Source organism: Vicia villosa, linkage group LG6 (assembly GCF_029867415.1).
Source record: "Vicia villosa cultivar HV-30 ecotype Madison, WI linkage group LG6, Vvil1.0, whole genome shotgun sequence".
Taxonomy (NCBI): domain Eukaryota; kingdom Viridiplantae; phylum Streptophyta; class Magnoliopsida; order Fabales; family Fabaceae; genus Vicia; species Vicia villosa.
The window spans coordinates 157280721-157423318 of NC_081185.1; the positions used below are offsets into that span (position 1 = coordinate 157280721).

The window sequence follows — 142598 nt, forward strand, 5'->3', positions numbered from 1 at the left end:
GTTCTCCTATTATTAATTTTTTTGGGTTTTGGTCCCCTTATTTTAAAATCTGGAATTTTAGTCCCTTTGTTTTCGTTTTTTGAGGATTTTGGTCCCCCTATAAATTCGAAGACAATTTTTAATGAAATGGAACTCAGATTAATCACATGTTTAACATAAATCTTAAATAAAAATTGCTTTTTTGAACAAATTATTGCTGAACTAACACTGACACATCATCAATAAGAGCGTCATTTCATTTAAAATTGCCTTCAAATTTATAGGGGGACCAAAATCCTCAAAAAACTAAAATATAGGGACTAAAATTCCGGATTTTAAAATAGAGGGATCAAAATCCAAAAAAATGAATAATAGAGGGACCAAAATTGCAATTAAGCCAAATAAATATTATATCTTTTTGAAGGAAAAGCATATAAAAAAAACATCACATATTAATAAATTTATTACTTTTTCATATTAGGCATCACAACATAATCTACATCGGCCTAAATTTGCCTCGACAGACTAGAAATCCCCTTTTTAAAACAAAAGTAGTAGGTATTATTTCCAATATTCAAATTTTAGGTCGAGGATGGGTGGTGATGTGGAGACACAAATTCCAATTTTAATAGGAAACATATGCAAGTTTTTGGAAAATGAGGGGAAGGAGTGAGGAGATAAAATATGCCAAAGTCTTGTTTCCAACCCTAGTCCTAGTAGCCATTGGAACATGAGCATTCAAATTAAAATGTTGCTTTGATTAAGCCCGTGCAAGTTAACTTGGTGATGAAAACATGGAATCTAAAAGTGCACTTTTAATCCCTCTTGCTAATGAACAGTGAGATTAGTCCCTAAGATAAGTCATTCCTTAGATCAAATACCAAGTTTTCATAAGAAAAAATTGGTTTGATTGAGTTGTTACGACTGATGTTGAACTCGATATACCATATTTAATCATGGAGTGATCTTATTCTATGACCCTATTTTTTTCTTCCTTATTTTGTTATGTAATAAATTCCCTATTATGCATTCGTTGTTGCTCAAAAATGTGTGACCCCCATGACGAAGACTTCAATTATAACTGGAGCCATCATGCCACCTATTGAAAGTTTCTAATTGTTTACAACAACCAATTGGTGGTCATTATTTCCTATTATGCTATTTCCATTTAAGTTTATCGTAAGTGTTAACTTAATTTTAATATTTTCCACATTGTCCTTGCAATGAATAACAGAATATGCATTAATGATTTACAACTTCTCACTCCATCGTGGATATGCATTAATGTTTTACAACTTCTCACTCCATCGTGGACTAGGTCGTTATAATTGTCACTTACATCCTGTGTAGGTCCCACCTTTGTTTGAGTTGGTTTTCCTGCCACTTGTTTCCCGCGCTTATTACTTGCACCTCTCGCAGACCTTCACTTGAAGATTGGAGTTCTAAAGCCTCACACATCATTGTTATCAGTTTCAAACAACGCATGGTAAAGCTTTCTTGAGTGCCTAAGTCTGCCCCGTTTAAAGCATAAAGTCTTAACTCTTTCATACTTAATCTTACAAAATGTAAATCACCACCTTACTGATAAACCTTATGTCAGGTCTTCAATGGCTCCTTAATTTCTACGCAGACTTTGATGCCCAAGCTCTTCATTTATTAATACTGTTGTTAGAATCATATTTTAAAAACTAACAAGGCAAAAATTCTCCAAGAGTTATCCAACAACATTTATCATAAATCCAATTGATAAATCATGTATTTAAATTTAAAAGGATACGATTCCGAATAACGTCTTGATGAAATACACACAGAACACCATTATCAAAATATCAAAAATCATTATTCTTTCGAGTTCGAGCGAAATAAAAATAACACAACTCAAATTCAAAGTTATTCATTTGATCATTAAAAAAACACCGAGAACAATAACCAAAATTCACACAAAACTCAAAATCAACATTAGAGAAAATAAAAATAACTTGTAATCTTGATGAGAAAAATAAATTAGGACCAAATTAAAATTAGTGCATTTTGCGGAACCGTGAGAGTATATAAACTGTTACAAGTCATTTGCCGTGGTCCTCTCCTTTTCACATAACCACAATTCCGATCCGATACAATGACGGAGACGAAGCCTCTTTCCCTCACTTCTCTCTGCATCGGTAATCTCAACCGAAAACTTGTTCCTGTTACAATCCTATATATTTCCGTTTTCTCTCAAATTTTTGTGTAGTTTATGAGATTTTAACCTAAATTTTGAAACTGTTTCAGGTGATGATGATGGTGCTGTTGTTACAGTTTTGATCTTCACATGTAAGATCATTTCTCGTTCTCTCCTTGATTGTAATTAACTCAATTTTGGTTAATTATTGTATATCTTAATCTTGATTCTGAACTATTATGAGAAAGTTAGTACTAATAATGAATCATTAATAATTTTGTAATGAAATTGAATTCTAGGGATCTTAATCCTATAATATTGGTTCTTCTTTGATCTACCAGGACTAATGTGATATGATATTTTCAATTTTACGGATCTTACTGAAATTTTGTTAGTTTCATAGATGCGCCAAATTGTCTGACCTTTAAAATAATCACTGTATCATCTTTTATCCTTACAGACTGTGATGTAACAAGTTAGTTGGTTATGTGGTCTCTCCAAGTTGATGCCACATCTAGGTTACCATATTAGATTCTAATTTGTCTATGAAATTTAGGCCTTGTACGTTTGGATTAGTGGTATGTGATGGAATGAAATAGAGTGGAATAGAGTGGTATTTGATGGAATGAAATGGAATGGAGTGGTAAATAATGGGATTCAATTTTTTGGATTTGCAAACAATAGATGGAATGAAGTGGAATATGATGGAATTCATTTCATCCCATTCCATCCAATCCTCCATTTTTTTTATTCCATTTAATTTGGGGTGTATGCAATGGAATGAAACATTATTAATAAAATAACAAAACGATAGAGTGATATCTATATTCCATTTCGCTCCGTTTTATTCTGTTTTGTTCCATTCCGCTCCTTTCTATTCATCCAATCCAATCATAGCCTTAAAGACTTACTTGCCAGTAATTAGCCCTTACACGATTGGAGTTACTAATAAATTTGTCGCCGAGTTGATGTTAATAAATAAAACTCATAGACAATAGACAAACTAATCCCTAGTGAAGTGACATTTATTTGTGATCAATTAATGTGACATGTCTGCTTAACATGCCAATTCATAGCCTCAAAAGGAAAAAGTTAACGTAGAGACTATTTTGAATGATATCTTACGATTTCAAGGATGTATTTGGTGATTAAAAAATAAAAAGAAACTAATTTGATCGATGCTTTCAATTTTGAGGACTAATTAGCCTGTTTAAGTCACTATTGAGTGTTGCGTGGATTGCAGGAGAGTTTCTTAGTAGTAATCAGTTCTTTGTTAGCTGCTAATGTTATTTATGCTCTTTGTATGGATAGCAACATCTCAATACTTATTATTGGAACAGGCCATTCCCGGATCTGAAGATTTTGCGACTCAACGAACAACTAGAGAGCGTTCAAGGTGAGAATTTCATACTTGTCTGGCTTGTGCAAATACATTTAATGTTGTTCTTGTTGGTTATAAATTTGTGAATGGAATCTTGTTATTCTAGGAATTGGAATCTAAGATAGAGCATAGCAGAAGTTGTTTGAGTTGTGATGGCCTAATCTCACTTATCAGATCCAACCAACTGGCTGTCAAAAAGTATACCGGGAGACTCATGTGTAAAATTATTTACACTACAATGCATTATAATTATACACTATTATGTCTATCACTTGATACTGGTTTCACTCAATTTATATTTTTCTATTATCTACTTGAAATAACAGTTGTCGATGAAGCAGCAGAGATAACACTAATCTCCGATTTTAAAGAATGTATTGGTGACATAAAGGTTTCAGGTACTATGCTAAGTTGCTTTCTCCGTTACGAAAATTTCCAACGCGAAGTGCTGTTCAGGAAATTTGACTCGGCTAGGATTTGTTAGAGATGTAGCTCATGAATAGGGTTGAAAGGATCTTGCCATTTAAGCAGTGTTATCAAATGGCGGCGCCATGGCCACTATTGCGGATATACATGGTGGTTTTTAAACTCGCCGCAATGGTAAATATCAGCTGATATTGCGGGTTTTCCCGCCATAATCTGCTATAACAGTGCAGCAAAGCGGTCGTGATGGCGGGATTTTGGCTCTCCGCTCTGGACCGCCATCCGTCATTGACAACACTGCATTTAAGAAGAATGCAGACCCTCGAAGTTATGCAGTCAAGGGAATTTTTCCTATTTTCTTCTATTAAATCCTAAATTTATCTTAATTCAATTTTCAAATAACTTTTCTTTAACTTTTATAAATTATGTTATCATTAATATATATTTAAAATAACTTTTCATTAGTTTTATAATTTTCATTATCTTTAGGTTCTATATGTTTCGCTCATCAGAGTTGCATCTTTTGAAATAGTTTGAGCCGTAGATACCAATGTGTAAATTATTGCATTACTAATCAAAAGCAATGTATATGTTCTTCAATGAGATGTGTATTTTTTTTCCATCAATCTCTTTTTTATACTCATTCCTTTCTCACTAATTTTTCTAAGTATATTTTTGGTAAATTGTATTTCATTAGATCTATCCAATATATGTGTTGTTGTCCTTAATATTTTTATGGTGTCGATATAATTGTAATTTATTTGAAAAGATTTTTTTGAACGGCTATTTGAAAAGATGTTTGAAAGTAAAGACTGTTTGTCATCTTCCAAGGATTGCTTTGGAATTCTACCATAAGGTAATATCTAAATGTCTTTTTTCCACTTTTGTGTTAGTTGATCTATGCAATTTTTATGTTATCGTCTTAAATATTTCCATCATGTCAATACTAATTTTTTGGACACATTTTTCTCAACTTAATAGTTTGAAAAATTATGGATTACATCTGAAATATGCCGAGTTGAAGAAACTAATGTGTAGATATCAAAACAAATGTGATGGTTTTTCAATGAGGTATGTATTTCTTTCACTAATCTTATTTTCTACACCGTAGTTAATACATCTTGACTAACAATCACAGTATTAACTATTAGAAATTATAGAAACTTTTTAGAGTAGAAATTAATTTTAAATAGTCATATTTAGGGCTGTCTAAATTCTGTTTAGAACCAAACTGAACCATGAACTGAACCAAACCACTTTTAAAATAACTGTACTAGTTGTATTATTTGTGAACCAAACTGTGTTTTAACATTGCATCTCACTAACCAAACTGTCAATGTCTCCGGTTCGGTAAACTATTACTAACAGTGAATCTATCCATCTTCTGCAACTCACAACAGAAATAAAATATAGTGCACCAAATCACTGAATCAGTTTGGTTTGGTTAAGGTGAAATGGTTGCAGTTTGGTTTGATTCAACTTTCTCAAACTGAATTTGTGGTTCAGTTTGGTTCGGTTCAACTTCTAGTCATATTACTGCAATTTAAAACATTTCTATCGCAAAATTGAAATATTTTTTCTGCATAAACATTTTAAATAAATATTTTACTCAAACCCAGCACGGGTTAAACATCCAGTAATAAATAGTGATATACAAATTAAAAAAACTACAATCTCAATGGACATATTACTCCACTGGCAGAAACTATGTGAAACCAGGAACCAACCTAGTTTATAAATTTTCTACATTTGGGGGTTCTGCAGCGACAGGGAACCTTGTGTTCTTCCGGCTCATCTTTATTGAACAAGTAGTCATATCTGTGGCAACATTGAAATGGAAAAGAAGTCAGAAAAAAACTTAATACCTGTACCAGAAAAAATGCCTGCAGTATTATGTTGCATGACAGAGCCAGATATGCAAGATTGTTTGCATGCATAACACATATATAAAAAATATACACATCAAACCGTACGTTAGTTCTTCACCAGCAGAAACATTGGTTTTGGCAATAAGAACAATCACGCTCTCCTCATCACTCAAATTCACAATCCTTGCAAAGCAGTTTGGCATGCACTGCAGCAATCACATTTATTCATTATTTTTATCAGAAACATAAAACATTTGTAATGTAAAACTAACATTTGTGCCATTCTTTTTTCTGTCGTTTATCAGCATTGTAGAGGAAATGAAGTACTAAAAAACCAAAAGATAGGATTAAGTGGAAACAACTTACAGAATGGTTTATAATACGTGAGATGTTTCCCTTATTTGTTGCATCTATTACCACTTTGTCACTTATTGTGAACAGCTGCATAATGTATTTCATGTGGTATTAAGATCAAAAGTATAATGAAACCAAATGAAACATGATTGAGTTTTGTATGACCCTATGAAATATATACTACCTGTGATTTATTTTGCTTTGGAAAACAAACATCAGTTTTAAAACTTAGGATTTGGATTGATTTGAAATCATTCTTTTTTAAAAGCAAACAGATTTCAATTAAAACAGAAAACATGGAATCCATACAAACAGTTTGATAAACATGTTAAGGGATACTTCCCACCCATGTTCTGACCCCAGATCTCTATAGCTAGACCAACAAGCTTATGAGCAGCAGCATTCTTGCACCTTCTAACACTAAGCACAGATGCACTTTCCTACTGAGACAAGAGCTCCTCACAGACAAGGACAATCAGATCAATATAGCTGTAAGTTTTAAGGATCTATATATGCAATTAACAACCCCTTCAGCATCAAATTCAGTAATTACTCTGTTGAGGTTGCGGGGCACCACCTTGTGCCCAACGCTTCAACTAGAACAGGGGACAGCTTTGCTCTTTCAAACTTTGTGGAAACAAAGTTGTGTTGACCTTCAAAATTACAATCTAGAACTAACCAACTTGAATAAGTGTTTTCAAAACAGCCTACATCTACATTTATCTTTGTTGATCCATGGCCTTTGCTGATCCATGGCTTGGAGGGACTTAATTACGTTGAGATTGGGTGAGGGAGGATTGGGCACAGGAGCTCTGCTCTAGGGTGCATTCTGCAGCCAAGAAAGCAACCTCTATGGGGTTAAAAATGGACCTGTTAAAATCAGTATGATTCCTGATTTTCCATATCTTCCAAAGGCATAAGCTGAACATTGGATTTGCTAACTGATATTACTGAAGCAGCCAAGGTTGAGGTTCATATGATGAAGAACATGGATACCCAATTATAACCTAGGTTGCAGTTTGTTGGAAGGCCATTGCTACCCTCACTTGAAGGCTATTCGAGGACTTCGTAGAGATTTGGCCAAGATATCAACTAGGTTGTCAATAGCATACAATAACAGTGTAGCGTAATCAACTTTACATTCATGCATTTTGGTGAGGTTGGCCAGATAGAATTTTTACTATTTATGTATGCTGTTGGAATTTATATTTACTATGTACATTGTTTTATTTAGTCTTCACAATAGCAATCATCCCGCTTTTTCGATATGCCCTTAAAGCATTGTGGGGGTCCAATGCATTTCTGAGATTAACAACCTAAGAAATCAACAAGTTGGTCTTCAGAATTGATAAAGGAAGTTTTGATGATTCTAGAGGGAATCTTTTCTCTAAGGAATCGCCGATCGACTTCTATATGTTTTATTCTCATAAAAAACTAAATTACAAGAGGGACGTAAAGTTCATTGGTTATTATCACATATAATTTCTATTTGGCCAACCTCACCAACATGCTCTTGTAGTAAATGTTTCAACTATACAAGATCACACGTAGCACGAGCCTTAACTCAATACTCAAATTTTGTACTCGATCATGCAACAGCAGTTTGTTTTTTTACTCTTTTGAGAAATTGAATTTCCCTCACAAATAAAATAACTAGAAGTAAGGCGCCTATCTATTAGTTATCTCTATTAGTGATTAAAGTCTTTTGATGTATTTAAGAATTCAAACAACTGCATTCCAATGATTGTCACATGGAAGCTTAAGGAATTGACTTACAACACTAAATGATTGTCACAAGGAATTGACTTACAACACTAACTGGAAAGATATGTTTGGTCTTGTTACAGTGAGCAAGAAGTTCTGAAAGAATGTCTAACTGTGATTGAGTAACCTTAATCCCAAGAAAGTAACACAAAAGACCCATGTACTTTGTGTAAAAGTTTTGAAAGAATTGTTATTTCAATGCCTTGATACCTTCATGATATAATCACATTGTCATCAATATAAACTATAAGAAAGAGCGAGTGATCTGATTCACAATTGATTATCCCAAACTGTAGAACTTTGCATAATTGACCAACCAATGCACAGGTGATTCTTTTATATCATCTTAGGACTTTTGTAATATGCATACCGACATATGCTCCGTGAGCAACAAATCCAAGAGGTTGCTTCATATAAATCTCATTTTCTTAATCATCGTGCAAGAAAGCATTCGTGATATCCAATTGAAATAAGGATCAATATTTCATGGTAGCCATAAACATAAAGAGACGAACAAATGTCATTATTGCAACGGGTGAAAGGGTATCATTAATCTTGATCCTAGACATAAGTATAACCTTTTGCAACTAATCAAGCCTTTAATCAATCAACATGTCCATTAGAGATCGTTAGATTTTAAAGTCATCGTCTCATCGATTGCGGCTTATTCCCATTCTTAATGAGATAATGCTTCATGAGTTGTCTTAGGAACTAAGGCAAATGAAAAAGTAGAAACGACAACCAAGTTTGAAAAAGACAATCGATGGTAACTCATAGCTGCAAACATGATAGAGATTAGAAGTAATTTTTTTACCTTTATATCAACAAAAGACTGGGGTGGGATCGCATCGGGAAAAGAGATTAGGACAATAACTTCATCACTAGAATAAGTAGTAGTCGTCTTTGAAGTAGAATCACTAGAATCAAAAGTAACCGTTTTTGGAGTTGAATTACTAGAATCAGAAGCATCAATCTATGAAGCTGAATCACTAGATTCAACATACGTTGTTTTTAGAGCTTCAACGTGGCGACACTTGTAACGCCTTAGACAAATTTCATTCTCACCACATTAGCACAACCATATCTACATATGCTTTGCCTTCACTCACACGTTTTCTCCCAGAAGGTCACTCATCTGAATACTACTCCAAGTCAAACGCTTAATTGTGGAGTTCTTATTATGCTACAGAAAAGAAACGAATCTTGTTGGTATAGGTACTGCTAATCAATCTTTATAAGTCTTCCTTCATCCAAGCAGTCACATACCTGTATAGCCTAAAGATCTCTCTCATTCTGATGTGAATTTATTTTTTTGCCTAGAAGCTCCAATGAGCCGCTCATTGTCATGCCTTGTGCACTGGTGAACACTCCCCGCCCTCATCGGCCTCGGTTGTTACATATTCACCAGCTTCCACTTGGTTCGTCGCCCAACCACATCGTACTAAGAGATGACTGCGCTGATACCATTTTGTAACGCCTCAAACTGCTTTCACTCACACGTTTTCTGAGAAACTTTCAAAAAGGTCACTCATCCAAATACTACTCCAAGTTAAGCGTTAAGCACGCTTAATTATGAAGTTCTTATTTGTTAGACTGCCGAAAAGAAGATGTATCTTGTTGGTATAAGTAGTACTGATCAACCCTGATAAATTTTCTTTCATCTATGCAGTGTCATACCTGCACAACCTCATGATCTCTCTCATTCCGATGTAAATTCAGCTTTTTCCTAGAAGCTTTCAAGAGTCACTCATTGTCATGCCTTGTGCACCAGCGACCATTCTCCTTCCTCGTCAGCCACGAGTGTTACAAAATGACAATTAGTTACGAATCACTCATAGTTCTAACAGAAAGACAATAGAGGTGAGGCTTGGCTAATACATGTGACTTGTGCCTTACAACCATTAGCAAATGTAATGTAAGGTGCTTTAGATAGTGACAAGTTAGAAATAAAAGATGGATTACCAACGACACGATTTGAAGCACCAAAATTTAAAATCAGTGATATCAACATAATGAGATAGGAAACTAGTATCATAACTAGAATGACACAAGGTGAGCGGAGATGAAACTTGTAAAACAACCATCAAATAATGAAGTCTACAAAAAAGTATTTACTTTTGAAAATAAAGCTGACGACAACAAACTTGTAAGTTGAGGATTGCTCCGACTTATTAGATCTCACTCAACATTTCAAAACATATATTCATTTTTGTATTATTTAATGTGAGACTCTTAACGCATCCTCTCACACTTATGACTAAACTTCTAAAGAGTGGATAGAAATGTTGGATGGTCCAATAATGGAAACATAATAGCATATGACACAGTAGAACTTGAATTAGATTATGATACCAACTTGAATTTGAATACTTTTTTATTAATAGAAAATGTTTCAACACCTGTTTATATACACGAGATATATATAAACTGAATAGAAATGTAATTATATCATAATCTCAAAGAATACTTTGAACACAGATAGAAACTTGAACACAGATAGAAACTTGAACTCTCCCAAATATCCTTCATTAGCCCGTGACTTGTTGTAGAGGAAGCTTGAGGAAGATTCTTATTCTTTTCCTCACAGATCAAACAGTATGCAGATCAAACAGATTATTCCTTAACCTTTTCTCAATGTCCAATGATTTAATCTTCAGGAAGCCTCAATTCTCCGCACAATGCAATTGGTCCAATCCCAATTCCAAATTTCCCAAGTTAAGAAATCTAGTTTTCACCATCTTAAGTGGAGAAAATAATTTAAGAAACCAATTCTTATATTTCGAACACATTAAAATGCAATCAAATTGATTACATTTCTGCCCTTATAAAAGTGAAAACCCGTTTGGAATTGAAACAAAAAATGATCTATCTACAATGCTATGAAGACTCGTAATATTTTTCAAATCCTTAAATTTTACAAATCATTTGAATTATTATTATCTTTTTCAACATTATGCACACATGGTTTGATTTAACGTATAGTGAAGTTCCATTTTCTACTATCCAAACCAAATATGAAGTATCACACAGTAAGTGGCAAATACAGACTGATATCTCAAACAATTTTAACGAGACTCACATAACAATCTTTGCCTTCTAACCGGTGTCTTGCTTCCCTCGAATCCTCAAGACTACCCCTTATTTGCTCACCACGATACTCAACAACCTGCAGAGAGGCACATGAAGAAGGAACATATAGTTCATCAGAGAAAAAACCATAGCGATATTTATTTTACACTTCAGTGACCATCTTAAGTTAATATGAAATGTGTTACCATCTCCCCTTCTTGCAAATCTCTACGAGCAAAGAGGCCCCACCCTTGGATAGCTGATTTTCCAAGGCAAACTTTATAATTTTCCATTTTCTAAAACCCAAAAGCCTCAAATGTTAAATAAAAAATATAGACATTATTTTATTTTAAAATAAAAAATGGAAATGAAATTTAACTTTGGAAAATTGAGATATTAACTGACCTGTAAGTGGTGAAGGCGTTCCTTAAATGAAGAAAATGTTTCAGCAGCATCCTATCACAGAACAAGATTAGAACGAAGAGTTTTTGATCAAAAAACAAAAAAGTTGAAGTGGCTCATTCATTGAGTAGAGCACCAAAACAAGAAGATTACCGTGCTGCTGTTTAACTGAGTTATTGCACTTAAAGAATGAATGTTTGGCCCCCCAAGCAAGTGAATTATTGGTGCACAGTCCTTCTGGCATATAGGAGAAATTGTAATTAAACATGACCAAATTTAAGAGATTAGAAAATAATCTGTTACATAGTTTTTGATGCAGCAAAAAACTTCAAGTGCCTATGCATGATTTCAAAGCAGAAGCCTAGAGAAGTTGATAACTTAATATAAAATTATGGTCACAATAGTATGTATTAAATAAGTACCTTATTAGGAAACTTTCTGTAAACACGACACCTGGCAGCAGATAGTAACTCAACCTCATTACTTTCAGAAGATGGAGGTTCAAGGAGTTCTATACTATTTGATGAAATAAGCTTTGATTCTCTATTGCATTTTTGAAACGAAGTTCTTGGAGAGATTGTCCTTAGGGGTGGATACACAAACACTCCTGAATCTGGATTTGGGACCCTAAAATGAAATTAAAATATGTAAACCGTTTTAAAAAAAAAAAACATGGAAAATAAGATTAGCATAATTTGAAGACCAGGTCTCAAACCTGTGAACTGCACAATATATTAAGTTCTTTGTTACTTGAGTTCCCTTCTTCACTGTAGTACGCACCTGTACATTTAAACATTATCAACATATTTTCCCAGCAGTGGTTGTAATCGCTATCTATATGTTTACTAATTTATGGACATAAAATGACTGCTTCCCTCAAAAGAAAAGAGCAAATTAAGAAAAATTAGCAGCTTCAGATCAAGAACCAGCTTAATTTAGGTAAAAGGATTGTCATACTTACTGTCATGCTATATCCCATTCTTAATGCACACATCGCATGAAAATATGTCTCACACTTGCAACAACGTGTACAGGAACCATGGCTTTGTTTACAAATCACGCAAGTCTGGCACCAATGTAGACAAGAAACAGAGAAATAGTGAATGTGAGAGTAAAAGTGTAATACATCTAGAAAAAGACTCTAATTATTTGAGTGGAAAGCCTTTTTTATCTAAGTAATTTTGGGTGATAAAATAACTACAGAGAATGGAATTACAAAAAATTGCCATGTCTTATCCCCCAAGAGAATTCATCTTGGGTGGTCATCAAAACAAGCATGCAAATCAGTTCATAGCTGCTGCTAGAAAGAATATTGCAGGCTAAATCACCTGACAACAACTTTAAAAGATAACTTTAGCCCCTATGATTTACCTTCAAAAAGGAATTAGGAGGAATTTTAAGGATTCCAGAAGCAGGTTCCATTGCTTTTTCGTCTTCGAAAGAAACTTCAGGCCGAAACCAAGCGCATGTTACATGAACCCACAGCAACTCAACATCAGTTGGCTTTAGTGCACCACCTGCAAAGAGTTTCCCCCATATTATAGAAGAAAATTAACAATGGGTGACAAATATAACCGCTACAGAAAAATTATAAGGGGGAAAATGCCATTTAAATGTTAAGTGAACAATGCTAGGACTTCAGCATAAGCCAAACACAACTTAAGAGCACACGGTAAATTATATATAAGCTCATCAAAGCACTACCATAAGTTCTTATATCATAAAATAAGAACAACTAAGTTCTTCAAGATACCCCAAAAACATATTTGCATGAGGTATATAAGTCAATTCTCCATAACTGCCTAAAAATGGGCTAAATGGGTTGCATGCATACATTGGTTAGTCCATGATAAAGTCAATGCAATCAGTATATGAATGAAAAATTGTCCATTTCTCACTGAAGAATTATTGGGCTGGGTCCAGAGGCTACTACCTTCCTGAAGAATCTGGTATAATGTAATAATATTGCAAGAAAATATTAAATGTAGATGACATGCCTTTAACTGGACAGAGACAACACTCTCTTTCTACATCAGGAGTTTCACACACTCTGCAAACCCATGAGTTAAAATCTTGGACCTGCCTTGCCCCATAGCACTCTTGGTGGACTGCAATTTGGCACCTGCACAATGAACAAGTGCACATGGAGTAAATGACTTTTGATTCTTTAAAGTTTTGTAAATCAGAAACAGAGTTTTAACATCTATAATAAGTCTACAACTAGCGGTGAAAATCATGAATGATTATTAAAGCACCTGTTACAGATGATAATATTGTTAACGTCTTCATCTTCAAACCATTTGCATACCGCACATCTCTCTGTTGTCCATTTTGCACAAACTGGCTCATACTTCTCTGAGACAATAAAGTAAAGTAAATGAAGTTTCTCCGTTTCAAAAAATGTATTTAAGAGAAAACATGAGACTGCAATGTACCATAAGACCTGATCACATTAAAGAAAAGAAAGCTTTGTCATGTAAAAGTCCATATGAAACACATGCTTACCTTGCAAAAAGGAAAGCACCTGTTTCTGATCTAACTGCGAGGGAATTCCAGCTTGGGAATTGAATTCCGTGATCTGAATAAATTTGTGTAGTTATTTAAAGAAAGAGAAAGAAAAACAAAAGTAATATGGAAATACGAAGACATGATCCACACACATTTGACATTGCAGGACTATATCTTTATACTTCAAATTTTGAGAAGTATAGGGGGGAAAAGTGATGCGAACGGCATAAAAGTAATATAACCATTCTACCTGACGGTTAATACAAAACTGGCAGAAACGCATTCTTCCAGAAAGATTTGTCACACATCTAATCTAGCAAGATATGACACATACCCATTTTATTAGCGGTTGCATTGTGCCTTCTACTTTCACACTAAGTCTCCATTTTTTGGCTCTGCAACCCACATGTCGTTCCCATTCAGGCAATGCATGCTTCTTTGACCCACACGAGCCACACTCGCACATAACTCTGTAGTAAAAATTAATAAAGAAGGTACATGAATTTCTTTTGATTGACTTAATAGTTTATCAGCTAATATCTTTTATTGGTTTGGAAAAAGATTTAGTCAATGGGGTGTGATAAATGTAACAAAGAGAGATAAAAAGGAAGGGTAAAAAAGGGGGGTGGGGTAAGAAAGAGTCAAAGATACGGAGGGGAAGTCAAAATATTGTAATTCGGCTGTTAAACCCTATAATGTAAAAAATTGTTGAAGGCTTACTGATGAAGCCTTGGAAAGTAAATTCCTTTCATGTGATTGCACACCACTGCTAGCGTTTCAGGTAGCACAGGTTTTTGGTTTTTCTCTACTGATCTGTCCCTAAAGAAAGAACATCAGATTCAAAGAATTAAGTCAGACGCTGAATGCCTCTACAACTACAAGTATGTGAAAAGGAAGTAATAGATAACTACTATGTACTTTATTTTTGATTCATTTGTTTGTGCTTCTGATAAATTACGTTTCATCTTTCCCTTGCAGTCTGGGCAATGGTATTCTATATTTTCCAGATCCTGCATCAAGTAGCCTGTCAATAATATTTTGGACCAGGGGCATCAAATAAGCACAAAAATAGTGAAAAGAGAGATGTAGGACCATGTTAACATGATAACCTTGAAAAGTTTGCTGGAAATTTTGTCACACTCAGCATGCACCCAAACATTACATCCGTCGCAGCGTACCTAATTCAAAATTGCTCAGGCACATAAGATCTCAAAATTTTGATAATATGTGAAACAAACTTAAGTTAAATCAAGTAGAGAAGTAGAATCTCACCCAATCACCAGCGTCTAAATGGTGCCAAACCTTTTTGCAAATGCCACAGTATTGTTTCGATTTAAGTAACTGAGAGAACAGAATTTTAGGTGTTCAGAATTAAATGTCAACAATAAATATATTTCGCTAAGAAAGTAAGACATCTTAAATGAGTCATTCACCGAACCTTTGCACAAGGTTTACAATAATGCTGAGGAGCACAGCTTGAATCCTTAATCTCCTTCATGGTTTTGCAAGGCAACGTCAAACCACAGCCATAACAAAATATTGTATCCTGCATAATTTATTCATTGGACAAAATTATGGAACTATCTAGAATCTATAAGATTTAAAAAAGAATTTCATTAGAAATTAGTGTCAACTCTCATACAATATTGAAAAAGATGAAAGACATTAAAAACACTTGCACTAAACAAGGATCACAAGCGGGCCAGAAATACACACAAACTATACAATTTAATTTTACATTGAGACAAAAAAATCACGATATGGCATGCATCATTTAAACTTTTGATGTTTCATTCAATGGTCATAGGCAATTAATTTTTGTTAAACATTTCAATCCATGAGTTGTGTTCAAACATGATTTATATGCATAAAGACCAAGAAGTATGCAGTAACCAAATAAGATGCTTGAGCTTATATAGCCCTTACTCCTTTCTACTAAGATAAATGTTTGAATAGTGCTTGTAGCCTCTGTCATCTACATCACTCTATATTCTGATAAACCAAACTTATAAATTCTCAGCATCTTTCTCAAGATAATGAGTAATACACAGTGGGAAAAAATTAAAATCACCTGGTCTTGGTAGTGGTATTCCTGACCAGCACAGGAACCCTCGCCCTCCACATTTTGCTGAGCTCGGAAATGTGGGTCGAGAATGTCATTGTTTGCCAAAATCGCTTCCTCCACTGCCTTGTGAAAGTCGCTGCGTTGGCTCTTATATATTCGGGTCTGCCCCTGAAATCTAAACAAGGTAACTTTTAATACAAGCAAGTACAAGCCACAAGCCAAAATATTCTAGCACGGAGAACAACAACCAAAAATCATTCACACATGCATGCACACCTATCCATGAATTCCAAGAAGGGAAATACCATCCCCTGCTTCACCCACGCATAGTCCTGCCAAGTTCCCATCACCAATTCATTAGATTTCAAACATAAAACCACAATCAAAATAACTCAGCCTTTATATTAAGTAGCTTGAAGAAAGAAAAGAAAAAAAAAAAGAAAAAACTCACCCTTAGCTTTGCGTTCGAATAACCAAAAAACATAACACAAATTGCACCAGGAACACATCGTCTGAGAACAGACTCAGGAGCTTGTGAGATGGGATCAATCACCACAGCAGGCCACGCAATATTACTCTTACCACATTTTGCCCAAACCACATCACCCAAACCAAATTCCTCCAGCTCGAAAACCTCTTCCTCCTTTTTCCCCTTTTCATCAAAACCATTTTCACTCTCTGTTTTAACCAACATCAATTCACTCCCACTAACCGTCGTTTTAATGCTCTTAAACGACTCAGCATTCTTGTCACAGCCAAATTCATCAAATCCATTATCACTCTCTGTTTTCAAATCACATTTGATTTCCTTCCCTTTTTTTCCAATCTCTCCCGAACTGTTGCCAACTTCAATACCTGATCCAGATTTTCTGATTCCTCCATTATTATTCTTCTTCCGTGAATCGAACAGTACGGAATCATTGAACTTCGATGGAGGCTTCTGAACGCGACCTCTTGATGATCGCGGAAACAGAGGAGCTTCTCCAGTCGAAGCTGAATTCGAATTCGCATTGGCATTGAAATTGAGATCGGAACTAGAATGAACCTCGCCAGCAGCAGCAGCAGCAGCAGCAGTGGATCCACAGACAGAAGCGCAATTGTTGGCTTTGGGCTTCTTCTGAATGGATGGAGATGCAGAGTGTTGAGCTTCAGATTTCAAATCACGCTTGATGGTCATCTTGTGATTGTGAGGAAAACGAAACCCTAGCAGAGTGATGATATGATAAAATCCCCAAATCGAACGATTTGTTGAAATGAGAGAGAGTGAGAAGAGTGTGAAGGAAAAAAGTGTAAGACGCTGAAATTTGTAAAATTGAGTAAATTAGCGGGTGGTTTTTTTGGCGGAAAAGGGAATTGGTATTAATTTCTAGATAATTATTTTTATAATAAAACTTCTAGATTAATTATTATGTTTTCTCTTCTTAAAAATATTTACACAGTCAATTAAATAATTTAATTAAAATATATTTATAATTATAAATAATTTTAGGAAAATGCTAACGTCTTAGTGGCACTTGTTAAGAGTTTAAAAAGATAATTAATATTTGTATTTAACATTTTAGAAATAAAAATAAATTAATTTTTTTAAAGAAAAATAAAGTTTATTTTATTAAAATTGTTTGTATTCAATGTATTAGAAATTAAAATAAATAATTTATTTAAAAAATAATTTTTTTATATACTGAACACTCGTTTGTGTGACCCATATTTTTATATCGTCAATAAATCAATAACGTGTATTCTGTTTAATTATATTTATTTTTTAAAATTATAAATAGATTAATAATTTTTTATTGAACAACAAATTAAAATTATTTTACACTTGTACTATTTTTAATCTCTATTTATATTAATCTTTTAAAAAATAATAATTTATAATATTAACAATATATTTACATTGATTTACACTCATTTATATTTATATATTCTAAATTAATAATAAATAAATATAAAAAAAATAAAACAAAGTCAAATTTATAACTCTAACTTACCATTTAAAAAAAAGGTAAATTTATTAAATTATTTTAATCCAAACTTTTAAAAATTTCTACTTTCCCTAGTCAAATAAAAATATATATTTTACTTTCTTATTTATTGTGTATTTTGCCTCAAATGTAAACTATATACATCATCAATAATTTAATTGATTAAAAATTAAAATATTTGTTTATAATAGTGATTAAAAAATTATCTTTTTAAAAAAAAAATATTAATTTATAAATAATAATAATTTGTTTACGTTAATACATGAATATAAATAAATGTTGACGCTATAAATTGAATTTTAGATCAAGAGTTTACACTTATATATAACTCAGCTAACATTTTATAATAAAAAGTTAATATTTTAAAAAATATATTTATAAAAGTCATTTTTTTAAATTATATATTTTTTAAAGTTAAAACAAATGGATACTATTTTTTTTTTCATTTAATTTTTAATCTAAATTTATAATAATTAAAAAGAATATAAATTTATATATAATTATAAAATAAATAATATAAAATTTTAGTTCATAATACACGAAAATGTAATCATCGATAAAATATTTTAAAAGATTGTGGAAGTTGTGGTGGAATGAAGCTTCGTAAGCGATTAAAGGATGTGACTTCTTTGTCTGAAGGTTACGATTGTGTTGTGTCTTGAATTAGAGACGTCGATCTTGAATTAACCTGGTGTTACTAATCTGTCGTTTGGTGGATCAAAAAGGGTGGTGCCTGCATGGTTAGCACTCAAACACTCAAGTTAAATTAGGTTCAAGAAAATCATAATGTGAGTGGACATTAGAGATTGTGTACTTGAAAATCTCTTGTAATTGTATTTATACATTGGGCTTAATGTAGTAGATGAGATGAGTGGGTCTTATCTTATTGAACCTTAAGTCAACCCAAAACAGTTGTCCCAAAGACTCGTCAGACACTCTAGATATCGAGTGAGTCATAGTCGTCCTCAGGAATAGTTGTCCATGCGCTGTCAGACATGCATTGCTTTGGTTTTTTCAAAGAGTGTTTGGGAACACAAGCATTAAATGAAGTCCCATAATTGAAACGTTCCATCGTTTTTCTCTTGACGTGTGACTTAAAGAGGTAGTGAGTGGCATGACATTACATGGTGTGTACATGAGTGAACTTGAGTTCGATTGTGTTTCCAAGGTGAAATCTGACGATTGATCCGCACTTGCTTCTTGTTTTCAATCTGATTCGTCCGATTGTTTTTATTTATATAAGGGTTAAGGAAATTTAGGGGAACTTTTACAACCTATTAGATTGAATTTTTCTTATTTCCTTTGAGTTTTTCACTCATCTCTGAGGGCATTTTTTCTATAGTACCTGCCATCACGCATTCAAAGCTTCAAAGTTTCAATCTTCAGTTTCTTCCTTTGTTTCACTTCCCTTCGACCTCACGCTTTAAGAAGCCTTCTCCCTACTCAATTTTTTCTTCAAGCATTTATTGTCTCTTTGCTAATATGAGCGATAACCTTATTAACATGGAGAATGATTTGGAAGATAACATTTCTTCTTCTTTGAAAAGGGAAATGGAATCTAATTTGTATTCCATGTCTTCAGCAAGTGGATATTTTAAATCGAAGATTAATGACTCTGAAACGGAAGAAGTGTCTGAGAACTCCTCTTTCGAAAGAGCTTCTTCTATTTTGAACTCAGTTATGGCTATAACTATTGTTGATATTATGGTCGGGACCCCGTCGGATTTGTCGTTTTTTCTAGTAGATCCAACAGAGAGGATATGCATCTCTTTTGAGGGATGCTCGATTCCTCTGTATGAGTTCCTATTTACCAGACTAGGGTACATTTTCCCTTTTCTGATTTCGAGGTGGCTCTGATAAATTTTATGAGAGTTTCCCCGTCGAAACTTCTTCTCGGAGCTTGGGCTTACATGAAGGCGTTCTAACTTTGTGCTTGCATAAGTATTACTATTTCAAGTCCCTCTGTTCAAAATAGAATTAAAGGTACAACATGAAAAAGATAAACAATTGCCTCAAAGTTTGGAGGGTCAATGGTTAGAGAACTCTTGAACATCACAACTTCAAGCAAATGACGTTAAACAAACATTTGATGATACACAATCCATACAGAGGGGATTGCTCTCCCTTTTCTATTGCATTTCATCAAATATTTTCATTTAAATATTGTGATTGTTAAACTAAGTTAGGAGTTTGTTAGTTGTTATTTACATTCCATTTTCTCTAAATAATTATGAATAATGTCTTTTGATCAAAACATGATCATTCCAATAACATTCTTAAATTTCAAAAACATGTCTATTGTACAGAACAAAACAAACTAGAGATGTAAAAAACACACATTACACTCGATCAAGCAGCAACAGAAACTCAAATGAAGAAAACAAAAAAAAACTTCAATCTCAAGTTCATGTAAGGAAGCCAAAGTTAGGATTGTCCTTCTTGGCAAACTTCTATGTAGCTATATATCTACATCATTCCATAAGGATGATTTTATACAAGTGCAAAACTAGGAGCCAACACATTCATCATTCACCCTGATTCATCAAAATTGGTATAACATTAGATACAATGATACTAACATGAAACAACTTATGCAAATGAAAGAATGTACCTTTTGGTAGATTATTACTTGGAAAGGTTTCTTCAAGAGGGTCCATTTGGAAATTCGGAGGAAGAGAACGTTTCTCTGATCTTTTCAAATAGGCCAATACTTCTAGAACGATAACTGCGACAAGTATGATTCCAACAAGGAATCCATAGCTTGTTTTCCAATTATTCCCTGCTCCTGCAGCTTGCATTCCCAAAACTATGTTCAAGGCTGCAAAGAATAATGCCATTCTTCCAAACCAACCATGGTACAAATTCCAAATTTTGCGAAACTTGGAATCCCTATTTGGTCTCAAGAAAAATGCTAATACCTGAATTCACATTGTTTTGAAATCAGTTCAAGTTTTACTCGAGGGAAATGGTTTATGAATAACTTTTGTGAAAGCTTTTAAATAGTTAACGCAGTTCAGTTGATAGCTAATTGATATATCAGATGTCCAAACTCAATAATCACCAACATAGTAACCACGAATTTGGAAGTGGCTAACTATAATTTTTAAGTGTCAATAGCAACCAACATAACGTAGTAACCATGAATTTGTTATTATAGTATGAATTAGTAGCATACCTGAAGAATGCTAAGCACAAGGACAAAAATGCCAATTCCTTTGTGAGCCGGTATATGAACATGCATTTTGGAATGTAGTTGTAATCCAAGAAGGACAGTGACAAGACCAAATACAAATCCAACAAATTGAAAAATTGAATGTAGATAGAACCAAATTGGTTCCTTGTGTTTGAAGTATCTAGCAACAATAGCCCCTACAGGAAGGATCAAACCCCACCCTATTACACCAACTATTCCATGGTTCTTTCTCATCTGAACCAAATCATTGGATGAAGAATCCTTAGAATCTGAAAAAACGATAATCGTCAAGTTTGCGCTAAACCATATGATAAATGAAAAAAAGGCACAGACATATCTGAATTTGCACCTGAAGAAGATGAAGTAAAATCGAATATGATCGATGTTTCGTCATCGTGTTTTGACAGATGGTGTTCGTGTGGATGCTTAGTACTAAAAGCCAATAGAATCGGTTGCTTCCCGAATGGAACTGTTGTTTGAAGCTGAAATGCCAAATAGATTTCTGCTCCATTTGTTGCCACAGCAGCAGGCACAGTATTTAGAGGCAGTTCACCTTTGTTTACAATGACTTCTGATGATTTGTTACCTCTTAGATAATACTGCTTGATTTTCGCATGGCCCTTTTTATTAATCCATCCCACCATTGCACTTGAACCTACCATTTTACCATCTCTTGAAAATCCAATCCCTACCCACCCAACCGTGTAGGGTGCTGATAATATGATTGTTGTAGTATCATCATTTTTTGTGTACTGCAACAAAATCTCATTATAAATTACTGATCTTTAGTATTTTATAAAGATAGACGCTTTAAGTCAGAGACTAAAAACATCCGTCTGACACTTCTGAATAAAGGTGTGTTTGGTGTCTGACATATCTCTGATAACAATATAACACTGAAACTTGTGATTATGTTTACTTTACTCAATTTTCAAATTATTATCTTTATCGACATGTTAATGTCGGTGCCTTGTTCGTGAATATGTCAATGCTTCGTTATAATTGAGTAGAACAAACAAAACATTCAGATAATAGCAAAAGGGTTAGATATATTTTTAATTCATATAAATTACATATATTTAGTACTTCATAAAAACAAATGCTTTTAGGGAGAGACTAAAAACGTTCGTCTCTGAAATACCAACACCTCTGAACATGTGACATATAGCACCGACACTTCTGAACAAAATCATGTTCGGTATCCGACACGTGTTTGATACCGACATAATATTGAGTTACATTCAATTTATTCACTTTTTTCACATTATTATCATTGTCAGTGACGACATCGTGTCTGGTACCCGTGTTTGTGTATTATAATTGAATAGAATCAACAGTCAAGAATAAGAATTGAACTTACCCTCAATTCATATGTATGCCAAACAGGTTTGCATATTGTAGATGAAATATTCTGATAAGGTGGAGGGAGGAAAATTTGAAAATTTGTATTCTTGCATCTAGTTTCTGATGATGATGTAAAATCACCACTACTTCCATCATTATCATCTCCTAATGCAATGATCTTGAAGTTGAAGACAAGACTTAGAATACATATTCTGACAAAAAAAGGCCATAGCTGAGCTAAAGAACTTAGGTTTGCCATTCATAGACTAGATCCAATGTGATCCAAGAATAGGAACAACAGTGGTTACTAAACAAAGAATAAGATAGGAAATGTGAATGTGAAAGGCTAACAAGAAGAAGATAGTTGAGAAGTATTAGTCTCTTGCATTTGAAGTTTGAAATTTGGTGGGGTAGGTATAATGGTTGGTACTCAGAGGTAATCATCATCATCATTTTTCTATTTTCTATTGTTGAGAACTCTAAATCAATCTGCATTTTTATGAGAAGTATTGATTCATACTCCAATCAAAATTATTCAAAGTTAAAAAGATTTCAAATTTCAATCACAAGATATGTTTAAATTTTACTTGGTTTTTGAGTACTAAGTTGTTGATAGGTTCTTTGGATTCATCAAGTATTGGCTCAAGAAGATGAAAAAGAGTTAATGAAGAAGATTATGATAGCTGATAAGAGATGTTAATAACTTTGTCGGTGGAAGATGATAAGAGATGTTAATAAAAAGAAGTTAAAGATAAATTTTTTAATAGGTTATTTTTCTATGTTGAAGATGATACATATTGACAGCAACATAACTTTTTTTTTTAGAGGAAAAAACACGCACACAACTAACAAACAAACAATATTAATTAACTTTTTATTTTATTAGTTACAATAAAATATAATAATTTAAATTTTAAATTTTTATTATCCTATTAAGACAACTCATTTGACAACTATGTAGAAACACCAAATACAGAAATTAGATTTAATGAAAACTCTGATTCATTATGGATTTCATCTGAATTGATTGATAACAAATAGATAATATGCTAACTAATTGGTCTATGTTACTAATCACACTTATACAACCATTTTTTAATCAGAAGAACATTCATAACTTTGATACATTAATACAACTATATATGAGCTATACACTTGATTTAACTCTAATACTTTAATATTTTCCACAAGTTCAAGGGGGGTTTTATAAGTCATGACTTTGGGTTTTATAATATGCAAGACTTGATTAAGTGAAAAAATTGCCTCTTTTTCAACAACTCTTTTTCCACAAAACCATGGTTAAATGACTTAATAATATTCTTACACTTTCATTAGTCTTAACTAGACTTGAAATGTCATATAATCCTTTAAAAATTGACCAAATTACCCATGTTCATTTTACCTTTAACCTTTATTCTTTAAAATGTATCATTCATTGTTCTCTTAATTCTCACACAAAGGTTCAAAATTATATATTTTAACATTTTTTTAATAAAATAAAACTCAAATTTTAAAGAGAAAATGGGTGATGCACTGACAGTGTAAAAAAGTTTTACACTGTCAACCAATCACGGCCATGAATCAGGACAAGTCAGACTGTAATTTTAAAAAAACTTATATGACATGGCAAAACGATTTGTTTCTATTGGATGACAATGTAAAACTTTTTTACACTGTCAGTGCACTACCTTTAACCTCAATTTTAAATCTGATATATAACTTTTAGAAACTCAAATAATTAAAAGTGAATAGAAAATAAAAATAAACTTTAATTGTTTGATATGATTGAAAATGAAAACAAAATGAGAAAAAAGAAAAACCTATATTTAATCAAATGATTTAAAATAGTATAATTGAGTGGTTGTAATACCTTCATGGTGTAGAAAAATTTACACAGACAGTGATAGCAATTATTAAACCCTATTAAAAAATAAATATATAAAATATTTATATTTATGAATACATGTAAATATGACTAATATATAGAATCCCTTTGTTGTAGTTAGTTTTGTCTAAGTTTAATCTCAACCAAACAAGATTAAAAATTATGGATGGTTGTGGAAGGTCCTCACATAACAGAAATACAAACAAGTTTCCAATTCCACCCTTAATAATCTCATCATGACCTCATCAATTGGCCTTTCACTCATCCAATTTAGGCTAACTATCATGGATTCCACTTCTTCTTCTTCTCTCAATGAGTTCTGTTACTTGCAAAACGGAGGAGGCTTAGAAGTTGCTTTAATGGAGAATGCTGCTTCTTTTCTAGCTCCACTGGCTTCCAACAAAACCTTTGTTTCTGCTATCTTTGCCTTGTTTGTCACGCAATCCACCAAAGTTTTCTTTCATTACTTTGAGGAGAGGCGTTGGAATTTCAGACTCATGTTTTCTCCTCAAGGAATTCCTTCTAGTCGCTCCGCAATGTGTTCTGCACTCACCACTTCCGTTGCTCTCTCTCATGGCGTTGCCTATCCACTCTTTCCCATTTCTTTGGGATTCAGTCTCATTGTCATGTCTGATTCTGTTTCTGTTACAAGACAGGTTGGCTACCAAGCTTTGGTATGTATAATGTATCCTATTCTTCAACTCATCAATCTTTGTTACTTTGTAATTAATCAACAAAATATCTTTTGACATCGAAATTGTGTGTGGACACAGGTGCTTAATAAGCTTCTTCTTGAAGTGTCTGGAGGGGTTCCAATTCTTGATGAGGACCTTGAAGAAGATGTTGGTCACACCGTACCTCAAGTCTTAACTAGTGCACTGCTTGGTTCTACAGTTGCCATTTTATGCTCTTTAACTTTCGTGTTTCTGAGGCGTTAGTTAGGTGCAAACTCTATTATTCATGCTCCATTTTATGCTCTCTAGTGTCTTAAATTGAAAAACATATATTTTGCTCTTCATTCTGTTTTGTTACACTTTTCTTGATCAAACTGTATTCTCTTATAATGTGATTGCTCTATCTACTTGGTTGTTTAATAGCATGTTTATGCTGTCAAGGATAATATAAAGGGAAATGATGCAGTCGAATGGTGCATATACTCAATGTATTGGAAGCATTTTGCATTGAAATCGAATGGTGCACATTTAAAATTAGATGGCTGAAATGATCTATTTTACTGTAACACATTCTATTTGATCTAAACATAAGACAATTTGTCAAGCAAGTTGAAAGCAATCAAAATCAAAACATGTTACAAGTTTTGTTTTTTCTCTTTACATATGCTACTTTTTCCTCTTCTCTTTTTGTACTAGTCAAATTTTCAACAAAACGACAACTTTTACTCTTGAGCACTCTAGACTTATACAATATTCATAAAAATTATTCCAAAACATAGCTCTTTCATTCTCTAAAATTATTTGCAAGATTAACGGCTGATTTATTGTCGATATGCAGCATTAGAGGTTTCTTCACTTCGACCTCCATCTCTTCCAGCACATATCTGATCCAAATTGTTTGACACACAAAAAAATTTCATAGTTTATTGATCTTTTTAAGTATCTCCGAATTTTTCTTGCAAGTTTCATGTGTGACACCCTTGGTTCACTCATGTATCTGCTCACCAATCCAACTGAAAAACCTATATCAGATCGATTGTTGCACACATATTTTAGAGATCCGAAAATTTGTTTAAACAAAGTTACACCAACTTTGTCCTCCTCTCCATGCTTCTCCAATTTCAAATTTGGTTCGACAGGCGAAGATGCAGGATTTAAATTATCCATCCTGAATATCTTGAGTATCTCTTTGACATACTTACTTTGATGTAGCATCATACCTTGCTTGGTAATTTGAAATTCAATGCCTAGGAAATACGAGAAGTTTTCCAGATCCGACATTTCAAATTTTCTCATCATCAGCTCTTTGAACTTTGACAAGTTCTCCCTATTATTTTCAATTACCAGTAAGTCATCGACATATAAGCAAATGATTGTTGTATCTTGTGTCACAACCTCAACATAGACACCATACTGAAACTTGAATTTGACGAATTCCAACTCGACTAAGTATAAGTCAATTTTCTTGTTCCATGCCCTAGATGCCTGTTTGAGACCATAGAACGCTTTGTGCAACTTGTATACTTTCCTTGCTTCCTCTTGTATCACAAATCCATAAGGTTGTGTGACATATACTTCTTATACTAAAGGACCGTTAAAAAATGATGACTTCACATCTAAGTGAAATTTTAACCAACCTTGCTTGCAAGCCAAGGCTACCACCAGTCTAACAGTCTCCAATATTGCGACTGGTGCATATATACTTCAGAGTAGTTGAGTCCTGATCTCTGAAGAAATTCTCAAACTACTAATCTTGCTAGGGGTGGAAATAGGCTGGGTCGAGTTAGACTTTGTCAAGCCTAAGTTTGGCCTGTCAAAAAAACTGAAGCCTAAGTCTGACCTATAGTCTGTCGTAGGCTTATTTTTTAGGCCTGAGTCTGGCTTTTTCGAAGGCCTGATTAGTCTACATAAAAGCCTATTTGTTTTAGACATAGGTAAATAAGTAATTAAAATACTGTTTAAATTGACTAACTAACTAAAAGACCAAGAGACTAAAAATTTGTTTGCATTGACTTATTTTAACTTACGTATTATCATAAGTTCTTAGAGACTATTTGTTTAAGAGAACTTATGAAAACAATGTTCATCATGTGTTTTCATCTTATTTTCACAACTTCTTCAAGACAACCAAGTTTTATTTATGTATTTTAATTCAAAGTACAAAATATAACATAATGATAATAAAAAAAGTATTCATATTTATTTAAATGGGCCGGCCTGATAGGCTTATAAGGCTCTTTTTAGGGTCTGAGGTCTAGTCTTTTTAACTAAATAGGCTTATAAAAAAGCCTAGGCATTTTCTATTTAAAAATAATGTGTGACCTGGCCTGAGCCTATATAGGCTAGCCGGTAGGCTCCTGTTATCGATCTGGCCTATTTCCACCCCTAATCTTACCTTATGTTTTGCTATTGATCTATCAACATTGTGTTTCAACTTGAACACCCACTTCACTTCAATAGCTTTTGCGTGTGCTGAAAATTCAACTAACTCCCATGTGTTGTTTCTTTTGATTGCTTATAACTCTTAGACCATAGCTGACTTCCATTGTTTATTCTTTAAAATCTCACTATAGTTGATTGGTTCAACACCTGCAAGTACATCGATATGAACTAATTCTCCACCTGGTGTAATTTCATCATCACCAATCACTTAATAGTCTTGAAGTCTTGCAGGAATAACTCTAGTTCTTTGAGGTCTTTGACTTGTTCTAGACACTCCCTCTTTGAATTCGACTGTGTCGGAAATGTCAGCAACTACTACGACTTCGACTTCATCATTTTCTACGTCGATGCCATAACTCATCAAAAGCTTGTTAACTGCATCCACTATTTTTTGTCGGCCCATAAAATTGATCTTCCTCTTAACCAAAACATCCACTATTTCTATAAAAATTTTAATAAGTGTTCTTATATTCCAAGATAAGCGAATCCTCCTCTATGAACCAAGTTATTTGCCCGTGTTTCACTACATCCGGATGACGATGTAGTGACCCTTATTTTTTTGACATTGTACTCGAGTCCTACAATACATTGCTTACGGGTAACGGTCTAACATTCACATTATTTTCCCGACAAAAAGACGAATATAAACTCAAAAGGAAAAGGTAATAATTGATTAGTTTAAGATAAATGAACATTTATTGTATATAATTAGAAACAGTTGATATAAACTAACCTATAATATTTATAATATTTAATATAACTAAGTTAAAAATAGAATTAACTTAAAAATATTAAATAATTTAAACTATAAACTATTTAAATTAAATATTCTAAAATAAAATATAGTAGTAGATTAACTAAAAAATATGCTATTAGTATTTTGGTTACTTAAAAGTTCGGAAGGTTCTGGATGGTTCTGGAAGGTTCCTTATCATTCTATATATTCAGACAGAGAGATCTTCGTGACTTCTCAAACACTCTTCACTTTTCTTCCATAAACAAAACTTTTCCTTCCAATTCTCTCATGGATTCCTCATCCTCTTCTTCATCTTCTCTGATGGTTTCTTTCCCTTTCGCACTAACCATCAAAAACCTGCTACCTTCCAATGAAAACAGTCAAGAATTCTGTTACTTGCAAAACGGTGGAGGCTTAGGAGTGGCGGCTTTAATGGAGAATGCTGATTCTTTTCTTGATACATTGCCTTCTGACCCCACCTTTCTTTCTGCTATCTTTGCCTTGTTTGTCACGCAATCAACCAAAGTTTTCTTGAATTTCTTTGAGAAGGGGCAATGGAATTTCAGACTCATGTTTGCTTCTCAAGGAATACCTTCTACTCGCTCCACCCTATGCTCTGCTATCACCACTTCTCTTGCTCTCTCGCACGGTGTTGCTGATTCATTCTTTCCTGTTTCTTTGGGATTCACTCTCATTGTCATGTGTGATTCTGTTTTTGCTAAGAGACATGTTGACCACCAAGCTAGGGTATGTATGATATTCTTCAACTCAATCTTTTTTGGTTTGTAATCAACAACATATCTTTTGAGCTGAAAATTGTATATGGACACAGGTGATTAATACGGTTCTTGATCATGTTTCTGGTGGAGGGACTCCAGTTCCTGAAGAGAGGCTAACAGAAAATGCTGGTAACACCCTTCCTCAAGTCTTGACTGGTGCACTGCTTGGTTCTACAGTTGCCGTTTTATGCTTCATGTTTCTGCGCCGTTAGGTGCAAACTCTATTCAATACTCATTTGCTCTTATAATGTCTTACACTGAAATAGATAGGTTTTGTTTCACTTTTCTTGATCAAACTGTATTCAATATTGATTGATATAGCATACTATTTGCTCTTATAATGTGATGCAGCTTTGTCTTACATGATTGCGTTTGGATAACATGTATCCTTGGGGCTTTTTTTCTTATGTGACTACTCTGCCACACTCAACCGATTTTCCAATCTTCCATAACTTTTATTAGTTTGATGCATGTTATTTTTATAAATATGGTTTGCAAATACTTGGTTTTCTGCTCTGTCTTGCATAGACTGCAAGAAACTATCTTTATGCCGGAGTACCAAAAAAAGTTAGCTATGTCTCGTAAATGACTTATTATGGCTTTTGAACAGTAAAGTATGGAACAGGAAGAGTAAAGTATAAAAATAAGGGTATTTGGATCATGTAGTTTAGAGGAAAGAACCAGAAATTATATGAAGCATATGTATATGCTTATTGGAATGTTTAGAGTTGGTGCATGATAGTTACCTTCTTGAGAGTTCAAATTACTTGAACAAGAGAATGCTGGTTTATAGAGATGGTTTTGGTTTTTTGCTGTCTTAGTGGCTGTGAATTTATTACTTTAGAGGATGATATAAGCCAAAAACTTGACTGCTAGACACTATAACCCTTGAACTATCTTTGTGCCAGAGTAGCAAAAGTAGCTATCTTTCTTTACTGATAGCTTTTTCTTGTAAATGAATTTATTCTGACCAGAAAATTGTGTGTGGATGCCCTTGAACACAGGTGCTTACTATGATTGTGGCTGACATGTTTCAAGGCCATCCAATTGGTGAAACAAAGCTATAGGAACATCTTGCTCACATTTGTTGGTGCTCCGCTTGGTTGTATACTAGCCATTTTATTCTGTTTAGGTTTCATGCTTCTGCATTAGGTGATTCTGTTTTGATCAAACTGTATATTGATTGATAGCAACTCAATAAGTGCTCTATTTTCTAGACCAAATTCTTCCCTGCATGAGAATAATGTAATTGAAGATTTTTTTTCTACTAAAATGAAATAGATTCTTGTTTGTCTATTATACTGTCTTATTGATTAATGCTTTCTGTTGGAAAACGGCAGTCACACAAATCGGACGATGCACATTTAACACAAAAATTTACTGATCAAAATCATATGGCTAAAACTCATTTGCATTCACTATTTGACTACAAAATTTCATTTTCCAACATAATGCACTTTTTATTTTATCTAGATATACGGAGTTTTTATTTGATCTATCACAGTTTTCATAATTCTAATTTTGTTTGATCATCAAATTAGCTAAGTAAGGTGAGAGATGTAAAAAACACCATAATAATATAATGCGTCTCAAGACTCTATCGGAGAATTGGGGTCCTATGGAGCGTGCCTCATAAAAATCAATGCATTCATCATATTCCTTCTATCTCACACGCAGGGCACCCATTTGGGATTGCGAGGTGAGTGGGCAATCCTATTGGAGGTGTTTTGTGTCTGCCTCAAACACAAGTCGTTTGAGAGGAATACAAAGCGTTTGGAGGAGAGGTGTAAGACTATGGTAGAAATGTGAGATATTTCGTCTAGAAAAATATGTAATAAAGTTTCGAAATAACATTTTCAGCCTTTAGTAATCTCGGAGTTAACTAAGATGAAAGAGTTAAAGGTTGACGATAGTAAAAAAATCTTTGAATTTTTCAAAATGATTGAATGTAGAAGAAATTAAAAGGAAACTAATCTAGGTCTAAGTCCAAGGGGTTCGATAAGTCAAAGTACAAATTCTCTATTGCACATAAACCGGTAACTTCAAAAAGGATGGTTCTAAAAGAGGGAGCAAGGTTGGTTATGTTCAGAGTGCAGTTGTGTCTTATGAGGATGGTTTTGAGAGTTCCAATGCCCTATCGGTAATGAGTTTGGAGACGGAGAACTGTTGGATCATGTACTTAGGATGTTCTTATTCCATGTGTTTAAGTAAGGAATAATTTAAGATTTCGGATAATCTTTAGGTGCTAAAAGATTTTCACCTCTTCGTCTATAAAAAGTCTCTAAAGCATCTATGCATCAATCAATGCCTTGCGAACCAAGTTTTTTACAAACTGATTTTCACTTTTCACATCGGTTACTCTAATGCAGTAACCAAACTCTCTGCCTGAATTTTTTTTTTGAAAAATAAGAGGTGGTAATCAGTTACATAAATCCTGTAACTGATTACATGGTCTGAAACTTTGAAAACTTTGAACATTCAGAATTGCAGAATGCATTTTTCACCAACCATTGACATTCTAAACCAATGCAAATCCTCATGAAACATCTACCAACATGTACATTGATCCAACAGGTTCCCCAGGCTGTATATAAGGCATTGCAATTTCAAAATTCAGATGACCTCTTTTACACAAATTTTCAATCAATTCAAATTCATTTCAAGTGTTCATTCTCAAAACTCTTTAAAACTTTTTCTGCATAACGCATTCCTACTTTGCCGGAGAGTGACAAAGTCAATACTCCTTAAGCCTAACTATGATTGATTTTTCAATAGGTCAAACCTCAATTAGAGAAATCGTCAAAACTTGGAACAAAAATTATATTGCAGTTGTAGCCATGATACTTGTCGTCATCTCGATCGTCCATAATAATCTATAATATGTTGCATATTTGGAGGAACCGATCAACAAAAGGTTCAAGAGATTTTTTTGAAAGAGACTGAATTTTGATTTAGGTGAATTATCGTGATGTTTGTGATACTTGTCATGAGATGAGATTAATGCAATCATTTTAGGTGAAGACATTTTGATGTCACTAACTGCTTGTGTCGAAATTCAGTAGTTATCGAATTTGAAGTTGAAAAGGTGGATTTCATACAACAAGACATTATAATAAAAGATAATGAAAATCTATCTTTTCAATGTAAAGACACTAGAAGGAAAAAAAACTTCATTTACACTATATTCATGCTGTGAAGTACTATTTGTAGTAGAACATAGATCACTTATTAAGTTGCTATCAATCACATTATCATAGAAAAAAAAGTATGGTATCAATCATTGCTGAATACAGTTTGATCAAAAAGAGAAACATAACAGAATCGCCTAACTAAGCCACAATAAGGTACAGTGTGATCAAGTTGTTCCTTTAGCTTCCTTTCACCAATTGGATGGCCTTCAAGCATGTCACCCACAATCATATTATGCTCCTGTGTTCAGCCATTAACACACAATTCTGGTCAAAAAGATTTCTTCATAAACAAAAGGTAAACATAGTTAAAAACAGTTTTTTTTTCTATCTTTTGAGTTAGATATCCAAGCAATAAAAAACATTGGAATAAGCTGGCCCAAGGGAAGAGATGCTTACAATTTTCACACTTAACTGATACTTTAGGATCACTAGTGGACATTTGGACACAAATACCAACATGGCCCTATAATTGTTTAATTAATTTGAACTTTGAAGAAGGTAATTAATATGCACCAACTCTAAAGATTCCACTAATCATATTAAGGAGTACCAATGAAAAACCATATTAAGTCATTTACAAGAAAAACCTACCAATGAAAAAACATAGCTATTTTTGGTACTCTAGCACAAAAATTGTGTACCAATTCTAAAGATTTCACTAAACATATACATGCTTGATATAATTTCTGGTTCTTTCCAATTCAAGCAAAATTTATACTTTGCTCTTCCTCTACCATTTTATACTTTCAAAACTACAGTAGCAGCATGCTTCAAAAAGCCATATTAAGTCATTTACAACAAAAACCTATCAGTGAAGAAACATAGCCATGTACAATAAAGATCTAAGTTTCTGGCTTAGATCATCTTCTAAAGTAATAAATTCACAGCCACCACCAAGACATTGCAGAAAACCATCTCTATAAAACAACATGCAGCAAACTAATAAAGTTATGGAGACGGAGAACTGTTGGATCATGTACTTAGGATGTTCTTATTCCATGTGTTTAACACGGTCATCTATGAGAAAGCTGCATCACATTACTCAATATTCAATACAGTTTGATCAAGAAAAGTGCAACAAAACCTATCTATTTCAGTGTAAGACATTATAAGAGCAAATGAGTATTGAATACCTAACGGCGCAGAAGCATGAAACCTAGAGAGCATAAAACGGCAACTGTAGAACCAAGCAGTGCACCAGTCAAGACTTGAGGAAGGGTGTGACCTTGATCTTCTTTTAGCCTCTCACCAAAAACTGGAAACCCTCCAGACAATTCATGAAGAAGCGTACTAAGCACCTGTCCACACACACACAATTATCAGCTCAAAAGATATGTTGTTGATTACAAACTAACAAAGATTGAAGCATTCATACCTGAGCTTGGTAGCCAATCTGTCTTGTAACAGAAACAGCATCAGACATGACAATGAGAGTGAATCCCAAAGAAACGGGAAAGAGTGGATAGGCAACGCCATGAGAGAGAGCAACAGAGGTGGTGAGAGCCGAACATAGTGCGGAGCGAGTAGAAAGCATTCCTTGAGAAGCAAACATGAGTTTGAAATTCCATTTCCCCTCCTTAAAGAAATTAAAGAAAACTTTGGTTGATTGTGAGAGAAACAAGGCAAAGATAGCAGAAAGAAAGGTGGGGCTGGAAGGCAATGTATCAAGAAAAGAATCAGCATTCTCCATCAAAGCCGCCATTCCTAAGCCTCCACCGTTTTGCAAGTAACAGAATTCTTGACTGTTTTCATTGGAAGGTAGCAGGTTTTTGATGGTTAGTGCTAAAGGGGAAGAAACCATCAGAGAAGAAGAAGAAGAAGTGGAGTTGGAGGAGGATGAGGATGAAGATCGAAGAGAAGAATCCATTTGAAAGAGTTTGTTAATGGAAGGAAAGTGAAGAGTGTTTGTGAAGTGAAGAAGATCTCTCTGTCTGAATATATAGAATGAAACGAAATGTAATGGAACCTTCTAGAACCTTCCAGAACTATCGAGAATCTTCCACAACTAATACTCTTGTTGTTAATTTTTTTTCTTCATAATCATGATAAATTAACTTTTAATCATATATATAATTAATCTTGTTTAGTAACTGTTTTCTTCATTAGTGTATTCTCTTCCCTGCATGTCGCAGACCATCAAAAACCTGCCACCTTTCGTAATTTATATAGTTTAATTATACTATTAAATTATTTTAGAATATTCAATATAAATAGTTTATAGTTTGAGTACTAAATTTTAAATATTTGATATTTATTTATTTATTTCAATGTTTAACTTAATTATATTAAATATTATAAATTTAATAGATTTGGTTTATTCAATATCAACTATTTGTTTCTGATATCAACTATTAATTTATTTAATAACTTATCTCAATTAATTAATATTATTAAATAAACCAATAGTTGATATGAGAGTCATTTTATCTGACATACTTTTAGACAATAAATTAAAGGTATGTCAGAGTCATTTTAATTGACTTCTAAAAAAGTAAGTACATATTTTAAAATTAGATTATGTGTAAGTGGCATTTTAATATACCACGAAATAATAGACTTAGACTTACGAGCAATGTAATTTTCCATTAAAATTATTAAATAAGAAAAAGAAAGAAAAATAACTTGCTAGAGTTTATAGGGATATCATCTAAACAGCATAAATCACCATATGATACTATTCAACATTGTAAGAATTAGATGTTACAAAAATTAATTTCAATCGAATGGAATCGAGGCTAGAATCGTGAACGAAATCACTTTCCTTATAAGTATTTCAAGCACACTCTCGATTGTCTTAGAGTTGGAATGACCTGAATACCCAGGATAATTCAGCCTTACTCGAGTCTGCACAAGACCGGTGAAGAAACTCGAATGCAAGGAAGCTGTCTGGAATAATATATTAGAGAATGATTATTTTATGTATATATTTTGGATTCATAAATGTGTATTTATAGGCCATGCATGTGTTGTTTCATAAGTTTGCAACTCTTGATGAAACAACACCTTTTCACCATATATTGCAATGGTTCATCTATAATGACACAAGGCACCCGTTCATGAAATGTTGTAAATTTGAATTCAAAAAACAAATTTATGCAACAACCAAAAATCTATTCCCATTTTTTGTCACATTAGAACACACTAAGGAAATTATTATTTTATAATTTCCAACAATCCCCCACTTGTTCTAATAATGACAAAATTAATAATTCCAGAAATGAGATATAAAGAGTGTTAATACAGTTAGGTATCTTTCGATATAAAACTTAACCTTAGTGAGGACAACACAAAGTTTAATCGGAATATTAGGTAGCAAAGCTTTTAAACCATGAATCCATATGATTAGACCGGTGTTGCCTTACACACACTCTTTAAAGGTTCTTCCTCTGCATAACTCGCTTAGCACTTATTTATGGCCATGTGCTATCCTGTTTCATGAATTTTTCATGAGAGAAACTCCAACTCTCACTTTGAGACGGCACCATCTCGAAATTCACATAGGTGAAGTTCATATTGTGTCCTTTTCCACGAGACACGTACCCTTGGTATTGAACTTCATTAAGAGTTTTAAAATAAAACTCAACCCTCGTTTTAAGGTCAACATTTATCACGAAATGTTCGACAATTATCCAAATCAGCGACTTGTTGTTACCCATTGAAAATCTTGAGGTTAATGTTCTGTTAACGTAAGATTGGGTTGCCGCCACTGTCGGAACTCTTACTCAAGGAGTTTCAACCTCATACCTCTTGAGGTTGTTTTTACTAAGTCTCTGGCCAGTGGCTTAGTAAATGAATTTCCCAAATTACAGATCGATCGTATATATGTGAGTAAATGATTACATCTTTAATCACTTTTCTCACGAATGTCTAAGGCCTCAGTGCCCAGACTTCCATTTTACACTTATCTGAATTCTTTTGCTAAATTGGCTTGACTAACACATTGTGTTAACATCTTTGAAACACTGTGTTTAGCCAATGGAACTTCCAACAGAAAGTCCTTCAATCATTCAACTTCTTTGACCAGTGGAAGCGAGATCCACATACTATGGATCCATGGTCAAAAGAGTGTTGCATCTTTGTTTCTTGATCTTCCAAGAAATCTCACCACCAACTAGTGTAAATATATGATCCCCAACACTCGATATCCAACTCATATTGGTATATCCTTCTTATATGGCAGGAAACCTACCATAACGGAGGTCAAGATTTTGATTTTTTAAAAGATAATTAAAATCCTTGTGATGGCCTTCCAATGCTCACCCATTTGTATTTCTAGTAAATCTACTCATTTACTAAGTGCAAATTCTATGTCAGGTCTAGTACATTACATTAGAAAACCAATTTCACTTGCGTATTCTAATATAGCCACATTTCTTCCATCATCATTTTGACACTAAGATCAAATTGAATATTCACTTTCTTGAAACGTGATAGTTTGAACTTATCAAGAACTTTCTCAAAGTGTCTTTGACTAAGTTTATAACCCCCACTATTTTTGCATTACTTTGATCTCCAAAAGAGTGTCAATTAGTCCAAGATCTTTCATCTTGAATGTGGTTTTCTCAACCCCCACTCTTTCGTTTTACTTTGATCGCAAAGAGTGCCCACTATTTCAAGATTTTTCATCTTGAATGTGGAAGTTAGAAACTTCTTTGTTTCTAAGATTTCATTCGTCTCTTTGATAATGATCAACATGGAGACAAAGGAATGTCACAAAATTCTTACACAACTTTGTGTACAAACACTTATCACAAGAATTAGATGAAAAAGGTTTTTAGATAATCATGCATGATGATGCAAGAAGGTTTTTAGATGAAGTGAGAGATTAAATTATGAGCAATTTAAAATAAATAGTATGAATTGCAATGAGTACCTTAGTTATGTTCACTTCTCTCAAATCTTCTCTTGAATTTCTATGTTCAACCTTCTTGATCAACCACATCATTGATGTACATGACACTTTAGATCCTTTTCTTATTTGATAACCTTTGTCTTCATCAAAACTAAATATAAGATGTATTCTTCACAATCTCCCCCTTTTTGATGATGACAAACTCTTTGAATTCTTGTTTTGATAATATTGAAAATTCTCCCCCTAACTTGTGTGTGATAACACGATTTTATATCGTATATTTAGCCTAAAATCCATAGATATTTATAGCATTTTCCGTTTATTATGTTAATTTATTATGATATTACGCGTGTATTTGCTTTATTTCAGGTTTTACACTTCAATTACGACTATTTGCGAAAAGGAAAGAAAATTGAGCTTAAATGACCAATATTTATGCCTAAAAGATGAAAAGGGAGTGCTGAAGTGAAAGAAGGGTGCAATCAGGACCCAGAAGGCCCAAAAGAGATATTCAGCCCACCATGAATCAAAAGGCGCGTGGCCCAGACCTGCAAGCAAGTGGAGACGCACGTCTCCACGTTCTCTTCAGCCACGTCACCAAGAAGAGACGCCCGTCTCCAACTGCCCTAGATTTTCTCCACTTGAGACGCACGTCTCAAGTCTTCCTGAAGAAACGGAGACCCACGTCTCCAAGTCCCGGTCTGCAAAAAGTTCCGTTTTTCACGCAAAGCAACTGAAAAGCCTCACCTATAAATAGAGGCAGTCACTTCAGTCCAAACGGTCCGATTTCCTGCCAACGAAGTGCTGCCGAAATTGTACCGCGAACTGTTTTTCCTTATTCTGTTTTCATTTAACCGTCTATTTTCTCACAACGATTTCTACACTGGAAATTGTTGTGAACTTTTCATAGATCTAGCCTTACGTTAGATTTATCGCTTTATTTCCTTGTTTTTATTTTCTGCCATTTAAATTCCGAAGAACGATCCAGCCAACCTGTGGTGGAAGTTCGAGTACTTCAAGATTCAATTCAATTCAGATTTATTTTAATTCAGGTTTTTATTTACCGCCTTATTTATATTATTTATTTGCATGATATATTATATGCCATTTAATATGCTTATTATTATGAACCGAACCGATTTATGTATGTTTAATCGTATTAATATGTCTGGCTAAAATACTAAAGGTGTCGGTATGTAAAGTATGTTAACCGTAGGGATCCGAAATAAATTGGCTTAAATTATGTTTTATTAATTATCACTTATTTTTGGTTTATATGTCTAGTTTAATTAGTAAGTCTTAAAACCAATAGAGCGAAAGTTTGAGGGATTAGGACGGTCAAAGGTTAAAATCAATAGAGCGAAAGTTTGAGATCTTTAACTGGATAGTAGACATAGGACATTAGTTTTAAGGATGGCGAAAGCGTATTAAAACTAATTGGAACTTATTTATTTTCAAAAATTGTTTTTACACTCGAGCGGGATGGCGAAAGCGTACGTTAGGGGTATTAGCTTGCTCCGAGTCAACAGAGCGAAAGTTTGAGATTAGGAGATTTAAATAGATAACGACCTCATAAAATAGGCATTTTATTAATTACATTGTTTCCAAAAAGCTCTTCTAAAATCTAATGGGATGGCGAAAGCGTACATTAGGATTAGGATAGTAGTCTGACTCAACAGAGCGAAAGTTTGAGACGAGGATTTTTAATCAATTGAATTAGTAAAGATTTTTAATTTGATTATGCAAAAGCCAATGGACCTTCGGATTTCCTGTAGTTAAACGAAATACATACTGATACCTGTCTTTTATTATTTCTTTATTTTCTCACAATCACTTTCCCTTAGGAACAATCGAAATTTTAGTACTCCTAGCTTTACATAGTAACCTTAGATAACGGTAGATCGATTCATAGTCCCTGTGGATTCGATATCTTTTAAAACTACACGACACGACTGTGCACTTGCAGTTATCAGATTTATAGACACGTAAAGTCGCGATCAAGTTTTTGGCGCCGTTGCCGGGGACTATTTAAGTCGATATCGTAACTCACTGTTACACCGTAGAGACTAGGATAATTCTTCCCTTTCTTTTTTGAACGATTGTATGCCAAATACTCGTTCACAAGGAGGAGACTTAATACAACGAATTAACGAGATCGAACGTTTCATTAACATTAAACGTCGAGCTCGCAACCTTCCCGAAGTAGCAGAAATTCCGATAAATCAGGAATTGATTTTTACTGATCAAATCAATCAAATCACCCCGAAGTTAGAGATGGCTGCTATTCGTCCTCTTAGAGACTATGCCGCTCCTTCACGCGCTGAACCGCATTCAAGTATCGCACCACCTGCGATTGAAGCGAACAATTTCGAACTGAAACCTTCACTGGTCCAAGCTGTTCAACAGAATCAATTCTCTGGAAGCCCTGTAGACGACCCCAATCTCCATTTATCTGTGTTCGTGCAATACGCCGACACTATCAAAGCCAACAACGTTAGTTCCGAAGCTATTCGATTACGCCTTTTCCCTTTCTCCTTGAGAGATAGAGCGAGAGCGTGGCTTCAATCCCTGCCTTCCAATTCCATAACTACGTGGGACGAATTGAAGAGAGTATTCTTAGCAAGATACTTTCCGCCTAGCAAAACTGCTATGCTTAGAGGTCAAATCAACAGATTTACCCAGAAAGATAACGAATCGCTTTTCGAAGCTTGGGAACGTTACAAGGACATGCTTAGAATATGCCCTCATCATGGACTCGAACCATGGCTGATCATCCATACCTTTTATGGTGGTCTCTTATATAACACTAAAATGACTATAGATGCCGCTGCTGGCGGAGCATTAATGGACAAACCCCATGATGAAGCATACAAACTCATAGAGAACATGGCACAAAACCATTACCAATGGGGAGGAGAACGCGCCGCTCTAGAGAAAGCCCAAACCAAAGGAGGAATGTACGAAATTAGTGGTATAGACCGCGTTAACGCTAAAGTAGACGCTTTAACTCAAAAGATCGAGAATTTGACCATCACTCCTTCAGCCACCGCTGCCGCTGTAGCACCTAACTGCGAGATTTGTGGATTGACTGGGCATGTAGTTGCTGAATGCCAACTCTTGACTGGAGTCCCATCTGATCAAGTAAATTACGCTCAAGGAAACCCTTATTCTAACACGTACAACCCTGGATGGAAAAACCACCCGAACTTTTCTTATAAGAACAACAATGCGTTGTACGCGCCTGGACAAGCACCTGCTGTACCACCTGGCTACCAAAAAGCGCCTGTAGCTGCTCAAAACACCCCTAGGAAGTCAAACCTAGAAATCATGATGGAGAACTTCATAGCTTCCCAACAACAAACCAATAAAGACTTCCTGAATCAAAACATCCACAATAGCGAGCAACTAAAACAACTATCGAACAAAGTAGATGCTTTAGCTACGCATAACAAAATGTTAGAAACTCAAATCTCACAAGTAGCTCAACAACAAGCACCTACTGCTGCCCCTGCTGGCACGTTTCCTGCTCAACCACAACCTAATCCTAAAGGACATGCGAACGCGATAACACTACGAAGTGGAACTAATTACGATGGACCCATAGATCCTAGAACCCAAAACGTACCCATGTCACAACAAGAGCCAAAGGAAACCCAAAAGAAAACAACCGACGAACAAACTGCTAAGACTGATGAGAACAATAACGAAGTGGAACCCGAAAAGGAGAAACCTTATGTTCCACCACCACCTTACAAGCCACCAATTCCTTACCCTCAGAGATTAGCTAAATCAAAAACCGAAGCGCAATTTAAAAGATTTGTAGAACTTCTGAAGCAATTAAACATAACCATACCATTCACAGAAGCCATAACTGAGATGCCTTCGTACGCTAAGTTCTTAAAAGAAATCTTATCAAACAAAAAGAAACTCGAGGATAACGAAACTATAACGCTTACCGCTGAATGTAGCGCTATCATCCAAAACAACATGCCTCCAAAACTGAAAGACCCTGGTAGTTTCTCTATACCCTGCGTAATAGGTAAAACCATCATAGAGAAAGCCTTGTGCGATTTAGGAGCTAGTGTTAGTTTGATGCCTCTTTCAACCTGTAAGAAACTAAATCTAGGCGAGCTTAAAGCAACGAGAATGTCTCTTCAACTAGCAGACCGTTCAGTTAAATATCCTGTAGGAATGTTAGAGAATATCCCTGTTCGTGTAGGTCAATTCTACATCCCAACTGACTTCATCATTATGGATATCCAAGAAGATTCTAACATCCCGATCATTTTAGGAAGACCATTTTTAGCGACCGCTGGTGCAATTATAGATGTAAAGCGAGGAAAGCTTACTTTCGAAGTAGGAGAAGAGAAAATAGAATTTATCCTTTCCCAATTCCTAAAAGCACCTTCTATAATTGACACATGCTGTTCTGCTGACATAATCGACGAGTGTGTCAAGGAAATAAAATCCGAACCAAATAAGGAAACCGAAATCCTAAGAATTCCTATGCCGCCAATTTTTGAAGATGACAACTGGCGTGAGGAATATCAAGATAACCACCTGAGTGAATGCTTAGCTTTAACCCCTGATCCTATACCTGGACCTAATAAACCTGCTATAGAGCTGAAGACACTTCCTACCGATCTTAGATACGAATTTCTAGACGAAGAACTAAACCGACCAGTTATAGTGAACGCCGACTTGGGACGAACCGAGACTGAAAAATTACTTAATGTCCTAAGAAAATACCCTACCGCTTTAGGATACAACATATCAGATCTGAAAGGTATAAGCCCTTCTCTGTGTATGCACCGCATTATGCTCGAAGACGATAGTAAAACCTCTAGGGAACATCAAAGGCGAATAAATCCTATTATGAGCGATGTGGTTAAAAAGGAAATCCAAAAACTGCTAGAAGCCGGAATAATATATCCTATATCCGATAGTAAATGGGTTAGCCCTGTTCACGTCGTACCAAAGAAAGGAGGAGTCACTGTAATCACTAACGCAAAAGGAGAATCTGTAGCACAACGTACCCAAACTGGATGGAGGATGTGCATTGACTATAGGAAGCTAAATAAAGCTACCCGAAAAGACCATTTCCCTTTACCTTTCATAGATCAAATGCTCGAACGCCTAGCTAAACACTCACATTTTTGTTATCTGGATGGATACTCCGGATTTTTCCAAATTCCTATCCACCCTGACGACCAAGAGAAGACCACATTCACCTGTCCTTATGGTACATTCGCTTATAGACGAATGCCTTTTGGACTCTGCAATGCACCCGCGACCTTCCAAAGATGCATGATGGCAATATTTGCCGACTTCCTAGATGGAATAATGGAGGTCTTTATGGACGACTTCTCTGTCTGCGGAGGAAGTTTTGAAACATGTTTAGAAAACCTTGAAATGGTGCTTAGACGATGCGTAAGCGTAAACCTAGTCCTTAATTGGGAAAAATGCCATTTCATGGTTCGACAAGGAATTGTACTTGGACACATCGTATCCGATAGAGGAATCGAAGTTGATAAAGCAAAAATCGAAATTATCGAAAACCTTCAACCTCCCAAAACCGTTAGAGAAATAAGAAGTTTTCTGGGACATGCTGGTTTTTACCGACGCTTCATTAAGGATTTCTCTAAAATAACCAAACCCTTAACTGAACTACTCATGAAAGACGCCGAATTTATTTTCACCGATAAATGCACTGAAGCATTTCAAACGCTTAAACAAGCATTGATCTCTGCGCCAATTATGCAACCTCCCGACTGGAATGAGCCTTTCGAAATAATGTGTGACGCAAGTGATTATGCTGTAGGAGCCGTTCTAGGACAAAGAAGGGATAAGAAACTACATGTCATATACTATGCGAGTAGAACCCTAGACGAAGCTCAAATGAATTATGCCACGACAGAAAAAGAATTATTAGCTGTCGTATTCGCATTAGACAAGTTCCGTTCTTACCTGGTAGGAGCCAAAATAATCATATACACTGACCACGCCGCCATTAGGTACCTCCTAACCAAAAAGGACGCTAAACCAAGACTTTTGAGATGGATCTTGTTACTACAAGAATTCGACCTGGAAATTAAAGATAAAAAGGGCACTGAAAACGTCGTAGCAGATCACCTCTCTCGATTGGAAAATCTAAAACCCGAAGAAGTACCAATTGACGATGATTTCCCTTATGAAAGACTCATCGCCCAATTAGAAGCAAATGAATTCGAACCATACCGTCCAAACTCTGAAACCGAGAAATTAGCTGAAATAGCTTTAGCCCGATCTAACACACCTTGGTATGCAGATTTCGTAAATTACCTAGCTGCTGGTGTGCTTCCTCCTGATCTAAGCTACCAACAGAAGAAGAAATTCTTCCATGACCTAAAACATTACTATTGGGACGACCCACTCCTTTTCAAAAGAGGCCCCGATGGAATCTTTAGACGTTGTGTACCAGAGGAAGAGATAAGAAGCATAATAACACATTGTCATTCCGCACCGTGTGGAGGACACCATAGCACATCTAGAACCTGCGCCAAAATCCTTCAATCTGGACTTTTCTGGCCCAACCTGTGGAAAGACGTCCATTTTGCTGTACTAAGCTGTGATAGATGCCAACGAACTGGAAACATTTCAAGACGCGATGAAATGCCTCAAAAAGGCATTCTTGAAGTAGAAATATTTGACGTCTGGGGAATAGACTTCATGGGACCGTTTCCGTCATCGTTTGGAAATCAATATATACTCGTAGCCGTCGATTACGTTTCAAAATGGATAGAAGCTATTGCTTCTCCTACAAACGATACACGAGTAGTTATTAAACTTTTCAAAAACGTCATCTTTCCTAGGTTCGGTGTGCCAAGATTGGTAATTAGCGACGGTGGTTCCCATTTCATTTCAAGAATACTTGAGAAACTCCTTCGAAAATATGGAGTAAATCATCGAATAGCCACACCATACCATCCACAAACAAGCGGTCAAGTAGAAGTATCTAACCGCGAAATAAAACAAATATTGGAGAAAACTGTTGCTATATCTAGGAAAGATTGGTCAACCAAGCTAAATGAAGCTTTATGGGCTTATAGAACAGCTTTCAAAACTCCAATAGGAACTACCCCATTCAAACTCGTTTATGGAAAATCATGCCACCTACCAGTAGAGTTAGAACATAAAGCCTATTGGGCCATTAAGAACTTAAACCTAAACTACACTGCCGCTGGTGAGAAACGACTTCTAGACATAAACGAATTAGAAGAACTTAGACAAGACGCTTACGAAAACGCCAAAATCTATAAAGAGCGAACGAAAAAATGGCACGACAAGCGTATATCTAGGAAAAATTTTAGCATAGGCGATAAAGTGCTCTTATTTAATTCTAGACTAAAATTATTTCCTGGTAAGTTACGATCTAGATGGTCTGGCCCTTTCGAAATAACTAACATATTTCCGAGTGGAGCGATAGAAATCAAAGGAGAAACCGTCAAACCTTTTGTCGTAAATGGGCAACGTCTTAAGTATTACCATCATCTCGAATACGATGAAAACATCGAGGTTTTTAAACTTGACGAACTGCCCGCTCTTTCGAAAAAATAGTTTTCTATTTTTAAAATCGTCGAGCTTACGACATTAAACAAAGCGCTTGGTGGGAGACAACCCACATTTATTTATTCTTTTTATTATTTTTTATTTTAATTTTTTATTTTACTCTATTTTATTTTTAAAATTTTTAATTTTTAATTTCCATTTAACTATTCTATTTTTAATTATTCTAGATTTTAATTTTCTTACTATTTTTCATACATCTTATAATAACTATTATAATTATAGCCGCTTTCTTCATTCGAGAAAATACTTCCTTTTTATAATTATAATTATTATTATAACTTGTTATATTTAATTTTTATTTTTTTTAAAAATTAACACTAGCCTAGTTCTAACTTAATCTCAATATTTTCAACTTCTAGGTTTTTCATTTAATTACTAACTACGATGCAAGAAGTTGACAATATGGAAGTTGTGTTTCGTGGTAGAGGACAAGAAGCAAGATTTAACAAGCTGGCTGAAAGACACATGGAATTGACTTGCTATCCTCACCAACCAACTATGGTGAAGCTTGGTATCGAAGAAAGCATCCTACACCTGCTTAACCAAATCGGTTGGACTGGTTCTCACTTGTTCCGCAAGTTTAGCACTTATCGGAAGCTCACTCTGGAATTCTTGAGCTCCCTGACCTATCTTCCAAACTGTGGACAAGGACTAAAAAAAGGAGTTATTCTCTTTAGACTCTTTGGTATGGAGTTTAATTTCTGCATCCGAGATTTTGCTGAAATGTTAGAACTACCTCATGGACCTGATGCATACGCCCAAGTAGCTGAAGAAAATCTTCCATACTGGGAGTTGGAAAAATACTGGGGCAAGATCACTGGAAACGACAACCCTGAAGAGAATGAATTTCAATCTGAGAACATCCACAATCCTGCTTTCCGCTACTTTCACAAGATCCTTGCTCACTATATTTTTGGCAAACCAGATAATGTCACTGAAGTTACTAGAGAAGAGTTGTTCATCATGTTTTGTACATCTCAGAATCGCCCGGTCAATGCCATCGCATTCATGCTAACAAACTTCGAGCGCATCACGCAAGACGAAGTTTCACCCATTAGGATTGGCGGATTTGTCACTATGATCGCTAATGCCATAGGAATGAGAGTGCCTTTGCTTAGATTGACACCTTTTGGTACCCATACCTCTATGGACATCAATTTCTGCTTTAATCGAGGTATCATCGGTAATCTTGGACCTGATCGTTTTGAATTGCTCATTGATAACAAAGTTTGGTATCAGTTCACCTTACCGAATCCTAGGACAAGTGTGCACAACCCTACCAACTGGCTTTACTATGGTCAGATTCCTGAGAGAGAGCCATCACCTGAAACCCCTCAAGCCTATGAACATTTTGATGAGGAAATGCCTGCATCTGAATCTGAACCTGAAACACCTCCTGGTTATTATGAACCTCTTCCTGTTGATGAACCCATTCCTGATTATGAACCTCTTCCTATTGATGAACCTGTATCTGAGTATGAACCTGAAACTCGTTCTGAAGATTCCGTTGAAGATCACACTGTTGATATGACTGATGTCGAGGTCGAGCAACAACAACCCGCTACATCTACCGCATCGGTGAATCAAAGAATGCTCAATCTGAACACGCACGAACAAGCAATCAATGCACTACAACAAGATGTACAACATGTGCGCAACGAGCTTCACACTTTGCAATTGCGTTTCTTCGATTTTATCGACACCGTAAATGCTCAGTTCGACGAAGTTTTCAAACACATTCAGTCTAATCAGAACAACAATAGACGTGGCTAGATGTTACCGTATTAGATTATCAGATTTTTATTTCTAGTTTTAGTAATTTCTATTCCTAGTTTAGATTTACATTTTTCTGCACTTTTGCTTTCTGCTTCTGTTAACACTCAGTACTGGTTTAATTTTAAATGCAATATTCTATTTATTACTGCTACTGTGTTTTACTACATCACTATTAAACTGCTATGCATTCCTGTATACCATATTTTTGCCGTTTATAGTATGATACAATGACACTGTACTGAGCTGGTATTCTGTATTATTGCTACTGTCAGAATTGGTCCACACCTGCACGTGTGGAAACCACTTACCTGAGCTAGGAGACGCACGTCTCCATTCATGTGGGACCAGCAGTCTGCATGCATAGGACAGGAGACGCCCGTCTCCATGCCTGTCCCCCAGCAGACTGGCTGCCTGAGACGCGCGCCCTCCCAAGGCCAGCAGTCTGTGCTGCCTTTTTGACCACGCAGAAGACCACATTTATCCCATTTTTGAATTTTGAATTTGAATTTCAAAATTCATTCTCCTCATTCTTCCCCTATTTATTCCATTTAAACTCCATTAACCTCATTCATCCTCCATCATTCACCTCTTAAACTCCATTCATTTCCCATTTTTCTATTCTATTCAAACTTCAAACACCACCATTAATCCATTTTAATTCTCCATTAACCACCCCATTTTCAAACCTCACTATAAAACCACACCACCACCACTCTTCTTCCTCACAACTATCATACCATTCTCTACTCTTCTACACTACATTTTTATTTTTCATTTCCATACTCACCATGCCTCCACGTTCATTAATCCGTAGTGAGCGTCCCGAGCGACCACCTCCCGACCTTTCAAACATTATCTTCCGAGATGATGCTCAACGAACAAAATATGTTGCTTTCTACGAACGTTCGGTTGTTCCCACAAAATTTGTGAACACCGAGTGTCTAGAAACTTTGGGTCTCATTGATGGTGTCACCCGTTTGCTCACTAAATCTAGCCTCCACCATCTTTGTACCGAACCCGTACCTACTTATGAGCCGCTCGTCTTAGAATTTTTGAGTTCCTTCAACTACGACACTCCCTCTAATCAACCATTCTCAACCGGTAGCATCCAATTCCGGATGTTCAACCGTGAATATGCTCTAGATCAAGATGTCGTAGCTTCATATTTGCATTTTAATCATGCTCCAATTGCTCACCGCTCAATCTTTCAAGAACTCAATGGTCGATCCTGGGAGGATCTCGCTTTTGAATTTTGGTTCCATCTCACTGGAGAAAATCCTACCGGTTGGAGAGCTCTTCATGCTTCTCACATTCAAAACCCCGCTATACGTTATTTTCAACGTGTCTTGGGGCATATTATTTTTGCGAGATCTAACAACCACAAGGTAAACCAAAATGAATTATTTTTCCTTTACTGTGCGCTTAACAATATCCGTTTCAATGCCGCACCGTTTATGTTCCAACACATCCAAGGTTTAGTTAACGCCCCCGCTACAAATCCATTCTTGCTTGGAGGCATTATTACTACCTTGGCCTGTGCTTTAGGTCTTGGTGACGAGCTCCTATCACTCTCTCATCTCATGAAGCCTGCTCAGTCACTCGATCTCACTTACTGCCGCGATTCCCACTTGGTTTCACCCCGCCATGATGGCCGATACACTTTGGTCGTCAACAAAGTTCCTGTTCCTTATGTCATCCTTCCTTGTCCTGAAAGAATTAACATCCGTTATGTTCAACGTTGGAGGCTTATTGAAGACAACCCTCAAGATGACCAACAAGAACATCCTAATGAACCTATGGATGCAAGTGAAGAAGAACTCAACCAAGGGCAAGCTGATGTCAACCAACCTCCTCCAAACAACCCTCCGCCTATCACTCTTGAAGCCATGTATGCTGCTATTCAACGCCAAGATCAACTCGTTCAAGCTATGCAGACAAACCAAACTGAAACAATTAGGCTCATCCGAGAGATGCAACAGGAGCACCGTGACTTTGCTATTAGGAACGAAGGTCAATACGCTGAAATTGCCACATATTTGCATGATCTTGACATTCGTGTTAATGACTCTCCTGATAGACGTCGCCGTGTTCGTACAAGAGGCGCGAGCAGTTCTCGAAACCGCAACAATGAGGAGTAGTTCTTATGCACTGAGGACATTGCATCATCTAAGTCTGGGGGAGTCGTATTATTTATATTTCCTTTAGTTTTATTTTTCCCTTCAGTTATTTCCCTTCCTTGTAATGTTTTTCTAATTCAATAAAAGAATATTTATGGAATTTAAGTCTTATATGTATAATTCCGTAGTTATTTCAATTTCTTCCACTTTCTTGAGCCATAACAAAAATTTTGCTCCTAAACGATAAACGCAAACCCCGCACGTTCGAGAAATACAAAGCTACTCAATCACTCAACGCACCGAAACTGAATTAGTCAATATCCTTATTGTCGCAACACTCTAAAACCCCCGAGTATGCGTAACCGATTTGAATACCCGCTATACCAAAACCATCGACTTTAAGTTTTGAAATAACCCTTAGTAGTTTATTCTAGCAGTCGGCACCGTCTTAGATACAAACTACGCAGAGAGTCGATGAATATAAGTGTATGATCCTCATAATAATTATGTGTTCAGCCATAAGAAGAAATGTGCCTACTAAGTAAGGTGATCCTCACAAGATCATTTAACCTAACGGTCGCAAATCTCATATACAAAGAATTTAAAAACTCACTGTCGATTGGTTCAGAAGTCATCTGGTAATGAACTTGGTAGGAAGGACTATTGTCCGATTCCCCACAATCTACAAGTGAATGCTAAAGAGTATACCACATATGGTGCCAGAACTCCATGAGAAGGATCATAGTCACTAATCGACTACTCTGCTATGTGCGTGTCAAGATAATGGGCTTAATGTGATTGCGCGCGAATGAAAAGGGTGAAACATGATGACAAGTCAAATAGGTCGAGCTATAATGGCATGATTCGGATTGGTATGCATACTGGGAGTTGTTTAGTGTTGTTACTATAGGTTTATTGCTAAGATTCGTTATTTCTGAATAAGAACACTATGTAGCTAAGTATGACTGAGCGACGTGGTGGAAGTGTGTTTCATTTATCTTTATCTTCTTATTTTGCTTGAGGACAAGCAAAGGTTCAAGTCTGGGGGAATTTGATAACACGATTTTATATCGTATATTTAGCCTAAAATCCATAGATATTTATAGCATTTTCCGTTTATTATGTTAATTTATTATGATATTACGCGTGTATTTGCTTTATTTCAGGTTTTACACTTCAATTACGACTATTTGCGAAAAGGAAAGAAAATTGAGCTTAAATGACCAATATTTATGCCTAAAAGATGAAAAGGGAGTGCTGAAGTGAAAGAAGGGTGCAATCAGGACCCAGAAGGCCCAAAAGAGATATTCAGCCCACCATGAATCAAAAGGCGCGTGGCCCAGACCTGCAAGCAAGTGGAGACGCACGTCTCCACGTTCTCTTCAGCCATGTCACCAAGAAGAGACGCCCGTCTCCAACTGCCCTAGATTTTCTCCACTTGAGACGCACGTCTCAAGTCTTCCTGAAGAAACGGAGACCCACGTCTCCAAGTCCCGGTCTGCAAAAAGTTCCGTTTTTCACGCAAAGCAACTGAAAAGCCTCACCTATAAATAGAGGCAGTCACTTCAGTCCAAACGGTCCGATTTCCTGCCAACGAAGTGCTGCCGAAATTGTACCGCGAACTGTTTTTCCTTATTCTGTTTTCATTTAACCGTCTATTTTCTCACAACGATTTCTACACTGGAAATTGTTGTGAACTTTTCATAGATCTAGCCTTACGTTAGATTTATCGCTTTATTTCCTTGTTTTTATTTTCTGCCATTTAAATTCCGAAGAACGATCCAGCCAACCTGTGGTGGAAGTTCGAGTACTTCAAGATTCAATTCAATTCAGATTTATTTTAATTCAGGTTTTTATTTACCGCCTTATTTATATTATTTATTTGCATGATATATTATATGCCATTTAATATGCTTATTATTATGAACCGAACCGATTTATGTATGTTTAATCGTATTAATATGTCTGGCTAAAATACTAAAGGTGTCGGTATGTAAAGTAAGTTAACCGTAGGGATCCGAAATAAATTGGCTTAAATTATGTTTTATTAATTATCACTTATTTTTGGTTTATATGTCTAGTTTAATTAGTAAGTCTTAAAACCAATAGAGCGAAAGTTTGAGGGATTAGTACGGTCAAAGGTTAAAATCAATAGAGCGAAAGTTTGAGATCTTTAACTGGATAGTAGACATAGGACATTAGTTTTAAGGATGGCGAAAGCGTATTAAAACTAATTGGAACTTATTTATTTTCAAAAATTGTTTTTACACTCGAGCGGGATGGCGAAAGCGTACGTTAGGGGTATTAGCTTGCTCCGAGTCAATAGAGCGAAAGTTTGAGATTAGGAGATTTAAATAGATAACGACCTCATAAAATAGGCATTTTATTAATTACATTGTTTCCAAAAAGCTCTTCTAAAATCTAATGGGATGGCGAAAGCGTACATTAGGATTAGGATAGTAGTCTGACTCAACAGAGCGAAAGTTTGAGACGAGGATTTTTAATCAATTGAATTAGTAAAGATTTTTAATTTGATTATGCAAAAGCCAATGGACCTTTGGATTTCCTGTAGTTAAACGAAATACATACTGATACCTGTCTTTTATTATTTCTTTATTTTCTCACAATCACTTTCCCTTAGGAACAATCGAAATTTTAGTACTCCTAGCTTTACATAGTAACCTTAGATAACGGTAGATCGATTCATAGTCCCTGTGGATTCGATATCTTTTAAAACTACACGACACGACTGTGCACTTGCAGTTATCAGATTTATAGACACGTAAAGTCGCGATCAGTGTGGTTCCTCCTTAATCGGAGAATCTTATAATGACAAAGTCAAACTTTTAATGTCATTGTTTCGGTGCTTGTTTTAATCCATACAAGGATTTAACAAGCTTATACACCTTTTTGTTCATCAGTAAGAACAATATAACATTCTGATTGCTCCATATAAATCTCCTCATTGAGATTTCTATTTAGGAATGTCCTTTGACATTTATTTGATGAAGCTAATGCAAACAAAACTATAATTTTCATTATGCTTGCTTCTAGTGCATATGTGTCAAAATAAGCAACATCTTTATTTTGTCTAAAACCCTTGGTTACTAATCAATCCTTGTAGATGTTTAATGTACCATCATTATGATACTTTCTTCTAAGCATCCATTTGCATCCAATGGATCTTGATCTTGTAAGTAGATTGACAAGTTTCAAGTATGGTTTGGCATTATTGAATCTATTTCATCTTAGATAAGAACATCATTCCAAGAGAAGTCTCTTGAAGTTACTTCTTCATTGTAAGTCTAAGGATCATCTTCCACTTGAAGAATAATCAGAATCTTACGAACAAAATTCTCACTATTTCATTCTTTTAGAAAAGAAAAATAAGTCGAGAATCTATTTTGTTATGTCCTAGATCCTTAGTCTTTCAGACTTCCTGCTTATTATGAGTTCGAGTTGTTTTCAACAATCAGTGACAAACCTTTGGTTTGTGTTTCAACAATTTGTGGAGAACTTTCCTCACGAAGTTTTTCATTAGTGAGAATCTCGAATTCCATATCCTCCGTGATAGGTTCTCAAAATTCCACATCTCGGGATTCAATTACATTAGAATCCAAATTCAAAGGTCTATATAAGTCATGATCCATTCTTGGATCATCTTTATGTCTCGTAGAAACCAAATCAAAACTCAATAACAGAAATCGTGATCCTTAATAAATTTGACTACATCGGTAATCAATCAATCCATATTCATAAAATTTTAAATTTTTGATTTCAATCTATCTTTCCAATAATTTACTTAACACCACATAATTTTCCCTTTTTTTTCTTTTTCAAAATATCATACAGTACCAGTTTATATTAGCAATGCTTATTGTTCAAATCAAAACAATTTGATTCCAAATTTTCAAAAGCCATTTCCGAAAAACTATTATTCTAAAACAAGATTTACTTTCAATTATATACTTTAATGATTAATTATCAAACAAAAGACATATTTTTTTTTTCACTTATTCATTATCTTTAAATAATCTCTCTCTCTATATATTTTCTGTGCAAGAAGCATTGCATTGCCGACTATAAGCCAAATGTTGCTTTTATATACTCTATATAACATATATATGATTCACGACATGCTTATTTTCGTGCAACATTGGCAGACAATAAATAAAAACGAAGTTTCAATACAAGTAACATTGTTTGAAAAAGGATGGCACCGTTATACTGGTTGGAAAATGATGGTACTCTTAACAATGCACCTCTATGGTTAATAATATATTAGCAACAAAATTTATACATGACAATGTCTGATAGAACTAATGTTAGGAACCCTAGATCTAGAAATGCATAAAAAGATAATAAGATAAAACAACTTTTCTTCTTACTTCCAAAGATAAAACATACAAGATATATAGTAGGGTTTTCTAACCTACTTGGGCCATGGGCCAGCAACAACTAAAATAACAAGCCATACTAAATAATTAAAACAGTAAAGACTACTAAAAACACCTCCTAATACTCAATATAGTCTTTTAACATACTTGACCTTCTTTTAATCCTATTGGGCCTTACATTCTGCATAACATTACTCCTTGGCCCAAAAGAAACCTTGTCCTCAAGGTTTAAAGGTGAAATGGTGGATTTGGGCCTATAGTTATGGTGGCCCATGGGTGTACCGAACTGCTGCTGTGGTCTAGCTGGCTTCACGTCGCCTCTATTGTTGGGAACAGAAGAAATCTGAGGTAGATAAGATGAAATCTTGGAGGACGCATCTGATTGGCTGTTGGGCGGTGGGATTATCTCTTGATCCATGTGAAAGCGCGTGGGTACAGTAACTCCAGCTGTACTTGGGAAACCGTGTACCTCGTTTCTGTCCATATGACCGTTTGGAGCACTAAACTTATTACTCTTAAAACACTTGCCCACAGAAAAACCTTCTGTCCTCTCTCCAAAACCAAAATCTTCTCTGTACTTCACATCTAACATCTTCTTCTCTCCACCGAATTTTTTCATAGATTTCCCAGCTTCCTTTTCTGTATCCTTCACAACTCGTTCTTCGCCGCCTTCTGTTCCTCGCGACTTCGCACCATGCTTCGCCGGTTTTACTTCTCCACCAGGTTCGTTCGTTTCTGTTTCTGTTTCTTTTGAATCTGAATCCTTGAAAGTTGATTGTTGATTCAGTTTCGGTTGTGCCTCAGGTGTGGTGGAGTCTTGGTTGTCAAAGACGACTAGATCCGGCAAGGGAAGAGGTTGATGGTCCTTTGAAGGGTTATCTCCATGGTACGGCTTCAGCAAGGAGACATGCACGATTGGGTGGATTCGTGAAGATGAGGGAAGGTCCAGGAGATAGGTAACGGTGCCGGCGCGTTTGATGATGCGATACAGACCAAAGTAACGTTCTGCTAACTTTGGACAAGGGCGCCGCTTGACCGTAGACTGGCGGTATGGCTGCAAACGTAACAGAACCCAATCACCCTCCTTAAAGGTAAACGTTCTCCTGCTCAAATTTGCTTGCTTTTCCATCACTATTCTGCTCTTTTTAAGGTGGGCCTTTAACTTAGTGAGAATCTGTTGCTGTTGTTGTAGAGTCGTGTCTAACGATCCCTCCGACACCGAGTTTGACACATAGTTCATCAGCTGAGGCGGATCTCTACCGTACAATGCCTTGAACGGCGTCATTTGAATCGCTGAATGGAATGTGGTGTTGTACCAGTATTCGGCCAGATGCAGGAATTTATGCCATGAGCGAGGATGATCTCCGACAAAACAACGTAAGTATGTCTCTATTGAACGATTTACTACCTCTGTTTGTCCGTCGGTTTGTGGATGATAGGATGTACTGTATTTCAGGGTGGTACCATGTGACTTGAAGAACTCCTTCCAGAATCTACTGAGGAAAAGTGGGTCGCGGTCTGAGACTATTGATTTTGGGCAGCCATGTAAACGGAAAATCTCCACCGTATAACGTTGAGCCAGATCCCTAGCAGTGAAGTGTTGAGGCAAAGGAAGGAAATGGACAAACTTTGTTAACCTATCACAAAGGACCCAGATGACCGTGTGACCATAAGAATTTGGTAAGTGAGTTATAAAGTCCATCGTAATTTCATCCCATACTTTGCTAGGTATTGGTAATGGTTGTAATAATCCTTTCTTTTTCTGTGTGTCGTACTTGTTATGCTGACATGGTGAGCACCGCTGCACGAATTCCTTCACCTCAAGATAGACTCCCGGCCAACAGAAAACAGCCCTAAGCCTCGCCAGTGTTGCCTTGACTCCTGAATGCCCTGCTGTTGGAGTGTTGTGGTATTCCTGCAGAATATGGAATCGAAGCTTGGGTATATCTGGTACGAAAATCCTATCCTTATAGTATAACAAGCCATTAACTTCTCTGTACTCTTTGTTGCCTTTGTTCTCTGATGCTAACTGTAACAGTTGTCTGCCGGCAGGGTCGAATTTGTAGAATTGCTTCAAGGTATGAAACAAATCCGGAAAGGGGGAGGAGAGGACCAAGAGTGTAGCGCCGTCTGGTTCGTATTTTCGACTGAGTGCATCTGCAACAAGATTGGACTTTCCAGGTTTGTAAAATATTTCGAAATCAAATCCTTGTAATTTTGCCGTCCACTTTTGTTGCTCCGGGGTTTGAATCCTTTGCAACATTAAGTCTCTTAAGCTCTTCTGATCAGTGTATATGTAAAATTTCTGGCCAATTAAGTACTGACGCCATTTCTTGACAGATTCCGTAATTGCGAACATCTCGCGGACATAGACGGAGGCAGCTTGCATTCTAGGGCACATCTTTTTGCTGAAGAACGCGATAGGGTGACCTTCTTGCGACAACACGGCACCAATAGCGACACCCGAAGCATCAGTATCAATTGTAAAATGTTTTGTAAAGTTAGGTAGAGCTAAGACCGGCATGTCGGTCATCTTCTTCTTTAACTCTGTAAAGGCAGAAGCTGCCTCTGTACTCCATATCAATTTAGTGGAACGCAAAAGATCGGTGAGAGGAGCGGCGAGTGTGGCGTAGTTTTTCACAAATCGGCGATAGAAACCGGTGAGGCCTATAAATCCACGGAGTGTCGAGAGAGAACGTGGTGGTGGCCAGTCCAAAATGGCCTTCACTTTATCTGAATCTGGTGCCACACCCTTTTCAGAAATCACATGACCAAGGTAATCAATTTTACTTGCTGCAAACACACACTTTGATAGTTTGACAAAAAATGACTGAGCTTGCAATAATTCAAACACCACCTGCAAATGAAATAGATGATCCTGAAAATTTGAACTGTAAATTAAAATATCATCAAAGAAAACAAGTACAAAACGCCGTAAGTAGGGTCGTAACAAATCATTCATTGCCGATTGAAATGTAGAGGGCCCATTAGTGAGGCCGAAGGGCATTACGAGGAACTCGTAATGTCCGTCAAACGTTCGAAAAGCTGTTTTATACGTATCCTTAGATGTGATAAGTGCCAAAATGTACTTATTTTGTGTATGTAAATAGTGGCACTTATCGATACTTTTGTTAATACCGTTTGAATAATTCCTCGTTTTGTGTATAAATACGTATACTTTGTGAATAATTGTATTTTCATATAATTTTATACCATTTGATAGTTTTTCCTTTGTTTTTATAGGTATTCGTGCTTATTGGAGCCTTGAGGAATAAAGTGTCAAAGGCACGGCTTCGATTTTGCAGTTTTGGTGCAAGCCCGCTTAGCCACCATCAAGCGGACTTCCAAAGACTCAAAATAAGGATGACCGAAATCATCATTTTGGTTTCCATTCATTCATTATGGGATAGAGCATTGAATAAGCTTTCCAACGCTTCGAACCGGGCGCAATTCGGAGTTACGGTTCTCAAGTTACAGCAAAAACAAGATTTCATTTTTTGCTGTCATCGCTAAGCGGGAGTACCTCCGCTGAGCAACCATGACAGATATCAGCTCGTTAAATAGGGGTAAAAATCACATTTTTAGGTTATGTTTTGGGGTAATTGTTCCCAAATCATCAAACCTTCATTCTTAGGGTAGATTAGCTTAGAAAACAACTTCAGAGGTTGCATACGGATGATCGGGGGTGGATTGAGCGTCGAACGGAGCTGACAAACCGGGAGATCTTCGGTTCATTTCTCTTCTTCTTTGTGTATTTCTCTTTGGTTGGGTTTGTTTGTATATCTACTTGAATCTTATGTATATTTACCGATTATAATGTTATATTTAACTTGCTTTACGAATCTGTGTTGATATTGTTCTGGATTTTTGCTCTATGCTGGAGATTTGAGTTGCTTTAGAGATAAACTGCTTGAATCTTTATCTAGGATGATATTCTGTTGGTTCTGAACTCTAGAGATAGATTTAGAGCTAGCATTCACTGTTTGTATCTGTTCTTAATGCTTTCGTGTTTGAGCGGCGCGCGAGAGATCGCCGACGCGAGAACACGGATGTTCTCGTAGCTTCGCGTTAGAGATAACCTTAGTTGTGAGATTATCTCGTTTGTGCTCCAGAGATGGACGCTTATGTGAGAGATACGTGATGACATAGATGAGTATCGTAGGTTGAGTATAACGGGTTGGTAAGTGTATGTTTGTGAAGAGTGAATATATTTGCATTCCTGATAAGTCATTTCTCTTCTAAGAATGTGTTTGTTTATTCTTTTCCTGTCCATATCTTTGTTTACCTTTTTCTCATTCAAACCCGAGCTCGAAACCGTAGAAACTGTTGAATGGCATCTCCATCTCTGTGGACGATAATTCCCGGATCAATATTTCCAAATCTTTTCTTTTGTTGCTTGCCCTATACTGCAATTCAACAAGATGCAAGTCTGATCTGGTGGTAACCTGAACATAGATCTATCTTGGTAAAAATGGTAGCAGAACCTAGTTCATCTAAAAGTTCATCGATAGTGGGTATGGGAAATCTGTCTTTTATAGTAACAGCATTTAGGGCGCGGTAATCGACACAGAATCGCCATGTACCATCCTTTTTTTTTACAAGTAAAACTGGGGAAGAGAATGGGCTAGTGCTAGGAATGATAGTACCTTCTTCAAGCATTTGTTGGATCATTGAGGTCATGGCTTCTTTCTTTGAATGAGGGTAGCGGTAAGGTTTAACGTTAATTGGAGGGGTGTTGGGTAATAAGTTAATATGGTGGTCATGTGGTCTTTGTGGTGGAAGGCCTTTGGATGGTTGGAAGATGGATTGGAAAGTAGTTAAAAGCTGGGTTAGTTGGGGTGGCAGTGTGTTTGTGTCGTTCTGTTCTATGGTTGTTGTGTTTGGGATATCAAGAGGCTGCATTAGGAGTAGGTGAAAAGAGGAAACAGCATCAGTGTGTATTAGTTGGCGAATCTGGTGGAGGGAGGATGTGGTAGGTGAGGGTTTAGGGTCACCGGTCAAAGTCATTGGTTTATCTTTGTATTGAAAGGTAAGTTGGGGTACTGAAAAATCAGCTTGAATTGTTCCCAAAGTTCTCAACCAAGCCATTCCTAAAACGATGTCGGCCCCTTCGATTGGTAGTAGATAGAAAGGGAGAATGAATTGTTTATTTTGAATCACTATCTGCACTTTTTCACAAAGTCCTTCACACTGTAAGTGGGATCCATTACCCACCATCACTGAAAATTGGTGAATAGGTTTGGTGCTGAGATTAAGATGATTAGCAATACGTGGCTGCATAATGTTGTGAGTGCTGCCTGTATCCACAAGTATCATTACTTCCATACCATTTATCAGCCCTTTAAACTTTAGTGTTTGTGGTGAAAACTGCCCTGTTAGTGCTTGTGGGGATAGCTGAAAGTATGTATCACTTAAATCGGAGTCATTCGTCACTTCTACCACTTCTTCATTTGCTGTTTGGTCCTCCATAATGTCATCCTCAGCCAACAGAATGAGAAATCGACCTGCTGCACATTTGTGGCCCGTGATGAACTTTTCATCACAATTAAAACAGAGTCCTTGGGCCCTTCTCTCCTGTAATTGGGCTTGGGTTAGGCGACGGATTGGGAATTTTTGTTGGGTAGGATTTGTATTTTTCTGAGTTGTGAGGGTGTGGTTGGGGTCTGGAGTTTTGAATGTGGTGGCTGGTGAGACAGAATGCTGGTTTTTTTTGTAGGTAGAGTCAAAAGGTTTGGGAAATTTTGGTTTGGAATCTTTTAGTTTAGATTCAATAAGCTTAGCAAGGCCAATAGCTTGAGAGATAGTGGTAGGTCGATGCACAGCCAATTCATTCTGAATTTCCATTTGCAAACCCGAAATAAAACAATTTAATATCGCTTCCGCTGGCAATCCAATAACTTGATTGCCCAACTGTTCAAACTTAGTTTGATAATCCATAACTGACCCTGTTTGTTTTAATTTAAATAAAGCAGCCTGGTGATTCTCATAAGTGCAAGGACCAAATCTTAACTCCAAGGCTTTTGTAAATGAATACCAATCACTTAACAAATGATTACTATGCATCCACTTAAACCAGCCCAAGGCATCACCCTTCATGTAAAAGGAAACAAGAGATAAACGATTTTCTGGCGGAAGATTATAAAAACTAAAAAATTGGTCAGCCTGAAACAACCATTCTAGTGGATTGGAACCATCAAAAAGAGGCAATTCAAGTTTGGGGGTTCGTAATGGGGGTAAAGGGGGTATATGGGGGTGTTGTAAGTAAGGGTCAGGTTGCGGAATGTGTGAGTGAAAGTTCTGGGTTGGGATAAAAACAGATTGGGGGGTATATTGTGTGTGTGGCGGAAAAAGAGGGGGTGGTTGGGTGGTGGTGTGATGTGGGGGTATAGGGATAGTGGTCTGAGTGGAAAGGTTTGCGTGTGATGGTGTGTGGTGTATAGGGGTGTGGGTAGGTGTGTGAGTATGGGTAACAGCAGCTGAACCAAAAGATAGAGAAGAAGGGTTTGCATGTATACCTGAAGAACTAGCACCTTGGTGGGTAGCTGCTGCTGCTGTAACAGCAGAATGTTTGTCATTATGCAGAGAAATTTTCTGTAGGGCAGCCATGAGTGATTCAAACCTTGAATCTTCAACACTTTTATCATTGTCTAGCCTTGTATGAATCTGACCCACTTGTTTTGCTATATCTTCATGAACTTGTGCAAACCTTACATCCAATTGTTCTTGAGTTTCAGCCATGGCATTTGAGAGATTGAGTGAGGAAATTTGGACAGCCTCTTCCAAAATCTCTTTGGAAGAAGGGTTGGAGGGTTTTGGGGGAGCCATAGATGGAAGGTGAGAAGCTCAATGAGAGCACCAATGATAGAACTAATGTTAGGAACCCTAGATCTAGAAATGCATAAAAAGATAATAAGATAAAACAACTTTTCTTCTTACTTCCAAAGATAAAACATACAAGATATATAGTAGGGTTTTCTAACCTACTTGGGCCATGGGCCAGCAACAACTAAAATAACAAGCCATACTAAATAATTAAAACAGTAAAGACTACTAAAAACACCTCCTAATACTCAATATAGTCTTTTAACATACTTGACCTTCTTTTAATCCTATTGGGCCTTACATTCTGCATAACAATGTCTATCATATCATAGTGCATTGAAGTGTGAAACACATACAGAATTTTAATTGAATTTTAACGCACTGTACTCTAACACAGTACTACAGAAAATTTCATATTTTCTTTATATGAATATGCAAACAATTTGATTTTCGTAATTTTTTTTTTTTTCAAACAAATGCAAAACAAAATAGATATGCCATATATGTAATTGATTATCTTTGAGTAAAATAATTTGTTATCAATCTATCATTATTGAATAATCATAATATAAGTAACTATTACTCTGATATTAATTGTTAGAAAATTAATTCAAAGTCGATATTATGATTTTCATAATTCTGAAATTTCTATGAGAAATAACAAAACGTACCCGGATTTATAATAGCGATTCTTCTTGTATTAGAATATGTCCACGACACAACAGTTCATGCTTTGATGCTTGAAACGGAAGTCTCAATTTCTATTGCTTGATTTCCATTATGCAAAATACTTATAAGATTGTTACAAAAATTAATTTCAATCGAATGGAATCGAGGCTAGAATCGTGAACGAAATCACTTTCCTTATAAGTATTTCAAGCACACTCTCGATTGTCTTAGAGTTGGAATGACCTGAATACCCAGGATAATTCAGCCTTACTCGAGTCTGCACAAGACCGGTGAAGAAACTCGAATGCAAGGAAGCTGTCTGGAATAATATATTAGAGAATGATTATTTTATGTATATATTTTGGATTCATAAATGTGTATTTATAGGCCATGCATGTGTTGTTTCATAAGTTTGCAACTCTTGATGAAACAACACCTTTTCACCATATATTGCAATGGTTCATCTATAATGACACAAGGCACCCGTTCATGAAATGTTGTAAATTTGAATTCAAAAAACAAATTTATGCAACAACCAAAAATCTATTCCCATTTTTTGTCACATTAGAACACACTAAGGAAATTATTATTTTATAATTTCCAACATTAGAGACCTTGCCTTTTTCGTTGATTTGTACACTGTCATATATAATAACAATTTTCATAAGTAGTCTTTTATACAATCCTTACTATTCTATAAATAGATATATGTACAATCATGAACTAATAAAATAATAGTCTAATACACCCTGGTACTCGAAACAGGGTGTTGACTAATGTTAAGACCATCACAAAAATCATCAAAGAGTTGTAACATGAGTTCTTTGGTGAAGATGTCAGCAATTTAGTAGGGGAAATTGTACCTGGCCGCAAGTCACCTTTTCACGCACAAAACATATGTCCATCTCGATGTGTTTGGTGCATTGATGTTGAACTGGATTGTCGGATAGATAAACTGCACTCACATTATCACAATAAACTAGAGTGGTTGTGGTTACGGGATAATGTAGTTTCAATAGTAAATGATTTTATAATAATATAGTCTTTTTCATAAAAAAAGAAGTTAAAATAGATTACGGAACGGGTCAAGGTCATTGTGTCGTCAAGAGTAGATATAGATTGGACCGTCCCTAATTGTCGGACAAATCCAGAACAGTTTTTAATCTAATTTCTCTTCTATTTTTACTCTAACAAAAAAATATTATATAAAGAAATTGACATAAAAATAAATGCATTAATTATATAAAAAGATGGTATAGGTAATATTTAAAAAAATTGTATTTGTAAAAAGGAAATTTGATCAAGTTTTCTTTTCATTACATTTAAGTTTTTATTTTCATTAATTTTGACATGGATATTTTTTTTTTCCTTTGCTATTCAGACTCTGACTGGTGTAGAGACGGAGTTGGTAGAAGAAGCACTATATGTTACATGTTTATGTATTTAGATGCTCATTTTTTTTAGTGTTTCAAGAAGCAACCAGTGGTTACGTCGCTAACATGTAAAGTTGAATACATTACTGGAGCATTGTTTGTATGTCAAGCTGTTTGACTGATGAATTTGCTAAAGAAACCGAAGTTCAAGAAGTCCAATTTATTTTAAATAATAATATTTTCTGACACATGGTGGCTTAAAAACACAATGCTACCACCGATGTGTATGCTCTAAGTATCATTTTCTACGAAATCAAATTCAAAATAGAGTATTTAAAATTGTTCACGGTAGCACTCATGCAAATGTGCTGACTAAGTCTCAAGAGTCAACACTTCATCAATTTGAAGGATGAAATTTGTGGTGTTGAAGTTAACATTAAAGTGTCTTAAAAAGAATATACCTACGAGTTCATTAAATTATGCTTCATTCATCAAATCCAAACAAAGGTGTTCTTGACCCTACCACCCATCCCATGCCAACTTTTCCAATTCAATGCTTCTTTCTAGTTCTTCTCTGACAATACACCCAATCACATACATGCTACCTAGCTCATGGACTCTCTCAAACTTCAATCATCATCCTTTCACCCTCTTTTTCACTTCAACACCCTCACACCCACTTTAACTTCTTGTTCTCATCAATCTCAATCTAATAGTAATTCTCAACCAAACCCATCTTGGGTTTCTTTCCCTTTCACGCATATCATCAAAAAGGTGGCAGCTTTAACAACCCACAAGAGTGTTTCCAATGAAAACCAACAAGGGTGTTGCTGTTACTTGCAAAACGGAGGGTTGGGAGTGGCTTTATTAAGCGTAACGGCTAACGCTAAGGTCAAGATTAGTCCTTTTGTTGCTACATTGGCTTCCAACCCAACTTTTGTTTCTGGGTTGTTTGCATGGTTTGTGGCTCAATCCATCAAAGTTTTCTTGAATTTTTGTATGGAAAGAAAATGGGATTTGAGATTGATGTTTGCTTCTGGAGGAATGCCTTCTTCTCATTCTGCACTGTGTAGTGCTCTCACCACTTCTGTTGCTCTCTCTCATGGTGTTGCTGATTCTCTCTTTCCTGTTTCTTTGGGATTTAGTCTTATTGTCATGTATGATGCTATCGGTGTTAGAAGGCATGCTGGTATGCAAGCTCAGGTATGCTATTCTTGAATTCAACCACTTTTCCATTTTCTTTACTTCAAACAATATTGATCAATGAATGGCTCAAGAAGTTAAATTTGATTAGAATATTTTTAACCTTTTTAGTAGTAGATGGATAAATTTGATACATGGCGATCAAATACTATCATATATGTGTTGCGGTGTCGGTGTCATGACATTACTATTGTCAGCAGGGTGTCCGTGCTTCATAGGTTAGGACTCTAGGTATTTGTGTTGACTTAACTTGCTTACAAAATCATTTGTGTGAACTCAGGCAAACTTGCATTGTAGACTCACTCACTCACATAGGATTGTGAGTTTGAGGAAAATTGAACAAGTTTTCTCACGTTTTTGGGAGCCGAAAATGCAACAGCCAAATGATAAGAGTGGGAGTTTGTAGTGCACCAAACATTAACCTCACAGTAAAGTGTAGCACTTGACTCCACACATGCATCGAACATACAACTGTGTTGTATTGAGTCTCAACCTCCCTGCAACCGTGAACTAACCCATTGGTGCAAGTTTGTAATGAACCAAACAAGCCAACAAGGTGAATGAACCTTAGTCTCATTAGTTGAAAACTATCAATATTGAGCTGAATCTAGCTCAAGTGAGTGGGACACGGTCCCTTCATCCTTTACTCTGTAGTAATTTTAAACGACGTGATTTGTCCATTTCATTTATTTTGAACCTGTTGTGCTCATTCGTATGCTGAGTTGTGGATTTTTTGTCATTTGTAAGTTTGTCCTTTAATTTTGAATTGTAATATTAAGTTTGTGTATTCTGATCTGTTGTACTCTGTCTTGGCTTAGTGCTTAGTCTTTTGTATCAAATCAAGATACTATCAATCATATTACACCATATTCAAGGTCTGTATTATTCCTCTTTGAGATCTTTTATCGAAAACCCCATAACTTCAACTTTCACTTTGGAGGTGCCTTTGTTTTCAGTGGATGTTGAAATTAAATTGCATTATAGTTCAAGTGCTGAAAGTAACCATTTGTTGGTTTGCAAATGCTTGGTTTTCTGCTGTCTTGTTGGCTGTGAACTTAAGGTTTTAGAGGATGTTATAAGCCCAAAACTAGACTGTTAGAAACTATCCCCTAAACTATCTTTGTGTCAAAGTACCAAAAATAGCTATGTTTCTTAAGTGATAGGTTTCTATTGCAATTGACTTATTATGGCTTTTGAAGTGTGTTACTTTGGTTTTGAAAAGTATAATGGTACAGGAAGAGCAAAGTATCATTTTTCCTTGAATTGGAAAGAAGCAGAAATTATAAACAAGCATTTATATGTATGGTCATTTAACTATGTTTACCTTTTGTTATGAAGAAGTTTTTTTGACAAGAAAATTGTGTAAATGGCTGGACACAGGTGCTTAATATGATTGTGGCAGACATGTTTCAAGGCCATCCAATTAGTGAAAGGAAGCTAAAGGAACTTCTTGGTCACACCCCATCTCAAGTATTTGCTGGTGCTCTGCTTGGTTGTTTAGTAGCTTGTTTATGCTGTCAAGGTTGTGTTTTGGTGGGTTAGGTGATTCTGTTATGTTACACCTTTTTTGGATCAAACTGTATTGAATACTGATACATGATAGCATACTAGTTGCTCTTGTAATGTGATTCATAGCAACTTAATGATAGATGATAGCATACTAGTTGCTCTTGGAATGTGATTCATAGCAACTTAATCAGTGATCTATATTCTAGGACAAGTAGTACTTCACAGCATGAGTATAGTGTAAATGAAGATTTTTTTCTTGCTGTTTAAGGCTTATTTCATAAAATCTAAGTGTGTTATACTGTCCTTGTATGCCTCTTAGTTTTCATGGCTCTTGGAAGAAATGAGAGTGGTATAGGGTTCACATCATCATCATTTGTTGGAATATAGTTGGTTTTTAATTTTTTTTCTACCACTAAGATTGTCACTTTTTTTGCTAGAAAAACTTTAAGAACTTCTAGAGTTTTTTCATACTTGAAGAGTGATTGCACTAACATTGGCATTTGAATTCTCTATTGGTTGTGCTGGTAGTTTATAAGATCTTTGAGAATGTATGTTAAATCTTTGGTATATTAGATGTCCAACTTTTGTCTCAAATTCCAAATGGTTGGGCTTGTAGAGGCATTTCTCAATAATGTCCTATCCAATAGAGAAAATGTACCAAACCTATTGAATAAAATATAAATTATGACTAAAAAACTTTAGGGTTTGTCTAACATGTGCAATATTTAATAAAATACACAAGTTTCAACAGTTCCAAGACAAATTTGTTATTTTAAATTTTTTAACATATTAACTTAAACTTCAATTAATATAATAACAATACAATTTTATTTTGATTGTCTCACAAGATCTGATTTAAATATCACCAAAAATAAGAATACACATGAATAAAATTGGGGGTGGGACATTTAATTTAAGACATTGTCAAACTAATTCAATAATATATCTTAAATCTATCACAATTTTCAATAATTTATTATATTATTTTAATCTTGTTTGATAATAAAACTAGTACTTTTACCTGTGCGATGCACAGAAAAAAAGTAAAAATAAATGTTATATTTTTATAACAAAAAATATAAACGTAAAAATATTTATATGTTTGTATGTTATGAATATAAAAATAATAATTAATTAGTGGAGTGGAGTTGAAATTAACAATTAATTAAGAATATGAAGAGTTTTTAGTATGAAAAAAATGAAGAGTATGAATAATTAAATGCAATTAAGCGGGATATTGATGGACTTAATGAAAAATTAGGAGGAAAATCTTGTATTTTGTCTTAACATATTAAGGATTAGCCAATTAAAAATCAATTAACTTTATGAGAATCTGTATCATATTAAACATAATAGAATTTGATTAAGTGTAATAAATAAATAAATAAAACTATATATTTTTCAAAAAAGTCATCTCCCAAAATGACTTTTACAAGAAAATATTTAAAATAATTTTTTGAAATTTAGTCATAAAAATAATAACAAAAAAGTTTAATAATAAAAATGATTTTATAAGAATTTATTTAAACCAATTTATCATTTTTAATATTTTTTCATAAAATAGTTAATAGGTATCACAAAGATAAAATATTTTAAAACTTATTTTTTAAAAACAATCTTGAAAAGAAATATCCTGAAATATTTCTTTTGTCAACTCTCCCTCCACATCAATCAAAGTTTAAATAGCATATCAGCTCTAAATCAAATTTAGCACCAGAAGAAAATAAAACTTCATACCTTAGAGTCCCCTTAATATACCTTAATATCTGAGAGCAACTTGATAATGTGACCACTTTGATTTTTTCATAAACCTACTCACCATTCCAACTGCATAGCAGATGTGTGGTACGGTGTTATAGAGATATCTCAATGAACCAACCAACTATTTAAAAGTTGTAGCATCTACATCACCAACCTCAACGTTAGAATCCAACTTATGATTTGTTTCAGCATGAGTGATTGGAGGCTTGCAATTTGTTAACTCAAATCACTTCAGAAGTTCAAGTTCATACTTCTGTTGATGCAAAATTATATTCTTCTTAGAATACAAAATCTCCATCCCTAAAAAATATACCATGTTTTCTAGATCTGTCATCTCAAACTCATTCATCAGTGCCTTCTTAAACTTGACTATCTCAAATGAACAACTCCATGTTAGCAATATGTCATCAACATAGAGACACGCCAGAATCATATTGCTTTGAGAGGTATGATGAACATAATATTCTATATCACATTTTATGAATCCTTAAAACTTGAAAAATTAATCAACTTTCAGATTTCAAGCTCTTTAAGCTTGTTTTAGTCCATACAAGGATTTTTGCAACTTATACACCATCTCTTCCTGTTTCTTTTTCACAAAATCAGGAGGTTGTGACACATAAACTTTGTCTTGTAAAGGACCATTAAGAAAAGCATATTTCACATCTAAATGCATTAGAGGCCAATTCCTATTTGCAGTTATAGTAATCACTAATATGATGGTTTCATGTCTAGCTACAGGCGCAAACATTTCAAAGTAGCCTAAACCATATTTTTGTAGAAAACCTCTAGCTCCTAACCTTGCTTTGTGCTTTGAAATTGACCCATTTGACTTTAGCTTTATCTTGAAAACTCATCTGACACTGATGATTTTCTTGTTCTTTGGAAGCTTATCAAACACCTCATGCTTAAACTTGATGAGTATTACCCATGTCATTCTTATGAACTCATCCACAAAAGAAACAAATTACTTGTTTCCTCCATGTGAATATAATTCAAATGACTCATATACACCAGAATGCACTACTCCTAAAGCATGATTTGCTCTTAGAGCCACTTCTAATGCAAATGGAAATCTAGGTTGTTTGTCTTTCATGCATATCTCACATGACTTCTTAGGCTTCACAATCTTAGGAATGCCGTGTACTAGTTGCTTAGAACTCAGGGCCATAAGCTTCGGAAGTCCAGATGCCCTAATCTCTTGTGCCACAACTCACTCTCCTTTCCTCCCCTCCCCTCCCCTCCCCTCCCCTCCCCTCCGTCCACCCCAAACCAAACACACCCTAACGCATTTAGTTTCAATTGTCTCCACATTCACCTTGAAAGTTATGTTGCTTCTCTGTTCAGATTGCATAATCAGGTATGTTGGGTGTGAATATGGAAATAGAAAATAGTCTAAAGTGGGGTGAATCGACTTAAAAATAAAAAGTCAACTGATTCTTCCAATAAGAAAAATCAGTGGTTTTTTAGAGTTTGCACATGGAAGATTTGTAGAGCGAGAATGTAAAATTATACTCAATAAATAATTATTAGATAGCAAATAAATTTTTAACACTCCTTTTTTTACACGTTCCGTAAATATACCTACGGAAAAAACTACAATTTTTAAATAAAAAGGTGCTTCCATATGTGTATCTACGAAATCAGGGGGCATAATTGAAATTTCACCAAGTGGTTAGGAGATTCAAGGTGTAGATTGAGATATTCTCAAAATTAAATGTTAAATAGAATATTTAGTCTTTTTTACCTCTTCAATAAAAAAAAATTATTTATCAATCATTAATTAGTCTAGAGGTGATTGAAGCTAAATTGGATAGGAATAATCACACTTCAATCTCCCGCAACAGCGATTGTGCTGAACCAGATTAAATCGATGGTGAAAAATAAAAAAATTATTTCGGATTGTTATATAGAGTTTGCTTGTATTTTTCAAACGCTTGGCTCGTGTCACTAAAACATTTAAGTGGAAAAATATTTTCATTCTAGGTGTGTTGCACTTATGTGTGAACAAAGTGTGTATTCAAGTCTAGATTCATTTTTTTCACTCAAGTCTAAATTCATTTTGAATTAAAAAGAGTCTACGTTCACTTATGTAGAAAACAAGAAGAGAGTCTATATTGTTATTTTCATGCATGCGTTTTAAATATGTAATACAGAAACTGTCATGCTATATTTTATTTTTATTTTTAAATAATTACTTTTATGAAGTTTAATATACAAATGACATTAATATATAGTTTTTTTTTCAAGAGTTGTCTATAAAAAATATATTTTGTTAGAAGTTGAATTATGGCTTACCAAAATCCAATAGTCAAAATTTTATCTAATAGTAATCACACAAGTTCAGGATAAGTATTAAAATTATGATTTTACATTTGCGTCAAATTGAATATATATATATATATATATATATATATATATATATATATATATATATATGACAACTGATAGCAAATGGCCATGTCCATCCCGCAAAAATTTACAAAAAAATGAGGTTGGGTGGACATATTTAAGAGTGCGAGTCTAAAACATTATTCGCCGCGCAAAAAAGTGAGGACGGAGCAGCTAATACCCGCAGACATTTAACCTTTTAGGTCTTAAAATAGTAAAATTGTATAAAAAAGCTCTTGCCAATAAAAGCTCACAAAAACACAAGGCAGAGCGGGACGAACACATTAAAGGAAGCAGACCTAAAACCTTGCCTCGCCCCGCAAAAAGTGCAGGCAAAACACAGTTTCCCCACGGGCCAAATCCATTTTGTCACCCCTATATGACACGTTAATGTGTACAAATTTATAGAATTTTGTTAGTTGAAAATAATAATGCTTAATTTCACTTTTGGTCCCCCTAGTTTTAAATTTTTAAAGTTTAAGTCCCCCCAGTTTAAAAGGCAGGTTTCAAGTCCCTAAAGTATATCTTAGTTGGGATTTTTGTTGCCCCCTCTATGTGGCTGTTCATTTAATGGCGTGGCAGGGATGTTGAGTTGCCACGTATGTAATTGTTATATTCTTAATGACATGTAATTTGTAAAACATAAAAATTATTTTGTGATATAAATTGTTATATTATTCACCAGTACCCTAATCCCTCTCTCTTACTCTCGTCCATATCTAGGGTACGAAGTGCGACCGAGAAATCGTGGGAATCGAAGAAAAATGACGAATGCACAAGTACGATTTTGTATGAGGTGTGTTTTCTTGACTTGTTCAAACATGGTAATCGATGCATTGATAGTGATTATTTATAGTTTTGTGTGATCCACAATCTTCTGTTATTCTCTCTTATTAAAGTAGTTTTATATAGTTCTGTGTGCTCCACTATTAACGTTTTCCATAGTTCTGTGTGGTCCACCAATAACATCGTTTTTTAATATTACTAATTTCAAGCCAAGCCAAGCGACAAAAGTTAGGTTAAGACTACACCATAGGGGTAGATTTGTAAATGAACCTGTTAAATTGTACGTAGGTGGTGAGGTCTCTGAAATGTCATGGAAGTTAGATGTTAACTATATGTCATACATGGATATGGAGGGACTGCTTAGAGACCGTGGTTATGTGGACATTGGTAATTTGTGGTATAGGAATCCCAAATTTAGCTTTACTCGTGGTCAAAGGCCTCTGGACAATGATAATGATGTTCTACAGTTTGCCCAAGATGTTGCAGGTCATGAATTGATTGATATTTATGTGGAGCATAAAGTGTATGCTCCATCTGAAATTGTGGAAGGTTGTAATGTTTCTAATGAAGTTGTTGATGGTGTGCAAACTGACCCTGACCCTGAACCTATTGAAACTCAAACCAATATAGTTAAACCTGTTGAGAGTGTGTCTTCTGATACTGAACCTGTTGAGACTCAACCTAATGTAGATGAACCTTTTGAGAGTGTGCCTACTGATACTAAACCGGTTGAGACTCAAACCAATGTAAAAGAACCTTTTGAGAGTGTGCCTACTGATACTGAACCTGTTGAGACTCAAACCCATGTAGATGAACCTTTTGAGAGTGTGCCTACTGATACTGAACCTGTTGAGACTCAAATCAATGTAGATGAACCTTTTGAGAGCGTGCCTACTGATGCTATGGATTGGACTTCAGTTCTGCCTCCTGAGACCTTAGGTGAAGGTTCAAGTGAAATGAACTTGCAAGAAGAAGATGTAGATGGTGATGAAGAGGATGAGGACCATTTATACACACCCTTGGTAGTGATGATGAAGAAAATGCAGAAAGGTTCCCAACATATAAAAGTGGTGAGGGATGTGTGTTTAAAATAGGAATGATGTTTACAGACAATGAAACAATAAGAGATGCAGCCAAAGAGTATGGAATGCAAAATTAAAACAATGTCTATATCAATAAGAATGATGCTAAGAGGATTGTAGTTAAGTGTATGGATGGTTGCAAGTTTCACCTAAGGTTTAGTATAAGGAATGGGCAGAATTATTGGCAGATTTGGCTATGTGAGTGATCATACTTGTTATAGAACAGCAGAAAACACGAATGCTAAGACACAGTGGCTTGCTATCAGGTTTACATAAATACTAAGTCACAGTTATAGGTCTTCCATATACTGCAATATTATAGATCACAAGTTATAGGTCTGTTATATTACACATAGGTCTGCAATATACATAGGTCTGCAATATGATCCATTTGATAACAGTTTGGTAACAAGTTGATAACAAGTTATAGGTCTATGATTTTGCATTTGGTAACATGTATGCAACTTGTATATATGTCTGCAATTTGTTTACACTTTGCAATTTGGTATACATAATACATAAACAAATCAACATAATGTCAACAACTTCATTCATTAATAAACCATACAATTACATCATAATGTCAACACACTGTCAACAACATCATACTCCCTAAACATCAATTGGACCTAAAGAACAAAATAACCTAGACAAGATTGAACATAGACCCAACTGAACCTAATGCAACCAACACTACTTCATTTCATAATTATTGTTACAACAAATGCAACTAGCACAAAAATGGTCACGAACAAATTAAACTTCAATTGTTTCTTTAGTAACTTCATCTTCATCTTCGTTTCTTCTTCCTTTGAGATTGAATCTTTAACCCTCTGCTTTTCTTCATTCAAATTCTGGAGTAAAGTCGAAATCATTTCCTTTGCCCTAGGGTTCATTTCCTCATCCCACCAAACAAATTGACTGCACTTCTTAAAACCTTGAATCTGCAACAATGGAGGAACAATGGAGGTGACATAAATTTCATTATTTAAAGTGTCAGCAACACAATTTCAATTAAATATAACATACCTTGTACATCCCACAACCGAAAAAGCAACGTCCTGGGTTTGAATCAGTCCACACCGTCATCAATGGAGCATTGATACCGCAATAGCATTCGTTTCTCAAACTATGATTCCTGTAGCTAACACTTGACACAGTTTTTTGAGACATTTTGAAGATGAAGGAAGTGAATTTAGGGATGAAGATGCAGGAAGCGAATTAGGGAGTGATGATGAAGATATTAGGGCACAAATTTATCTAAGTAAATTATATTGTTTAGAAAAATGATTTAAAAATAGACAAATTATTTTAAAAATTAAATCAGACTTAAAAAATGAAATATACATACGTGACAACTCAACATCCCTTCCATGTCATTAAATGGACAGCCACATGGACAGGGGCAACAAAAATCTCAACTAATATATACTATAGGGACTTGAAACCTGGCTTTTAAACTAGGGGGACTTAAACTTTAAAAACTTGAAGCTAGATGGACCAAAAGTGCAATTAAGCCAATTAATAATTTAAATGTATGCAATATGCTACTGGAGATTGATCGTAAGTCACAACTTGTCACATAAGTGCTTATGAAAAATAAAAGGCTAATTTTTCTAGTTGATAACTAGTTACATGAATTTATTTTGATAGTTATAGTGATAACTAGTTACATAAATGATGTAATCAGTTACTAGTCCAAGTTTTTGTCTTTTTAGCTATTTTATTTGATGTATTTAGATCTCAATCACTGTAGCTTGCTTGTATAAATGTCCTTTATGGGAGATGTGTTGGTGTGTATGAGGTATATCCTTATGCACGGTACATAAATACTCAAATATTGTTTATATTACTCAAAATATTATATTTATTACTCAAAATAATATACAGATTGCTCAAAATAATATAAATATTACTCGGAACGATGAATATATTACTCAAAATAGTTAAAATTCGATATTACTCAGAATGATGTAAATATTACTCAGAATAGTGTACTCATTATTCACAATTAATAATTACTCATAATTAATAGATGTGTACAAATAATACATATATTATTCATGGATTGCGATATTATTACTCGTTTCTAACTAAAATATTACTCGGAACAATTTAAATATTACTCGTACGAGACTTATGCACCGTGCATAAGGATATACCTTATGCACATCAACCTAACCCCCCTTTATGGTATAGTGTGGTGTGGTCAGTAATAAAAAAAGTTAATTTTTCACCCTCAATAATTCTCTCTCTAACATTCTCTTACTCTCTCATTTCATCTTCTCCACATATACCAACACCTTCATTGATTCACCCATTCAAATTTTATGTTCTAACATATATACTTACAAGATACAATATTACTAATCATAAGCCTTTGAACATTTTGTAAAAGATCAAGTGTTTCTGGTGTTAGGAAAACAAAAGTGTCGAAATATACCATAAGCGCATTTTTCTTCATAGATACTCCAACTTGTCAAAATATATCAAACAAAACACCCATAACAAGGTCATGTTGATATTTAAAATCTAAATGCTCTTTATAATGAATCGCATGTATCCAAACATGCCATACGATAAATAAGATAAATCTCTTCAATATGAAATAAATAAATAAAATCATAAGATGGTATCTTAGAATAGTACCATACACCACCGGTAACATATGTTGGTCTAGTCCATTAATAAGAATAACAAGGAGAAAACCTTGAACATGTGCAGCTTGCAAACAATAAAAAAACCGTCGTTTGTCTTCTGCTCATGTCAAATTTTACATTCACGTCCTTAACAATTTTATTAAAAAAGACATTAGCCAAAATATGTTGTGTTTTAGGAGGGATATTGTCCTTGCTAATAAAATTATTAATGTAAATTATTTTTCCATATAAAAAAGGAGTTGCGATACAATTTCCTGTCTATTTATCTTTTATTTATTGTATAAATTTTATATATTTATTATAAATAATATAAAGATGTATAAAAAAGTTAAAAATTATAAACAGAATTAAGAGACAAATAAAGAATATTAATATTAGAAATATATGTCAAGTCAATTTTTCAACCATAAATTCTATGTATTTTTATTAATATAAATTTTAATTTTAATTTTGGTGGAGAATATGAAATTTTTATTTTCATTGTAAATTGAATTATACTAAATTGAACAAGAATCCAGTGAAATTGAATTGAATTGCTTGTATTTATATATCATAAAATAACTTATTTATAAATATGAATGATTAAAAAAGATGAACATATTGGTTATATATACAAATTTTAATTTTAAAAATAACTTTAACTTTTTAATTTTTATATTTAAAAATAATAATATATTTTCTCTACAATAAATTATAAATAAATTTTATTTTTTAAATTTATTAAGTAATTAATGTATCTGATCTATTATATAGATCATATTTTTTAATTATTTATTAAAATTTTAAAAAAAAATATTATTTATAATTTATTATGGATGGATGGGGTATACTTTAAAGAGATTGCTATAACCAAAAATATAATTATTTTACATATTTATCAATAGATGCATATAAAAAATCATGATTACATATATATTAATAATTATTTTAAAAATCATAACATGAAATCTTATACTATACAAAGATAATTACCAAATAAATTGCAAGAACGTTTTTTAATAAAACCTTCGGTTTCAATTTTATAGATTATTATTTTTTCTAATTTTATAAAATTACATTCAACTCAGATAATTTGACTCAAAGACCAAAAATTAATTAATTTTAAAAGAGAAAAGGAAAGGTGCATCGATAATGTAAATTAATTTTAAACGGTCAATCAATAACAATCATGTATTTTGATAAGTTAGACGGTAAATATTTAAAATATTTATATAATTTAATATTTTTAAAATATTTTAATTAGATGTATGTGTAATATAATATTTCTTTATTTACACCGATAATTAGGGGTGAAAATAGGTTGGGACGTTGGGCCGAGCTAGGCTTTGCCCAGCCTGAGCATAGCCTATAAAAAAAATAAAGCCTAAGCCTGACCTGTAATTTGTCGTAGACTTATTTTTAAATTTGAATCTGTCATTTTTGAAGACCTGATTAGACATATGTAAATATTAAATAAGTAATTAAAATAATGTTTAAATAGACTAATTGAAAGATCAACAGACGAAAAATTTATTTGTCTTGACTTATTTTAACTTACATATTAGCATAAGTTCACTGAGACTTTTTGTTTAAGAGAAATTATGAAGATAATGTCTATTAAGTGTTTTCATCTTATTTTCACAAGTTTTTTAAGATAATCAAGTTTTATTTATATTATAATTCAAAGTACAAAATAAAACATATTAATAATAAAAAAATATTCATATTTATTTAAATATGCCGTCCTAATAAGTTTAAAAGTCTTTTTGTGAGCCTGAGACCTATCTTTTTTAACTAAATAGACTTATAAAAAAAAGTCTGTATCTTTTCTATTTAAAAAAAGTGTAGCCTGACCTGAGATTGTGTAAATTAGTTTATAAGTCATTGTTATCGATTCCACTCCTATCGATAATGCCCTACAATTAAACTCATTTTAAAATAAAAGAATAACAAACACCATCAACATAAAATTAATAATTAGATTAAATCAATTTATATTTATTAATACACTCATGAAATTTAAATTTTATCATACAACTTTTTACACTAATTTCACATTCAACAACTATTTTTGTGAGCCCACACTTAACTTACCAACTTAGATCTAAAATTTTCATCTTTTGAATCATGTCATTCAATTCAAGATTCTCCACTTCTTCCTTCTTCCTCATATATACCAAACTTTTATGAGTTTACTAAATTTCAAGTCATATCCATCCACGTCATACTAAGTCGACAACACCATATTTTCCCAATTAAAAAATATTCAAAAAATAAAAAACACTTTTCGCATAATAAAATCCAAATTCTGTTTACGTGTCTCTTATTGGTTGGTAGTGCCAACACTTCTGTTTCTGTAACTCCCCATAACGTTACTACACACGAACCTTCCTTTTTCTTTTTCTTTCTTACAAAGTAAAGGTCATAAATGTCATTAACCCAAAACAACACTAACATAAAAATTAAACACTGTCTCAATCCACTGTATTATACCTTATACACGTATACGTGTGTACGTATACAGTATATAAATACATTCTCACAGTAACTAGAAAACACACATTTCAATAAATTATGAATGTATTATGTACACGCGTCTGTACAAATATACGATGATGTTATTGTCTTAGTCAATAATAACATGAACCTTACTTTTCCGAATTATTAATATTCATCCATCATCATCATCAATCTTCTTTTCTTCTTCCTTCAAATTTCAATTCAGTAACCCTAAACTTTTCATTTTCTCTTGTTACTCATAAAGCTTCCAACTTCCGATCTACGACGTCGTTTCGTTTAACCACCTTGTTAAATAAAGGGTATGAATTTGTTCTTTCTCTTTTGATTCAGACTCGTTTTTCGTTTTATCTTTGGCTGGAATTGGTCTCTTTGATCATTTTCTTCAAAAGATCTGTGTTTGTTTGTTGTGGATATTAGTTTTAAAGCTCAATTGTTGACCTAAGCTAGGTCAATTGATCGTTACCAATTGTTGACCTAGGTACCAATTTGTTGAATTTTAATACATGGTTGAGCTATGATGGTTATCTTGTGAAATTTGTATGGTTTGTTTTTAGGGGTTTCATTTGTAGTATATAATCAAAGGGTTTTTTTTTTTGTTTTTGTGTGTGCATTAGTTGTGTTTGATAAAAGTCGTGAGTGAAAATGTCATCTGCTGGTGTCACTACTCTTAGTCCAGTGGATCCTACTGAACCATTGTTGTCTCCAAATGCGTCTCATTTTCCGTCGTCCTTAGAGGAAAACTCCATTTTCATATTTCTCTCGTTTTCGGGTTTGTTGACGCCTATTCGTGTTATGAAATGGGATACTATTGAGTCTGTTAAATTCAAAATTCAGAGGTGTGAGAGTATTCCGTTTTTAACTAACAAACAGAAGTTGGTTTACGCTGGTCGTGAGCTTGCTCGGAGTGATACTTTACTCAAGGACTACGGAGTTACCGATGGGAATGTTTTGCATTTGATAATCAAACTTTCAGATCTTCAGCTCATCAATGTGAAAACATCTTCTGGGAAGGAGTTTTCTTTTCAGGTTGAACGAGGTAGGGATGTCAAGTACATCAAGCGGAGGATTGCTAAAAAGGAGAAACAATTTGATGATCCTGAAGACCAGGAGCTTGTGTGTAATGGGGAACGGCTTGAGGATCAGAAGATTATTGATGATATCTGCTGCCAGCATAATGATGCAGTGGTGCATCTGTTTGTTAGAAAGAAGCATGCAAAAGTTCATAGAAGACCCCTTGAGTTGTCCATTGTAGCAACAGACTTGGCTGGTAAGAAAACTAACGATGTTTGCGGAAATTCTAGTGATAGAAAATTTGATGTTGGTGGTGGAAAAGATTCTCTTTCCATTCAAGGAGTTGTGCCAAGAAAGCTTCCTGATAAAGATTTTCTTTTGGAGCCAATTATAATCAACCCTAAAATTGAGTTAGCTTCAGAAATGCAGAATATGGTAAACACTGCACATGATGGACTAGCTAGTGAAAACCATCCAATAGGATCTGCAGAAGGTACAGGGGGAGCTTACTTTATGCTTGATTCAACTGGTCAGAAGTATGTGTCTGTTTTTAAACCTATTGATGAAGAGCCAATGGCTGTGAATAACCCTCGAGGTCTTCCATTATCATTAAACGGCGAAGGTTTAAAAAAGGGTACAAGAGTCGGCCAGGGAGCATTTAGGGAAGTTGCGGCTTATGTTTTGGATCATCCAATAAGTGGACGCCGCAATTTATTTGGTGATGTGAAGGGTTTTGCTGGCGTTCCTCCAACTTTGATGGTAAAATGCTTGCATAAAGGATTTAACCATCCAGGAGACTTGATTGCTAAGATTGGATCCATGCAGATGTTTGTGAAAAATAACGGGAGCTGCGAAGATATCGGTCCTGGGGCTTTCCCAGTAAATGAAGTACACAAAATTACTGTACTGGACATGAGATTGGCAAATGCAGATAGACATGCTGGGAATATTTTGGTCACCACAGAGGAGCATAATGACCAGCCTGTTCTGATTCCAATTGATCATGGATACTGCTTGCCCACAAGTGTAAGTATATGACTTTATGCTCTCTTTGTTCTGTTCTTAACACATGCGGCGATTCATGTTCTTAACAAATGCGGAAAATCAAATTTATGATTTAAAACTGAACTGGATATAGATTGGCATGCAAGTAGATATATATTGTTGTTGGTATTGCTTAAACCAATCATTTAACAGTTTGCTATTATGACAGTTTGAAGATTGTACCTTTGAATGGCTTTACTGGCCCCAAGCCCGGAAACCATATTCCGCAGAAACTATTGAGTACATAAAGTCATTGGATGCTGAAGAAGATATTGCACTGTTGAAGTTTCATGGATGGGATCTGCCAATTGAATGTGCCCGCACTCTTAGAATCTCGACCATGCTTTTGAAGAAAGGGGTTGAGAGAGGATTGACACCTTTTGCAATTGGAAACTTGATGTGCAGGGAATCGTTGAACAAAGAATCTGTGATAGAGGAAATAGTTGAAGAAGCATTGGATTCTGTTCTTCCTGGCACAAGTGAAGCTACATTGCTGGATGCTGTTTCTCAAATCATGGATCGGCGTCTTCATGATATTTTCAACTCTCCTTTTTAATAAGAGCTGAGTGCTGCAATAGTAGCAGGTATATAAATGTGTGTGTGCAATAGTACATATATGTATAGCTCAAGTAATGGGATTTTAATTCATAACAAAGGAGGTTTGTTTTCTCGGTTGGAATTCCACTCCATTCTTTGCTATAGTTTCATAGGTTTTTTTCACTTTTTTGTAGTTTCCTGCCGATAACAAATTCTTTCAGAGTTTGTAGTTGATTTCTTTATTAAATTTGAATTCCAAGGATAATAGACAAACCCTTCCCACTCTTTGGATTGTAAGTTGATATTCAGGTTTCTTGAACTAGTGTTGTGTTGTTTCAAACTACTTGGTTGTGTTGTGCTTGCTAAGAGTGAAAACGGGGATATGTAAATTGACGATGTTGTTACAATGTTAGGATAAAAAATGTAATCACATTGTCATATTGCAAATTGTTTTTGATTTTAATACAATAATGCTGTTTTTTAAGGTGCTCACTATATACTTTCCAACTATATATATTAGGTACGAGAAATTTATGAAATCATCAAAGTTGGTTGGTTTCATATCTTGGCATAAGGAGGCTATATGTGATGAGATTTGTGGTACACTATTATATTCAGAATTAATAATGCCTGATCTCACAGAAAATGTGAACAAAGCATCCTGTATTTTTTCAATTCCAAATTGTTTCATCCATAAATAAGAAAATGTTGAAAATTTCAATTTTTGCAGACATCTGCAAATGTCCCATAGTAGTGAAGTTGCCACTAATTCAACCTCCTATAGCATGTGATGCATCTAATTCTCCTAAAGACTATGAACCCAAAAGGTGAAACTTAATATAAGAGTTCAAACTTAGATATTTTATTTGAATTTTTCTTTACCCACCTCCCTATGGGGGAAACCCCCAGCGAAATCCCAAAACTGCCCCTGCTTCGGAGATGCATCTCCGAAGTTATTTTTTTTTGTTTTTTTTTTTTAGTTCGGAAATAAATCTCCGAAAACATCAAAAATTTGATGTTTTCGGAGATTCATTTCCGAACTAAAAAAAATTCAAAATCCGTGCATATTTTCGGAAGTTCATTTCTGAAACTGTTGCTGCATATACAAATTTCCCTCCTTCACTTTTTCATCATTTTTCTCCAAAAACTTATCAAAACCCTATCAATCTCCATCAATTTTTCGCCCTAAAAGCAAGTTTCAAACCGTTGATCACGTTAAAGGGGGCATAGAAAGCTACAATTTCAGGTAAACATCTCTCATTTCATCCCCTATTTCACTACATTGATTCAACAAATTTATGCTGAAAACTGATATGGTTCGGAAGTTCATTTCCGAAATATATTACCTAACAAATTTCGGAAATGAACTTCCGAAACATGCCCTGGCAGTTTAAAAAAAAACAGTTTTGGCCAATTTTGCTAATTTTTGCATTTGCTAGGTATGGTGCATCCGGACAACATTGTGCAAGACGATGGAGTATTAAATCCGGAAATTGTCAACGTTAATAACGATCCGGTTATTGACGCTACTCCTATGATCAATGCGGTCGATGTTAGGCAACATTTTACAAATGATCGGAGCTTCGTTAGTCGAGAACAATTGATTGATTGGGTTCGAAACGAAGCTAGTAAACTTGGGTTTGAATTTTCAGTAATAACTTTGATTTTCAGTAATATTATCGTTGTAATCTTCACCCGATTAAATAAAGCGAATCGTTGTTATTTTTCATTTTGCTTCTGTCCAGACATAACTTCGGAAGTGCATTTCCGAATTCCATCATGGGGGTGCGCTCGGAGATGAACTTCCGAAACACCACATTTTCTGAAAATTTAACTTTATTTCGGAGATGCATCTCCGAAATCAATTTTTTATATTAAAAAAAACACTTTTTCGGAAGTTCATTTCCGAAAACACCTTTTTTGCAAAAAAAAGTACCTTTTCGGAAATGAACTTCCGAAACAAGGGGTAGTGTGGTAAATTCACTAGGGGTGGGCAAGAAGGTTAGGAGGTGGCTAAAGAAATTTTCTTTTATTTGAGAGGTTTCTGCTGTTTTAGATCTTCAAATATCTTTGAACTTTTCTTCCACAACTCTTGCTTTATCCATACGCTTCCTTCAGACCCTTATGCGACATTGCGACTCAAATTCACTGTTTAGTAGAATCTATGTTGGCATAGTGTGTTTGATACTAAGAAATGTTGGGTTACTGTTGAAAATTGCTTACATGACATTGCGACTCGAATTCACTGCTTAGTAGAATCTATGTTGGCATAGTGTGTTTGATACTAAGAAATGTTGGGTTACAGTTGAAAATGTCTAAGGTGGTTTACTCTATAATGTTGTAAGTTGAATATTTATTGGTATATAGTAAGTTGTTTAGCCATGAGGCTTGAGAATGGTATAACTATACTCTTTACTTTATTTAAAGTTGAACTGCACTGACTGTACAGAGAGAATGATTGTGGTTTTTGTCAATGAGTACTGCAAGATTTAGAGAACATGAATAAAAGGATGAAGTAGATTGAAGAAGTTGATGCCTTTTGGTAAATGAAAAGGGTAGGTTTGATTGTTCTGCCATTAATTGATTCATGAAATTGATCTGTTTACTAATGCATTATTGTGTTGAATGAAGTTGTGAAATTTTTTCTGGTATATCACTAATCCAAGTAGCTTTCTGGTTTCTATGGTTCTAACAAAGCATTATGGAGTGTACTGGTAGCACTAGACGTGAAGCTGATTTTAATTGGTTTCACCAATGACAAGTATCTTCATATGGGCATGGCAATGCATTTTTTGTAACTGCTGGTGCCAAATTTTTCTTGCACTTAAAAAAAATAGTTACATCTACATAATTTAAGAAACATTTTTCTGTATTTTCTAATTCAATTATAATAATTTTTTTATTAGATTGCTATTTTTTTATTTATTTTTTCAGTTCCTTTAGTTTTAAATATCATTTGCCTTTTTCTTTAGTTTTAAAAAATGCTAATGAATATTCTTAGTGCATTAGTTAACAAAACAAGCATAAAATATTGTGTTTGGAGACTGGTGTATTCGATTTGTTAAGTTTAAAATTATTATTTTTGAGATAAATTTTCTCTCTCGTTATCACTTCAATAAAAAATAGTAATTCTACTTTTTATTTTCTTAAAAAAATAAATACAAAAGTGCATATGTTAGACTAATTCTTTTATAGTATTAATTATAGTTTTAATCCTTATATTTTATTTTATTTATGAAATTACTCTTGCTATTTTAAATTTAAATAATTTAGACTTTTAGCTTCGGTGCTTGATCTTGCAATTACATTTTGTTTCTTATTTTTCTATGATATAAGGTTTCCTCTAACAAGTACACAATACTTAGAGGTGGATTGTCTATCTAGGGATGATCATGTCCAATTAGCATCAGAGTATCCAACTATCTGAGTATGTCATTTATCTTCATACACGAGACTTTTTTCTGGAGCACATTTGATATATCTCGGAATTCGGACAACCGCATCCATGTGTTCTTGGCAAGGAAACTTTAAGAACTTGTTTACCACATTAACTGCAAAAGAAATGTTCGGACAAGTGACTCTGAGATAATTCAACTTTCCAACCTATCTCCTATTCTTCCTGAATGAGATAGAGGCTCCCTCTGATTGGGTAGGAGTTTGACACTTGGATCCATAGGAGTATCAACTAGTTTAGCATTTAACAAACACACTTCTTCCAAAATAATAAGGTAAGCTTCTCGTGCTTCTATCTCCTTTATTCCATCCTTCTTCTTCTCCGACTTATGCTTTTCCTTCAATTACTTTATGAGGTTGTTATGTATTATTGTTGTTGTTGTATATTGTAGAGTCAAGCTCTACTTACTCAGAGCTTTTAGTATGAAGCTTTGAGAAGTGTTGGTTTGAGAGCTCTTGGTAAGGGACGATGAGATAATTTGACAGGGTAAATTGGAATTGTAGATAAATAGGAACGAAATAATGTAGGATATTTTTAGGAGGCTTTGTATATGAAAATTTTGTGTGAGTGTGTGAGTTAGTTCTTTGAAAATTGGAGGGAAATCAGAAAAGCATTAGGGTTAATTTCGAATAGAATTTGTGATGATTTTTTGAAAAATTGAAGGGTTAAGATTGGGTTAAATGGTGATCCAAGTGAAGGATCACCAAATTGAAGGGTGAAGATCTGTTTAATGTGTGTTTGTTAGTGAAAAATTATGAAATTGTGTCTGTTAGAGGGTTAATTTGGTGTGAACTTGAAACTTACATTTGAAATTTGTTTGAAATCAGAAGTTTATTGCAAACATGTGCGTGTACAAATCTGTTATGTGGTCCCACAATGAAATGTAGTGATGTATGGATGATTATATGGCATGATTTGACGATGATTTATGTAATAATTGCCTTTCTTTTACTTTCTTATTTTAAAATGCAAGACTAAGTAAATAAAATGCAAATGAATACTAATAATGCAAATGGTTTTTTGAAAACAATTATAAACAAGATTTACAATAAAAGTCAACAATGTCATCCTTTGACTTTGACTTTTAATGCAAAATGAACCGATGCATATTAATGATGCAGAGGAAATGTGAGCAGATAACTAAAATGCAAAAAGTCAAACTCTTGGACTATTCACTTGTAATTATAACAACATATGATAATTAAATCTTTCAAAGGAACATATGAAATCAGTACTCTTGATTGTTATTCATATGGACCTCTGAGATTGGATGCAATAGAATGGATGATGCACTGAGACTAATAAACCAAGCCTTTTGACTTCTTAAACACTAGAGGACTGAATGAATGTTATCAAGATTACATAAAATGTCAGATCTTCGGAATTTTCATCTAAACCCTGATAAATGCTTTTTTGATTGGTGAAATGCATGATTAAATGGAAGGATCATGCTATGTTGATGCAGATGAAAAACTCAGGGTAAAATTCATGGTATGAAAGATTGTTGATAAAAGGATTATTAAAGAGAAAGTAGGGTTCTTTCTCTTGGTATTTGTAATATCACAAGGTGGGGGGGGGGGGGGGGGGGGGGCTTTTTGATTGTGTTGGATAATTAAGAGAGTCAGGTGGATCGAGTGTAACATATTTAACACAGTGAAATCTCTTACGGGGTGTGAGGGGACTGGAGTACCCTTGTTTAATAAGGGGAATCGAGATATATATGTTGATGTTTTTTACTTTACGCATTTAATTTTCAGCACTTTAGTTTCAAAGTTCATCTAAAAAGTTCAAGAAAATGAAGAACACACAAACCGTTGTCTAATAACAAGAGAGTCAGGTGGGGAACCTTTATGATTGTGTTATATAGTTAAGAGAGTCAGGTGGATTGACTGTAACATATCTAACATACTGAAATTTTTCACAAGGTGTGAGGGGACTGGAGTGTCCTTGTTTGGAAAGGGAAACCAGGATATATCTTGATGTTCTTTACTTTACGCATTTAATTTTTTACACTTTAGTTTCAAAGTTCATCTAAAAAGTTTAGGAAAATTAAGGACACATGAAGTGTTGTTTAAAAACAAGAGAGTCAGGTGGAATACCTTTGTGATTATGTTAGATAGTTAAAAAAGTCAGGTGGATCGACTGTAACATATCTAACATGGTGAAATCTCTCACGAGGTGTGAGGGGACTGTAGTGCCCTTATTTGAAAAGGGAAATCAGGATATATCTTGATGTTCTCTACTTTACGTATTTAATTTTTTGCACTTTAGTTTCAAAGTTCATCTAAAGAGTTTAAGAAAATTAAGAACAACATTGTTTAAAAACAAAAAATTTTTGGTAAACTTAATTCACCTATCTTAGACATGTCCAATGGGTTGGACCCGTTTTACTTCCCCTAATCCCAATATATATTCATAAAGAAAGTGAAGAAGTGACCTACCATTTTGCTAAAGAGTGGCCATTGTTCGCCATATTAATTTAAATATGAATAATAATTTGAATCATATGAAAAATTGCAATGATTTTATACATATTAAATTTATTCAACTATGCGTTATATTATTCAAATATTGATTCAATGTGATGTCTAATATTTATTAATCTCAATATAGATATTCCAAAGAGTTAAAAGATAATATACTGATAATGTAAAATAGTTTTATACTGTCAATAAAAAATTATCATTTAACTATGTCATATAATTTATTTGAATATAACAATATGATTTGACACTAAATATGATTGTGATTGGTTGACAGGATATATTCTTTACTTTGATCAACATATATTAAACCAATATTAAATTTTATAAATCAATAGAAAACTAATAATTTTTTTTAACAATTTAAAGCGTAATTTTTATGTTGTTGAGATTCATAAAAATTCATAAGTTTATTTTTTATATATTTTTTATTTACAATTTCAATCTATTTTATTTTTACGGTAAATTCTTTTAAATAAAATAGAAATCTTAATCAAATAATAAAAAAATTTATAAAAAAAACTTTTAAAATCGTAATGTAACACAGCGCTGAGACGATTAACATATTTCTCTTTTTAGAACCAAGGAGGACAAAACGGTGACGTTTTTGTCGTTTAAAAAAAATTGAAAATGAAGAAAAAAGATTGAGAGTTGAGACTATCAGCATTCATTGTTACTCTCTCGCCGCCCTCCGCCGCCGCGTCCCCTTCGGTCAGAAGAATATCCGGCAGTCTCGTCTCCGCCGTCCGGTCTTTCTCTCACTCCTTCTGTCACTCTGTGATATTTGTTGAGCTTATATATTAATAGATTCAATTTGTTTTGTTTGAATCAGGGAAAAACAAAAATGAAGATTGTTTCAATTGCAATTAGGTCATTCAAAGGCAATTTGCAACATAGGGTTCATCACACTCCTTTGCTCAGAAACCTTTCTACTTGGACTTTTCCAGGTGCCATTGTTAAAACCTTGATTTCAATTATTGATTTTCATTTTGATTTTTTTATACAAGCACTATCAAGTTTCTTTCGAAGTGATGAATTCTACCAATTGTTCCAACTTCTGCCATAAATTGTTTGTCGATTTTATTGTTAGAACTACCGCGTAGAAATTTCACAACTACAATTGTTCCGTTACTACACTCACAAACCAAAATAGCTACCTTAACAGCAACTATCAGTGCAAAATAGATGATAGTGTTTAATTAGAAATTATTTAACTAAACCAATGGAAAAAAAAAATAGAACAAAATATGATAAGCAAGAAGATCAAGGTAGGTTAATTAGAGAATCCTACCTATTACTAGAACAACCTCAATTGCAGTCGTATCAGTAGTTGACATTGGACAAGAGATAAACATTCAAAACACTAAATATTGCTGAGGAATAAAGGGAAGAGGCAACTTACCTACTAAGTTTTTATTACTGTATTTTAGGGTTATGTTTCTAGGTTGTAAATATTTAAAACAGGGAGGGTCAGCATAGTTTCAGGAATAAGAAGGAAACTAAGTGTAATAAAACAAACCTCGATGGATTTCAGTTTTCATATAGTTAGATGAGAATTTAATTTTTCACGTTTTCTGTTATAAAGGCATAGTCTGTCTGTGATTAGGACTTAGGATGTTTTGAATTTGTTATTTTTATTATTCACTCTGATGATCATTTACTTCTACAATCCTCATGGTCATTTTATTGAGCAGGAAATGGAGCTGCTAATCAGCAGGTTAACAAGTCAGAGTCTCCCGAGGAATTTGAGCAGCGAATATTTAGTCCTGTGGGAAATTCTAAAACAGATGCCATTTTAGATAGGCTGAATCAGCAAGCAAGGGGTCGAGATAGATCTGGTGGAAGTTCCCAGCCAAGGGATGATCTTTTTGATACATTATCTGATGGAATGGATGGGAAACTGAATAATGCTGCCAATTACTTTGAATTTGATCCTGAAGAAATCGATAAAGATGATTATTCTTATCGATATGATACCACTTTTCACGAGGGATCAACATATAGTACAAAGGTATGCTGAGTAGCAAACCCTAACTACGTCACTTATAACTCTCTTCGTATTTACTATTACATATTCTGTATATATGTGATCTCTGTCTTATCTTTTTAATTTTGTTTGACATGAGGGAAGCTTATAGTTTATGTCTGAATCGATCTTTAGATGTGGTCAATCCTAACAGATGTTTGGTAGGGAATTTTTTTTGAACTATAGTGAAAATAATGGGAACTGCTGAAAGTACCAAGACAGAGCTTGTTATATCATACTGATAATGGGGAGCTTATATCATGAAGCTTGTTATGGGAACTGCTGAAAATAATGCAAAACCTAAAGTGTTTTTAGTCGCACAGTGATCAATATTCATTATTATACGCTAGTTTACATTGGACATGAATTTGATGTTGCTTTCAAGAAAGCCTTTTCTCAGGCAAATTTCTCGTTCTCTTGTGTTGAAAACAAGATTTTTAAGCTGGAGGAGAGAGCAGGGGCTGCAGGGCAATCAAAATAGTTGTATGAGTGAGATAGCAACAATATTTCACTTATTGGTTAAACACGTAGCCTGGCCTATATCTATCCAGCCAAGTTGTCAGATGACACTTCTCTCGGTCGCTAGAAAAAGGCAAACCCGTTTGTTGTTGCTCAAAAGAAAAATTCTGTGTTGCATTGGCATAGATATAGTGTATAGTTTTAGGTGACTGGACAGAATTAATGGTGTTTTCTCTTTTTTTTTTAATATTCAAATTATTGTGGTAATATTGATATTTTTAATCTATTCCATTGACACATTTAAATTACATAAATAACATATCCATCTGTACTATTAAGATTCGGTATATGTACCAATAACGATAATGTTGCTAAGTTAATTTTAGCTCATCATTTGTTTCTTGTGTGTGCTTTAATCAATAATTGCTATGGTTATTTGTATTTATGGAAATATACCTGGTGTTTCTTTTGTACCAGCTCTATCAAATTAATTTTCTGATCTGTGCAATATCTTTCTTCATACAGGATCTTGATCTTACAAAACCTGCTGCACGAAAGCCTGCCATAAGGAGCGAATTCGTAGTATCCACTAAAGAAGTTCTTAGTCAAGCAGATTTCAGGGTCAGCACTTGTGTCAGAGTAGTTCTGTTATAAGATATTTTATATATCATAGGCGTAATTAACTAATCACTTTCTATTTCTGTTTGCCATGTTAAATTGAAAATTGTCATGTACATGAATTTGTTGCTTTTTCTTGATAATGAAAAAATGTTCCTATCAGTGCTATTTCCGGAATGACTCTTAGCAGTATCATTGGTTTTTGGTTTTATGCAGAATGTAAGATTCTTGGCAAACTTCATTACAGAAGCTGGAATCCTTATCAAGAGAAGCAAGGTAAGTTCTAATCTACTGTAGGATAGTAGATTGGATAGGAATGATGAACTATTAAGAAGGAAAAACAAAGGGTGGATATTTTACAATTAGTACTGCTACTGCAACCACTTTCTTTGTTCTCCTTTTGTTAATCTTACCAAACTACTTATTTCGTATTCATTGTGACTAGACTGGCATCAGCGCGAAGGCTCAAAGAAAGGTTGCCAGGGAGATTAAAACTGCCAGAGCATTTGGCTTAATGCCCTTTACAACAATGGGTACAAAGTCATTTATTTACGGGAGAACTATGGAGAATCTTGATGACGACTTCTCGTACAGGAGTGAAACTAGAAACACGCCTAGTGAAATTGATCTTGAAGACCATGTTTAAGAGAGTGGTGTTGGATTAGCTTGCATAATCTTTTTTTTGTTACTCTACCTAGATTAAGAGACGGTTGAAATAAGTAAGTGATTTTGCTTGTATACCTTGATTACTATGGTGGCAAATGTAGTTTTTCTATAAATTCTAAAGTTTTGAGCATTATTTATTTGAATATGAATATTACAAAGATTGGCACTCGTACTTAACAATGTTATAAATTGCATTTCTTCATGTTTCAACTATGCTGCATGATTTTTGTTGCATGATATCTTGGATAAGCACGGTCATATTTAGATAAGAGGAACCACCTTTTTCAACAGCTCTATTTGCCATGTCACTTAATTTACTAGCCCTTTCTCTTATATCTTTATTTTCATCTCCCTCATCCATCACCATACATATTGCCTCCTTGATACCTTCCTTCTTCACCATCACACCTAACTTCTCTTCCACTCCCCACCTCATTGGAATCTCTACACCAAGGCTCACTCCAATCCTCAAGACTTGAGTAACAAGCTTCTCATTCAAAAATTGGTCAGCAAATAATGGCCAAGTTACCATTGGCACACCGGCACTTATCCCTTCAAGTGTCGAATTCCAACCACAATGGGTTAAGAATCCCCCAATAGAAGGGTGTGATAATATCACCACTTGTGGAGCCCAACCTCTAATTATAAGGCCTCTCCCTTTGTTCCTTTCCTCAAACCTTTCTTCACTAATCCATTTTTCCAACTCTTCACTTTTATTTCCTTCCCTAATCACCCAAATAAATGGCCTTTTTGTTGCTTCCAAGGCCAAAGCCAATTCTATAAGCTGCGAAGGAACTAAGTTGCATAAACTTCCAAGACAAGCATAGACCACAGACTTTGGTTGGTGCAAGTCTAGCCAATTTAAGCAATGATGATCACTTATTGAAGCCATGTTACCTCTTTGTGCCTTGTCCAAACCATCTTTGTTGCTAAGTGAAACAGGTCCAACACACCACACTTTATCATTTCTTTCTTTCTTGTAATCCTTAACATATGCTTCCTCCAACTCCTCAAAAGTGTTTATGATTTCACCATATGACTTTACTTCAGCCTCACGCATCTTCTCTTTAAACTCCTTCAAATCATCTGTCATTATTCCTCCTGGTATTTGTTCTTTGGTGACATGAATTTGGTCGGGTATGTCAGGCACAGTGAAATACTCAGATTCTGAATCGATACTCTCAAGAATCTTTGATGTATTTACCTTGAGCATGCATTGAAGACAGAAGCAAGAAAAACCATGAAATGAAATCCTTGGAATTTGATGCTTTTCAGCTATTTGTAAAGTCCAAGGAATACAAAAATCAGATATAACACAACTTGGTTCTGGCGTCAATGCTTCAAACAACTCCTGAGCTGGTTTTTGAAGCAAAGTAATTGCATGGAAGAGATTCAATCTCATGTCTTTTGAATCCACCATGTCGAAATTCTCACACCCTTCTGGTAATCCAGCTTCTTTTGAAGGAAAATTGACTGTTAAGACATTAATTTGGAGGCCAGAAGAAACAGCACGAGAAAGAACAGAGGTAAAACGTGATGCATTTTTTGGTGTAGTAAATATTGTGACAATAACACCATGTTGTGCCAAGAGTTTAGCTATGTCTATCATAGGGATAATGTGACCTTGAGCTATTAAGGGAAATAATACAAAATGAGGAACATCATTAATATTTGTTTGCAAAGTCATGGTTAGAAAATTAATGATATGTTATTTTGAGGTTGAATTGAATTGAAGTGTTTTTCAAATATAAAGATGGTATATGTGTTGTAGAAGGTTTTAGATATAATTGGTGATGTAAGAGCATATGCAATGAAAATTGTACTATACGAGGAAGTAATGATAATGTTCAGTGCATGGAAGTAGTGACAATGTTTGCCGCAAATTCTCTGTCGAGACCAAACAAAAGAGACAGAGAAGTAACGTGAAGATTCAGTATATTATATTCTACTTTACATGAGTTTTCGTTTTCATGTTAAGAATGTACTGTAATTATTTTTAGGGAAAATTATATCTAGAAAGGGACACTAAAATATTTAGTTTGTTTGATTGTCGTTTCAAAATTTTCTTTTTGCTGCCTCTTCACCTCCATAACTAAGATGAGGATAATGTTTTCTAGACAAAAACATTGACCAAAAGAGGTGAAATGGAAGAGGTCTGAGCCTTTTCAACCATTTCAATCAGATATAGGCAAATTTCTTAATTTTATTTGAAAGCAATGGCTAAATTTTAGAATGATATTATTTAATATTTATAATCTATATTCTTTATCTAGTTCAATTTAAAATAATCTCTTAAATAATTTATATTTGAGAGAGAAAATAACTTTTCAATTCACTATGTAAAAGATTGATTGTAAGAATTATAATAAATTAGTCTTCAATGTTCTCTAAAAAAAACCCTAATTTTTAACTCTTTCCCTTTTCCCACTATTTTTAAGATTCGGAAAAAAAATCAAGAGAAAAAGTTTAAATTCTTTTTCCAATGAATCTTACCATTTAAAATGTGGCAGAGTTTAAGGTGAGAAAGAAGATTTTTCCACCATTGTACAATGTTAAAATTATAAATATATTAATTTCTTTGCTATTGCAAATCGTATGATTGCACATGGAGAAAAAATGGAGCAGGTAATGGTTGTTGAGAAAATCTTGAGGTCAATGTCAACAAAATTCAACTATGTTATATGCTCAATTGAAGAGTCCAACGATGTGATGACCCTTTCTATTGATGAATTGTAAAGCGTTTGCTTGTGTATGAGCAAAAAACGAATGGTCAAAAGGATGTTGTTGAGGAACAAGCATTGAAAGTGTCTAATGCAGGAAGAGGTACGTGGGGAGGTAGAGGAAGATCCTCAGGAAGAGGTCGTGGTAGAGGAAGACAAAGCAAGGAGTTTGTGGAGTGCTACAAATGCCACAAGGTAGGTCACTATCAAAGTGAGTGTCCTAGTTGGGAGAAGAGTGCAAACTATGCATAGTTTGATGAGGAAGAGGAAATTATTTTAATGGCCAAGAGTGAATAAAAAAGTTGGGCTAAGGAAGAAGTTTGGTACTTGAATTTTGGATGCAACAATCCCTATGTTTGAAATTAAGGCTAGGCTCTTTGATTTTGATGGGAGCTTTAGGGAAACAGCCAAGTTGGGTGATAATTCACCAATGTTAGTAATCGACAAAGGGAACGTGAACCTGAGTTTGAGCAATAAGTCACATGTGATATCTGATGTCTATTACATACCAGGGTCGAGGAACAATCTTCTCAGCATTGGACAACTTCAATGGAAGAGGCTGAGTGTGGTTTTCAAACATGACTCGTGCCAAATCTTTCATGAGGAAAAAGGCCTGATCTTGACTACTCATATGTCTCAGAATAAGATGTATGTGATTCAGGCACCAATCATCATGCCAATCTATTTTTAGAGTCAGACCAATAAACAAATGAAATCTTAAGTGTGGCATATCAGGTATGCACACTTGAGTGTCAATGGACTAGACATGCTTGTGAAGAAGGACACGGTGAAGGGTTTGTCAAGCCTGATAAACATAGAAGAAAAGTTCATTGATTGCTTGACAAGCAAGCAACACAAAGAACCAGATCCTAAACAAACAAATTGAGGGATAATGCAAAATTGGAACTTGTTTACTTTGATATATGTGGAGCCATCAAGCCTGAATCACTTGGAGGAAACACTTACTTCATCACTTTCATTGATGATTTCAGTAAAAAAAAACTCGGGTTTATTTTTTGAAAGAAAAGTCTAGTGCCTTTGGTGTGTTTAAAAAATTCAAAGCATTAGTTGAAAAGGAATCTAGTTATTTGATTTAGTGCTTTAGAACTGACAGGGGGAGAATTCACATCAAATGCCTTCAACGAATTCTGTAACTTGCGAGAAATCAAAAGGAAATTAACTACTGCATATACTCCACAACAAAATGGAGTATTTGAAAAGAAAAATAGGACTCTCATAAATATGGTTAGAAGTATGTTATCTTGTAGAAGTGTTCCTAAACATTTTTGGCCTGATGTCATGATATGCCATAAGCATACAAAGACAACATTATATTCCATAAGCATTCATAGACAACATGCATAAATTTTATGGTTTTTGAATCTGCTACAATTGGCTATGAGTTTAGCTACATATTACCTACAAATTTTTATGAGTTCAAGTAAGATGTTGATCTTAGCCACGTGACATGTCACGTCATCATAGAAGTCACTGTCACATGTACACCAAGTCAACAAAAAAGTTTACGTGGTGTGTCACGCCAGCTTCTGTTAATAGGCGTTGATGGGAGGGACTAAAAGTGTGGACGTCAAATTTTAGAAAGATGATTTTTTAACATAATTTTTTTAAAGAACTATAAGTGAAAATTCCTATATTTAGAGGACTAGAAACATATTTAATCCTAATATCGTAATAGTGAATTTTTCGGAATTTATAATAGTAAATTAACAACCCACCCAAAAAAAGTGAAGTCAGTTACTATTGCTCTTAAGGGTAATAAATGGTCAATTGGAAAGTAAGATTCTAAAAATAATCAACTTCATTGTTTGGGTAGAATGTCACTTTTACCCTTTTTTATAAAGAAAGGAAAATGTGAAGGAAAGAATAAGCAAGCAAGGTTACTATTTGAGAGCATCAACATCCATTGCATCTATTTTAGTTCTTTAAATTGACTCCACTAATTATATAATATTATTTTATATTTCTCAACTATTTAAACAACCTTGTCCATAACTAGTCTTGTATAAATATAATAACTCCATTACTGCAGACTACCAGCACGACCAATAAGTTCCCTTACTCGTATACTTTCTCAAAGATCTAACAAACTACCTGCTCAATCAATAGAGAATGTTGAACCAATAAAGTATTCAAATGCCAATGTTAGTGCAATCACTCTCAAGTATGAAAAAGCTCTAACTATGCACCAACAAATAATGATGATGTGAGCCTTATACCACTCTCATTTTTTCAAACTAAAAGGAAAGAAGAGGCATACAAGGACAGTATAACACACTTTACTTAGATTTTATGAAATAAACTTTAAACAGCAAGACAGTAACGAAAATCTATGTTTTCAGTGTAAGACAATAGAGGGAAAAAAAATCTTCATTTACACTATACACTCATGCTGTGAAGTACTATTTGTCCTTGAATATGTTCAAAATTAAAGGACAAGTTACAAAAGACTAAGCACTGAGCCCGGCCAGAGTACAAGTTACAACATAATACACAAACTTAATGTTACAATTCAAAATTAAAGGACATACTTACAACTGACAAAAAATCCACAACTTAGCATACAAATGAGCACAACAAGTTCAAAATCAATAAAATTGATAAATCACTTGGCCCACTCGATATTTATAGTTTTCAACTAATGAGACTAAGGTTCATTGCAAACATGCACAGTGAGTTTGTTCACGGCTCACATTTGGATGTTAGATGCATGTGTGGAGTCAAGTACTACAACTTTGCTGTTTAAAGTTTTGTTCATTACAAACTCTCACTCTTATCATTTACACTCGAGGTCTCACCCCACAAGCCTCACTAAGATCCACTTCCGCTCACCACCAAATCAATCAGGCTTTGATACCACTTGTTGGGAAAGTCTGGGGAGCGAGATCTCGAAGTGTAAATGGGCCAAACGTTCACTCTTATCATTTGGCTTTAGACCTAGTCAATGTGACACTAACACTTTTACACATGAAACCCAACAAGTTGTTGCATTTTTCGGCTCCCTGAAACGTGAGGAAACTTGTTCAATTCTCCTCAAACTTATAATCCTATGTGAGTGAGTCTACAATGCAAGTCTGCCCGAGTTTACACATTATTTTTAAGCAAGTTAAGTTAACACTAAGTTAAGTAAACACTGATACCTAGAGTCCTAACCTATGAAGCACGAACACTCTGCTTACAATGGTAATGTCAAAAACATTGAACACCGACAACGCAACACATATGATAGTATTTGACTAAGTTATGGAAGATTGGATTTCTTTGGAAAGCGGTGCGGCGCGGCCAACCCTTAAATGGGAGCGTCACGGGTGCTTAAAGGAATGCATTAACAAGTTTTATACTAAGTTATGGAAGATTGGAAAAATTGTTGAGTGTGGCAGAGTGTTCACATAAGAAAGGTCCCAATCAAAAGGTTTCCAGTACACAGACTTTTCATTTTATCACTTTATGAATTAAGCTTTTAAACAACAAGAGATTATAATAAAAGATCACGAAAATCTATCTTTTCAGAGTAAGACAATAGAGGGAAAAAATCTTCATTTACACCATACTCATGTTGTGAAGTATATGGATCACATTACAAGAGCAATTAGTATGCTATCATTATTCATTACAGTTTGATACAAAAAAGCCAACATAACAGTATTCAGTACAGTTTGATCCACAATAAGGCAAACTTGAAAGCATAAACCAAGTAGAGCACCAACAAACACTTGAGATGGGGTGTCACCAACAAACAAGTTCCTTTAGCTTCCTTGAAACATGTCAGTCACAATCATACTAAGCACCTGTGTCCAGCCATTCACACAATTTTACTAGTCAGAAATATCTTCATAAACAAAAGGTAAACATAGTTAGAGTTTCTCGATTCGATGTCGAGTTCCCTAAAGAAATCCTAGCAATCAAAAACACAGGAATTTCTATATCTTTGATATATTTGGCAAACCTTGGCAAGAGATGCTTACAATTTTCACATTTAACTCATACTTTAGGATGACTAGTGGACATTTAGACACAAATATTAACATGGCCCTATAATTTTTCAAGTAATTTGAACTCTCAAGAATGTAAATTATGCACCATATTATACAGTCAAGATTCCACTAATTGATATAGTTTCTGGTTCTTTCCTCTAAAGTACACCATCCAAATACCCTTATTAATTATTATACTTTACTCTTGCTGTACCATATTATACAGTCAAAACCAAAGTAGCAAGCTTCAAAAGCCATAACAAATCATTTACGAGAAAAACCTATCAACGAAGAAACATCGCTATTTTCGGTACTCTGGCACAAATATAGGGTGATGGTTTCTAGCAGTCTATGTTTTGGGCTAATAACATCCTCTAAAACCTTAAGTTCACAGCAGAAAACCAAACCAAGTATTTACCATCTCTATAAAACAACATGCAGCAAACTAAAGAATTTATGGAAGACTGTTGAGTCGTCACATAAAAAAAAGCCCTAAACACAATCATATATGAGAAAGCTGCATCACATTGTGCTATATGAGTCAATATTGAATACACTTTGATCAAGAAAAGTGCAACAAAACCTATTATTTTCAGTGTAAGACATTATAAGAGCAAATGAGTATTGAATAGAGTTTGCACCTACCTAACGGCGCAGAAGCATGAAACCTAGAGAGCATAAAACGGCAACTGTAGAACCAAGAAGTGCACCAGTCAAGACTTGAGGAAGGGTGTGACCAACATCTTCTTCTAGCTTCTCACCAAGAACTGGAGTCGCTCCACCAGACACTTGATCAAGAAGCGTATTAAGCACCTGCGTCCACACACAAGATATGTTGTTGATTACATACAAAGTAACAAAGATTAATGAGTTGAAGAATATCATACATACCCGAGCTTGGTAGCCAACATCTCTCTTAGCAGAAACAGCATCATACATGACAATGAGAGAAAATCCCAAAGAAACGGGAAAGAGTGAATGAGAAACACCATGAGAGATAGCAACAGAAGTGGTGAGAGCAGAACACAGTACGGAGCGAGTAGAAACCGTTCCTTGAGAAGCCAACAAGTGCCTCTCCTCCTTAAAGAAATTCAAGAAAACTTTGCTTGATTGCGTAACAAACAAGGCAAAGATAGCAGAAAGAAAGGTTGGATTGGAAGCCAATGTAGCAACAACAGAACCATCATTCTCCATCTGAGAAGAAGAAGAAGAAATGGAAGTGAAGGATGATGATCGAAGAGAAGAATCCATGAGAGAATTGGAAGGAATGAAAGTGAAGAGTGTTTGTGAAGTCAAGAAGATCTCTCTGTCTGAATATATAGAATGAAACCTTCTAGAACCTTCCAGAACTATCGAGAATCTTCCAGAATAATCAGAACCATCCACTACTATTAGTCTTGATTTTTAAACGATTTTTTTCACACAAACACGATAATTTATTTATCAATATTTTTTAATTATTAAATTGATTAAGTTTTTTAATTATTGATGACTGGGATTTAATATTTATTAATTAATATTTTTAATTAATTAATATGTTTTTTAAAAAAAAATAATTAATACAAGTTCATAAGTAGACACTAGGTATAGTTTGAATAAGATATATAAACTCTAAATCTAAATCTAACAAAAACTATGTGGGATGTGTCCATTATACCATACTTCATTTCTAATGCCTATACTGAGTAGGGAAGTTTATCACCAATGATTCTAATGCAGCACATGTTTACTTTTTACCATTCAGTGAAACATGGATGATCTAATATGTCATCCAAAGCATGACGCATGAGGAAACAAAACAATTGAAATTGCTAACTTATAATTTTCAGGTTGTGAGTTTGGACTCGAGCCTGACAGCAAGATTAAGTGGCATTTGGAGGGTGACTGCAATATGGCGTTTTTCCAACAGGTTCAAAAATTAAGAATAAATTCATGCCGATATCGGTGTTTAGGGACGGAGAAATTTCGCTCACTGACCCTAAGGATTTCGCTGATCACACGGTTAATTACTTCAAATTCATTTTTTCTTCTAACTCGAATGTTTTGCAGGATTTTAGCTTGATCGATGACACGATCACTCCTTCTGTGGATGCCTCTACGAATAATACTTCGACGGTCATTCCTTCTTTTGATGAGATTACAGCTGCGGTTTTCAACTTAAATAATAGTAATGCTCCGGGGCCGGATGGTTTTGGAGCGACGCTCTACCAAAAGTATTGGGATATTATCAAGATTGATGTCTCAAACGCAGTCATTCAGTTCTTCACTTCCGGTTGGATGCTTCTGGGCTTTAATGCAAATACCATCATTCTTATCCCTAAAATCAAAGGTGCGGTTTCTTTAGATCTGTTTTGGCCGATTGTAGTCTCTAATTTCAAATTTAAGATTATTTCCAAGATTATTGCAGACCGGTTGGCAGCCATCATGCCCTTTCTTGTTTCTAATTAGGAGCGGCGCGGGTTTATTGCGGTAGGCATATCCATGACTGTATAGGATTGACATCGGAGGCTTTCGATCTTCTGGATTCGAAGAACTGGTGTGGTAATGTGGCCCTTAAAGTTGACATTACAAAAGCTTTCGATACGCTCCGGTGGGACTTCTTATTGAAAGTAGTGCAAAATTTTGGTTTTAATGGAAAATTATGTTTTTGGATTAACAATATCCGTGGTTATTTCTCTTGTGAACGTGGTGTCCGGCAAGGCGATCCTCTTTTGTCGTTGATTTTTTGTCTCACCGAATAGGTCCCTAGTCGGAAGCGTTCTTTTCTCGTTGCTTGTAAGAAGCTTGTTCCGATTCAAGGCCCCGACAACCTTTGGGTGCCTTCTCATATCCTGTATGCCGACGATGTTCTCATCTTCTGCAATGGTAAAATTTCCAATATAAAAAATCTCATCTCCACCTCCGAGGAGTATGCGGTTGTTTCTGGGCAAAAGGTTAATTGCAGCAAGTCTTTCATCTATGTTGAACATATTGGCGGAGATCCCAGGCTTCCAGAAAGGTTCCTCTCCTTTTAATTATCTTGGTGAGCCAATCTTTAAGGTCAAACCAAAGGTGGTTCATTTGCGGCCAATTGCGAATAAAGTCATAAATAGGCTTGCTTCTTGGAAAGGCTCGCTATTATCTTTTTCCAGTAGGGGGAGCTTGTAAAATCTGTCATCCAAGGTATACTGATACATAGTATGATTTTATATGATTGGCCTATCTCTCTCATCCATTGAACGTGCAGTAAAGTGATTCATATGAAGTGGAGAAACATCAAAGAATAAATTGATTACGATGGCATGGAAGGATATATGATATCCTTTAGAGGAAGGTGGTCTTGGCATCCGGTCGATAATCAAGGTTAATGATGCTTACAATCTAAAGTTGGCTTCGGATTTGCATGATTCTTCTGAGTCTTTAGCATCTTTATTGAGGCAAAGAGTTTTAAGAAAAGGTAAATTCATCAAGCATCACATTTATTCTTCCCTTTGGCCATAATTAAATCTGAATTGTTTACTGTTGAAGAAAACACATCTTGGAATATTGGTAATGGAGCTTTTATAAGTCTTTGGTTTGATAGTTGGTGCAGAGAACCGTTTCACCTTGGTGTCGAGGTCTCTTATAATCTCGTGGACTAATCTGTCAACAATATTATGAATAATGGTAGATGGGATTTCACTAAAGCCATTTCTCCCATTCCGTCTTCTCCTCAAGAAAAGATTTTGAGTTGTCAAATCCCGTTTGATCTTCGACCGGACTCTAGAGTTTGGATTCCATCTCTGAATGGTAATCTTACTTCTAAGAATAACTTTGATTTTAAGAGGTAGGTCAGTCTTCACAAGGAGTGGTGGCGGTGGAATTGGTCTAAATTAATTCCACCTTCAAAGTCTACTTTCATGTGGAAGCTTCTCCATTGCAAAGTTTCTACGGATGATCAATGGAAAAGAAGGAATTTCATCTTTCCTTCGCGCTGCAGCATGTGTAAGGAGGCAGGAGAAACTAACCCACACTTATTCTTTAATTGTAAGTTTACTTCTCATCTTTGGGCTTGGTTGAGTAAAAATATGAATTTCTCTTCTACAATTCTTGGTTGGTCTGATCTTTGGAATATTTGTCGGAAGTTTGGTTCAGGCCAATGCAAAACCGTCTCCATTGCTGCGATTAATTTTATTTTTAATGCTATTTGGTTGGATAGAAACGGGTTGAAGTTTTAGAATGTTCTCCCTTCTGCTCACAGGTCGATCTCTTATATCTTGGGTTTTGTTTCTTTGGTTGGTGGCTCCTCCATTGTTGTTAATTATTTGAATATGCATGATCTTGAAATTCTGAAGAAATTTCGTGTTTCAATTCGTTCCCGTAAAGCCCCTAATATTTTGGAGGTAATTTGGAAACCCCCTACTAGGAACTAGATCAAGATCAATTGTGATGGAACTTATCTTTCTCCTTCGGGTTTTTCTGCTTGTGGAGGTATTGTGAGAAATAATGATGGTAATTTTTTGAGTGTGTTTGCCTCTTTTTTGGGTGTTGCTAATTCTCTCATGGCCGGACTTTCTGGTGCCATGATGGCAATTGAGTCCGCTTATTAGAAGAAGGAGAAATCTTTGGATGGAAACCAACTCAATGACGGTGGTCAAAGCCTTTAAACCTGCTTTTTTTAGTGCCTAGATACATTAGAAATAAAGGGTTGTACTGTATAAACATAGTTGCTAATTGGAAGGGAACAACTATGAAGACATTCTTGCTAACATGGGGCTTAATATTACGAACTCTACTTACTTTTCTTTCATCCCTACTTGTTTAAGGGCTGATTTTGTAAAGAATAGGCTAGGTATGCCATTCTTTAAATTTGTTTCCTCTTGATATGATCGTGGTTTAAGTCCCCCTATCCTTTTGTTCCAATCTTCTTTTAATCTAATACCATCATTTTAAAAAAAAAATTGGATTGAAGAGTACCCACCCTTTTGCATCTATATAAAGCATTAGCAAAAGGAAAAATGGTCAGGTTTGTAAAAATCCTAAACATGAGTCATATGACTTGTCTCTTGAAAGTCGGTTTATTGGTATACCATTAATCAATGATATACACCATTTTTAGACAATGCATTTTTCTTCTTCCAGCTTCTTTCTTTTGTCACCTATTTTCCATGAATAAATCATCACAAACTGTAATTAGTAAAATTGTTAGATAGGCATAAAAAATATTGAAGAACATATTAGTAAAATAGTTAAATAGGATCATTCAATAAGTGTGGATTCTTCCACTTATAAATGCTCAAGTATCCATATTTCTAACTAATGTGAGACTTCCTCACAGTACTCAAACTTGTAATTTTTTCAACACTCTATAATCAAACATGAGTTTGAAATCCCATTTTTCTTCCTCTTAGAATTTAAAGAAAACTTTGATGGATTGTGCCACAAACCAAGCAGACATAGCAGAAATAAATGTTGGATTTGTAAACAATGTAACTAGAAATGGAGTAATCCTATGCTTTGCATTCACTAATAAAGCGACTCCTAACCCTCTGTTTAATAAGCAACAAAACCCTTGTTGGTTATTGTCATTGGAAATCATGTTTTAGGGGTTATAAAAGGTGGTAGATTTTTTATAATGGGCGTGAAACGGAAGGAAACCGAAGTGGGGTTTCGTTGAGAAGAAGACGTGGCAGTGGGTAAAAGAGAGTGAAAGGATGGCAATGATGATGATGATGATCGAAGAGGATGAAGAAGAAGAGAGTTTATGATGGAATTAGAAACAGTTGTGTGTGTTTGTTGTGTATGGAATGTGAAAGGTTGTGAAATCAAGAACAACTTTGTCTGAATATTGATGATTGCGACATAATATAATGATCTTATCATCAGGTTATAAGCGAGGAATTGGAAAAGTGGCATGTTGTTTGTTTATGGAATGTGTCGTTGTGGGGTTAAGAAGATATTTGTCTGAATTTCGACGAATGAAGCATCATTCAATAAACCTATAGGAAACCTAAAAGAAACATCTAGAACAATTTGTTTACTAGTAAGAGAAATTGCATTTGTCTTTGCAAATAATAACAACACTTAGCACAAACTTTTGCCAATATTTCACTTCACAAATCATAATTTTCATTATTTTGTTGCAAGGGTTGTTTAATGTAACGACTAGTCTTTGAGGAGAGTAAATAAAAGGTCAATTTATTATGTTTTTTATTCATATTTAATCTCGATAATTTCTTTCTTTTTTTAAAATCATTTTTCTTGCTAATACTATTATGTTTAATGTGGTTCAAATGAATATTAGTAAACATGTTTAGTGTGTTTGTGCAATTCACAATAAAGAATTCAAAATATCCTGAAAGAAATTCGTTGTTAATCTCTATTGCATCCAATATTCTATAATTGGTAGGGGCGAATTGATCCTAAAGGTTAGTGTGAAATGTACACACTTTGAATTTTTCAAGTACGGTTTTCATCAACACATTGTTTGTTCTAGTGCTACCACCTATGCACCAACAACCACAAATATCCAACAAGTCTGTCCTTGACAATACATTATGGAGATACGTTTTCGGAATTCGAAGATACATATATAGATAATTTTTTAGATAAAATAGAAGTGTCTCACTTGCAACGTCTTTATTCACGTAATTTTAGATGCGTCCGAGAATGTATCTCCAAACACACACAAAAAATTAGATTTTAAAGTGTATGACACACCCTTAAAGATGAAAAAGAACATTTCCTTTATTTAAACGTGTCACATTGAATTCGCCCAATATCCACATCAATACTTATGGGTTTTAAATTGAACGCTTCATAGTGTATGGGCTCTAGCACACCATGTTGGGCCATATTTGGCCTTCTTTGTGGATCTTTATTAAGTACGTTAGAAGGTTAGTGTGAAATGTACACATTTTGAATTTTTTAAGTACAATTTTCATCAACACATTGTTTGTTCTAGTGCTACCACCTATGCACCAACAACCACAAATATCCAACAAGTCTGTCCTTGACAACACATTATGGAGATACATTTTCGGAATTCAAAGATACATTTATAGATATTTTTTTAGGTAAAATAGAGGTGTCGCACTTGCAACATCTTTATTGACGTAATTTTATATGCGTCCGAAAATATATCTCCAAACATTATAAAAAAAAAAGTATTTTTTGGATTTTAAAAGTGTGTGACACACCCTTAAAGATGAAAAAGAACATTCCTTTTATTTAGGGTCTGTTTGGTAAAAATAGCGGTTGACTGATAAGCTAGCTGATAGCTTATAGCTTATGACTGATGGCTGATTACCGATGACTTATAGTTTATAAGCTAATTGAAGTGTTTGGTAAAATTAGCGGTTCAATTAAATTATAAATGTAAAATGACATAAAAGATATTTAATATATATTTATTTTATTTTAAATTAAAATAAATTATAAGGGTTAAAAATGGATTTTAATTAAAATAGTAAGGATAAAAAAGGAAGAAAAAATGATAAGCTATAAGACATGAGCTAAAACGCTATTTGAAATAGCGTCTGGAAAATAAGCTATAAGCTAGTAAAATAAGCTATAAGCTCGTGATGAAAAGAGCGTTACCAAACGGATTTAAATTATCATATGAACTTATAAGACATAAGACATAAGCTATAAGCTCGAAAACATGGCTTACCAAACAGAGCCTTAAGCGTGTCACATTGAATTCGCCCAATATCCACATCAATACTTGTGGGTTCTAAATTGAACGCTTCATAGTGAATTGGCACTAATATGTGTGAATTGACTCTAACATGTGTGAATTGACTCTAACATGTGTCACATTGAATTCGCCCAATATCCACATAAATACTTGTGGGTTCTAAATTGAACACTTCATTGTGAATTGGCACTAATATGTGTGAATTGACTCTAACATGTGTGAACGCTTCAAGTAAAATTAATTTTGAAGACATATCAATTTTATTTTTGTCTAACCAAACATCTTAAAATCAATTAGAATCAATTTTACACCTCTAAAATTGCTTTTGTCATTTCCAAAAGCTAAACCAAACCTGCACTTAAAAGAAAACTCACCATTCCTAGAAATATTTGAAAAAGGCATGATTGTTTTTCTCGAGATTTAGCTCAAAAAGTGCTGTACTGGTAAAGAATGCACTCTTGTAAAGCCACAAATGATCCAAAAGACATTCAATGATGTGTGTAACATTAAATTTTTTAATACATTTACACCTAAATCTATCTATGCCTAGAATAATAGAGATGATGGGTGAAGCAATAATTATGAGACAAGCTAAGATGGTCAACCACCAAAGGCAACTACTCAAACAACTTGTGTGACAGATTTTACCTACCAACTATGACTTATAATGGAAACCATTTATGACACCTTTAAGACTGCTTTTAAACATCACATGAGACTTTCCCAATTAAGATTCCTTCATGGATCTGGTGTGTACCACTGCTGCAATTTCATTTACTCAGCCAAAAAAAGACAGACCAAATCAGATGCCAAAATTAATTTCTGTGACAGTTTTATGAATTGAAGGTATGTTGCATCTGCAAAACAGTTATTATTGACAACAAATTGTAACATCCAGAGAACCACATCAATTGCTGACTTTGTAATCCTTTGGCACTTGTTATGTAAAGAATGATTTCATAGAAAATATGGGGAAGAAACTTTTTAAAATGATACACATAAATAGACCAAAATACTAGTCCTAATTAACTGATCCTCATCAATCTGCCTAGGAAAATATAACTGTAAGGAAATATAAATGAATAGATATGAACAGTTTCCCTCCCCCACTCTCAATTCAAATAATTGGCCTCATGATCCAGAGGCTAGGCTTTACTCAAAATACAGTTGATTCTGAAGTTTGGTTTGGTCAAGACTTCAGAGCAATAAGACAAACTCGACCAAAATCATACCAGTTTACCGTTGATTTGGGAAAGTGACTATATTTAGCATCCTCAATTGACAATTTTTTACTATCTTGCCCGTGAACTCAAAAGCTTCTGAGCTATTCTATCTTTTGATGTTACTTTCTTTTTCAGCATGGATGCGAGACTTGCTTTCTTGTCTCTGGTTGTTACCTCATCATCTTCTCCAAAGACAGCTGAACTTGAAGCCAATGCAGCGTCTCGTAAAACTGCGTCATTGTGTTCCCGAATTTTAGCAAGTTTAGCACGTTTCAATGCCTGTTTATCAATTTCTCTCTTCTTGGACGCCTCTTTGTCTGTTTCACGAACATTCTTTACTGCCTGTTTTGCTAACTGCTCTGCTAAATCAGTTTTTATATTAACATTCACGTCTTCTGAAGGACTTGGTTTAAGTGGCTTCCCTTCATCATCTCGAGGAATGATAGGTCCATGAAATGGACAGCTTTTCATATCTCTTCTCTGACAGAGTCCCCCTTTCCTCAGTGGAGCACGGCATGGTTGGATCTCAATTTGCTTTTCTTCATAAGGCATTGCCGGAACACTCAATTCAGCAATTTTATCTGATGGAATAACTGCGTCATCATCTACCCTACCCCAGTGACTTTCAATATCCAAGCCCCGCTGGTTGGCCATAAAAACCTTGTTTGAACCCCAAGTATCCAAGTGAGAACCCCATCTTACCACAGGAGCTTTGGTCAAAAGTTTACTCCTCGCAGGGTTTGACTCAGATTCATTTCCTCCATGAAGTAGGTTGTCAGTGTTAGAGCTTTTAGACTCTTTAGCGTTTGAACCAAGATTACCACTACTCATATTATGGGAAGATGATGCCAAGGCAGGATGTTTCTTTTTCTTATCAGGCGCACTAGATGAGTCAGGATGTTTCTTTTTCTTACCGGGCACACTAGATGAGTCAGGATGTTTCTTTTTATTATCGGGCGTACTAGATGAGGTTTCAATGGATACAGCATTACCCTCTTCCCAAAAATCTTCTTCCCCATCAAGTTTTGACGTGTTTAGAAGAGAACAGCCTGCCTCCTCACATCTCTTTTTAACTGATTTAAGACGGTTTTGGATATCAATGAACTCCTTCAAAGTAGAATCTCTAAATCTATTATCAGCTACTTCAACTCTAACCAGAACAGAAACCCATTCTTGGATGGAAACCAAGTGCTTTGTCACCAAAAGTTTGTACAGCTCCCTCAATGCATCAAAAACTACCTTGTTATCGTTGCTCTCATAAACTTTTTCCCCTTCATCCAAAGCTTCGCGGCGAAGCTGCTGCAGCTCCAAAGAACGAAAGTCATTAAGCTCTTCATCGTCCAAGATATCATTTGACTCAAGCTCCTGTTTCGAATGCAAAATGTCTAAACACCCATCAATCTCATCCATCGTAGACAATATCTCTCCCTTTATCGAAGAGAATATATCTTTCAAAGATTCATACTTGTTCAACAAAATCTCTTTCGACTTCCTCTCCCTCTCCCTCCTCTCTTGCCGAATCCTCTCGGCATTAGCTTGTATATTAGGAAACTGAAGCCTGAGTGTATTCTTCAAGTAATCATAACCCAATCTAAGCTGTCTGTAATGAACCCCAAACGACACATTCCACTTCTCCAAAGATTCAACGGCCTTCGAACGTAAAACAGACGCAACCAATGGAGGAGCGGGAAGCGGCAAACTTCTCCGAAACCCAACACTCAAGGTCATTAACTGATCCAAATCCTCAACAACAAGGGTCCTAAAAATCTTCGATCGCATGAAGAGTTCATCAATTATTTGAAATGCAAGGTACCTAACCTGCAACCCATATCAAAATTCATTCCAAAATCGAAACTTTTCATAATTTTATCACGCTCATACAATCAATCAGAGTAAAATCACGTCACTTCTCATTCAAAATGAAATTGATTGATGAAAATTCAATTAACCCTAATTGAAACGAGAATTGATAATTGGAAAAGGGAGAGACGTACCTGAGAGTGGTCGCGCTTCATGAGATCCATTAGGGTTTGGGAAGCTAAACGGAGCTCCGAATCGGAGTACCGGACGACCATTTTAATGGCTTTGAGGAGGCGGTGATCAACATCCGGTGCGGTGGAGTTTGTTGCCCTATCAATCAAAGCCCTAACCTTGGACTCTTTTGTATGACCTTCTTGTCTTTCTTCTGCTTCCATAACTATTGAATTTGAATCTGACAGTATCTGATTTTGAATTGAAAAGCCCTAATTTTATAACATCACATTTCGTGGTCAATTGCTTCTTTCTTGCGCGATACATTAGCTTGTTCTGTTTCACAATGCACGACATAACCGACTGTCGTTTTTGCCGGTGGAAATATTTTTTTATCTTCCTTAACATGCCAAAAAAAAATATTATCAATTAAACTTACTTTTAACTATTAACTATTGAAAAGTAAAGGGCATGTTTGTCTCAGTTTTAAAATAAATAAATTTGTTTTATATTTATATTTTTTAAAATGAAATGTTAATTTATATTATATAACATAAATTTATGGTAACATCTAGAGTGAACTATCATTCAAATGGTTCATGGTGAACCATAAAAAATAACCATTAGATTAAAATGTTTAGGATATGTTACAATGTACCCTCACACACCATAAATCTTTCTTTATCCATCTCTTAATTTACTTTCACACTATCAACCGGCAACCACCACCCCATGATTTACAAATCACAAAATTTTACTGGTAGTTTTCTTTTTCTTTGTATTTTCCATAATTTCTTTCTGTCACTACCCTTGACTTCTTAAAATTCTTTAAGAGAATAAACTAAAAATTGAAAAAGTTTAATCAAGATTTATGAATAGTTGAATGATATTAAGCATGAAACCACTTTCCTCTTTCATTATACATCTAAAAGGTATTATTTTTTATTATTATGTTTATAATAGAGTTTTGAGAGATTATGCATTTGATGTGAAGTTTTGTTCAAGGATATAACTGGATTAAAAAATTCATCCAAATGTCCAATTGTGTTAATAAGAATTATTTTCTAAAATTGATTAGTAAAGTTGCTCTTTCTATGGTAAAATTTGATTTTCTTCGGTTGTTCCTACAAGTTATTATGGAGTGAAAATGGTGAACATATAATTCAACTGTTTCGTGGGAGAATTGAAAATCGCAGTTTAATAGCAGTTTAGAAGGATTTAACATAACCATTACTTAATCAAGTTGATGACAACAAATAGAAAAAGATCTTCTTAAAGTCAAAATTTCAGATAGAAAAATATTTTCTCAAAATCAAAATTTCAGATAACAGTGAAAAATCATAAATTTGTTAGTATCATTTTGTAAATGGTAACTTTAAGACTCGTGGGTGTCATTTGTGATTTATGTTTATGAGAAATCATGAGTTTTCTTATTAAAAAAATGAAAAATAAATGAAATGCACCAGAATTTTGATAAGAATATAGGAGGTTACGAAAAAAATACAGAGGCTGATTCTATGTGGAACAAAAATATTTTTTCATTTGCCCCCAATTAACATGAACCGTTGATCAAATCCAGTTGTGTGTTTTTTTCTGGTCCACCCATGAACCATATGTTTGCTACCTCATTCTAGATTTAGCCTAAATTTATATTATTGAAAATTAAAACTTAATTAAAATTGTAATTTTTCAAAAAATTGTATTTTAAAAATTATCTTCTTAAACATGAAAAAAAATCAATTAAACTTACTTTTAACTGGTTTTAACTGGTTGAGAAGTAAAATCTTTTCGAGTTAGATTTATAACTTCTAAATATGTTTTTTTTTGCAAGTTGTATTTATAAAAAATTAAAGTATTCAAAAGATGTTTACAAATACTAATAATCTATTTTGTAAAAATAGTTGTTGGCTGATAAGTTAGTCGATAGTTTATAGCTGATAGCTGATGGCGGATAGTTTATAGTTGATAGTTGATGACGGATAGTTTATAGCTTATGATTGATTGTTGAGACTAATAGCTGATAAGCTAATTGAAGTGTTTGGTAAAATTAGTAATTCAAGTAGTAACTTATAACTGTAAAATGACATAAAAGATATTTAATACATAATTATTTTATTTTTAAATTAAAATAAATTATAAAGGATAAAAGTGAGTTTTTACTAAAATAATAAGGATAAAAAATGAAGAAAAAATGATAAGCGGTAAACTATAAGCTAAAATGTTATTTGAAATAGCGTCTGGAAAATAGACAATAAGCTAGCAAAATAAGCTATAAGCTCGAGATGAAAAGACCGTTATCTAACAAGTCTAAATTGTCATATGAGCTTATAAGCTATATGCTATATGCTAAAAGCTCAAAATTGTGTCTTACCAAATAGAGCCTAAGACTTTGATTCTAATAAACAGGATTATTTTTATTTTTATTGGATTAAAATTAATTTTTATTTGATTAATTGTGTGTTTGAGTATTTTATTGAAATTAATTGGAGTATGCAGAAATTAGAACTACATTTAAAGGGTCACTTTTGTGTCCGTTTGTCCATTTTTTTTATTATGCTAACGTATGTATGTTTTGTATACGCGTTTCCGTGCATATCTCTTTAATAAGAATATTACTTAGACACAATATTGTTGGGTCAGTTCATACAGAGCTCTGCTCTGACTTTAAGCGCAGTTCCCGCTAATTGACGGTGGGATTGATCCTCTTGGATTAGTCGGTCGCAAGCGGATACTCAGGTTTAAATAAAACCTTAGACACAATATGTTTCAATATAACTATTTCATTATTGAAGTTTGATTAATCAAAATAAAAAGTCTTGCTAACCAGTGCCCTCAGGGCAATGACTAAGCATTCCAAAAAAAAGAAAATATTTTATAAAAAATGTAATATTTTAATTTTCGAGACATTAGATACGCAGATTATCGAGATAAATTTACTATTTTTAAAGTCTTAACCATTGTCCTAGCATTTCCCAATAAAAAATATATTTTCAATTTATCAAATTATGATAATTTAAATTTATCATGTATAAGTAACTTATTTCTAGATTGTTTTAAAATATTTCATATTCTTTACCTTAAATTTTAATCCAATAAAATCAAATCAAACAAACAAAAATAACAATTAGAATCTCTCTCCCTCTCTGTATTTCTCTCCCCCATTCTCCTCTTTTTTTTTTTTAAATGAATCAAATTTATCCTCTTTCATTGTAGTATGTTTCTTTTCAGCTCTCCCATATTTCACTTTTTAAATAAGTATAGTGTTGAATAATACTTTAACTTTTTTTAAAAAATGGATTTATTAAAAATATTTGTACGAGTGTAGATAGAAATTATTAGATAAAAATAAAGTTTAATATATATTGTAATTATGTTGTAGTTTGTTTGGCCATTATTTGAATAAGGATTTTTTCTATTTTTCAAAAAAAATGAAAATGTCTATTACTATAATTTTGGTGTATAAATTTGTAATTATTATCATCACTTTAAAAATATGTGTATTTATATCTTTTATTTTTTTTAAAATTATAGTACTTGACACCTTCATTTCTTTTAAGAAATGGAGAGGATACTTTACCACAAATTTTAATAAATTTCTCTTTACTTATAAAAATAATAATTAGAAGAATCAATTTTTTTTCAATAAAACAATTTCAAAGTTTAACTTCAGAAAAGGAAAATATGAAATTGGGAGTCTATATTATAAAAAATATATATATGGCAAATTAAATATCATAATAAATTAAAAATTAATCATCCATTATCAATAAATATAATATTTGTCATAGGGTGTGTTTGGTTCGAGGTAAAGCGAGGGGAGGGGAGGGGAGGGGAGGGAATATTTAAAATGAAATGTGTTTGGTTCAATTTTTAGGAGGGGAGAGGAGAGGAGGGGAGGGGAGCAAAATCCCTCCAAATGACACTTTTTGCGTTCCCCCGAATCGGGGGATTCGGAGGGGAGGGGAGGGGATCTGAGTTTTAATATTAATTAAATTAATATATTTACTAAAATATCCTCAATTTTATTTTATTATTTTAAAATATTATTTTCTTTCATGTTCCTACTTTTCTTTTTGTAATATTTCTCTATTGCTTCCAAGCCTTCCATCAACTTATTATAATTATTCTTCACCTTCAAATTATTTTTTATTTTTTTTATTTAATAAAAATTATAACTACTATAGTTTTTTATTTTTTATTATAATTTATTTTATATATTCAGGAGTTGTTATCAACGCATAGTTTATTTTGTGTCGAGAGTTATAATACGAATCAAGTGCACTCAATTTTTTTAATATTATGCTATAAGTTATGACTTTTTAATCACTCAGTTATACAGATATTATTTCCAAGAAAATATTTATGAAATTTTTACAATTAAATATCATATCACTTATATAAAATTACAAAGATAAAATTGTAAATTATTATTAAAATCCCTCCCCTCCCCTCGTGAACCAAACATATTTTTAAACGAAATTCCTTCCCTCCCCTCCCTTCGTTTGAACCAAACATATATATATAATTACAAAAAATCCCTCCCCTCCCCTCCCCTTCCCTTCCCTCCATTAAAATCCCTCCCCTCCCCCTCATTTGAACCAAACAGACCCTTAGAAAATCGTAAGGCTTAAATATGTTTTGGGTCCTTATAATTATTAAATTTTGTTTTTGCTCCCTATAAAAATATATAACATGTTTTAGTCAATACAAAATTATTATGTACGTAATTTTAGTTCCTACTGTGAAATTGATGTGTATTTTTTAATGATTATTTTGAAGACATGTTTAAAACGTTATAGAAAGTTTTTTGAAAATTAAATTCAAAATTTGATTTTTAAGTCGAAATTTTCATTACTTTTATCAATATATTTTAAAATTAAAAAATTCATATTTAATTTTCTCATTTTAAAAAATTCTAAAATTTGGTAAAGAAACATTTTATAGAATTCTTAACACATGTGGAAAAAATATTAAAAATTTAAGAATAATTAAACAAATTTTGAAATTTTAGAGAATAATAGGGACAAAAACTACATGAATAAAAATTTTGTAAGGACCAAAATATGTCATTTTTTAATAGGGACTAAAAATAAAATTTAAAATATTTATAGAGAAAAAACATATTTAACCCAAATTATAATAGTGACATTTGATGAGTGAGCAAAATTCATCACAACCGTTTCAAAAACTTAACCAAATTCTTATAGATTCCTGAATCATAACAGACCACTTCAAATTCTGTCTTCTTATTTAAATTTTGAGAATACAAATTAATTCTTACCTATTCTTTATTCCAAATGAATAAGTACATCAAGAATAATCTGTAAATTGTTCACGCAAATAAAATCAACAGTTATGAGGATAACTATGAAAGTAATAAAAAGTGATCCCATAATCGTAACCGTAAAAAATAAGAGAAAATTCTTTGAGGAATTGCATGTAACATGTTGTTAAATTGAGAAAACTTTATATAACATGGGCATACTATTCTTTCCCTTGTGGTGCAATATTACGGTTACATGTATCTTTTTTCTTGAAAAAACTATTATTAATTAGGGTAAATCTATCTTATAAGAAAGTTAAGTGTTCTTGAAAAACCTTGTCCTTTTTACCAATTTTAAACAATGAGGCTATCCATATGTACTACCTGAGCTTTCATATTTTCTTCCTTATTCTTCCTCTGCACGTTTTCGTTTACTTTTTCATAAACATCCTATTCCAAATTAGTTGTCAGAATCGAGTTTTTACCTTGACTCGTTTTGTCTAGGTAAAATCGAAACGTAAAATCATAGAGTTTACCTCATATATATATATACACTTATATAATATTCTAAATACATTAATCATTTTAAGTTTTAACTTAATTATAAAGCAAAAATATACTATATCATCATAATAAAGTGTAATATTCACAAACTTGTATCAAACTACATAAATTCTCCACCAAATCCTAAAATGTAACATCCAAAAGATTATAAATAAGCAATAGTCTCATAGGTTTTTCAAGTTCAAAAAACACATCTTTTCATCATCTTCTTCTTCTTCAAATTAATCAAAATTCAATCCTTCTAACATCATCTTCATTAGAACATTCATATTCTATTCGATTAAATTCATCTCCAAATATTAAAGATTTTTTAATATTATAACCAAAATATGAATGTGAATAAAATTAAAAATCCATATAGAAAATTTTATGGGCCAAAATATAAAATGAGATTTATAAATTTTGACATAGAAAAGTAAAATCAGGTCAAAGAGTAAAATCCAACGATTTTACACGATTTTACCGATTTCAGAAAGATTTAAATCACTTAAAATTGTTTTGGAATACGATTTTACTTAAAAAGATTTTTACCTGCGATTTAACACAAAATGCTGACCTAGAAACGTGAAATCTATAGAATTTAGGTTTTAAATCGAGATTTTAACAACCTTGCCCTATTCTATGTCTTTTCAATTACTTTCCCCTTGCTTTTTTTAAAATAAGAAACATTATTTTTTTCTTCACCAATCCTGACATTGTCTACCAACTCTTTCTTTCATGTTACTTCAATATTAAAATATTTTTTTCTCTCTACATTTATTTTGAATTCTGATTTTCCCCTTTATTCACTTGCTATTTGAATTCAAATTTTCCCCTTTATTCACTTCTATAAAAATAGATCAATGTATTTCCTCTCCCTTCGCTTTTTTTTTTTGAAGAAAATATTATGAAGAACACATAACAACAAGAATTTTTTCTGAAGAACACATAACAACAAAAAGGTTATCTCTAATTTATTTTATGATTTATTCATATTTGTTATTTGCTCATGTTTGAATATTTAGTTAATATATCTACAACAATGCGTTTTGTTTTTTCACAACTTCATGACAAGTACTATAAGGTAAGCTAAACATTCATAAATAATGTATTTTTTGTGAAATCATAAATATTTTTTATTTAATCCATAACAGAATTTTATAACTTTTACCAAGAAAGAGAGATTATTAAAATACTCTGATGACGTTGCGAAGGTCTCGGGGGCGTCCACCAAAAACGGTGCCATCGATACTGGAAAGCTCATCATTGTCGGCGAATGTTACGGTGGTGAATAGAAAGGAAGATAACGCTGCGAATCGTACGGTGAAAAAACCGATAAGTGAAGTTGAAACTGTGCAAATCGAAGCTCAAACGGAAGCATCACAAAAGAACGAGAAGGATCGCAAACTTTGGGTGGATGTTATCAGTGGTAATCGGAATCCAGCGAAGGGGCGGGCGATAAATATGTTGCTCCTACGGTGGTTAACGGTGAGGATGAAATCAATCTCGACGATGAAGATGTTGAATCGGAATTGCAATTCTGGAAAAATTCGTTGATTCTGTATGTAATTGGGGAAGATATTAGTATGCACACAATGAAGAACTTTATGTTGAAGGCGTGGAATTTCATTCATTTACCGGACCTCTATTACAATGAAGCTGGGTATTTTATTCTCCGATTCAAGCAACGAGATGACTTGGATGCAGTGGCGATGAAGGGGCCGTATACTATCAGAACCATGTCGTTGGTGTTGAAGACTTGGAGACCAGATTTCAATCCCAAAGATGATATGGTGAGAACTCTCCCAATTTGGGTGAAGTTACCTCAGCTTCCCTTACATCTCTGGGGGGAGAGGAGCCTCAATAAGATTGCTAGTGCCATTGGAGCACCGTTGGTGACAGATGAATGCACGACGCATAAGCTCCGAGTGTCGTATGCAAGAATGTTGATTGAAGTAGACATTACACAGAAGATGCTTGATGAAATTACTATAACATATAACGAAGGCAAGAAGAGGAAACAGGCATTTGAATATGAGTGGAGACCTTACTTTTGTGAAAGATGCCAAAAGATTGGTCATAGATGTGAACAGGAACGCAAGCAGAAGGTCTGGCAGCCAAAACCTCAATTGAAAGCTGATTAGGGGAAGCCCCTCAGTAGTGCAAGTTCCACACCAATTCAAGAGGCTCCCAAGAGATTGGAGGATGCTGATGATGGCGAGTGGACAATTATTCAACGATCAGCTCGAGATAAAGGTAAGGCAACTAAACTTGCTGAGTCTTCAAAAGGTGTTAATTACGTTAATGGATTTAAAGTGCTGGGGGATTTGAATGGAACTCAGGGCGCATATGATGGTGGACCATGTTAGTATCGTGGAATGTGCATGGGCTAAATAAAGCCTGTAAGCTTAGGGAGATTAGCTCCCATCTCTTAAAGCTTCATCCTAATATAGTAGTTCTTGTTGAAACTAGAGTTAAAGCTAGTAAAGCCTGCAAAATCCGTGAGAAATTGTGCTTGCTTGGGAAATATTTGGACAATTACAATCACCATGATAATGGTAGAATTTGGATTGAATGGGATGATAATAAGGTTAATATTAGACTGGTCAAGAGCTCTAGCTAATTTATACATTGTAGTGTCCATGATGTGAATGGTAATTTTAGCTATTGGTTAACTGATATATATGCCCATAACCAGTTGGATTAAAGGAAGAAACTGTGGCAGGATATGGAGAAAATTTGCAAGAACCAACAAGGACCATGGTGTGCTGTTGGGGATTACAATAATGTGGTCACTAGCCTGGACAGAAGTGGAGGCAACTTGGTAACTGAGGCTGAGTTTATAGATATTCAGGCCATGATGGATAACACTGGGTTACATGAGATGGATAACACTGGTGAGTTTTTTACATGGTCCAACAAGCAGGCTGACAATCCAATCTATTCTAGGATTGATAGGCTTTTGGCTAACCTAGCTTGGATGCAGGATCATAGTGATGCTTGTCTGATGATTCTTCCCCCCATGTTTCTGACCATGCTATTTTGCACTTGTCCAAACCTGGTAAATTGAGAAGGAGTAGGCAGTTTAGATTCAATAACTATTGGGTGGATGTTATTGATTATTATGAGCAGGTTCAAAGGAGCTGGGAAAGGCCAGTGAGTGGTACACCTATGCAGAAACTGTGGAAAAAATTGATGAGACTTAAGCCTGTTCTACTGAAACTCAACAGATATAATGACATTCAACAGAGGAAATCTGCTGCTAGACTTGCTCTTGACCAAGCTTTCTTAGACCTAAGGGCCAATCCTATGGAGGCAGAGAATATTAACCATGTAAAGAAGTTGACTGAGGATGTGCTATATTGGAATGAGATGGAAGAGAAGATGATGATGCAAAGGACTAAGATTGATTGGATTCTTTTAGGAGATGGAAATACTGCCTTCTTCCATGCTTACCTAAGAACCAAACATAACTCCAAGCATATGAGATGCCTTCAGAGAGAGGATGGCACTGTCTTGACTGCCCAGGATGATATTGCACAAGAGGTCCTTGGCTTCTATGGCAAGTTAATGGGGCAGGATAGTGGTAAGCTAAAGCATATTGATATTGCAGCTCTTAGAAATGGGAGACAGTTTAGTATGCAGCAAAGAGAGGAATTGCTTTCTCCTATCACTATGGAGGAAATTGAGAGAGCTTTGCATGGGATTGGTGACCTTAAATCCCCAGGGGTTGATGGTTTCAATGCAAAAAATTTCAAATCTTGCTGGTATATTGTTAAAACTGATGTTGCAAAAGCTGTCTTGGAATTCTTTGAGCAGGAGAGGTTGTATCTTCCTTTCAATAAAACTGCAGTTACTTTAATTCCTAAGAATGAGGGGGCTAAACATGTTAAAGACTATCGCCCTATTGCTGGATGTAGTACATTTTATAAAATTATCTCAAAGATCCTTACAGCTAGATTGGGGAAGATGCTGCCTAGTGTTATTCACTTATCTCAGGCTGCTTTTGTTCCAGGCCAAGTGATACATAATCATATTCTACTTGCGTATGAATTGATGAAGGGTTATGCTAGAAAGGGAGGCACACCAAGGACTATGATCCAGATGGACTTGCATAAAGCGTACGATATGGTGGATTGGTTTGCTTTAGAATTTGTGTTACAAGAAATTGGAATGCCTAGAAGATTCATCAATTGGATTATGATTGTCGTGACCACGATTACTTATACTTTCAACATCAATGGTGAATACACTAAGGATATGCCTGCAAAGTGAGGTGTTAGGCAAGGGGATCCCATATCCCCCTTGCTCTTTGTGGTGATGATGGAATATTTGAATCGTTTGATGGTGCAAATGCAGTTGAATCCAAAGTTTAAACATCATGCTAGATGCAAAAAGTTAGGGTTCACTCACCTTACATTTGCAGATGATGTGCTTCTTTTCTGCAGGGGAGATGTCAATTTTGTGGAAATTATGTTGGATACTATTGCTGAGTTTTCTCAAACAACAGGATTGGTTGTGAATCCTGCTAAATGTCAGATTTATTGTGGTGGGGTGGATACTGACAATAGGCAGCAGATACTGGGTGCTTCTGGTTTCAAAGAAGGGCAGTTACTTGTTAGGTACTTGGGTGTACCACTAACTGATAAGAAGCTCAACATTAAATACTATCTGCCTTTGGTGAACAGGATCCTAGAAAGACTTAAACACTGGTCCTCTAAGCTTCTTAGTGCTGCAGGGAGAGTGAGGATGGTGAAGTGTACTATCACTGCCATAGTCCAGTTTTGGATGCAAAGCCTGCCTATCCCTAAAGGAGTCCTGCATCATATTGATACCATGTGCAGAAGTTATATTTGGGCTGGTACTGCTGAGATTAGCAAGAAGAGTCCCCTAGCGTGGCATAAGGTTTGCAAGCCCAGAAGACAAGGAGGCCTAGGTATTCTTAATCTGACAATGTGGAACAAAGTGGCTCTAACTAAGTGTCTATGGAATCTCTGCAAAAAATCTGATAGTTTATGGGTTAAGTGGGCATATCCACTATATGAAAGGTAGGGAAGTAATGGATACTGTCATTAATTCTAGTGCTTCTTGGATCATGAAGGCTATATTACAGCAAAGGGAAAACATTGTGAGTTACAAACAGGTCTGGGATAAGTTGTTATGCTGCACCAGGTTTAACTCTAGTCAGATCTACAATGCTATGATCGATGATGGGAGCAGAGTGGTCTGGAGACATTTGTTTGTTAACAATAGGGATAGACCAAAAGCTATTCACACCACTTGGCTAGCGTGTCATGGTAAGCTTGGTACTAAGGATAGACTGTATCGTTTTGGCATGATTCATGAGCAAAGATGCAGTATGTGTGATGATACAGATGAGAATTTGGAGCACCTCTTCTTTGCTTGCAGAGTGGTGAAAAGCATTTGGAGTTATGTGTTACAGTGGTTGGATATTCAACTTGAGCCAAAGGCTTGGTCTACTGAATTTGCGTGGATTTTAGAGAATATAGCTAAGAAAGGGTGGAGAGCAAATCTTTTAAAGCTAGCCTTCACCGAAACGATCTATGGTATATGGCGGTACCGAAATGATATGATTTTTGGTGCTAATACACAGAGATATAAGAGTATAGATACTAGTAAAGACATTATAGAAAATATCATGTATAGAGGATGAGCATCAAAGAAGCTTAGAGACCATATATCATCTTTGATGATTTAGAGTTGTTGTTTTTTGTTGGTTGGACTATAGAGTCACCTTGTATCTAATGTTTGTTTTTTGAATTAATAAAATATCTTGATTCAAAAAAAAAAAATTATAACTTTTTCAAAATTATGTGGTATAGAAAAAATAAGAAAAGAAAGAACAATATTATAAATTTAAAATAAAATCTGCAAATGTTGGAAAAATTAGAAACATAATCAGAATTATTTATTCAATTTTTTTTGTTAAAACAACATTTTTCAGAAGAAATTAATTTATTAAAATTATAACCAAAGAATACCATATAAATATGGAAGATTAATTGTAGAAATAAAATTTAAATATATAAAAAAAAATCAAAGAAGGTTAGATCTGATTTTAAAATATATATAAATTAAATTAGATATAAATAAACGGCTAAATAAAAAGAAAAAACTTAACAGACTTTTATGGAAGAACATATTTTTAATTTTTATTTAGCTAAAAAATAAATTTATTAAATAGAAAAACATCTCATTCTTTTAGAATATGCCATAAATTATTACCATAAAAAAATATTATTCTTTTAATTTATATATTTGGCTTAATTGCAACTTTAGTCCTCCAATTTTATCTTTTTCTTGATTTTAATCCCTTTATTTTAAAAACCACTATTTTAGTCCTCATTTTAAGTTTTCTGTGCAATTTGTGTCCCCCTATTTTGCTTTTTTCTGCAAAATTAGTCATTATTTCTGTCTCTTTTTCAACAGAAAATTCAGAAGGGGGACTAAAATCGTGGTTTTAAAAATGGGGAGGCAAAATCGAAAAAAAGACAAAATAGAGGGACCAAAGTTACAATTAAGCCTATATATTTTTATTTTTATTGATAAAAACCAAATCAAACCAATCAGATCTACAATAAAAAAGGGAAAAGATAAAAATTTATTGTTTTACCTACCATCAAAAAATGTTTTGGAGATAAAAATTCTAATGATTTATAAAAAAGATAATGCAAATGAAACATATCTAACTTCAACTTATCTTTTCATATCTTTGATTGTTTTGCATGCGAAAGATTTATATCCAAGCTAGCTCTGCTTTGAAAAAGGTGGAAGAGATTAAGGCAATCAATAATATGTAATTTGTTTGAAATAAAGTAGATCAGATCATAACAAAGGGAAAATAAAGATAAATAAGAAAAAAACATGAAAGTTACCGGAGATAATGAAGTTTGATAGAAAGCAACCTTCTGCAACAAAGTGGTACAAGAGGAAGAAGGAGAAAAAAATGGTGAAACGTGCACTAAAGAGAGAATGGGTGTGTTATAGCTATTAAATTAGGGTTATTATTTTTAGTTAATGTATTGGGTCAACCCATTATAATTCTTTTGGATAAAGGATGATAATTGAGTTGGAGAAAATAGAAGGTAATCTATTTGTACACGGAAACATGAAGTTATTGATCAAAATATTGATTATTAACGGGTTATGAAGTTACTGATCAAAATATTTTTTATTAATTATACATTCAATTATTATTTTTTTACGGGTAATCAAATATTTTTTATTAAAAAATATACATTAGAAACAAATGCGCGTCCCGTACTAGAACCCGTGCGAACGCACGAATTTGTTATTAATTTGAAAAGATAAAAGAGTCCTACTAAATTCACTTATATTTTGTATGTATATTGTTATAGATTAAGAGGGTTCGTATAAAAAATTGAATTGGAAATAACACAAAAGAAGAAAAAATTAAGATGAACGAACCAAGTGTTGATGATTGTTGATAGCTAGCAGCGGAACGAAAAGAAAAAAAGGGAAAACAATTGAATGAAAATAATCTGCATTAATTTTCCATTATTTGACAGCTATGTACAATGTGCTATATATAGCAATAAAGACAGAAAACTAGCCGTTAGGCTGCTACAAGTGGAAACATGAGATAAAAGAGGAATAAATTAAGTTTTAACACCCCCCCTAAAACTGGAATGTATGTCCAACAGTCCCAGTTTTGCTAACAGAGAATTGAACTGCCCCGAATGAAGTGGTTTGGTGAATAAGTCGGCTATTTGGTTTTCAGAATTGATTGGCATGAGATGTATAGTTTTGGCTTGTAGTTTGTCGCGGACGAGGTGGCAGTCCATTTCGATGTGCTTGGTTCTTTCGTGGAAAACAGGATTGGTGGCGATGTGGATGGCACTTTGGTTGTCGCAGTAAATGTTAACAGGGTTCGGATGAGGAATGGAGAAGTCATGGAGAAGGAAGAGCAGCCATTGAGCTTCACAAGATGTGTTTGCCAATGCTCTGTATTCTGCCTCGGATGATGAACGAGAAACGACTGGTTGCTTCTTGGACTTCCAGCTGATTAAATTATCACCAAGGAAGAAGGTGAAGCCTGTTGTGGATCGTCGTGTTGTAGGACAGGCCCCCCAATCAGAATCTGTGAATCCTGTCAGGATGAGAGAAGACTGTGAACGAAAAAACAGTCCCATGGATGGAGCATTCTTCAGGTATTTGATGATCCTATGTGCAGCCTGTAGGTGCGTGTCTGTTGGAGCAGCCATGTGTTGGCTTAGCCTGCAAACAGAGTATACAATGTCAGGTCTAGAGTGAGTGAGATATAGCAGCTTACCTATGAGTATTCTGAACTGAGATGGGTCGGTGAGAGGGGAATCCGTCGAATTGTCTAACTTGTGGGAGGGATCCATTGGTGTAGGAGCAGGTTTGGCCCCTAGCAATCCTGTGGATTCTAGCAAGTCTAAGCAGTATTTCCGTTGGCAAAGAGTGATGCCTTTGGATGATCGTGCAATCTCGAATCCAAGGAAGTAACGGATGTAGCCTAAGTCTTTGATGCTGAATTGATTATCTAGGGCCTGTTTGATGTGGGAGATATGTTGTAGATCTGTCCCTGCAAGAATTAGATCATCTACATAGGCCAGAAGAACAGTTAAGTTATTGTTATAATTGAAAGTAAATAAGGAATAATCAGCTTTAGATTGTGTAAAACCAAGGTTCAGCAGGGATGTGGTCAGCTTGTGATTCCACTGTCTGCTAGCTTGTTTAAGCCCATAAATGGACTTTGTGAGCTTGCAGACCACGTTTTTGGCAGCTGACAGACCTGGAGGGCATTTCATATAGACTTCCTCTGTTAGATCACCATGTAAAAAAGCAGTATTAATGTCAAGTTGGTGAACGTGCCAATTAAGAGAGGAAGCAATAGAAAGTAATAGCCTAATGGTTGTCATTTTGACGACAGGGCTAAAAGTTTCTAGATAGTCTAGGCCCTCTGTTTGGTTGTATCCCTTGGCAACAAGGCGGGCTTTATACCTTTCTATTGTGCCATTGGGATGAAATTTGTGTTTGAAGATCCATTTACATCCTATGGCCTTTTTGTTGGGTGGAAGGGGAGTAAGAACCCAAGTGTTAGTATCTTTTAGGGACTGCAATTCATTTTGAATTGCTTGTTGCCAATTGGGATCAAGGATGGCAGTGGTATAGGATGTTGGTTCAGAAACAGTGGAGATATTTAAGTTAAAGATTTTGTATGAAGGAGATAAATTATCATAATCAATATAATGAGATAGAGGGTAAGGAGTAGTACCTGATTGAGTAGGAGATTTGGGAGAATGTGTACCTGAGAGTAGTGCACAATGGTAATCTTTGAGGTAGGAAGGAGGTTTAGGAATACGAGAGGATTGTCTAACTTGGGTAGGTGCAGTAGGTAAGGGAGAAGGAGAGGAGGGAGCAGGAGATTGAGTGTGGATTGATTGTGGTGTGGGGACAGCAGTCGGAGAATGAGTGGTGTTGGAAGGAAGAACAGGGTCATTTGTTGATGTTATAGGATAGTCCACATGAGCAGTGTTTGGGGAATGATATATGGGGTGAGGTGCAAGGTTTTCATTTTGGTGTGTGTTTGTAAAGGGGAAGATGTGTTCAAAATGAACAATGTCACGAGAGATGAAGATGTTTTTGTTTTGTAAGTCGTATAGCAGGCAGCCTTTGACTCCATTTTGAAAGCCAAGGAATACACACTTTCTTGATCTAGAGTCCAGTTTGGTTCTAGAAACAGGTTTTGTACAGGCATATACAAGAGAGCCAAAGATTTTCATATGCATGTAATCAGGTACAGTATTGTAAAGCAGTTTATAGGGACATTCATAGTCAAGAAGTTTAGAAGGCAATCTGTTTATTATGTGCACAACATAAGAAAGTGCGTATGACCAGAAATTATTAGGTGTGTGAGATTGAAACATAATGGCACGAGTAACCCCAAGGAGATGTTGATGTTTTCTTTCAACGATCCCATTTTGTTGGGGTGTATAGACACAAGATGTCTGATGATGGATCCCTTGAGTGGTATAAAAATTTTTCAATGAAAACTCGGGTCCATTGTCAGACCTAATGGTCTTGATGGTGCATTGAAATTGTGTTTGAATATTTTTAACAAAAGATTGAATTAAGAAGGAAACTTCAGATTTGTTTTTCATCAGAAATATCCAGCAGAAACGACTAAAGTCATCAATAACAGTTAAGAAAAATTTATGTCCAGGAATAGACATAATGGAGATAGGCCCCCAAATGTCCATATGCACTAGTTCAAAACATTTAGTACTCTTAGTGTGGCTATCAGGAAAAGGATTACGTTTTTGTTTAGCATGAAAGCAAGCATCACAGGGATCAACAGATTTAGGCAATTTATGTAAAGGCAAGATTTTATTTAGGTGTTTCAAAGTATCAATACAAGGATGGCCAAGTCTATTGTGCCAAAGAGTAAAAGTGTCTAACATGTTTATATGGGAATGGGGAACATTATGAGAGGAATGAAGAGTGTGTGCAGCAGGTAATGTCAGGGAGTAAAGTCCATGGTGGATCCTAGCTGCACCAATCTTCATTAGGGTAAGGTTCCCCTGTATGATGCAAGTAGTGGATGTGAATGTGAGTTTGCAATTCAAAGATTGGCATAGTTTGGATACAGATATGATATTAGTGAAAAAACTAGGAATATATAGAACATCATGTATATGAAGGACATCAGAGAAATATATGGAACCAGATTGGTTAGTAGTTACAACTGCTCCATTAGGGAGTTTAATGTTGATGGGAGAAATTGTGTTTATGGTTTTAAACATGGACAATGAGTGGCATACATGATCTGTAGCACCCGTATCTAATAACCAGTCAGAAAAATCTATATTGGTGTTAGCTAGAATGATAGGGGTCATACCAGAATGTGAAGTTTGGAGATGTTGCACAGTGTTGGAGTTGGATGAATCATTTTGTTGAAGAAGAGCAAGAAGAGCTCGTTGCTGATCAGTAGTCAGAACGGATTGATTGGAGCTTTGAGGCATCTCATCAATTCTGTCATTTGTTGATTCTTCCGTGGAAACTTGTGCTATTTGTGGTTTCTTCAAATATGGGGGAAGACCATGCTTCTTGAAACAAACCTCTATAGTGTGACCTGGTTTGTTGCAATAAGAGCAGATTTTGATACCTTTAGCTTTCGAGTAGGAAGGAGTCTTTGATGCTTGTTCAGATTGTTGACCTTTGGGATTTGATTTGTTGATGTAAGCGAGGAGTTTGTCCTCGCCAATCGGTTGAACGGTTTGCCTTTCTTGTTGAATTAGAAGAGAGAAAACTTTGTTGACTGAGGGAAGAGGGGCCATGAGCATAATTTGGGCGCGAACAGGCGCATAGCATTCATTGAGACCCTTGAGGAATCGGATAACATAGTCGTTATCACGATATGTCTTGATGGTAGAAGAGAGTGAACAATGGCACACAGGTTCACAAATGCAATTGGGGATGGGTCGAAAATTATCAAATTCTTGCCATAGTTTCTTGAGTGTGGTGAAATACTGTGTAATAGTTTGGTCGCCTTGTTTCTGCGCATAAATTTCTTCTTGAAGATCAGAAATACGAAAGATATCACCTTGATGATAGCGTTCGTGAAGCTCGTCCCAGATTTCCTTTGCTGAGTCCATCCATAGCACACTCTCAGAGATTTCTTTATCAATGGAGTTGGTGAGCCATGCCATCACCATGTTGTTGCATCGGTCCCATGCGAGATATTTTGAGTCAGAAGATTGTGGTCGAGGGAGGGTACCGTCGATGAACCCTAGTTTGTTCTTCGAGCTGAGAGCGAGTTTGATGGCGCGGGACCACGAATGGAAGTTATTGTTGTTGAGAGCAGGGGAAACAAGAGATAACCCTGGGTTATCACTGGGGTGCATAAAGAAAGGGTCGAGCATGTCGGTTTGGTAGGTTCTTGGTGCAGCACCATGGTTGGGTTTGGGGTTTTTGATGGTGGAGTTCGTTGGAGATGATGAATCGTCATCAGAAGCCATGGATGTTGTGAAAGGTAAGAAAAAATCGGAGGAAGAAAGGGAGAGACGAAGTTGGGAAACAAAAGAAAATGCAGAAACCAAGAAAGGTGAGAGAAAAGAAAGAAAGAGAAGAAGATTCGAGGGAAGAGAAAGGAAGAGGATAAGGAAGAAATCCTGGAAAAAAAAGAGCCAATGAAGCAAAGAAAGAGAGGATTACGTGAGACACGTGTAAAAAAGAGACAGGCTGGGAAGAAGATCAGAGGAATCTTTCCACTGATACCATGTTGATAGCTAGCAGCGGAACGAAAAGAAAAAAAGGGAAAACAATTGAATGAAAATAATCTGCATTAATTTTCCATTATTTGACAGCTATGTACAATGTGCTATATATAGCAATAAAGACAGAAAACTAGCCGTTAGGCTGCTACAAGTGGAAACATGAGATAAAAGAGGAATAAATTAAGTTTTAACAATGATCAAGAATATCTATCTCTCTTGTTTGATCTCTCTCCCTTTCAAATTTCTTTTTAAAATGTTTCTCTCTAACAACAACAAAAATTAAAAGTGGATCTATAAAAAAGAAAACAAAAACTACAATATTCGTTTTTACACTCTTTCTCAAATTGATTAATAGTTTGAATTCAAAAGATCCAACAATACTTTATACAATAATTTACAACAAATGTAAATAGTTGTTCTGTCACACATCTCATACACAGCATCATAAGAAAAACATTAACAAAAAAGAAATAAATTCTCTCAGTTTAAAATATATAAGTGAGCATTGCAACAAACACTGAGAAGAACCTAATGCAAATTTTTTTAACCCTTGTCACATACTGAGTGGGGAGTTATCTATACGAAATTCAAAATAACTATCAGTATTTAGTAATGCATGAATGTTGTTTTGGGATTTTATATGAATCACCTGCAAACAGATCTCTTATCGGTGAAGGAGACTTGAAGACAAAAATCCAATTTTATAGGAAAATAAAAAAAAGATTAAGAATATGAGAATGAGTATAAATTTTCTCTACATTTGAGTAAAGTGAAAATTCAATTTCCATAAAACAGGAATTTAATGGGGAAAATTTGAACAGACTACAAAGATCATATTCTCATCTACTAATTATTCTTTATCTTTGGTGGTGTTTCAATTAAAAATTTCAAGTACCTCTTTTTCAGAGATACAAAAAGAATACTTATAAATAAATGAGTTAATTAATCAAGATAATTTTCTAAAAGATGAAATTGGAATGAAAAAATGAAACCATACCAAAAAGGGTTAACCCTCTTTAGCTATTATTATATATTATACTTTATAGACGTTTGAGGTTTTTTTAGTATAAAAAGATACCCACAATCAAGATCAATATAATAACATTTATTTTGTGAGGATTTCCATAGAAAATAGAAATTAGTACGAATGATGTAATCAATTTTTTCCTTGTTTCACAATAAATCTTACTGCTTCTTGACTTTTATATTCCTTCATTCCTCATGATTATATATCACTGGAAATAAGAAAAATAATAATAAATTATGAAACGAGAAACCAATAAAAGAGAAACGGAACAAAAAAAATAAAATGCAAGACTAAATATAACAATACGTAGCGAAAGACGAAAAAATAGAGAGAATAAGAAGAATAAAAGGTATTCTTGCAGAAAATATTAAATCGGGTGACTTCCGTATAGGAATAGGGAGAGCCTCAATACGATGAGTTTATGTAAGATTTTAGGGGGTTTGGGTCTATTATCAAAGTAGTAAGATAGAGTCTGGCTTATCCCTCTTGCGGGAGCCCCTATGCGTCTGTATCATGTGAATGATCAGAGATCCCTTTTCCATTCTCCAAGACTCCTTATACAGGCGAGTCCTTGGTCGAATGGTCATTAATCCATTCTCATAACGTTTGTAACCGTCCATAAGCATTGTAACGTTCTAATTAATCATGTGTAACCGCCTATTTAATGGTTTGCAACCGTTGTCTATTTGTGTTCTTTAAATGGATATGGGACCGGTACCCGGATGTTAGGTGACCCGAGCAATATCTCGACCAGGACATAGACTTATCTTGTCGGCCACCCCTATTCTCACCCCCTTATTTTCTTGTTGTGTTGGCTTTACTCCCATGTTGTAGATGCTCAAGTAGAGACTGAGAAGTCTTAGATGCTGTTGTGAGGAAGATGACTCATGTCTTCTTTGTTTGTCATTTTTTGTGTTCATTTAGTACTTGGTGTCACTCAAATAGTGTAACAATGGGGATGTGATCGTTATTTCTTTATTTTGCTTATTGTTAAATTGTTATGAAAATAATATTTTATTTAACTTGAAGTTAATTCTATTTGAGACTATGAGATGTTTAAAATGTTTTATAAATTTCACTGCGATGTGTTTAAGTTGTAAAAATGTTTTATGTTGAGAATGTGTGACACCCTATTGGTGAAAGTAAACTCTGATTATTTTATAAATTGTGCGTCAAAGAATTGGGGTGTTACATGGTCGGACTTCAATAAGTGTGTCAGACTCTACTTTGCGGGGTCAAGGTGGATTGGCATCTTTGGACTTAGATCTTCTTCGGGATATTTGGGATGCTTAATCATTTGATTTGGGGTCGGGGAGATTATGGTTAGCATTTGCAGAGGTCGGTGTACCTTCGACACCCCTTCGATTTTTTATTATGCATAATCTCCCGAGTAGTTAAGCCTGGTATGCTCTATTGTACGTGGATTGTTCTTCTTCATGATTCACACTGCCGGTTGTTCACATAGTCTTTTCTTTGGAATAAGTCTGGGGTGTTGGGGAATTCTTCTTCCAACGGGAAGCCATGTTTCCCTTACTTACTTCATCGGTTGGATACTCAGTCGATCGTTTAATCTCCTGAGTTACCTCATATCTGAGACTTCCTATCATCTTGCAATTCTCTTATCATTTTGTAGTCACAGATCCCTTGTGGTTTTCCGGGATTGGGTTATGGTCGTTACGACGATGAGACATCTGACGAGAGGCTTTTATGATGATGAGACATAAAGAGTGGGCCAACTATGGGACCATTTGAGTGAAGGTATCCCCGGAATATTGCTTGGTTGGAGGTGAGATTAGACTCGATCAATTTTGGCTCTGTGAATCTGGATCTAGATCTGGAGGGATTCATTGATCGGTTTTACCAAGGGTTTGGGATCGAGACTTCTCGTCGGTCGAAACATCGTAGAATTAGATCTTGGCCCAAGGATGATTGTTAATGTCATTACTCAATGGAGCAAGATAAAAAAAAGTGATCGATCAGACTTTGGCGGACTCCGCCACCGCGTAATCGAGACTTTGACTTTAGGGAGCTTTGATTCTTTCGCCGAAGATGATTTTGAATTCAGATATGAGAATCGAACGTGGAAATCTTAGGAATCAAAAGTCGATTCTTATAGACGGCGCCACTGTTCTATTGTGGAACCAGAAATAGATAAGATTGCGGAAACTACGACGGAGCGAAGCTTTGCGAGTGATTTTGCGATATGGCATTGTGGATCAAAGGTTGCGATCACGATGTTTCTTGAACGGAAGATGTTGATCTTGAAAAAACGTCTTTAATCAGTGACGATCTTGAATCAATGTTGGTTACCTCTCATACGGTGGACCTAAGGGTACCTTCATGGTTAATACTCCAACTTCAAAGTTAGTTTGGGTTCAAGATAATTGTGGTAAAAGTAAAGATCAGAGATTGTATACCTGAAAATGTAATTATTGTTATTTTTATTGTTCACGTGATTATTCCAAATAAAAGGTGATTACCAATAATTCAAACATTAAAAAGACTTAGACTATCAAATCTATCAACTAAAAACTCCATATAATTTAACTCAAATTCTAAAATTTGTTAAAAATAACAGATTTTACTATCAATATCAACATCTATCTTTTCGCATATCAAAACATGTATTTTTTTTCCTAACTAAACCAATTCTTTAAAATATCCAGCCAAATTTTAACTTTTGGTCAAGATTACATGAGTAAAATACATATAAATTATGATCGAAAACTAAAAATATTGTTGTCAATTACATTGTTTTAGTATTATTTCATATATATTTTTAAAGTGGATGTAATATATATATATATATATATATATATATATATATATATATATATATATATATATATATATATATATATATATATATATATATATATATATATATATACACACTCCGGTTTATATTATTATTATTTTAAATTTTTTGTCGAAATTATTATTATTTTAATTTATTAAATAATGAATAATATATTGACTATTAAATAAACTAAATATATTAACTATTAAGAAAAATTATAATAGAGACAAAAGAGAATAATAAGAGAGAAAGATAAATTGAGGTGTAACTAGGATGGGCAAATTTTATCCGGCCGATTTAAACCGATCGATCCGTTGAGTATTGTGAGATATTGGATCGAACTCTAGTATGGTCGAAGGGTAACTTCTTGGTTCGACAGGATTAAGCATGAAGTCGAAGGTTGTTCACATGCTTTTGTCGAAGATGCTAGGGTTATTAGCATGTTAAATTAGGTTTTAGTGTTTAAACCCTAATTTGTTAAGTTAGCTTGTTTATTAAGTTGGCTTGTGTGATGGGCCTTGTGGAAAAAGCCCATTAGTTAGTCTGTTAGGTTTTATTATAAATAGCATACTAGTCTCTCATCATTGCTAAGCTGCAAATCCTAATTTAGGGTGACAGAGGTTATTTGTTATTCTTGTAAACTTTTAATCTTGTTTTAAGAGAAAGTAAAAGAATAGTAGTTATAACCAATTCTTGTGTTCTTCTTATCTTCCCTAATTCCTATTATATTTTGTTCTTGACATCGTTTTTCACAACAAATTGGTGCGGTGAGCGTGAAGCAAATGCCTTCAATAAAGTATGAGATTGAAAAGTTCACCAGAGTGAATGATTTCGGTCTGTGGCACTTGAAGATGAAAGTCCTACTGGTTCAGCAGGGTTGTTTGGAAGCGTTAAAGGGAGCGGCGGCTATGGACGTTGCGTTAACAGAAAGAGAGAAGACATTGCTGAGTTGCAAGTTTTTCCACTGTATGTAGTTGATAAAGCTTAATGAAGAAAGCTAGTTTGTTCCCTTGATGTTGTAGAGTTAGGTCCAAGATGGAGATTTGTGAGATATTGGATTGAACTTTAGTATGGTCGAAGGGTAGCTTCTTGGTTCGACAGAATTAAGCATGAAGTCGAAGGTTGCTCACATGCTTGTGTCGAAGATGCTAGGGTTATTAGCATGTTAAATTAGGTTTTAATGTTTAAACCCTAATTTGTTAAGTTAGCTTGTTTATTAAGTTGACTTGTGTAATGGGCCTTGTGGAAAAAGCCCGTTAGTTAGTATGTTAGGTTTTATTATAAATAGCATACTAGTCTCTCATCATTGCTAAGCTGTAAATCCTAATTTAGGGTGAGAGAGGTTATTTGTTATTCTTGTAAACTTGTAATCTTGTTTTAAGAGAAAGTAAAAGAATAGCAGTTATAACCAATTCTTGTGTTCTTCTTATCTTCCCTAATTCCTATTATATTTTGTTCTTGAAATCGTTTTTCAAAACAATTATTTTGTGCAATCGGATTGGGTCGGATTGGGCATCAGATTGATTTAGTTGTTTAATTTGAATATTATAGAGTTGTTTCGGTCGGACTCGAATGATTATTTTAGATCCGTCAAAAGTGAAATATGATAGAATTCAATTAATATTTTTTTTATTTTTTTTATTACTATAAAACTAACATATTATAACAATAAAATTTAGAATTTTGTTTAGATTATTATTATATTTATATAGCTTAACGTTATGCTATCATAATAATATAAGAATATGTATTATACAATTTTGAATGTAATTTAGTTTGTAGTTTAAAGTGTGATAATGACCAAAATAATGTCAATAATATTATAAATGTTATATAATAATAATAATAATAATCAATAATAAAAATAGTTATTATTTAGTTATTTTAAAATTTTGTTTATTTTTTTATAATTAAAAAATAAATATGTAAAATTTTATAAAAAATAGTAATTTTAATGAGTTTGTTTCAATAAATATTAAACCGATAAAATTCACCCGACTTACCCGCTTAACATATTGAATCGAATTTGATGAAAACCGAATTTTTCCCGATCCAAATTAAATCATTAAAATGAAAATGCAGTTTACGTTTGATTTAAATTTTAGGCTCGATATTGACTCAAATTAATCTATTGTCCACCCCAAGGTGTAACATAACACATGATGTCGGTATGTCTAACAATTGAAAAATATGTGAAATCATTAAGATAGTACAAAGAAAAGATTGCAGAACTCATGTATGTGGTTTTGCTTATCTGACTGTTTTACACGGTAGGGAAAGTCGCATTCATCTTGAAAACCATCATCATCAAGGATTAGAGATGACCACAAAGTAGAGAACTACTCCTATATTTTTCCTTCTAATATTTATCAATCACAAATGTCTAAGTATATTATAAGCTACATTCCATGTGCTATTAGTGGAGTGATTAGCGGCATCTTTTGCGGGTTATCATCGCCCTTAACATCAACACATTCGTGTAATGAACATTCACGTTGGACCATGTTATTGCATCTCCATTTTGGATACATTACACTATCATTTCTCAAGTTTTTGTTTATACATAAAATAATTAAAGTTGGGTAAGGATCTATTCGATAAAAATAGCGGTTGACTGATACGTTAATTGAAGTATCTTATAATTTTTACTGATGAATTATGATCGATAACTTATTGTTTATAACTGATGGTTGAGACTAATAATTGATAAATTAATTGAAATATTTAGTAAAATTTACTGTTAAACTAACTTATAAATATAAAATAACACAAAAGATATTTAATACATAATTATTTTATTTTAAATTAAAATAAATTATAAAAGATAAAAATGAATTTTTGTAAAAATAATAAGGACAAAAAAGGAAGAAAAAATATTAGTTATAAGCCAAAACGTTATTTAAAATAGCGTCTCAAAAATAAGATATAAGCTCGTGATGAAAAATTGTTATCAAACAAGTCTAAATTATCATATGAGCTTATAAACTATAAGCTATAAGCTCAAAAACGTGTTTTACTAAACAGAACCTAAATCTATTATATTAGATTAAGACCTGCGATGCGCAATTGTAAATTAATTTTTATTTGATTTATAGTAAATTTAAATAATATTCAATTTTTAAAAAAAATATGATTAAAAAGTTATATTATAATAATTTATTATGAATTATAACATAGACAACGATGTTTTTTTTAATATATTTGTTGAAAGTAATTCCTTGTGTCGAAACAGTTTATTCGACAGAGACATAGGACTGTCGAAAAGATTTGTTTTGTTTAAAAGTGTGGAAACAGTTTATTACTCACATATTTGTTTTAGATTTAGATAGATTTGATTTAGATTTAAAATAGATTAGATTTAGTTCCAAAATAGGTATTTTGAACTTTTATAGTTTTGGGTTTTGGCTTAGGGAGCAAGCTAACCTAAATCTATAAATAGGGAGTAACCCTTATTATTTTGTAATCAAGTCAAAAGGTTGAATTTACAGAATTTGCAGTTGCAAGTGAATAGCAAAGTTTTTCACATTTTGTGGGCAGAGAGTTACTCTGCAGAAACCCTAATATATTTTCTTCTTTAAATTTCTTTTCTCTTTTCATTGTTATCGTGTATTGATAACAATCTTGTTCATCAATATTGGTAGAAATTCATCATAGTTTTTGGTGGATTTCTAACATCTGGTATCAAGAGCTCCGGTTTATCGCTCAAGGGAAGAAGAAGAAGAAGAAGAAAATCACGATGGTGGTGAATTATGGGAATGGAAATTATCCAGCAAGTCTACCAATTCTGAAAGTAGAAAACAATGAGAATCGGTGCAAACAGATGAAGATTCTATTCAGGTGTCAAGGTCTTTAGGATCTTGTACAGGATGAAGTAGAAGAGCTTGAAGAAGACGCTTCAGAAGAAAAAAACATGAAGAATCAGAGAAGAAGAGTTATAAAGCACTCTTTATAATTCCTCAATGTCTGAGTCTAGACAACTTCGAAAATGTTAGTGATTCAAAATTTGCAAAAGAAGTTTGGGAGATTCTTGAAAAGTATTTTGGAGGTGCTAAGAAGGTGAAAGAGGTGAGGTTACAAACTCACAAAAGAACGTACGAATTGCTTTAGATGGAAGATAGTAAAAGCATAATTGATTTCTTCACTAGGGTTACCAAACTAGTGAATCAAATCAAGATATGTGGAGAAGCGTTAACAATAAGAGATGTTGTTTCGAAGATCTTGAGGTCTTTGGCCCCTAAGTTTGACCACTTGGTGGTAGCCATAGAAGATTCGAAGGATTTGTCGAAATTGAAAAAAGAAGAGCTTCAAGGGACACTTGAATCTCATGAACAAAGAATGACTGAAAGAGTTGCAGGCAAGTCGAAGAGTGATGTGGTTCTGCAGGCTCAGTCAGCAAAAAAAAAAAGAAAGGTAAAGGAAGATGGAATAGAAATAAAGGTAGAGGTGTCTACAACAATTCGACTGGTCCAAATCAGCAAGAAGGAAGTTGGTCGAGTAAGATAAGGCCCTCATACCAAGGCAACCAAAGAGGTGGTGTTGTAAGTAGAGAAAGAGGTGGTGATCGAAAGCCTGGAAAAAGTCACATACAATGTTTCAATTGTCAGAAGTATGGTCACTATATGAGTGATTGTCCAAAGAAGCGTGAGAATCAAGAAAGTGATGCAAAGTTTGCAAAACATGAAGAAAAATAATAGATGTTACTGGTGGTCACAACAAAAGATGAAGAAAAATTCAAGGACCAATGGTACTTGGATTCAGGATGCTCATCACACATGTTTGGAAGGAAGGATTGGTTTGTCAACATAAAGCCCTCAATGAAGAACATGGTGAAATTTGCAAATGGCAATACTCTATCAGCTGAAGGTATTGGAGACGTTCTGATTATGAGGAAAGATGGCAAGAGGTCAGTAATCTCGAATGTGTTGTACATACTAGGCATGAAGAGAAATTTGCTCAGCATTGAGCAGTTGGTCGAAAAGAACTACAAAGTGTCGATCGAAGATAAGATAATGAGAGTCGCTGACGCAAGTGGAATGTTAATCTTGAAGGCTCGTATGTCTTAAAGTAGAACCTTCAAGGTCGAACTTGATGTGATGGATCACAAGTTCCTTTCGACTGTAGCTAGCAGAGATGAATGGATGTGGCAGAAATCAGAGACTTCAAAAGAAAGAATATGGTTTCAGGACTTCCAGAAATTGACATTCCAAATGAGGTATGTGAGGAATGTGTACAGGCGAAGCAGCACAAGAATATCTTCAGCAAGGATGCATGAAGCAAGTCGAAGGCTACTCTCAAAATCATATACTCTGATGTATGTGGTCCTATCCAGGTGGATTCGATGGGAGGTAACAAATACTTTGTTATATTCATAGATGATTTCATTCGAAAACTATGGACTTACCTGATCAAGAAGAAAAGTGAAGTGATCGAGGTATTTGTCAAGTTTAAATCGATGGTCGAAAGACAAAGTGGTCGAAAGCTCAAAGTTTTGAGAACTTATGGTGGTGGAGAGTATGTGTCGAGAGAATTCGATGCATTGTGTGAAAAAGAAGGAATTGTGCATGAGGTGGTGCCACCCTACACTCCACAGCAGAATGGATTCGCAAAAAGGAAAAATCGAACCATCATGAATATAGTGAGAAGTATGTTGAAAGGCAGGAATTTACCTAAAGAGTTTTGGGGTGAAGTTGTGTCGACCGTAACATATATTCTGAACAGATGTCCGACGAAGAAGCTAGAAGGAATTACTCCAAAAGAATGTTGGTCTGGTGTGAAGCCTAGTTTGAGTCATCTGAAAGTATTTGGATCTATATCACATAGCCATGTGCCAGATCAGTTGAAAAGAAAACTTGATGACAAGTTGAGTCAGATGATCCTAATTTGATATCATTCGATTGGAGGTTACAAGTTGTTCGACCCAGTGAATAAGCAAGTAGTGATCAGCAGGGACGTGATCATATATGAGCTTAAAGACTGGGATTGGACTGAAAATGTCAAGAAAGATTCAGTGGAAATCTTACTCGAAGAACCAGAAACTCAAGTCGAAAGAGAAGTTCGACAAGAGGAGGTTAGAGATCAACCAAGTACGAGCAGATCTCAAAGAACAAGACATATGCCTGCAGGGTTGCAAGATTGTGTGATTACATCAGATGATATGGTCGATGATAAAGGTGAGCTGGTACATTATACTTTCTATGTAGATGTCGAACCAGTCAATGAAGCTGAAGTATTGAAGGATTCGAAGTGGGTGAAAGCAATGGATGAAGAAGTGAAGTCTATCGAAGACAACAATACTTGGTCACTTGTCGAATTGCCTCAAGGCAAGAAGGAAATTAATGTCAAGTGGGTATACAAGCTGAAGATGAATCCCAAAAGTGAAGTGACTTGACATAAGGAAAGACTTGTGACGAAAGGATTTTTTCAGAAAGAAGGAATTAACTTTGATGAAGTATTTGCACTTGTTGCTAGAATCGAAACAATCAGGTTGGTTGTTAGTCTAGCAGAAATGAACAGTTGGCACATATGTCAGATGGACGTGAAGTGTGCATTATTTAATGGACCCTTAGACAAAAAAGTCTATGTTGCACAACCCGTTGAGTTTGTGAAACATGACGAAGAAAAAAAGTGTATAGACTGCATAAAACCATGTATGGACTTAAACAAGCCCCAAGAGCATGGAATAAGAAGGTAGATAGTTTTCTAAGGGAGAAGGAATTTTTGAAGTTCACAACTGAACAAGGAGTATACGTAAGAAGAAGCAATAGTGAATAGCTTATAATATGCCTCTATGTCGATGATTAGTTGATAACAGGTAGCTGCAAAATTGAGATCGAAGACTTCAAAGGTGATCTTAGCAAGGAATTCGAAATGTCTGATCTGGGTGACATTTCATATTTCCTTGGCATCAAATTCTATAAGAGTCGTAGAGGCTTAATGATGCATCAACGAAGATATGCAAGTGAAATTCTCAAGAGATTTAAGATGGAAGAATGCAATTCGACTTCGACATCTACTAAAACAAGACTGCAATTGTCAAAGAACTCATATGAAGATGATGTCGACCCAACCCAATATCGAAGGTTTATTGGATCATTGAGATACCTTTGTCGCACAAGGCCTGAATTAGCATACAGTGTGGGTATGGTAAGTAAATTCATGCAGAAGCCAAAGGTATCACATCTAGCAGCAGCGAAGAGGATAGTAAGGTATCTCAAAGCAACTCTTGACTATGACATTCTGTTTCCTGCATCTGATAAAGGAAAAGAATGCAAGTTAGTGGAATTCACTAATTCGAGTTGGTGGTAGTGATGCTAAGGATAAAAAATCCACAACTGGCTATGTGTTCATGCTAGGTGGTGCACCAGTTTCTTGGAGTTTGAGAAAGGAACCAGTAGTGGCATTATCATCATGCGAAGTAGAGTACATAGCTGCTTCTCTTTGTGCATGTCAAGCAACATGGATGGTGAACTTGGTCGAAGAGATAACAGGTAAAGATCATGGAGCAATTACCATGAAGATCGACATCATGCCAGCTATCAACCTAGCGAAGAACCTGATACCACATGGTCGAAGCAAGCACATTGAATGGAGTGCAGGTCAAAGTATTCGATATATGGGAAGATGAACTTGGAACACTGCAGAACTGATAATCAAATTGCACACATCATGACAAAGGGAGTGCAGGTTAAAGTATTCATAAGACTAGGAGTTATGATGAATATAGATAGCTTAGACACAATGAATTAGGTTATGTGTTGAAAGTAATTCCTTGTGTCGAAGTAGTTTGTTCGACAGAGACAAGGGAGTGTCGAAAAGATTTGTTTTGTGTAGAAGTATGAAAATAGTTTATTCCACACAAATTTGTTTTAGATTTAGATAGATTTAATTTAGATTTAAAATAAATTAGATTTAGTTTCAAAATAGGTATTTTGGACTTTTATAGTTTTGGGCTTTGGCTTAGGGAACAAGCTAACTTAAATCTATAAATAGAGAGTAACCCTTATTATTTTGTAATCAAGTCAAAAGGTTGAATTCACAGAAGTTGCAGTTGCAAATGAATAAAAAAGTTTTCCACAGTTTGTGGGCAGAGAATTACTCTGCAGAAACCATAATCTCTTTTCTTCTTTAAATTTCTTTTCTCTTTTCATTGTTATCGTGTGTTGATAACAATCTTGTTCATCAAGATTGATAGAAATTCATCATAGATTTTAGTGGATTTCCAACAACATTTACAACCACTATATGGTTATAGAAAGAGACAAGTAAGAATCTATTTTAGGAAGTAAATCATTCTCGACTTGACATAAGAAATTATTAATTAGCTCTTAGGTTATGTTTGGATTGATGGAACACGATGGAGCAGAGTGGAATGAAATATAACATTATTATGTTCCATTCTTTGGATTGTAAAAATAGGATGGAATGGAGAGGAACATGATTGAATGCCTTCCATCAAATTCCCCATTTTTTGTTTCATCCTAGTTGGGGTGTATGGAATAGAATGAGACATTTTAAATAAAATAACCATACAATAGAATGAGATTTATTCCAGACCGGCCTAATTATTCGAAATTGGCCCAATCCACTCTTTGGCCCAACGCGTCCTGGCCCAAACGCGCGGCAGCAAGCTCCCGATACGTTCTGGGCACACAGTAAGCTAGGACCGGGCACGCTGAAGTCAAGTACTCGGCAACGGCTAGCTCTCCGTGTCTCCTGGCCGCAATTCACGCATGGCCCCCCAAAAAGTGGACTTGACCGTTACAGAAATTCCCCATAAATAGCCCTCTGACTCCATAGGGCAAGGTAATCATTTTTCAACCCAAATTCTCTCACTTTTCTGTTATACCTTGTTGTCCAAACACTTACTTTGACATCGGAGTGTCTTGCAGGTACAACCACCCTTTTTTTCTCAACCGTCCAGAAGTTCAAGTCTCGCAGTTGCTGGCCACCTATTCTACTTGTAAAGATCAAGATTTATATTTCATTCCGCTCCATCATGTCACAACCTATCACAATAAATGCTAGATAAACAACTTATTCCAACCAGCAATACTACAACTCATTAAAGAAAAAGAAACAATTTTCTTGAGAGAAAAAGTATATGTTTGTAAATTGACAACGATATTTAGAATTTAGTTTTAAAAAACTTTAATAACTAAAAGATATTGATTTGGTCATTTTTTATATTTTGATTTTCATGTCTCTTTGACATTCATATGTGAGAAATTAATAATGTTATTTTTTGTCTTTAGTTTATTTGTTCGTCGTAATATGAAGAATATAATAGTGAAATATATAAATATGATTGAAAGGGTTGTATACTCTATCATATTTTAATATCAACAAATAGTGTCAACCCTTTGAAATTTGTGTAATAATTAATTTGATATTAAAGACATTTGTTTCAATTTTTACCTTTACTATGATTTCGAGAAAATAAAAAATATTAATAGTGTTTGAATTTACACGTCTCTTTTATCAAATATACTTATAGCATGTTTGAATTGACTTTTGAAAGATCTACTGTCAATTCTAGAGGTGTATAATTGATTCTGGATAATTTTAATATGTTTGTAACTTCTACCTCTAGAATTGATTCTCAGTGATTTTTACAACTGAAATTTATTGTCCAACATACTTTTACACAAATGTATTCAAACATAAATAATTTTACTGAATTCAATTATGTTAAAATCAATTCTATCAAATTAAATTCTACTAGAATCAATTCTGTCAACCGTCAATGCAAATACATGTAATTGATAGGTTGTTAGATTATTTTATTTAAAACAGAAATTAAATCTATCTCCTTCAAAATATTTCTTAAAATAAGGATAAATTATTATAACGAATTGAATCTCGGACACGTCATTTATATACAAGAAAATTATAAATGTATTATATAATATTTAAAAAGTTTGTTGTAAATAGTATGATAAACAATAATATTGTCTTTCTGGATACTATTCTTTGTTGTAAGTGGTATAATAATCAATACTATATAGTACCATTTAAGTTTTTAAATTAAAAATGAACTAAAATTATTTTCGAGACATTATACTAAAAACTATATAAAAGTTTTGTTTCCCACTTTTGTATAATTCAACAACTATTTCACAAAAAAAGTAATGTTATATAAATTTTAATATACTTTAAAATTACAAAATAGTTGTTAAGTTAATATATTTTTTCTTTTTTTCAAGGTTCGTACTCATAATCTTAACAAAAGAATAGTGTGTTTAAAATAAAATAAATACATTAAGTGTATGTTTGGTTTGGCTTTTGAAAAGGCCAAAAGTAATTCTAGAGGTGTAGAATCAATTCTGGGTGATTTTAAGATGTTTGCTTTGACAAAAGTAGAATTGATTCTGTCTCTAGAATTGATTCTACTTGAAGTTAGAATTTGTAGCTTCTGATTTCAGAGTTGATTCTGGATGATTTCTACACTGTACTCCCTCCGTCCCAAAATATAAGAGAAAAAAATGAATTTTTCTTGTCCCAAAATATAAGAGAAAAAAATTATCTTTCATATTTTCAAGATAAAATTAAATGCAAATTGCATTTAATTTACATTCTCTCTCATCTTTTCTGTAACCAACAACCAATCAATCTTTTCTGTAACCAACAACCAATCAGATTTGATTTTACATATTTCTAAACACTTTATTTCATTAAATTCACAAGTTAAATGATTATGTTAATACCTTTCTTAATAAGTGTGTTTTTTATTTTTTCTCTTATATTTTGGGACGGAGGGAGTAATTTACTATTTAACTCAGTTTGACAAAAATTTATTCAAACATAAATCAATTTTGTTAAACTCAATTCTATTAGAATCAATTCTACCAAACTCAATTCTACTAGAAACAATTCTGTTCACCGCCAATCCAAACACATCCTAAGATTCTGTAAAGTTATAAAATTAAATATAAAAATGTATTGGTTTGAAGACCCTGTAAATTCAAAAGATTATATTAAAAAAGTTATTTGTCAATAAGAATATACAATAAAATTAATAAAATAAAATTAATACATTAAAATTTTGTAAAATTATAAAATCTAAATCTAAATATGTATTGATTTGGCTATCCATTATGAATTTCAAAAAGTTATATAAAAAAAAATTGTCAATGAAAATATAAAATTAATTAATACATTTACCTCTAATTTTGAGTAGAGTGGCAAACGGATATGTCCGTTCAATTTAAATCCGTCCTGCAAAAACCCAAAAAAAAAAATAGGACGGGACGAGGAAAGTCTGCAGAAACTGCATATTTTAAGCCTAAAAATATAAAAATTTATGTAAATGTATGTGACTGCAAAAAACCGCATAAAAAACAGGGCGGAGCAGACGGACACAATAGAGAATAAAGATCTAAATTCTTGATCTGTCTCGCACTAAAGTACAAACAAAACGGACTTGTCCGACAAACCGGACCCATTTTGTCATCCCTAATGTCATACTTGAGTGGTGTTACTTTTCTGGTAAGTTTTTAGTTTTTTTTTTCTTTGAGACTTTCCGCTCCATTTTCAAAACAATAATAATGATTTCATTATTACCAAGCATTGGGCGGTGCCAACACCATGTTATGAGAATACATTGCTAGTCTTGCACTATGCCAACACCACTTTTTCAAAAAGCATGTTCATGTTGCTAAATAAACTACTTTACCGATAAAGTTACTTATAAAGCTAACTCAAATCCACTACCACAACAGCTGGTTAATGATATCAACGCCAATGGCTATAACGTTCATATTCTTTATAAGATAAGATGAATATAAAGTATAATTCTATATAATTTATGTTCACATATATATTAATTTGTTTTTCAATTTTTTATACTCAAAATATTAAAATTATTTTACGTCTAAGTGTTCTGTAAACTTGTTTTTCTAACCTCCCCTTTTTTCTCTCTCTTTATATTTTTAATGATTTATTAATTTATTTATTTTATGTGTCACATCTATTTTACATTTTATTATTTTTAATGACCATTTACATTAAAACTGAAACCTATTAAAGTAATTTGATGTTGGTTTATTTTTGTAGAAAAAATATTCATTGTTAAAATATAGATAAAACAAATTTTATTTTACTTTTGAGTTTTGAAAATTAATTTAAATCATTATTTTGATTCAATTACTTTTAACTAATACATGTAATAAAATTGTATAAGTTTAGTAGAATAATCTATCTATTCAAGAATATCTTTTAAACAGTCTTCCTACAAATATTTAAAATAGCATATAATTTTAATTATGTTTTTTATTTTATTTAAAATGCTATTTCAACAGAGAAATAGTATAATTGTGTATATCTTGAAATTTTTAGAGACGGGTTACAAACGGGTTGTAAATCTATTTGACACACATAAGAGAGAATATATATATATATATATATATATATATATATATATATATATATATATATATATATATATATATATATATATATATATATATATATATATATATATATATATAGTTACAATAAGTTATTTTATGCATTCAAAAGTTATTATCAACGGATATATAATTTTGCGTCGAAAGTTATCAAGTGTATTCAGTTTTTTTAACGTTATGTGATAAGTTATAAATCTTTAGCCACTCAATATTACAAATATTATTTTCAAAATATTATTTATGAAATTTTCACCTTTGAATATCATATCATATATATAAAATCATAAGGATAAAAATGTAAATTATTAATAAACCTCACTCTCTCGTGAACCAAACATATTTTTAATCAAAATCTCTTTCCCCCTCCCCTTGTTTGAACAAAACATTCATATAATTAATAAAAAATCCTCCAATTCCCTCTCCTCCTCTTTCCTCAATTAAAATCCCTCTCCTCCGCCCCTCATTTATTATCATAATTAATAAATGAATTATGTTAATAAAAAAGACAGCATAAATATATTTATATAACACTATTCTTTTGTGCCACTTGACAACTATCAGAAATTTCTACATGACAACTAATTTTGTTTTGAGTTGCAAATTTTAAATTTAAATAATTATTCTATCAGAAAGATTATATAACTATAATCAATTTATTATAACAAGTAAATAAAAGAGATGCCAGTTTAGAGATAAAATGATCTATTAACAATAATTTTTGACACATCTTAAATAATCTTTAAGATGTAATGTAATCAAAGAGATGTCACTTTAGTGATAAAAGTTAAACTTTGTAATCTCAAAAAATAGAGAATTACTTACAAACTTTAGTTTGAGTAGAAATTTACTAAATGTGTCAGGCATTGGCCACATAGTAGTAGCAAAATTGGACATTGGCCACTTGGTAGTAACAAACAATTTATTGCAAAGAAGAAGCGAAAGATTCTTTCATAACATAACTCACCAGTCTATCTAGAATAACAATAAAGGCAAAGCAATTACAGTAGTACTAATGATATCCAGCTCTACCCCAACAACACCAACCTTACCCAACTAACTACACGTAGTAATAATAATTCATTTTGACACGGGTAATCTAATCTAATATGGTTAGACAACAATCACTGCACTGACTCAGGCACCCCACCCCACACTTTTCTCATCAACTCGTCTCATACCGCTTTCTTTCCTTCCTCCTTCCCCCCGCACCGAACCGCACTCTCATCTCACTCAATTATTACTCACTACTACCCTACTTACTTATTTATTCACTCTCTCCCAACACCATTTCTACTACTCTTTTCTCTTTACTCTCTCTACAATGGAAGAGAATTACAACAAAAATACCCTTCTCTTCCTATTATTAGCTATCTCCTTCACACTCTCATCAACCACCACTGCCACTCTCCAAACCCAAACTCTAACTATCAACTCTCTCCCAAACCCTTCAACTCTCTCATGGCCAGAAGAATCAGAACAACAAGAAGAATCTCTCTCCGACTCAGAACCTCTCTCACTTCAACTACACCACATAGACTCCCTCTCCTCCAACAAAACACCACAACAACTCTTCCACCTCCGCCTCCAAAGAGACGCTGCCAGAGTCCAATCCTTCAACCACGCAACATCTCCCAACCAGTCCCGTCCCCTTAGATCCGGCACTGGCTTCAGCAGCTCCATCGTCTCCGGCCTTTCCCAAGGCAGCGGCGAGTATTTCACCCGCATAGGTGTGGGCACTCCAGCAAGATATGTTTTCATGGTCCTCGACACCGGAAGCGACGTCGTTTGGCTTCAATGCGCACCATGCCGTAAATGCTACACCCAAGCAGATCCAGTTTTTGATCCGTCAAAGTCACGCACCTTCGCCGGAATCCCATGCGGTGCTCCTCTCTGCCGGAGACTCGACTCCGCTGGATGTAACAACAAGAACAAGGTTTGTCAGTATCAGGTTTCTTACGGTGACGGTTCTTTCACTTTCGGTGATTTCTCCACTGAAACTCTGACGTTTCGGAAGACGCGTGTGACGCGCGTGGCTTTGGGATGTGGTCATGATAATGAAGGTCTCTTCGTTGGTGCTGCTGGTTTATTGGGACTTGGGAGAGGAAGATTATCTTTCCCAGTTCAGACCGGGCGCCGGTTTAACCAGAAATTCTCTTATTGTCTTGTGGACCGGTCCGCTTCAGCTAAACCGTCCTCCATGGTTTTCGGCGATTCAGCCATTTCACGAACCGCCCGGTTCACTCCACTCATCAAAAACCCTAAACTAGACACTTTCTATTACATTGAACTTCTCGGAATCAGCGTTGGTGGTGCATCCGTCCGCGGCGTCTCCGCTTCTCTCTTCAAGCTCGATCCCGCCGGTAACGGCGGAGTTATAATCGATTCAGGCACTTCCGTCACCCGATTGACCCGTCCTGCATACATTGCATTACGTGATGCTTTTAGGCTTGGTGCTTCGCATCTGAAGAAGGCGCCGGAGTTCTCGCTGTTCGATACTTGCTTTGATTTATCCGGTTTGACGGAGGTGAAGGTGCCGACGGTGGTGCTCCATTTCCGAGGTGCTGACGTGTCGCTTCCAGCTACGAATTACTTGATTCCGGTGGATAACAGTGGGAGCTTCTGCTTTGCTTTCGCCGGAACAATGAGTGGTTTGTCTATCATCGGTAACATTCAGCAGCAAGGATTTCGGGTCGTTTATGATCTCGCGG

The 142598-nt window shown here is 34.4% G+C and overlaps 15 protein-coding genes, 1 long non-coding RNA gene and 1 other non-coding gene across 27 annotated transcripts in view; 9 read left to right on the top strand and 8 right to left on the bottom strand.

Annotated features, from left to right (window-relative positions):
* The first annotated feature begins 1925 nt into the window (after positions 1 to 1925).
* LOC131610745 (uncharacterized) lies at positions 1926 to 6327 on the top strand. Of its 8 annotated transcripts, none has more exons than XR_009286624.1 (6): positions 1926 to 2141; positions 2251 to 2292; positions 3481 to 3536; positions 3628 to 3919; positions 4714 to 4800; positions 4926 to 6327. It is a non-coding gene; the product is annotated as an uncharacterized LOC131610745 (long non-coding RNA). The 8 variants fall into 8 exon arrangements; XR_009286625.1 differs by having other exon boundaries at positions 1930 to 2141; positions 3628 to 3739; positions 3848 to 3919; positions 4714 to 6327; XR_009286623.1 differs by having other exon boundaries at positions 1930 to 2141; positions 3628 to 5015; positions 5647 to 6327.
* Positions 5672 to 17255, bottom strand: LOC131610744 (histone-lysine N-methyltransferase ATX3-like). Of its 2 annotated transcripts, XM_058882782.1 has the most exons (23): positions 16426 to 17255; positions 16251 to 16306; positions 15981 to 16149; positions 15348 to 15455; positions 15182 to 15250; positions 15019 to 15087; positions 14828 to 14919; positions 14630 to 14728; positions 14244 to 14379; positions 13907 to 13979; positions 13657 to 13756; positions 13399 to 13523; positions 12773 to 12918; positions 12363 to 12467; positions 12117 to 12181; positions 11824 to 12028; positions 11555 to 11638; positions 11405 to 11455; positions 11206 to 11295; positions 11010 to 11096; positions 6179 to 6253; positions 5918 to 6018; positions 5672 to 5762 (listed from the first exon to the last, which is right to left on the bottom strand). In XM_058882782.1, exons 1-23 carry the CDS (start codon positions 17149 to 17151, stop codon positions 5672 to 5674), a joined length of 2922 nt encoding a protein of 973 aa, XP_058738765.1. In that variant the 5' UTR covers positions 17152 to 17255. The 2 variants fall into 2 exon arrangements, with proteins under 2 accessions (XP_058738765.1, XP_058738764.1); XM_058882781.1 differs by lacking the exons at positions 5672 to 5762; positions 5918 to 6018; positions 6179 to 6253 and having other exon boundaries at positions 10428 to 11096; positions 11555 to 11635; positions 16426 to 17254.
* Positions 17256 to 20096: 2841 nt separating this feature from the next.
* Positions 20097 to 22863, bottom strand: LOC131612926 (cytochrome b561 and DOMON domain-containing protein At3g61750). 2 transcript variants are annotated; one of them, XM_058884667.1, is made up of 5 exons: positions 22513 to 22863; positions 21502 to 21904; positions 21135 to 21421; positions 20589 to 20877; positions 20097 to 20493 (listed from the first exon to the last, which is right to left on the bottom strand). In XM_058884667.1, exons 1-5 carry the CDS (start codon positions 22753 to 22755, stop codon positions 20489 to 20491), a joined length of 1227 nt encoding a protein of 408 aa, XP_058740650.1. In that variant the 5' UTR covers positions 22756 to 22863; the 3' UTR covers positions 20097 to 20488. The 2 variants fall into 2 exon arrangements, with proteins under 2 accessions (XP_058740650.1, XP_058740649.1); XM_058884666.1 differs by having other exon boundaries at positions 20571 to 20877; positions 22513 to 22856.
* A 1661-nt stretch (positions 22864 to 24524) lies between these two features.
* LOC131612927 (uncharacterized) lies at positions 24525 to 25720 on the top strand. Its single transcript, XM_058884668.1, has 2 exons — positions 24525 to 25055; positions 25155 to 25720. The coding sequence occupies exons 1-2, from the start codon at positions 24618 to 24620 to the stop codon at positions 25317 to 25319; spliced, it is 603 nt and encodes a 200-aa protein (XP_058740651.1). The 5' UTR covers positions 24525 to 24617; the 3' UTR covers positions 25320 to 25720.
* A 2782-nt stretch (positions 25721 to 28502) lies between these two features.
* LOC131612928 (uncharacterized) lies at positions 28503 to 30251 on the top strand. The gene is made up of 3 exons (XM_058884669.1): positions 28503 to 28980; positions 29066 to 29224; positions 30017 to 30251. The coding sequence occupies exons 1-2, from the start codon at positions 28522 to 28524 to the stop codon at positions 29222 to 29224; spliced, it is 618 nt and encodes a 205-aa protein (XP_058740652.1). The 5' UTR covers positions 28503 to 28521; the 3' UTR covers positions 30017 to 30251.
* A 3085-nt stretch (positions 30252 to 33336) lies between these two features.
* LOC131615104 (uncharacterized) lies at positions 33337 to 34073 on the bottom strand. The gene is made up of 2 exons (XM_058886607.1): positions 33579 to 34073; positions 33337 to 33501 (listed from the first exon to the last, which is right to left on the bottom strand). The coding sequence occupies exons 1-2, from the start codon at positions 34068 to 34070 to the stop codon at positions 33337 to 33339; spliced, it is 657 nt and encodes a 218-aa protein (XP_058742590.1). The 5' UTR covers positions 34071 to 34073.
* Positions 34074 to 39704: 5631 nt separating this feature from the next.
* On the bottom strand, positions 39705 to 39811 carry LOC131615330 (small nucleolar RNA R71). The gene has a single exon (XR_009287751.1). It is a non-coding gene; the product is annotated as a small nucleolar RNA R71 (small nucleolar RNA).
* Positions 39812 to 62299: 22488 nt separating this feature from the next.
* LOC131612929 (uncharacterized) lies at positions 62300 to 64696 on the top strand. Its single transcript, XM_058884670.1, has 2 exons — positions 62300 to 63020; positions 64401 to 64696. Exons 1-2 carry the CDS (start codon positions 62430 to 62432, stop codon positions 64560 to 64562), a joined length of 753 nt encoding a protein of 250 aa, XP_058740653.1. The 5' UTR covers positions 62300 to 62429; the 3' UTR covers positions 64563 to 64696.
* A 6551-nt stretch (positions 64697 to 71247) lies between these two features.
* Positions 71248 to 71722, bottom strand: LOC131615106 (uncharacterized). The gene is made up of 2 exons (XM_058886608.1): positions 71579 to 71722; positions 71248 to 71493 (listed from the first exon to the last, which is right to left on the bottom strand). Exons 1-2 carry the CDS (start codon positions 71720 to 71722, stop codon positions 71248 to 71250), a joined length of 390 nt encoding a protein of 129 aa, XP_058742591.1.
* A 4071-nt stretch (positions 71723 to 75793) lies between these two features.
* Positions 75794 to 78792, top strand: LOC131610747 (phosphatidylinositol 4-kinase gamma 4-like). The gene is made up of 3 exons (XM_058882783.1): positions 75794 to 76007; positions 76323 to 77745; positions 77933 to 78792. The coding sequence occupies exons 2-3, from the start codon at positions 76351 to 76353 to the stop codon at positions 78317 to 78319; spliced, it is 1782 nt and encodes a 593-aa protein (XP_058738766.1). The 5' UTR covers positions 75794 to 76007; positions 76323 to 76350; the 3' UTR covers positions 78320 to 78792.
* Positions 78793 to 84804: 6012 nt separating this feature from the next.
* LOC131610749 (uncharacterized) lies at positions 84805 to 88149 on the top strand. 2 transcript variants are annotated; one of them, XM_058882785.1, is made up of 6 exons: positions 84805 to 84986; positions 85070 to 85184; positions 85932 to 86248; positions 87248 to 87343; positions 87557 to 87616; positions 87786 to 88149. In XM_058882785.1, exons 2-6 carry the CDS (start codon positions 85082 to 85084, stop codon positions 87984 to 87986), a joined length of 777 nt encoding a protein of 258 aa, XP_058738768.1. In that variant the 5' UTR covers positions 84805 to 84986; positions 85070 to 85081; the 3' UTR covers positions 87987 to 88149. The 2 variants fall into 2 exon arrangements, with proteins under 2 accessions (XP_058738768.1, XP_058738769.1); XM_058882786.1 differs by having other exon boundaries at positions 84805 to 84981.
* Positions 88108 to 89755, bottom strand: LOC131610748 (UDP-glycosyltransferase 73C25-like). The gene has a single exon (XM_058882784.1). It carries the CDS (start codon positions 89691 to 89693, stop codon positions 88206 to 88208), a length of 1488 nt encoding a protein of 495 aa, XP_058738767.1. The 5' UTR covers positions 89694 to 89755; the 3' UTR covers positions 88108 to 88205.
* A 4506-nt stretch (positions 89756 to 94261) lies between these two features.
* On the bottom strand, positions 94262 to 95966 carry LOC131612930 (uncharacterized). Its single transcript, XM_058884671.1, has 3 exons — positions 95610 to 95966; positions 95364 to 95531; positions 94262 to 94532 (listed from the first exon to the last, which is right to left on the bottom strand). Exons 1-2 carry the CDS (start codon positions 95910 to 95912, stop codon positions 95364 to 95366), a joined length of 471 nt encoding a protein of 156 aa, XP_058740654.1. The 5' UTR covers positions 95913 to 95966; the 3' UTR covers positions 94262 to 94532.
* A 6706-nt stretch (positions 95967 to 102672) lies between these two features.
* Positions 102673 to 105962, bottom strand: LOC131610750 (UV-stimulated scaffold protein A homolog). Its single transcript, XM_058882788.1, has 2 exons — positions 105593 to 105962; positions 102673 to 105416 (listed from the first exon to the last, which is right to left on the bottom strand). The coding sequence occupies exons 1-2, from the start codon at positions 105791 to 105793 to the stop codon at positions 103668 to 103670; spliced, it is 1950 nt and encodes a 649-aa protein (XP_058738771.1). The 5' UTR covers positions 105794 to 105962; the 3' UTR covers positions 102673 to 103667.
* Positions 105963 to 112575: 6613 nt separating this feature from the next.
* Positions 112576 to 113519, top strand: LOC131615107 (uncharacterized). The gene is made up of 2 exons (XM_058886609.1): positions 112576 to 112804; positions 112954 to 113519. Exons 1-2 carry the CDS (start codon positions 112576 to 112578, stop codon positions 113517 to 113519), a joined length of 795 nt encoding a protein of 264 aa, XP_058742592.1.
* A 2915-nt stretch (positions 113520 to 116434) lies between these two features.
* On the top strand, positions 116435 to 117049 carry LOC131615108 (uncharacterized). Its single transcript, XM_058886611.1, has one exon. The coding sequence runs from the start codon at positions 116435 to 116437 to the stop codon at positions 117047 to 117049; it is 615 nt and encodes a 204-aa protein (XP_058742594.1).
* A 23944-nt stretch (positions 117050 to 140993) lies between these two features.
* Positions 140994 to 142598, top strand: part of LOC131610751 (aspartyl protease family protein 2-like) — a 1944-nt gene continuing 339 nt past the window's right edge. Inside the window, exon 1 of the mRNA XM_058882789.1 lies at positions 140994 to 142598. This exon is cut by the window's right edge and continues 339 nt beyond it. Within this exon, the coding sequence (XP_058738772.1) occupies positions 141212 to 142598 (1387 nt within the window). The 5' untranslated portion in view covers positions 140994 to 141211.

What these genes read in the sequence shown, in the direction of transcription:
- LOC131610744 (XM_058882782.1), bottom strand. Translation starts at nt 17,151, where the DNA reads ATGACCATCAAGCGTGATTTGAAATCTGAAGCTCAACACTCTGCATCT. An exon ending in GGTGCTTTCCTTTTTGCAAG is followed by an intron (nt 13,757 to 13,906) that starts GTAAGCATGTGT and finishes TTATTGTCTCAG; the next exon opens with AGAAGTATGAGCCAGTTTGT. An exon ending in ACAGAAAGTTTCCTAATAAG is followed by an intron (nt 11,639 to 11,823) that starts GTACTTATTTAA and finishes CCTATATGCCAG; the next exon opens with AAGGACTGTGCACCAATAAT.
- LOC131612926 (XM_058884666.1), bottom strand. Translation starts at nt 22,755, where the DNA reads ATGGCAAACCTAAGTTCTTTAGCTCAGCTATGGCCTTTTTTTGTCAGA. An exon ending in GGCATACATATGAATTGAGG is followed by an intron (nt 21,905 to 22,512) that starts GTAAGTTCAATT and finishes ATTTTGTTGCAG; the next exon opens with TACACAAAAAATGATGATAC. An exon ending in TTTTACTTCATCTTCTTCAG is followed by an intron (nt 21,422 to 21,501) that starts GTGCAAATTCAG and finishes TCGTTTTTTCAG; the next exon opens with ATTCTAAGGATTCTTCATCC.
- LOC131612927 (XM_058884668.1), top strand. Translation starts at nt 24,618, where the DNA reads ATGACCTCATCAATTGGCCTTTCACTCATCCAATTTAGGCTAACTATC. An exon ending in AGGTTGGCTACCAAGCTTTG is followed by an intron (nt 25,056 to 25,154) that starts GTATGTATAATG and finishes GTGTGGACACAG; the next exon opens with GTGCTTAATAAGCTTCTTCT.
- LOC131612928 (XM_058884669.1), top strand. Translation starts at nt 28,522, where the DNA reads ATGGATTCCTCATCCTCTTCTTCATCTTCTCTGATGGTTTCTTTCCCT. An exon ending in ATGTTGACCACCAAGCTAGG is followed by an intron (nt 28,981 to 29,065) that starts GTATGTATGATA and finishes ATATGGACACAG; the next exon opens with GTGATTAATACGGTTCTTGA.
- LOC131615104 (XM_058886607.1), bottom strand. Translation starts at nt 34,070, where the DNA reads ATGGATTCTTCTCTTCGATCTTCATCCTCATCCTCCTCCAACTCCACT. An exon ending in AGATTGGCTACCAAGCTCAG is followed by an intron (nt 33,502 to 33,578) that starts GTATGAATGCTT and finishes GTGTGTGGACAG; the next exon opens with GTGCTTAGTACGCTTCTTCA.
- LOC131612929 (XM_058884670.1), top strand. Translation starts at nt 62,430, where the DNA reads ATGGACTCTCTCAAACTTCAATCATCATCCTTTCACCCTCTTTTTCAC. An exon ending in ATGCTGGTATGCAAGCTCAG is followed by an intron (nt 63,021 to 64,400) that starts GTATGCTATTCT and finishes GGCTGGACACAG; the next exon opens with GTGCTTAATATGATTGTGGC.
- LOC131615106 (XM_058886608.1), bottom strand. Translation starts at nt 71,722, where the DNA reads ATGTCTCAAAAAACTGTGTCAAGTGTTAGCTACAGGAATCATAGTTTG. An exon ending in TCGGTTGTGGGATGTACAAG is followed by an intron (nt 71,494 to 71,578) that starts GTATGTTATATT and finishes CCATTGTTGCAG; the next exon opens with ATTCAAGGTTTTAAGAAGTG.
- LOC131610747 (XM_058882783.1), top strand. Translation starts at nt 76,351, where the DNA reads ATGTCATCTGCTGGTGTCACTACTCTTAGTCCAGTGGATCCTACTGAA. An exon ending in GATACTGCTTGCCCACAAGT is followed by an intron (nt 77,746 to 77,932) that starts GTAAGTATATGA and finishes CTATTATGACAG; the next exon opens with TTTGAAGATTGTACCTTTGA.
- LOC131610749 (XM_058882785.1), top strand. Translation starts at nt 85,082, where the DNA reads ATGAAGATTGTTTCAATTGCAATTAGGTCATTCAAAGGCAATTTGCAA. An exon ending in TTCTACTTGGACTTTTCCAG is followed by an intron (nt 85,185 to 85,931) that starts GTGCCATTGTTA and finishes TTTATTGAGCAG; the next exon opens with GAAATGGAGCTGCTAATCAG. An exon ending in TCCTTATCAAGAGAAGCAAG is followed by an intron (nt 87,617 to 87,785) that starts GTAAGTTCTAAT and finishes CATTGTGACTAG; the next exon opens with ACTGGCATCAGCGCGAAGGC.
- LOC131610748 (XM_058882784.1), bottom strand. Translation starts at nt 89,693, where the DNA reads ATGACTTTGCAAACAAATATTAATGATGTTCCTCATTTTGTATTATTT.
- LOC131612930 (XM_058884671.1), bottom strand. Translation starts at nt 95,912, where the DNA reads ATGGAGAATGATGGTTCTGTTGTTGCTACATTGGCTTCCAATCCAACC. An exon ending in ATGTTGGCTACCAAGCTCGG is followed by an intron (nt 95,532 to 95,609) that starts GTATGTATGATA and finishes GTGTGGACGCAG; the next exon opens with GTGCTTAATACGCTTCTTGA.
- LOC131610750 (XM_058882788.1), bottom strand. Translation starts at nt 105,793, where the DNA reads ATGGAAGCAGAAGAAAGACAAGAAGGTCATACAAAAGAGTCCAAGGTT. An exon ending in TGAAGCGCGACCACTCTCAG is followed by an intron (nt 105,417 to 105,592) that starts GTACGTCTCTCC and finishes TATGGGTTGCAG; the next exon opens with GTTAGGTACCTTGCATTTCA.
- LOC131615107 (XM_058886609.1), top strand. Translation starts at nt 112,576, where the DNA reads ATGACGTTGCGAAGGTCTCGGGGGCGTCCACCAAAAACGGTGCCATCG. An exon ending in TTGGGTGGATGTTATCAGTG is followed by an intron (nt 112,805 to 112,953) that starts GTAATCGGAATC and finishes TAATTGGGGAAG; the next exon opens with ATATTAGTATGCACACAATG.
- LOC131615108 (XM_058886611.1), top strand. Translation starts at nt 116,435, where the DNA reads ATGGATACTGTCATTAATTCTAGTGCTTCTTGGATCATGAAGGCTATA.